The following is a 144,179-nucleotide window of genomic DNA, read 5'->3' on the forward strand; positions in this document are numbered from 1 at the left end:
GCAAATTTGACATAACATACGGCTGAATTTTTCCTGATTTTCCATCCCCATCTCTCCAGGTTAGCAATTTGGAACTATGTTTTGGGTTACTAGCGTACCCAATTCCTTGAAGGTGAGTTAAGGAATCAGTCAAGGGCCTGTTTGAGTGCCAGTCCTGCCCTCTTATAATCGTTACATCAGCCCCAGTATCTATTAATCTTTCAAAGCTTTTTCCATCAAATGTCAATTTAAGGTTAGGTCTCTGATTAGTAATATATTGAAACCATTTCACAACAGAGGAGTCAGAGCTACTTTGTCATCTCTCATTTTTTAAAGAATCTATATGGTGACTGACATAAAGGGATCAAAGTAAGTTGAGCAATTCTCTGATTAGCGGGTACAGTTATAACACCATGAGGGGAAGCAGCTATGATTTTAATTTCTCCCTCATGATGATTATTTATAACACCTGGATAAATCTGCAGGTGTTTTACAATAGAACTGCTTCATCCTAAAATAAAGCCACAGGTTTCTACAGGTAGCAGTCCAAAGACTCCGGTAGGCAGAGCTTGGACTCCCATTTCTGGGGTTAATACTGAGTGGATGGTGGAATAGAGGTCCAGTCTTGTATTTCCTGGCTTTGACCTGACAAGCTCAAAAACTGATCTTTTTGGCTGGGCAGCAGATTTATAGCTCCATAAGCTGTTTTCTTCGAGCAAGTCAGGGTCTGGGCCTGACCCCTTCCCTCGTTTCCCGGCACCAGGCAGCTCAGAACGCCTGGCTTAGACTTACACTCCCTGACCCAGTGGTGGCCTTTCCTGCACGGGGGACAAATTCCTGGGGCACAGCCTGCTTGCCCATTCTCAGCACCTTTGTTCTTAGGACAATTACTTTTAAAATGATCCAAACTTCCACATTTAAAACATGCATTATTTCCTCGTTTCCACAAGAACATTGCTTGTATGTGGGTCCCCTGCAAAATTGTGCAAGACAGCCCGATGTCTGCACAAAGACGGACATATCCCTCCAAAATCTGTCTGTCCCTTATGGGGTTGAATTGCAGCTTGGCACATTGTGTTAGCATTCTCATAAGCCAATTGCATAACGAAAGGACTGCCTGTGTCCAACTTTCCAAGGGTTCTACTAGCTGAAATCAAAAGCCTGTCCACAAAGTTTTGGTAAGGCTCATCAGAACTTTGTCGAATGTTAGCTAAACTTCCACCAATATCTCCTTTAACTGGTAACAGTCCCCAAGCACGGCGCGCAGCCGCTGCAATCTGCATGTACACTGCAACAGGAAAATCAATCTGATTTGTCTGTCCCTCATATGGACCCTCTCCTAAAAGCATGTTGCTATCCCAGTCTAAATTACCAGGCTGAGCTATTAAAGTGGCAGTTTTATACTTGTGTCTCGCCATTCAGAATCCCAAAGCAAAAAATCTCCTGACAGGGTAGCCTTACAAAGAGTCTTCCAATCTAGGGGGATTAAGTGTGACTCCATGACTGTATCCAGTAATGCTTGAGTGAATGGGGCTGAAAGGTCATATTGCACAACAGCCATTTTTAACTCCTTTATCAACTTGAAATCCAAAGTCTGGTAATGTCTGACCCTAGTATCTTGGTGATCAACTACCTCAACCACAGGAAAGGCTAGCATATCAGACATATTCTTTCCTCTCCTACGAGCCTGACTCGCAGCTCTTTTTGGCAGCACCTGGTGAACTTCAGAAGACTTACTCTTCCCCGCTTCTGACATCCTTTTTAGCTCCAGAAGCTCATTAGTCAACTTCTGAAGCCTAATTTCAAACTCTAAATTGCTTAGTCACGTGTCCCTATGAGTAGCACCTCCCGAGGTGGGGACCATAGGTTGAGCGGGAGACTCGCAAGAACGCCAATTCTCAACAAAATAATGGGCAGCTCCTCTATTTGAGTGAATTTTGTTCGAAATTAGTTCATCATCAGAGTTTCCACCTTTATCAATTTTAGAGTTAAGGGGACACTTTTCTGAGAATGCCCTCTCTGATAGGCACTCTTCCTGAAATCCTACAAGCTCTGTATGGGTACAATCCGACCCCGGAGAGATAGCATATTTGATAGCATCATTACGAGTGCCCAGAGGCCTAAGGTGAAATTATCTGCCTGAGTGATTTTCAAGGCCTCACTAACTTTCTCCCAGGTTCTATAATCTAATGTTTCTTCTTCCTTGAACCATAGGCAACAGCTAGCTATCCTATCTAAAGAATTTCTTACCAATTGTACTTCAAGCCCTACTCCTCTGGCCTGAAACAGCTCCTGAAAGCTAAGGACGACAGCCTGATCTATAACTTCAAACCCTAACTTCTCTCGCCTGAAACAGCTCCTGAAAGCTGGGGATGACCAGCTTTCTAGTTCCGATTAATATGCTGCTGACCAAAGCAGAACCAGTGTTGGGTTAGCGCCGATTCAAGCTTAGTTCATATTCTACCACACCCTCAGCAACACTTTAAAACATGAAATTTTAAGCTAGTGCTAACTTGTGCACCTGTTTTTTGCTCCAGTGCCCGATATGAAGACCATTTGCTTTTCTTGTGGAACTCCACATGGACAGCATTCTCTCCGCATCCCTTTGCCATTCTTCAAGTCCCTGTTCAGGCGCCAAACTGTTTTGTGCTGTCCAGCGGCTCCAGAGGAATGGGTATAGCTGAGATGGCAGACTTGAGCTGAAAGAAAAAAGAAATAGATGGACAAGAGAAAGAATGGAGCTAAGACAACCAGGTTCTGATCAAAGATCAATTTTACTATTCGGTGCACCGAGTTATGAAGGAGGGGGGAGGGCCCCCATTCCTGCCAAATCATCCTGGAGTCCAGTTTCAGGTGACCACATGTATGGCTCCAGAACAGCTAGGTGGTAGGCAGCAGCAGTGGGAGTGGCAGAACAATAGGGCGGCAGGCTCCACCCCGACACTCTCTTCTTGCTAACAGTGAAACCTGAGCAGCCAGATTTCAGGCTGAGGTGGGGAAGTTACATGCTGCAAGACTCCACATCTGTATTTGTAAGAGACAGCCATAACAGGCTCTTTTCAGCATGCACTTCTTGGGATCCACAATCGTGTCTGGGATTGGTGACTGTATATGGGATGAATCCCAAGGTAGGAATTATAATGAAAGTCAAAATTGGAAGTTTATTAAAAATCAGTTTTGGGGGATTTTGAAAGACAGCGATATTACTCATGATATGGCTCAATTGTAGGCCCAAATTTCAGCTATGAGTAAAGCACATGTTGAATCTACTAACATAGAAGAGTTGGCCCAGTCTATTAGCTCTGGTTTAAGGTCATAAAACCCTGTTAATTGGCTACATTGGATTTTTTTATTGCCATGGCTACAGGAATAATTCTTCTCCTCCTTATTTTTTCAGTCCTCTTCCAACTAGTATTTTCCTTCATTTCTGGAGCAAAAAGAGATATTTATGAGCTTCAGTTAAAAAATCAAAAGGGGAAGATGCAACCCCAAATCCAGTAGGATCTGTAGGCCAAGTTCCCCAGACTGAGGTGTTAGACTTCAAAAGAAGGAGGTCTCCTAGAACCAGTTGTGGAACTCTTGGCCTGAGGAAAAAAAATTATTGAGCCATAGTTCTCTTGGCAAATTGTCTGTTTTATGTTTTCTATTCCTTTTCCTTTATACAAGATGTCCCTGATAGCCTAGGCTAAGATCTTAAGCAGGTGTTATGGCAAAAAAGCCATCCCTTGAAATGGAGTCACTAACCATGACCTCATCTTCAGGAGAACCAGTACTTCACTCTATAAGTTATGTATAAGATAGTATTGATAAATATATACTTTCCCAACAATAATATTTTATATGCCTACATGTGTGTCATTAGAAGTAGGTTTTGGTATATTGCTTAAGAAAGCCTTAAATAAAAAGAATTATAGCAGTTTAAGTTTATGCTTTTAAGATTTACAGAAAAAAAGGAATTAGATGTTAAACAGTAACTGATTATAAAAATTCCTTAGCTTGTTTTGGGAATTTGTCACTAGCCTTAGATGATTTTTGTATTTTGATGTACCAAATGATCATAATAATATTAATAATACCTCTATGTTTTATTGAATACATGTTTTTTGAATTTGTAAGATTTGGATAAATTTGTATTTTGATGAACTAAATGGTTATTTCCATGTCTGTTCTATTTCACTGCTTCACTGAACACAGCTTTTCAGTGCTGTAACACCTGTGTCTCTATGTACAAAGTCTCTTGCTAGAGAGCTGCAAAATACACTCAGATTCAGATTGTTTGTTTCTGTTTGTCACAGCCAAAACCCACCTGCCTCGAGAACCTATATTCCAGGGATCGCCATACCTAGCTTGGGTGTTCAGTGGCAGATAACCATAACTTATCTATTAATAAAACATTTACATTCAAATCACTTCTATTTAATTTCCTTGTCTTTTTATGCAAAATTATCTTATTTTAAGATCACAAGATTTTTTTCAAATTATTTTTCCTGATATCTGTGTCTATAATTAAAATTGTATTGTTTCACATGGATTGTTAGAATAGTATGTAATTCTTTTGATGACCTGGCTTGTGCACTAATAACTGAAGTAAATCCCTGTGCTATTAATATAGCAAATCATTTTAATTTCATGTGCTAGCTTCATTCATATACCAGACACTGTTTTTTAATTCTGTGGTATAAAAACAAGTTTTCAGTACTGACAGCACTAAATTGATTTGGCATTTTACATGAGGCTTTAAAGTAGGTTGCCCTTGAGCAGTCGCCATCTTGGTTCCGGGACTCAGCAGAACTTAGGAAATTAGTCTGAACAGGTTAGAGGGTGCGCCAGAGAACCGGACAGCTTCTGGGACGGGCAGAAGCACAGAGCCGCTGAGGCAGCACCCTTGGCGGGCTGCATACAGCTGGCCACCATCCGGACCAGAGGACAGGTGTCTGCCTGGCTTGGGAGGCAGCCTCAGCTTCAGGAGCAGCGGTCGTCATCTTGGTTCCAGGACTCCCTGGAACTTAGGAATTTAGTCTGCACAGGTGAGAGTCTGCACCACAGAAGCTGACAGCTTCTGGGAACTGCCAAAGCAACACAGCTTCTGAGAGAGGCCCTGTTTTGGGCCTTCTTCTTCGACCAGGAGGAGGTCCAAAAACAAGATATCTGTGCACCTTCCCTGTAAGAGAGCTTGCCAGCAGAGAGTGCTCTGAGCACTGAAACTCAGAGGAGAGAATCTGTCTCCCAGGTCTGCTGAGAGACGGTAATAGAATCACCAGAAGAACAATCTCTAAACAGAGTCAACTATAACTACTAACTCCAGAGATTACCAGATGGCGAAAGGTAAACGTAGGAATCCTACTAACAGGAACCAAGACCACTCACCATCATCAGAACCCAGCACTCCCACTTCGCCCAGTCCAGGGCACCCCAACACACCCGAAAACCTAGACCTAGATTTAAAAGCATATCTCATGATGATGGTAGAGGACATCAAGAAGGACTTTAATAAATCACTTAAAGAAATACAGGAGAACACTGCTAAAGAGTTACAAGTCCTTAAAGAAAAACAGGAAAACACAATCAAACAGGTAGAAGTCCTTACAGAAAAAGAGGAAAAAACATACAAACAGGTGATGGAAATGAACAAAACCATACTAGACCTAAAAAGGGAAGTAGAAACAATAAAGAAAACTCAAAGTGAGGCAACACTGGAGATAGAAACCCTAGGAAAGAAATCTGGAACCATAGATTTGAGCATCAGCAACAGAACACAAGAGATGGAAGAGAGAATCTCAGGTGCAGAAGATTCCATAGAGAACATCGGCACAACAATCAAAGAAAATGGAAAATGCAAAAAGATCCTAACTCAAAATATCCAGGAAATCCAGGACACAATGAGAAGACCAAACCTACGGATAATAGGAGTGGATGAGAATGAAGACTTTCAACTCAAAGGACCAGCAAACATCTTCAACAAAATTATTGAAGAAAACTTCCCAAATATAAAGAAAGAGATACCTATGAACATACAAGAAGCCTACAGAACTCCAAATAGACTGGACCAGAAAAGAAATTCCTCCCGACACATAATAATCAGAACAACAAATGCACTAAATAAAGATAGAATACTAAAAGCAGTAAGGGAAAAAGGTCAAGTAACATACAAAGGCAAGCCTATCAGAATTACACCAGATTTTTCACCAGAGACTATGAAAGCCAGAAGAGCCTGGACAGATGTTATACAGACACTAAGAGAACACAAATTGCAGCCCAGGCTACTATACCCAGCCAAACTCTCAATTACCATAGATGGAGAAAACAAAGTATACCACGACAAAACCAAATTCACACATTATCTCTCCACGAATCCAGCCCTTCAAAGGTTAATAACAGAAAAAAACCAATACAAGAACGGGAACAATGCCCTAGAAAAAACAAGAAGGTAATCCCTCAACAAACCTAAAAGAAGACAGCCACAAGAACAGAATGCCAACTTTAACAACAAAAAAAACAGAAAGCAACAATTACTTTTCCTTAATATCTCTTAACATTAATGGTCTCAACTCCCCAATAAAAAGACATAGACTAACAAACTGGCTACACAAACAAGACCCAACATTTTGCTGTTTACAGGAGACACATCTCAGAGAAAAAGATAGACACTACCTCAGAATAAAAGGCTGGAAAACAATTTTCCAAGCAAATGGTATGAAGAAACATGCTGGAGTAGCCATCCTAATATCTGATAAGATTGACTTCCAACCCAAAGTCATCAAAAAAGACAAGGAGGGGCACTTCATACTCATCAAAGTTAAAATCCTCCAAGAGGAACTCTCAATTCTGAATATCTATGCTCCAAATACAAGGGCAGCCACATTCATTAAAGAAACTTTAGTAAAGCTCAAAGCACACATTGCACCTCACACAATAATAGTGGGAGACTTCAACACACCACTTTCACCAATGGACAGATAGTGGAAACAGAAACTAAACAGGGACACACTGAAACTAACAGAAGTGATGAAACAAATGGATCTGACAGATATCTACAGAACACTTTATCCTAAAACAAAAGGATATACCTTCTTCTCGGCACCTCATGGTACCTTCTCCAAAATTGACCACATAATGGGTCACAAAACAGGCCTCAACAGATTCAAAAATATTGAAATTGTCCCATGTATCCTATCAGATCACCATGCACTAAGGCTGATCTTCAATAACAAAAAAAAAATAACAGAAAGGCAACACTCACGTGGAAACTGAACAACACTCTTCTCAATGATACCTTGGTCAAAGAAGGAATAAAGAAAGAAATTAAAGACTTTTTAGAGTTAAATGAAAATGAAGCCACAACATACCCAAACCTTTGGGACACAATGAAAGCATTTCTAAGAGGGAAACTCATAGCTCTGAGTACCTCCACGAAGAAACGGGAGAGAGCACATACTAGCAGCTTGACATCACATCTAAAAGCCCTAGAAAAAAAGGAAGCAAATTCACCCAAGAGGAGTAGACGGCAGGAAATAATCAAACTCAGGGGTGAAATCAACCAAGTGGAAACAAGAAGAACTATTCAAAGAATTAACCAAACGAGGAGTTGGTTCTTTGAGAAAATCAACAAGATAGATAAACCCTTAGCTAGACCCACTAGAGGGCACAGAGACAAAATCCTAATTAACAAAATCAGAACTGAAAAGGGAGACATAACAACAGATCCTGAAGTAATCCAAAACACCATCAGATCCTTCTACAAAAGGCTACACTCAACAAAACTGGAAAACCTGGACGAAATGGACAAATTTCTGGACAGATACCAGGTACCAAAGTTGAATCAGGATCAAGTTGACCTTCTAAACAGTCCCATATCCCCTAAAGAAATAGAAGCAGTTATAAATAGTCTCCCAGCCAAAAAAAAGCCCAGGACCAGACGGGTTTAGTGCAGACTTCTATCAGACCTTCAAAAAAGATCTAATTCCAGTTCTGCACAAACTTTTTCACAAGAGAGAAGTAGAAAGTACTCTACCCAACTCATTTTATGAAGCCACTATTACTCTGATACCTAAACCACAGATAGATCCAACAAAGATAGAGAAATTCAGACCAATTTCTCTTATGAATATCGATGCAAAAATCCTCAATAAAATTCTTGCTAACCGAATCCAAGAACACATTAAAGTAATCATCCATCCTGACCAAGTAGGTTTTATTCCAGGGACGCAGGGATGGTTTAATATACGAAAATCCATCAATGTAATCCACTATATAAACAAACTCAAAGACAAAAACCACATGATCATCTCCTTAGATGCAGAAAAAGCATTTGACAAGATCCAACACCCATTCATGATAAAAGTTCTGGAAAGATCAGGAATTCAAGGCCCATACCTAAACATGATAAAAGCAATCTACAGCAAACCAGTAGCCAACATCAAAGTAAATGGAGAGAAGCTGGAAGCAATCCCACTAAAATCAGGGATTAGACAAGGCTGCCCACTTTCTCCCTACCTTTTCAACATAGTACTTGAAGTATTAGCCAGAGCAATTCGACAACAAAAGGAGATCAAGGGGATACAAATTGGAAAGGAGGAAGTCAAAATATCACTTTTTGCAGATGATATGATAGTATATATAAGTGACCCTAAAAATTCCACCAGAGAACTCCTAAACCTGATAAACAGCTTCAGTGAAGCAGCTGGATATAAAATTAACTCAAACAAGTCAATGGCCTTTCTCTACACAAAGAATAAACAGGCTGAGAAAGAAATTAGGGAAACAACACCCTTCTCAATAGTCACAAATAATATAAAATATCTCGGCGTGACTCTAACTAAGGAAGTGAAAGATCTGTATGATAAAAACTTCAAGTCTCTGAAGAAAGAAATTAAAGAAGATCTCAGAAGATGGAAAGATCTCCCATGCTCATGGATTGGCAGGATCAACATTGTAAAAATGGCTATCTTGCCAAAAGCAATCTACAGATTCAATGCAATCCCCATCAAAATTCCAACTCAATTCTTCAACGAATTAGAAGGAGCAATTTGCAAATTCATCTGGAATAACAAAAAACCTAGGATATCAAAAACTCTTCTCAAGGATAAAAGAACCTCTGGTGGAATCACCATGCCTGACCCAAAGCTTTACTACAGAGCAATTGTGGTAAAAACTGCATGGTACTAGTATAGAGACAGACAAGTAGACCAATGGAATAGAATTGAAGACCCAGAAATGAACCCACACACCTATGGTCACTTGATCTTCGACAAGGGAGCTAAAACCATCCAGTGGAAGAAAGACAGCATTTTCAACAATTGGTGCTGGCACAACTGGTTGTTATCATGTAGAAGAATGCGAATCGATCCATACTTATCTCCTTGTACTAAGGTCAAATCTAAATGGATCAAAGAACTTCACATAAAACCAGAGACACTGAAAGTTATAGAGGAGAAAGTGGGGAAAAGCCTTGAAGATATGGGCACAGGGGAAAAATTCCTGAACAGAACAGCAATGGCTTGTGCTGTAAGATCGAGAATTGACAAATGGGACCTAATGAAACTCCAAAGTTTCTTCAAGGCAAAAGACACCGTCAATAAGACAAAGAGACCACCAACAGATTGGGAAAGGATCTTTACCTATCCTAAATCAGATAGGGGACTAATATCCAACATATATAAAGAACTCAAGAAGGTGGACTTCAGAAAATCAAATAACCCCATTAAAAAATGGGGCTCAGAACTGAACAAAGAATTCTCACCTGAGGAATACCGAATGGCAGAGAAGCACCTGAAAAAATGTTCAACATCCTTAATCATCAGAGAAATGCAAATCAAAACAACCCTGAGATTCCACCTCACACCAGTCAGAATGTCTAAGATCAAAAATTCAGGTGACAGCAGATGTTGACGAGGATGTGGAGAAAGAGGAACACTCCTCCATTGTTGGTGGGATTGCAGGCTTGTACAACCACTCTGGAAATCTGTCTGGCGTTCCTCAGAAAATTGGACATAGTACTACCGGAGGATCCAGCAATACCTCTCCTGGGCATATATCCAGAAGATGCCCCAACTGGTAAGAAGGACACATGCTCCACTATGTTCATAGCAGCCTTATTGATAATATTCAGAAGCTGGAAAGAACCCAGATGCCCCTCAACAGAGGAATGGATACAGAAAATGTGGTACATCTACACAATGGAGTACTACTCAGCTATTAAAAAGAATGAATTTATGAAATTCCTAGCCAAATGGATGGACCTGGAGGGCATCATCCTGAGTGAGGTAACACATTCACAAAGGAACTCACACAATATGTACTCACTGATAAGCGGATATTAGCACAAAACTTAGGATACCCAAGATATAAGATACAATTTCCTAAACACATGAAACTCAAGAAAAATGAAGACTGAAGTGTGGACACTATGCCCCTCCTTAGAAGTGGGAACAAACACCCTTGGAAGGAGTTACAGAGACAAAGTTTGGAGCTGAGATGAAAGGATGGACCATGTAGAGACTGCCTTATCCAGGGATCCACCCCATAATCAGCATCCAAACGCTGACACCATTGCATACACTAGCAAGATTTTATCGAAAGGACCCAGATGTAGCTGTCTCTTGTGAGACTATGCCGGGGCCTAGCAAACACAGAAGTGGATGCCCACAGTCAGCTAATGGATGGATCACAGGGCTCCCAATGGAGGAGCTAGAGAAAGTACCCAAGGAGCTAAAGGGATCTGCAACCCTATAGGTGGATCAACATTATGAACTAACCAGTACCCTGGAGCTCTTAACTCTAGCTGCATATGTATCAAAAGATGGCCTAGTCGGCCATCAGTGGAAAGAGAGGCCCATTGGACACACAAACTTTATATGCCCCAGAACAGGGGAACGCCAGGGCCAAAAAGGGGGAGTGGGCGGGTAGGGGAGTGGGGGTGGGTGGGTATGGGGGACTTTTGGTATAGCATTGGAAATGTAAATGAGCTAAAAACCTAATAAAAAATGGAAAGAAAAAAAAAGTAGGTTGCCCTTTAGCACACTATACTTGGCATAATATTAGACATTCATTTTAAATGTTTTCATTATGAAATATCTGTATATATAAGATAAAATTGCCTCCTGAGAGGCTTTGCCAGGTCCTGAACAATGTAGATGTGGAGGCTTGCAGCCAACCATTGAACTGGGCACAGGGACCCCAATAGAGGAGTTAGGGAAGTACAGAAGGAGAAGAAAGGAACTTGTATTGTATCAATAGTAAATGAGGCCCTTGGTCCTGTGAAGATTTGATGTCACGGTGTAGAGGAATGCTCAGAAAGTGAGACAGAAGTGGTTAGATGGGTGGGTGAACACCCTCATAGAAACATGGTAAGGTGTGATGGATTAATGATTTTGCAAAGAGGAAACCAAGAAAGGGGATAACATTAGAATTGTAAATAAATAAAATAAAAATAGAAACTAAATTGGTAACAGAAAAAATTCCAATAATTTAAAGATAATCACTAGAATATTTTAAAAACTATTTAAAATGCCCATATTCATTGTAAATGCACTTACTGATTTACTAGAAACTTATTATTATGACTAAGCCCCAAATTCAAAAATCTATTTAGAGGTTGGGTCTGTACTCCTCCAAAGCACAGGGAATTTATACTTGTTCCTATTGCCAAACAATATAAAATTCATAAGGAAATCCATGATAGTCACTTTTGAAAGGACATCCTTGACACACAATTGGATTGAGAGCATGATATACACTTTCTGTATTTGAAAGAACTCTAACTGTGATATTCTATATTGTTATATGCTTAAATATATACTTCAATCAAATAAAATTTTATATTTTAAATCAATTAAATAAAATTTACTACTCAATAACTAGCCATTAAGCCAAGGGTAGTGGTCTTTGACTTTTAAATTCTAGTACAGGGTTAAAATCTCTGTGCTCGTGTCTTATTGACCTCATAGAAAGGGATGGGCAGAAAAGGAAATGAGAATAAACTATAAGAGCTACTATTTGGCAAAGAGCAATAACAATGGAAACTTGACTCTCAAACTTGTACTGGAAACAATGTCCGGGAATGATAATAAGTAAGGTTGCTAGAGTTATATTTCTATGGTCCCAGAGGGCATTGGATCTCATATGCAGTACTGTCTTCCAAAAACTACAGCTCAAAATTTTCAGATTATCTTAGGTGGCTGAGAGAGAACTGTTACTGCTGTAGCAGTTCTTAAGGATAGTCGCCTGAAGAAACTGTAATGAGAATTACATCCTCATTCTCCATAGAAATTAATTCCCAAAGTTACTCATCCTCATTTAAAATGATGAAGCACTGCAAAACTGAGACAGTGATGATGATTCAGAGGGAGGAACACACAGAAAGCAGAAGCAGGTGACTCATAGCAGGAGTTTGGGGAATTCCAGCATGTCCCTTCTTATGACAGCTTTTTATTTGCTGTGTCTATCACAAGTTGCTAAAGAAATACCAGGTTTTTTCTCCTCTGTATTAACTTGTTACCTGTGTTGGGCTATATCAAGCTGATAGGTGGACGAAATCCTGAATCCTGGCTGTAAAAACCTTGAGTACAGTGATTGTTATTACCTCTGGTTGTCTCTGTTTGGAGGACTGTGCACATTCAAAAACGATATGGCTTTAAAAACAATCAGGAGAGATATCTCAATCCAAAAATGAAAAGAAGTACTCTGTAGTAATCTTATTCAACACTCTCCATAATGCTAATTCATCTGTGTCTCCTCCTTGTGTGCTTCAGCAGAATAGATAATGGAAGGATAAAATAGTGAAAAAAATAACTTACCCTGATCTCCGGCTCCAATTAACAATAACTAAAAACACCCTGTGTTGTCAGGAGCCTGATTATGTACCTGGCTACATGTTCTAGATCCTGACTGTCTCTGATAAAACATATATCTCTTTTTGTGCCTTTCTTATTATAACTCTGGGCTGCCAAGTCATGCTTGTTGCTCACCTGTGTCATTTCTCCCAAGTGCTATGAAGACATACATAAAATAGTCCATTATATAAGATATTTATATATATTTCAGTATCCTACACCACAAAGGATGTTTAGATTTTTTAAAAGAAAATTTGAAGCTGCAGCAGTTTTGCATCCTGAGGATCCATCCCCACCCCCACCTCCATGCCCCACAGGATTCTATTCCCCATAGACCCATAGATCAAGCAGACTGTAAGAAAGCACAAATGTCATCCTAGACTACTACACGCTGAAAAACTTTCAAAATAGACAGAGAAACCAAAATATCCCAGGACAAAACCAAATTCAAATGAAATCAATCTACTAATTGAGCCCTATAGAGGGTTCTAGAAGGAAACCTACAACACAAGGAGGGCATCTATACCAAAGAAAAAGCAAGAAATTAACCATCTTACAACAAAGCCAATAGGAGAGAATTGCATCCACATAATGTCACCTACAACAACAAACATAATAGGAACTAACCATCATATGTCTTTAATATCTCTCAATACCAACAGACTCAATTCCCTAATAAAAGATAAGCTAAGAGGCTGGATACACAAAAAGGATCCAGCACTTTTCTGCATAAAAGAACCTCATCTCCATAACAAAGATGGACACTACATAAGAGTAAACAGCTGAAGAAAAAAGTCTTACATGCAAATGGTCCCAAGAAACAAGTTGGTAATTCCATTCTAATGTTCAGTAAAATAGACTTTCAGCCAAAAGTTATCAAGTGAGATAGAGAAGGTCTCATATTCATCAAAGAAAATATGCCAAGATAAAGTCTCAATTCAGAACATCTATGCCCCAAATGAAAGCACACCCAGATTAATAAAAGAAACTTTAGTAAAGCTCAAAACATGCATTGAACCCCACACAACAATAGTGGGATACATCAACACCCCACTTTTCCTAATGGACATGTCTTTGAAACAGAAACTAAATAAAGACTCATTGAAATTAAGGGAGGTTATGAGCCAAATGGATTTAACAGATATCAACAGAACATTTCACCCTAAAACATTTCTCCTAATCACCTCATGTTACATTCTGGAAAATATATCATGTGATCAGTCACAAAACAAGTCTCAAATGATAAAAAAAAAAAATTGAAAAAATTCATTCATCCTCTCTGATTATCATGGACTAATGTTGGTCTTCAATAGCAACAAAATTGACAGAAAACCCACATCATAGAATCTGAAAAGCTCTCTACTCAATGGTAACTTGTTCAGGGAAGAAATGAAGACCCATACCTCAACACAATAAAAGCAATATACAGCAAAACCAACAGCTAATTACAAAATAAATGGAGAGATACTTCAACCAATCTTACTAAAATCAGGAAAAAGAAAAGAATACTCACAATCCCCATATCTATTCAATATAATACTTGAAATTCTAGGTAGAGTAGTGAGGAGATCAAAGAAATACAAATTGGCAAATAGTAAGTCCACATGATATACTAGTATAAATATGCAACCCCTAATATTCTACCAGAAAACTTCTACAGCTGATGACTTCAGCAAAGTGAATGGATATAAAATTCACTCAAACAAGTCAATATCATTGCTTTATACAAGTAATAAATGGGATGAGAAATAAAATAGGTAAACAAGACCCTTCACTTTAGTCACAAATAATATGAAATATCTTGGGATAACTCTAAATAAACAAGTAAAGGATCGGTATGACAAGAACTTCAAATCTGTCAAGAAAGAAATTGAAGAAGACCTCAGAAAATGAAGAAATCTACCATGCTGGTGGATTAACTTAGTAAAAATTATTATCCTACCAAAATCAATCTAGAGATTCAACGAATCCCCATCATATTTTCAACAAAATTCTTCAGAGACATAAAATGAGCAATTCTCAATTTCATACTAAACAACAACAACAGCAACAAATAACATGATAACAAAATCAATTCTTAAAAATAAAAGATCTTTGACGGATATCACCATCCCTGACCTCAAGCAGTACTACGGAGCAGTAGTTATTAAAAATTCATGGTATTGGTACAGAGCCAGACAGGTCAATCAAAACAATAGAAATGAAGACCCAGAAATAAATCCACACATGTATGGACGCATGGTCTTTGCAAAGAAGTCAAAAATATACGATGGAAAAGAAAGCATCTTGAATAAATGGTGCTGGTCTAACTGACAATCTGTATGCAGATAAATGAAAACATATCCAAATGTGTCACCTGGCACAAAGCTCAAGTCCAAGTGGATCAAGAACCTAAATATAAAATCAGATACACTAAACCCAATAAAGGAAATATTGGGAAAGAATTTTGAACTCATTGGTATGGTGGGAGTGGGGTTCCTAAAGAGAATGCCAATGTCTCAGACTCTAATTCCAGAATTGATAAATGGGACTTAATGAAAATGGAAAATTCTGTAAGGCAAAGGACATACTCAATAGGAAAAATTGTGAACCTACACATTGGAAAATTTCTTCATATCAGATAGTGGGCTAATATCAAAAAATTCATAAAGAATTCAAGAAGCTAATCACCAAGATGAAAAAAAATCCCTCCATCATAATATGAGCATGGAATGTCTGAGAAATATTTTAAAAGTGCTCAAAGTCCTCATTTATCGGAGAAATGCAAATCAAAACAACCCTGAGATTCCACTTTATACCAATCAAGATGGCTAAGATCAAACACTCAGATGACAGCACATGTTGGTGAGGTTGTGGAGAACGAGAAACACTTCTCCTTTGATGGTGGGATTGCAAACTGGTTCAACTACTCTGGAAAACAATCTGGAGATTCCTCGGAAAATTGGTAGTACATCTACATGAAGACCCAGCTATTACACTCTTGAACATATGCCCAAAAGATTTCCCACCATGCCAAGTGGAGTCATATCTTCCACTATGTTCATAGCAGCCTTATTTATGACAGCCAGAAGCTAGAAACAACCAAGGTGTTCCACAACAGAAGAAGGGATACAGACAATATGGTTGATTTGCACAGTGGAATATTGCTCAGCTATTAAGAGCATGAACATCCTGAGTTATGTAGGAAAATGGATGAAATTAGATAATATCCTGAGTGAGATAACTCAGAGTCAAAAGTACATATATGCTCACTTAAAAGTGGGTGTTTTGCATACACTAGCAAGATTTTGCTGAAAGGACCCTGATATAGCTGTCTCTTCTGAGACTACGCCAGGGCCTAGCAAACACAGAAGTGGATGCGCACAGTCAGCTATTGGATGGATCACAGGGACCCCAATGGAGGAGCTAGAGAAAGTATCCAAGGAGCTAAAGGGATCTGCAACCCTATAGGTGGAACAACAATATGAACTAACCAGTATCCCCTGGAGCTCATGTCTCAAGCTGCATATGTATCAGAAGATGGCCCAGCCGGCCATCAGTGGAAAGAGAGGACTATTGGTCATGCAAACTTTATATGCCTCAGTACAGTGGAACTCCAGGGCCAAGAAGTGGGAGTGGGTGAGTAGGGGAGTGGTGGGGGGGGTATGGGGGACTTTCGGGATAGCATTGGAAATGTAAATGAGGAAAATACCCAATAAGAAAATTTTTTTAAAAGTGGATGTTAGCCAAAAAAGTACAACATACTCAGAATACAACCGCAGACTCAAGAAGGTTAAAAAGTAGAGGGGTCCATGTGAGTGTGGGACTGTTCTAGGCAGCCTATTTTGGTTGAATGGTGTTTGTTCCAGGTGACCTAGTAGAGAACTCTACAAGGGACCAAATGTCGAGCCACGTTCCCAGAATCAGGTGCCTGTAACCACAGAGCCCCCAACTCCATAATTCTGTGACTATCAGTCATGTAAAAAATGTCCTAAGCTTCTGGCATTCTGGCTAGACTCTACCCAGACACTTATCTGACTATAGCCAGGTATGCTCCTATCCACAGTTACCTGGAAACACCAAGATAGCTCAGCCCACTATAAGAGGAGTTGCTTGGTCCCTCCTCGATCTTTTAAGCCTTCACCTTTCTTACTCTCTATCCCTCATTCTCTCCTTCCCTTCCCGCCTCTCCACGTGGCCATGGCAGGTCTCTCTTTCTACTTTCTCTCTTTCTCCCTGCCTTTCTACAATAAAGCTCTAAAACCATAGACTCTCTCTCCTCATCAAGGCCCCTTGTGCTTGAACAAGAAATAGGATTTTTCCTAATGAGCCATGTCCAATCTCCCACCAAAAGGCTGTCCGTTGCTCCAGCCACAGACCAACCAAGGACTCTCACCCATGTGGGAACCATCAAGTGCTCAGTGCCACCCTGAGCCCCTATTCTGTTCTCAGCTCCTCAGCAATATCCAGCATGGAATGCCAGTGGCTAGGTACCTCATGACTAGGAAGGCACCTTGTCCATCACCTGCCAAGTGGGGTCAGTGGCTTCACACAGCCAGACCCCGGGGCCACATGGAAAGCATGAGGCAGTCTTCCGTGTCTGCCCGCCCAGAAAACTTAAACTCTTGTGGGCCGTGGGTTCTCTCCCACTCCCCTCTTACCCCCACCCCCCACTGCTTTGCATGTAAGGATGCTTCAATCCCATTTGGGAGGGAGAAAAAGCAATCACAAGGCAAGAGAGGGAGGAAGGAATTTGGGTGGGAAAGGAAACAGTGAGGAGGAGAGCAGAACATAATCAGGTATTAGGGGAACATTAGTTAAACCGAGATGGCCAGCAGAAAAATGGAAGCAGACAACCTGGGGAGGTAGGAGGTGGGGGGACCTTCTAGATTGCTCCAGAGACCTGTTAGGGGAAAGACACTAAGGAATCAAGGGAGTGACTGGGTCTTTGAGGTAGAACCAGATCCAAATTCTACAGAATGCTATTAGCCTCCTCTTGTTGAAAAACAGGAAGGATAGTCAGTAAATGGCATTGGATATATTCGAAATTGGGATAGACTCCTAATGAACTCTCTTTTTCATTGCATTTTTTTTTTTTTTTTGCTAAAGAAGCAACATGCTTCCAAAAATATTTTGTATCGGTATGAATTTCAGCAAGATGATCAGAATTAATTTTCTATTTGGTAAAATCATTTCTGGTTTATAATATAATACATGACTATAGAAAATTAAGGTAATAAAGGCATATTGACGTTAACAAACTGAGGTAGAGATTTATACCTAAATGCTTATGTTTTGCTACACTTCACCAGGCTTCTAAAATTTTGATAAGTAAAAACATATGGTTGAAAAATTCGGTATGTTTTATTATGAATTCCAAACTTTTACTCACGTTCTCTGTAGTCAATGTCAGTGTGTAATTGATTAAAAGTATAAGCTTAATTTGTCCTCCTATATATGTTTTAATCGTTATACATACCATAAGTGACAAGCAACATTTTTTTTTTTGTTTTAGATATACTTTATATACAAATGGTCCACACATTCTTCTGATATCTGTTGAATAGTGTACTTAAAGTATTTAATAAATAAGCTATCAATGATAGAAAGAAGTACCAGTACTCAGGATTACTCCTAAGATCTCCTGCAAAGAAGAAGATGGAGCAGAGGTGTACTCTACCTGCATCTTGCTTGAAATGTGGCATAGCTGACCACTAGAAGAAAAACTGTCCATTACTTGCCTGAACATAAGACCCTGGCCTTATTATGAAAATGCAGGGCAGTAAAAAGTTGATTACCTTGTTTTACTGACACAAGGTACACTGGTTATCTAAGTTTTACTTCACAGGTAAGTCTCTTGGGTCTTCTGAGACTGTCAACAAAATTCAAATGCTACACTGGTACCTCTGTCCCCAGATGAAACTGAGATTATCTTGGAGGAACATAATAGCCACTAAGTGACATTTTTCTTAGATTCAGGAGCTGCTTTGTTTACATTTCCTGCTTACTCAGATGAAATATATCTTCATCAGATCTCTGATGGCATTGACAAGTAGGCTAACAGTAGATTTGACAGTTTAATAGCAAAATGAATAACAGCTCCAACCCCACGGTTTCAGTTGTCTTGTTGTTTCTCATCCTATGGAGAAAGCAGGCCTAAGGGCTCCCAGTTCCCGAGATACTACTATGTGTCCACTCAACTTTCCATCTAATCAGACTCTTAAAATGCAATAAATTCATAAATAAGATTCAATATCATCCAGCAACCAGGAACTGTCTTCTTTATATTTAATTAGAAGTAACTTCCCTCTACTATTATCAAATTATTAAGTATAATATTTATTATTTATGTAAAGGAAAATGTTTGCAATATTTTTGTTCATTATAAATAATGTGGAGTAAACCATATCTTTGTTATGGTTTTCACTTTAATATACTTTATAGGCATAAGACAATAGCTTGAATAGAGGATATGTGAATCATATTGAATGGGTGAATGAATGAAATGGAAATTCGTCACTATAGAAGCTAATTCTGATGTAAAGTATTTGTGAATTTCTCTACTGAAATCATCATCATTATCAACAACAGATTTTTATTCTTGCTTTGTTTTTTTCCAAGCAGAAATTCAAAACAAAAAGTTTAATAATTCAATATAATACACCTTCATTAACATCCCTTATTTGTGATTATTCACCCCCCTTTGAACTCTGTGTTGACAATTTGTGGACTTGATATTTCCAGAAATTTGAAGATTGCTTATGTAAATTGTCTTGTGACACACTCACATGTTACATGGATATAATAGTAAGTGGTGTGATGCAGACTTGAGATTAAAAAAAAATTCCTGGGCTTGATTCAGGACTCTAGTGTGAACTTGTTGAGGCATTGAGAAAATATATCATCATAATAATGAAAACTAAAGTATACTAATACTTACCTATCAAAACAATATTTCAATAAAGAGTGATGGTAAAAGACAATTAGCAGGACATTTTTTAATCAATACAGCATCAATCTGTAATATAATAGCATAAACATGTGCTTTACAGGTGAATGAAACTGTTTATTCATGCATATGCTTGCATACTCATTCAATAGAGATTAGTAATAAATTGGAATGTCATTGCACTATTTCACCAAAGAGGAAGCTGAGTCCCAGAAGCATTCTTCAAGTAGAAGAGCCAACACTGAGCCACGCAGACTGTTTAGGTTTGCCCACAATAGTATCAGTAAGAAGCCCTAAGGGCTTCTCTTTCCAAAATGAGCACCTAACATAGTGTCCACAACAATTCATTAATCTGTTTCAGGAAATAGAGTACTTGACTTTTTTGTGTTTTTACTGGATATTTTCTTTATTTACATTTCAAATGTTATCCCCTTTCCCAGTTTCTCTCCCCCAGAGAATGCCCTATCCCATATCCCTCACCGTGCTTCTAAGAGAGTTATCCTCCCCCAACCCAACCACCCCCTTCTACCTCCCTGCCCTCACATTCCCCTACATGTGTGCATCAAGCCTTCATAGAACCAAGGGCCTCTCCTCCCATTGATGTCCTACAAGGCCATCCTCTGCTCCATATGCGGCTGGAGCCATGGTTCCCTCCATGTGTACTCTTTGGTTGGTGGTTTAGTCCCTGGGAACTCTGGGAGGGGGGGTCTGGTTGGTTGATATAGTTGTTCTATCTGTGGCGTTGCAAACCATTTTTAGCTCCTTAAAGTGTGGTTTTAAATAGGTCATAGCATTTTGTGATGCATATAAAGTTGTAATGTGATTCCTACTGTTCAGAGTGTATTAATCAAATTAAAACTGTATCATAAATATCCAGGATATATGGCAGAGACCTGATCTCAAAAGACAGAATGAAAATAACAGGATATTGTGGGACTCTAGGTAGCCACAAGTACAGGGTCACAATGAAAATTACTGAGTCCATTTCTTCCTTTAAATTGTGTAATACCAAGGTAGGAACGGTGAGGGCATGATGCATTGATTTTTGTAAAGGGCACGTGACTGTAATGAGTTGATAGGTAGCAAAGGACTAATCTAAAAGAAAAATAATCTAGAAAATCCAGTAAATGACAAGACCAATAACAAAATGAGCAATGGTTGTATTGCTGAATGACTTGCCATTAATGGTAACATGCTACCATCATCACTGTCTCAAGACTGCTTGGATTCTAGATATTGTAGGAACTGTGCCTGCTTGAACTCTGAGATCTCTTAAACACTGGAACACCAACCAGGCAGCATACAACACCTAATATGAGTTCCCCAACACACATACATTAGAGGACTGTTGGCTCTGTGTTCATTCAGAGATGATTCACCTAGCACTGAAAAGATGGGAGGCTCCATGGAATTTAGAGGTCAGGTTGGGTGGTTGGTGGGGACATCTATATGGAGACAGATGGGTAGGGAAGAGGTATGGGATGTGAAACAGTTGGAAGATGGATTAGAGGGATAAAATATGGAGTATAAAAATTAATTAATTACTAAAAAGAGTAAAAATGGAGAAGAAAATCTTAGACAGAATAATACTACAGATGAAATGGAAAAATTACATAATATGATAGGTATGACTGGAAAAGATTTGCGATTGTCATCAGGGATTCAGAAAAGCTGTATGACTACAGAAATTCTTATGTTATAGAAATAATTACTGTGAACAGAATGCTAATAAGGAGATAGTGGTGTGTCAGTGTCAAAAATGACAAGGAAATACAGTCGGTAAATTTCTTTCAATGGGCATGTAAAATACTGATTTTATACCATGGAGAGACAATTGATTTTATAATACTCTCATTACTTGCCTGACCTCATAGTAAGAATGGAAGAAGAACAGAAAAAAATTATAAAACCTAATATTTGTGAAAATGCAATTACAATCTATCCATGATTTTATAACATAAGTTTTACAAGCTGAATCTCTGGAACACTTGTTGGCACTAGAATAAATACAAATAGGACTGCTGCTGTTATTTTTCTTTGTTCTGAAAGGATCTTATGCATCAGATAAGATGATAATAGGTGAAAATCCTACAACTCAAAGACATGATAGTGTCAATGGGCAAGGTAATATCTCTCCCTGCCTTTGCAAATATAAGAGCTCTGAGCCAAGGGCTGTGGGAGTGTCCTGGCAGTTGCGAGTCAATGCATGAAAGAAAATCACAGGACGTATCACAACGCAAACAAGAGATTTATTGCAAGGAAAAAACTCAGGAGAGTTGTTGCCCCTGTTGAGGCTAGAACCAGTGGATATCTAAGCAGAAAACAGGGATTATATAAGTTTTTTTGGACAGAGAGCATTCAGGTGATTTTCAAAACGGGGATTAGTGGATTTTCAAGTCCAGAGCTTAGGCTTTTTCCACTGTAGTCCTATGGTAGGGTCTGGCCGTTAGGGTAGGTAAAGTGTTCTGTGGGTGGAACATGGTGATTGGAGGTCATTAAGTACAGAGGCTGGAAAATTGTGTGCCTCAGGCATTATAAAAATTTGTTTATTATTAATAAACAGTAAGGGGTGAGGATGTCTTCCTGTGAACAATATAGAGGAAGCAGAACAGTTAATAGAGTAGAAGACAGGGTTTATATTAGGTAATTTGGGGCAGAGCTTTCTGGAAATTTCCAGCGTTTCAAGTTCAGAGTTTGTTCTTTCTACTCAGTAGGGCAAGGAGTTTGATCCAGTTGTTACTGCAGTTAGATTGTTGTGTGTACACAACCTGGTGGTTGGGGTTCATCAGAGACAGGGACTGACCAGTGGTGCGCCTTGAGGGATTTAGAGCTACAGCAGTTCTTCACAATGGACTTCCCAAGGGAATGTAACAAGCAGCAAATACCTGTTCTCTTTCAGAAATTTATTCTAAAGGTGAATCATGCCCATTGAAGATGATGTGGGACTCCAAGACTTATAAAAAGCTGCCATATCTTAAAGGAGAATCAATGACTTCAGAGAGACACAGACATTAGTTGCAAAAGAGACAGTATTTCATAACTCAGAACTGTAATCCTGTGGATCAAACAATTATTACTTCCTATTTTCTCTGACTCTTGTAAATTTCAGGAACAGTCTTCCTTCTCTAGAGAAACTCATAGACAGGCTTTGGTAATGCCCAGAACCATTTGAGTCCTGGAGTATATCAAGGAGTTTGACTGGTAAAAACTCTAGCTACAGACAATTTCATTGGCTCTTCTTTCATATGAATAGAGGAGTGCTGCCCTATTGGAGGAACAACAATATGAACTAACTTGTATCCCCAGAGCTTGTGTCTCTATCTGTAGCAGGGGATGGCCTAGTCAGCCATCAATGAGAGGAGAGGCCCTTGGTCTTGCCAAGATTATATGCCCCAGTATAGGGAAATGCAAGGACCAGGAAGCAGGAATGGGTAGGTTGTGGAGCAGTGCTAGGGTAGCGTACAGGGGACATCTGGAGAGGAAACTAGGAAAGGGGATAGGACTTGAAATGTAAATGAAGAAAATATAATAATAATAATAATAATAATAATAATAATAATAATAATAATAATAATAACAAAGAATGGATTATAAACCAGTGAGGAAAAGAGCTCTTAAATAGGAAGGGAATGCAAAAGCTTTGTGTCTTTTGATAATGATCTGAACTGCTGATCCATCTATCTCTCCATCCCTCTGAAAAAATAGAAAGTGGAAGATAGGAAAAATTGCTATTTATCCTGAGCTTCTTTTCAATTAACAATAGAGCAAAACCAGGCATTAGTACCTGATTTCTGATCACGGACCCAGAGTCTGCAAATGAGGAAATCTAAAGGAAAACCCCAATTTCTATATGCAATTTTCTTACTGTGACTGAGCAGCCAAGTGAAAAGTGCTTTGGGTAATTTGTGATATGATTGTGCCAGTTTTCACAAGATCTAGGATTATAAGAATGAGTTATGCCAGTATATAATACATTTATCTCTACTATAATGTCTTCCATAATGCTGCTTAGATTGTCAAACGAAGTGGTAGACACAAACACTTTGCTAGAAATATAGCTAATTAACACAGAGTATCCCAAAGTGATATAATGATAAAGAAATAATTTAAGACATATCTATGTTAGAAATGAATATATATATGCATATATATGTATATATACATATATATATGCACATTCTCATCATTTTTATGTGTTTATGCACTTTTATGCTGCACATGTGTGGATACAGTTTGCATGATTAGTACAATCTATATACTTACTTATTAGTAACAAATTATTTTGATGAAATAATTTATCCAATATCATTATTTGAATAGTTTGTGATTGAAAAAAATATATCCAGTTACCTATTCTTGAATATCTATCCCACAACTCTAGTATCACTCTTCTATGTAAATTCATATACTTTTTCATTCTTTAACAACTGATTATTTAAGCTTACTGTTAGAACATGGATATAAGACCACCTATATCTACAGACTTCATTGTGCTACATCCTCATCGGGATGTGTTCTTCAAACTTTGCCACATTGATTGATATAGGAAGCCAAGAGACTCTAGCAGCACACATAGGACTAGCACATGTTCAAAACAGACAGAAATAAGGGAAACTAGACACCAAATACCATCCTAAACCAAGACACAATTTGCAATTGATACCTGCTGTATAGAAAGGCAAAACTCATTTATTTTTCCAATGGAGTATGATTGGTTCTATCAACCACATTCTAGGGCAGAAACCATGAGCAGGAACACAGAAAACATATACATTTTTTGTTTCACTGTTCTCTTGTGGGTATTTGTTTAATTTTATTTTTGTACTAGCTTGTTTTGTGGGTTTTATTTGGTCATTTTTTGGTCTTTTGTTTTTATTGATGGCGGGGTGAGACAGACACAAAGACGGTTACCTTGTACATAGCCAAGGGTGGATGAAATTTTATTGATAGGGAGACAGCAATATCCGGGAATAGTTGGGAAAGTGGAAATAGGGTAATCAAAGTATATTATATGAAAAACATCAAATAAAAATACAAAATGATTTATATACTAACAAATACAATCAAATTCATTCAACAGATAGAAAAGTTTTTAAATTATGATACTGTAAATGTGACTTAAACATGTAGGAATAGCTTAACATACATAAAGAGCTCATGCAAAGTACTACAATAATACAAGTAATGAAAAAAGACTACATGATCATTTCAACATTCAGTAAAAGAAAAGTCTTTGAAAATCCATAGCCACTTTCACGATTAGAAATAATAATTCAAATATTAGTTACAAAAATGAAATTTCATAAACATAAATGGAAAACTAATATATACAGGTCTTAAACACCTCAGTCTATCAGCCATTTTAAAAATTATCTGATAACTAATGTTACCACTTCCTAAATACGTCAGTATATTTGCCATTAAAAAAATCATCTGATACACATTGTTCCCAGTTCCATTGGACATTGTTCCAGATGTTATGTCATTAGATAAAGTCAATACTAAGCTTTTTTTCTAAAATATCAGATAATATACAAGTTTTGTAAAGCATACTCTGACATAAGTAAGAGACTAGACAAAACTAACAGACTAGGAATGGGAGTGGATTCGAATGGGGAATGAGAGGAGAGAGGAGACAGTGAAAGAGCAAACAGGGAGAAACAGTTAGGGTAAGGAGAGTGGATTGTGAAAAGGAATACAGTAGAAATAACTAAAATTAATGGGACACTAGAGGGGTACTGCAGAGGGAGTAGGGAAACAATACAATAGGAACATTTTAAATTATATATACATATATACACATTTGTGTGTATGTATGTGAGTGAGTGTGTGTGTATGAGTGTGTGTGTGTGTTTGTGTGTGTGTGTGTGTGTGTGTGTGTGAGAGAGAGAGAGAGAGAGAGAGAGAGGGAGGGAGGGAGAGAGAATGAGAGAGAGAGAGAGAGAGAGAGAGAGAGAGAGAGAGAGAGAGAGAGATCTAAATGAAATCACCAAATATTGTATCTCACTCAATTGTCCATCACTTGTCACAAGTTTTTGAAACAAAACTTCCAGTACTGGAATTGTTCTACATTTAAATTTGTTATGGGCCAAAAGGGCAGTCATATATAGAAAAGAAATCTCCAAACAACTCAAATTGTTGCTAAGTATATAGGATTCTCTTGCCAAACTCAGATCAAGGTCCTGTTGTTCATGACAATACTTAGAAATTTCACTAAAAGTGAAATGTCAAGTCAATGCCAACATAGAACGTACAGTGCTTGCTATATTGCAGGGCCTTTAGCTTGTGTTGGTCCTTCTCACATACACTATGACTTCCAATAAAGGGATTTTATGGGACGTCTGAGTGTACAAATAACTGGGACTCTGGTTCTTATGCCTTGTCTTGGGATCATGTGTTTTTGTTGATTTTTTTTTCTTGCACATTTGCATTATCATAGTTGTAGTACTTATTTTTAAATAAAGCTCTAATGGGATGACCACCCACAACAATTGTTTATGTTCACAAATGGAAGAGATACACTGCCTTTATATTAAATTTGACTTAAGCAGCACAATATCTGATCAACTGGCTAACCTCTATGCTGTTAGAATCAACCTCACACAGATAACTCTGAGTTACTACTTACCAATTTCTTTGTTCTGTTTTGGCTGCTCTTGACTTAATTGAGCAGCCCTCTGGGTCATGTTCTCCTGGCCCAATTACATAGTGGCTCTGCTTTTCTTCTCTGTACACACCTTAGGCATGACATCTCTCTGTCTTTCTTCTTCCTCATGGTCCCAAGCCTGGGAACCTTAAATCCTGCCACTGTCTTTCCTCTGAAGCTATTGGATGCTGGCATCTTTTCAATCAGAATTAACTGGAAGCATGATCCCAGAAGCTACTTGCAAATCCTCTCCTGCAAACAGGTTTTGGGGATCCAATTAACATTAAAATATAGTTATATTGAGGCAGGTGGTAACTCCATGCCAGTATAGATTAGTATATTTATACAATAGATATTTTTTATTTTATTTTTATATTTAATTTTCTTATATTTTAAAAGGAATTAATGAATAGATAAATAAATAAATAAATAAATAAATAAATAATAAATAAATAAATAAATAAATAAATAAATAAGTGAAAATGTAGCCCCTAGAGTAAAGGTTAACAACTGAAATCTCACATATAACCACTTAGAAAGAGATTAATCTAGTTTTCCTGAAAGTAAAACTAGGTACATCCACCAGGACAGTCCCTCAGGTTCAGCAGTAGTAGAACCACAAGTAATTTGACTGAAGAGTTTTCTGAGTTTTTGAGTATGCATTAACATGGATACAGTTGGTTTTTTTGTTTGTTTGTTTTTGTTTTTTTGTTTGTTCGTTTGTTTGTTTTTTGTAGTTTGTTTTTTTTGTATTTTGATTAGTTTTTGTTTGTTTTCAATGTGATTTTATTTTCCTGATTTTGAGGGAATTATTTTCTATTGGACTTTATTATCTTTTTTGTTTTTTGTTGTTGTTTTGTGGATTATTTGTTGCTTTTTGGCTTTGTTGTTGTTGTGTTTTAATTTATTTTGTTTTCTTTTGGCAAAGGGGCTTAATGATGGCATGAAAGTAGGAAAGGAGCTGAAGAACTTGAGGAAGTGGTATAATATCATTGAATATTTAATTAAAATATTGTTTTAAATAGTGAAAAGTATAATATACAAAACTATCAATCACCAAGACCTCCCAGAGCTCCACTGAACCACCAACCAAAGAATACACATAGAAGAGCCCATAGCTCCAGCTGCTTATGTAGCAGAGGACTGGCTTTTCTGACATCAGTGGGAGGGAACGCTCTTGGTCTTGTGGAGACTTGATGCCATATCATAAGGAAATGCAGTGAAGGGGAAATGGGTGGGTGGGCTCGGGAGCACTCTCATAGAAGCAGGGGGAATGGGTATGAAATAGGCAGTTTGCGGAGATGGAATCAGAAATGTGGAGAACACTTAAAATGTAAACAAAGAAAATAACCAATAAAAAATTACAAATATTTTCATTACTTAAATATCTTTTGTAATCTAAAAAACATGGTATGTAATAAAATATGGTTACATCTAAATATGAGTTAAGCAAACTTGTAGTAAATGAGAAAATATAAAATTTGATTCAAATTATACACAAGCAAAAATGAAAGTCAGTAATGAAGAGCTTTTACAATACCACCAGCTAAATGTGGTGATCTGTATCTGTTGTGTTCTTCTCGTGATGCTGGGAAGAAGCATGGTTTCAGTAATGAACTCGAAGTCTCAGATGGCAGCATAGTGAGACTCTGTATCAGAAAGATATAATATACATTAAAAACACACTGGGGTTAATGTAACATTTGCACATTTTAAAGTACAAACAAAAGTATATGTCTATAAATACTTCATAATTGAATTTAAAGTAAGTGCTAAGAGCTTTTGTAAAGTATGGTATAGAGATTAAAGAAATGTCCAACATCCTTAGTCATCAGGGAAATGAAAATCAAAATGACTCTGAAATTCAAAACATCCTTAGTCATCAGGGAAATGAAAATCAAAATGACTCTGAAATTTAATTTTATATCTTTCAAAATCAGTAAGATCAAAAACTTATGTGATAACATATGCTGGCAAAGATGTAGAGTAAGGAGAACATTCCTCCATTGTTGGTGGGAATGAAAAATTTTGCAATCACTCTGGAAATCAATTTGACAGTCTTTTAGGAAATTGGAAATAGCTTTACCCAAGACTGAGCTATACCAGTCTTGGGAATATACCCATGAAATGACACACTATACCAAAGAGACACATCTCACCTATGTTCGTAGCACCTTTGATAGCCAGAAACTGTAAACAACCTAGATGTCCCTTGACTGAATAATAGTTAAAAAATATGGTACATATACACAAAAGAATACTACTCCAGTATTAAAAAACAAATACATGAATTTTGCAGGAAAATGGATAGAACTTTAGAATAGCAGCCTGAATCAGATAACTCAGAGCCACAAGGCCATATGGTATGTACACATTTATGAGTGGATATTAGCCATAAAATTCAGGACAAATATTCTACAATCCACAGACCTAAAGAAACTGGGTAATATGGAAGTCTAAAGGTAAGATGCACAAATATCACTCATAACTTGATAGTCATCAGAGAACTATAAAAAAAGACAAAACTGGGTAGGAGAGGAAGTGATGAGCTGTGCAGAAATGATGATCATGTTTGGATAGAGGTGAGTTGAGAAAGGGCTAGGAATGAGAATAAAAATAGGTGGAGAGGCATCTCTAGTGACTAGCTAGAGGCCTGCAATGGGAGAGAATACAGGGAGTATAGTAGGGTGACATTAGATGAGATTCCTACCAAAGGGGGATATAGTGACTATATTGGCCACCTCCTATAGCCAGGCAGGACTCCTAGACGAGGGACGTTGGCCTTAATCTACCCACAAATAATTTAACAAAAATTATTTTGCCTAAAAAAGTGTGCCAGGACAAGGATAGAGCAGGGAATGAGTGAATGTCAATGTTTCCTCAGAGGCATTATCTAGTAGCTGAAAGAGAAACACAAAGAAACTCACAAACATCAGCTAAGGCACACAGGGAGTCTGGTGGAAGAGTGGAAGAAAGAAGTGAGCAAGGCAGGGAATCAAGGCCACCACAAGACGACCCATAGATTTAACTAACATGGGACCATGGGGAAGCACAAAACCTGGACTACCAACTGTGGTCTAGGCAGGCCCTAGACCTCAATTTCTTACACATTTGTAACAAATGTGAGCTTGTTCTCCATATGGGTCCCCTAAGAACTGGAGTGGGTGCTGTATTGGTCTTTTCTCTCCGCCAGTGCATCCCTGTCACCTACCTAGACAGCCTGATGTGGCCTCAGTGGGACAGTATGCACTTATACATTCAGGACTAGATGCCTAAGGGTAGAGTGATATCCAAGAATAGTCCTCTTCTCATAACAAAATAGGCCTAGGGGTGTGGAGGCATTTGTAACAGTGGGAGTAGGAACACAGGAGGGATGGGGCTGTCATCAAGATGTAAAGTGAATAATAAAATAAAAATTAAAAAAAATAATGTGCAGTTTTTCCAAAGCAAGATAACATATGACACCTGAAATAACAGGGTAATGCTATAATCTATATGAAAATAAACTAATTAATGAGTGTTTCCATATAGTGTATAAATAAATCAAAAAATGCAAATAAAATCTTTTCCATGTACATATGTATAGGTAACCATATCTGATCTAGTAACAAAAATACCGCATTCAAATCTTTCTCCTTTTTTCTTTGAGTTTTATTGAAAATTGCCTTATGCTAAGACCATATGAGTTTTTTCAAATTATTTTTTCTGATATCTGTCTATAATTAGTAGTGTATTGTTTTACAGGGTGTTAGAAGTATATGTAGTGCTTTTGACTATCTGAGACTTGTACTGATAACCCATATATATTCCTCTGCTTTCAAAATAGGAAATCAGTTTAATTTGAAGTGCTAACCTAATTCATATCCAAGAAACTAGTTTATAATTCTCTGGTATAAAAAATATATACTTTCACTACTAAGAACAGTAAGTTGAATTGGCACATTATATGAGTCTTTAAAATAGGTTGCCTTCTAGCAGACTATATTTGGCATAATATTAGTCATCAATTTTAACTGCTTTCATTATGAAATGCCTGTATGCATAAGAAATTGTTACCAGAACAAATTCAACAATTTAAAGGTGACCACAAACACATTTTTAAAACAATTAAAAATACCCATATTCATTTTAAAAATTCTGATTATTTCACTAGAATCTTAGTATTGTGACTAAGCCCCTAATTCAAAACTCTATTTAGAGAATAGAACTGTACTTCCACCAAAGCCAGATCATTTATACTTGGTCCTACGGCCAAACAATTTAAAATTCATAAGGAAATTCATGATAGTTAACTTTGAAAGAGCATCCTGAAAAACACAATTGAATTGATAGCTTGATATAATATTCCTTTATTGGAAATAATTATAACTATGATATTCTCTATTTTTATATGCTTAAATATATGGTTCCGATGAATAAAATGTATTCTTCAAAAACATGTAATTCGGCCAACTGTAGTGGTTTCTGTCTTTTAAATTCTAACACAGAGAGGATTATAACCATGTGGGTCTCTGAGTTTGAAGCCAGCTCAAACTACATGTGGGGTGCTACATCCTAGGCAACATAGTAGCTCTTTTATGAAAACAAGACTAATTATATACCATATGTGTGGAAATATATGTGCATGTACTTGTTTATGTGTGCATAGATGTGAGGTATGAACACAGATATGTAGAAGAAAGAGAGGTGAATATCACTTGTCTTTCTCAATTTTTCCCATTGAGAAATTTTGAGGCAAATTCTACCGTTAAACTCAGATCACTATAAACTTAGATCAATAAACTTAATAGATTAGCCAGCCCATGGTAGGGATACAAATAGTCAATGTCCTGTCCATTTTTTGCTTGCATAAATATATGAAGATTCAAATGAACCAAGCTCAAGTCTTTCTACTCAAATGCATGGATATTATAGACTTAGTCAACTCCCCCGTTTTGAGCACACATATAAGTTAAAATAAAATAAAGTATTAAAAATTAAACAACAACAACAGCTCTAATACAATGATGAAATGTGTATGCAAAATAATATGTACACACATGCATGTATGTTTATAAATTCATATATATATTTCTTCATATATGTATATATGAAAAAACTACCACCCTACTCACACACACAGAGAAACACACACACACACACAAACACCACACACACATACACACACACACACACACACACACACACACACACACACACACACACATATATATATATATATATATATATATATATATAGTTGTGATTAACAACCCTTAGCACAATTAAACAACTTTGAAATATGAATTATACACTATGAAGGTTAGCATGATTCAAATAAAAAGCTCAATTTTGTTGGGCAATATTGACTATATAGAGTTAGGATATGAGGAGGAAATACTAAACACAGGAGTAATTAGATTTTATCCACCCCAGAAGTGATGTGCTACACTTAAAACCTCTGTTTCTTCACAGTTTTTTCTATGCTGCTTTAGTTTTATTCATTTTCTCTCTTGTGCATTTTATTTCCAGAAAATAATTCCACTCAAAGTAATAACTACTACAAATATCATAGTCAAAGAAAACTAAGAACAAGTTTAACAATAGGAAAAATTATGAGCTCACATTTACTAAGTGTAGACATCTTTAACAATAAACTAACAGACTTTCAAAGCATACAAATGAAAAGAAAGTACCATGCTAGGAATATTAATTGCAAACCTAGTGGACATGTAAAATAAAAAAGTGTCTTACCTACATGAGTAAATTCTTGAGTACACATTTCTCCAAGGAATCTATACAAGGATACAAATAGAAAATTTATATATATATATCAACACGTTAAGCCTTAAGAAAGCAACGATCTAAACAGTTTTAAAACAGATTGCCTGACTCTAAGAGCCATACTGCTGAGTGAAGAAAAAAATTGAAACAATTTTCAAATGAGCAATAGATCAAAGAAGGTAGAATTAGCAATTTAATTTACTATATATAGTGCATATTGTGTTTGCACGACTTTGAAGGCTTTCTGCTATCTTTCAATTATTTTATTAGAATTTCAGGTTTGAGTATTATATTTACCAACATTTCTACCACATCAAACTCTTTCTGTAAATGTAGACACAATCACTCATTATTTCTTCTTCGCCTCCTCCTGGTGTTCCTGGTCCTCCTGGTCCTCCTGGTCCTCTTGCTCTTCCTGCTCCTCCGGCTTCTCCTGTTTTTTCTCCTCCTACGTTGCTGCTGCTGCTGTTGCTGCTGCTGCTGCTGCAGTTGCTGGCACTGCTGGCACTGTTGCTGCTGCTGGCACAGCTGCTGCTCCTGCTGCTGCAGCTGCTGCCCCTGCTGCCCCTGCTGCCCGTGCTGTTGCTGCTGCCCTTGCTGCTGATCCTGCTGCTGATCCTGTCGATCCTGCTGCTGCTGCTGCTGCTGCTGCTGCTGCTGCTGCTGCTGCTGCTGCTGCTGCTGCTGCTGCTGTTGCAGGCGCTTCCTCCTCCTCTATAATTGAAATATGAAATATAGTTAATAGGAATACCATATTTTTAAACCTCAAATATTTTACCTTGTCACCATCACTTGTTTCTCTGCTCAGGATTCCAGACAGAGATCTATGAAGTTTCCTAGAAAAATCGGAAGATTATTTCTCCTTTAAGGCCTATACGTTACTTTTTAGAATTGACTCCATGGTGTGTTGACTAGAAACCAATATATTTTTACTTTTAGAAAATATAACAATAATTTAAAGAAAAACAAAACTCAAAATGCAATCCACAGGTATATGAGACAAAATTTTTACTTTCACTATGAAAGAAAACAATTTTTCACAATATACACATGCAAAATTTATAAGTGCTTTCCTGACAGAAGGTACAGTAAGTTTTCCATAAATCCCGAAGTGATTCACAATAAAACTTAGCCAGATTTTCAGAATTTTTTTCTCTCTCTCTCTCTTTCTCACTCACATATATTGTGAGGCTCCCATGATTATTAAAACTTTGTGAAGATAAACTGAGGTAATTGAACACCAGTGATTGAAGCACACACACACTGACAGACAGACAGACAGACAGATAGATAGATAATTTCAGTGGAGACATCATGGATTCAAAACTTGGTATAGGCCTCTGTCTCATTGCCTACTCTCTTACATGCTCTGAGGACTAATGAATATGTACTTCTTCGTGAAGGGGTGTGATTAGAGGCATAAATATAATACTGAACTTTACCTTTATCTAGGGAGCTCTCATGAGGGACCAGTTGAATAACCTGAATATTTGATTGGAACACTTGAAGTAATATCAAGTGGAAGAGTCTGAGAGCAGTCCTGCTTAGGCGCCTTTTTCTTTCCTTCTTACTGTTAGACTCATATTCAAATGAATGCACATGTACAACAAAATTGTCAGTATTCATAATATTGTTAACATAGTTATAGTATAGTGACAATCTGATAAACATTTTAAGAGTACTAATCACTAGAAGGAAACAGATCAATTATATTCCTTTAATAATGTTATTTTAAATATTTTATCACATTTGCTTCCCAAATGAATCAACACTCTGACATGGCATTACCTTTTTATTAAGCTCTCCATGATTATTAAAAGATGAAGATAAACTGAACACCAGTGATTCAAGGACCAAAGATTTGTCAATGCAAATACAAGGACACTATTTAAAACACATTAAGTCATTATGATATCCTTCAAGACAAAGATGTGTTTTAGAATTCCATTAGATATGCACAAGCAAAATCTGTAAAGTCTTATGAAATCTGGACATTTGTTCTTACAGGACCAACAATAAACACAAAGGTCAGGATTAAAAAATATTTATTGGGCAGCGTTTAGGATTTATCCATCTAGAAGAATGGTCTTCAAACTTTCTAATATTTCAGGACATTAATCTAGATCAAAATGTTGAGCTGACACACAAGAATGAAAATATTTTGTCAGTACTTCATAAATATTTTGAATCATAAAATATCTGATAGGCATTACATCTGATATGGAAGTCTGCAAAGAGTTTGCAAACCACAGTCAAAGAAATGCTGATCTTTAGGGGCCCTATATTCCATCCAATAGATTACTGTGAGCATCCACTTCTGTATTTGCCAGGCATTGGTATAGCCTCACAAGAGAAAGCACACAAGGAACTAAAGGGGTCTGCAACCTTATAAGAGTAACAACAATATGAACTAACCAGTACCACCCAGAGCTGTGTCTCTAGATGCATATGTACCAGAGGATGGCCAAGTTGACCATGAATGGGAGGAGAGGCCCTTGGTCTTGAAAAGATCATATATGTCCCAGTACAGGGCCAGGAAGCAGGAGTGGGTTGGTTGGGGAGCTGGGTCAGGGGAGGGTATAGGGAGCTTTGGGGATAGCATTTAAAATGTAAATTAAGAAAATATCTAAGAAAAAGAAGAAATGCTAATCGCAGAAAATGGGGATTCTTGAGAGCTGCAATTTTGATCTATTTTAAGGGGGGTTTGTAAAAAACAACCAAGGTATTTTATTTGGTTTATTCAGAGTCAGAATTTAGACTTTCCATTTTACCCTTCAGTATAAGCTGAAATCTTACAATCCATCATTGGTATAGTTAGGTTTGTCAATAGTATCCTATCTAGATAATATTTCAAGATGAGGAGGGGCTCAGTTACTATATACTTTTTCCTCAGATCTCCCACAGCATAAAATATGCTGTGATAAAGTTTTATGGAGACTCCATCAGTACAGATGTCCTGAGCTATGTGTAGCACAAATAATGAGGAATACTCACAAATGCCTGTGATAAAATTGTCCAATGACTGGTTACAAATTAAATATTGGGTAACATTTTAATCTCTGAAGAAAGGTCATTTAATTCTACAGATTCATATAGCAATGATTTGATTGAATGTGTTTTGATAAATGTTGGAGTACCTAGAATCACAGTGTTATGTCTCCCTAGATGGCTTGTATAAGGAAAAGGAGAAGAAGTTTTATGAGCAGTTTATTTTTAGTTTGAAACAACACTGACATTGTATATTTTTCCTGAAACTGCATGATACTGGCAAAATGTAATGATGCACTATAAGTAGTTTACATATGAGGTTATCCACGTCTCAAACAACAAATAGAGCATGTTTCTCTTATATTCATTACTGAACCTTAGATGTATGAAGATAGCCTAAAATAATTTCAGGTTCTAGAATATTTAATCAGCTCACAGGATGGGGGAATATTTTTAGAACATAGATAAAATACTGTAAATGGAAAATATGATATGGAAGTTTTTTTCTGGTAATGAAGACAATATTGATTTTCAAAAGAAGTCAAAAGAAGGAATGCAGAAACTGATTGTAAAGGCCATAGGTAAAACTTATTTGTGTATATTTACATTATACATATCATACATGCACATGTATCTGCATGTACATGTAAATAATGTAAAAGATATTATGTTAATTGTTAATAGAATGTACTCCAGCAGTAGAATAATCTAAAAAAATATATTTTCCTAATGCATAAATCCTCCTTTGTAAGTGGATGATGGTAAGAGGACTGCAGGAAACTTGCAAAATAGTGTATTATACTGCCCAATTATTTCATCTTCATGACCTTAAAGGCAGAATCCAATTTCTAAATACAGTACACACTGTGGACTACCTATTTATAAGATTGTCACTGAAAATAACCTGGACACCTGCTATCCCTCACATAACATATAAAGCAATTGATGCTATGTATGCTTCAAATAGAGGGGGGAAAACTTCAATACTCCTCTGCCACTGAATAATCAGTGAACCACAATGTCAACAATGTTATTTATTTTTTATTAGACATTTTACTTATTTACATTCCACATGTTATACCCTTTCCTAGTTTCCCCACTGGAAATGCTCTATCACATACTTCCTCTCCCTGCTTCTATTTGGGTGCTCTTCCACACACCCATGCCCCAATCCACTCCTGCCTCCCCACCCTGGCATTCCCCTACACTGGGGCATCAAGGCATTACAGGAACAAGGGATGGCCCTCACATTGATGTACAACAAGGCCATTCTCTTTTACATATTCAGCCAAAGCCATGGGTCTCTCCAAGTGTACACTCTGGTTGATGGCTTAGTCCATGATTGTTTAATATTGTTGCTCTTCCTATGGTTTTCAAACCCCTTCAGCTCCTTCAATCCTTTAACTCCTCCCTTGTGGACCCCATGCTCAGACCAATTGTTGGCTGCAAGCATCTGCCTGTGTTTTTGTCAGGCTCTGGCAGAGCCCTCATGAGATAGCTATATCAGGCTCCTGTCAGAAAGAAATACTTGGCATCCACCATAGTGTCTGGGTTTAGAGTCCATTTTTTTATGTTGGCACATCTTTTTGGCTTATTTTATAGAGCTGAACAAGGAGGCAAGTTTAAATATAGTGGGAAACAAGTATGAAGATTTAGCGACTCCAGTAAAATGGTCAAAATGTGAAAATAATTATATTAAAATTTCAAAAATATAAGAAATTATTAAAATATTTGTCTAGTACCAGATATATAAAGAATATCTGACCCTCTACTGAATATTTGGAAAACAATCCTATGTACAATTTCAGCAATGTTTTCTCTGGGGAATCAAACAATTTATAGTGGTTAACTTATAAATTTAACAAAGGCAATGGGCAATGTACTGCACTGGGTATCTTGTGACCAAAGGTTTCACCATAAGTCTTCCCAGTACAAATTATGGCATTCCAATGGGTACACTGATGAGCTTACATTTTCAGGACTTCCTTGGAGAATATACACAAGACGTGTCCTAAGGTGACATGAAGCTAGATTTGTGTTCATAGAAACTGTAGGAACATGAAGATGTTCAAGTACTGTCATTAAATGAGGGGTTGTGAATAATTAAAATCCCAACACCTTGGGAACCTAGAGGGAGAAACTTCCAAAACTCTTCACTAATAGGATAAAATTACACACAAACATTCCCTACAAAGATAAGGAGAATCAATATTATTAAGGAATTCAACTCAAGAGAAGATTCAACCCAATCCTAGTTGGTAAAACCTGTGTAAATATGTATGTAAAGAAACCTCTAAGATTACTCATCAGGCTATATTATTTTAAAGGATGGATGCACATGTACAGAGAATCTCTCTCTCTCTCTCCCTCTCTCTCTCTCTCACACACACACACACACATACACACAAATACACACATAAGCCGAGACACAAACCACTGTGTTTGTAGAGGAATTGAGTTTGACAGTATATGAAGTATATGAAGTAAGCATGAGATGAATTGGAAGGGATACTAGAATTGATATAATGTAAATACAATGTGCATTTATGAAATAAAAAATAGATAATAAAATTGCATTTATAAATTTATGTGTGTATTTAAACTTCCACATAAACTATACACATAAACAAAGGCAAGTCTTATGTAAAACATAGAGTGAACTAAATGTGATTTTAATATTTAATGTATTCAATTAGCATACAGGGGAAAATATAAGTGTTGGAATAAATCTTTTACTTGCATTTCTTTATATTATGAAATAATAAGAGTCACAAGGCCTTTAATATTTGAATGGTGTGTTGTTTGTTTCTTCCTGTCATATAGGAGTAGCATATGCTGACTGAAAAAAAAAAGTAGCCGCATCAGAGGACATTTTCAAAAATGTGAGTGAAATGAAGTGGGAGAAAACACTAGTATTTTTAGATGCAGCTTGCATCTGATATCAATCAGGATAAGAAAAGTTGATATATACATAAAAAAAAAAAACCACTGGTTCCTCTATAAAACTGATCCTCATAGTTTACTCTGCATAGTGAATTGGCATTTTATTCAGTGTCAATTGCTGGATCATAGGTACCAGCCTGCTTTTTATTCAGTATAAATATTACTCAACTTTTTTTCCCTTTGAGCCATGCCTTGGAACAAGTATTAACCTGAAACAGAAATCATTATTTTTTCCTTTCTGATTCTTTTGTGATTTTGTACACTACTCCAAGTCATGTAAGAAGCACAGAATTCAATGAAATATGACAACAGAAGTAACAACATTTTACAAGAATATACTGAAAACTTTTAATTTCTATCTGCCTGGATATTAAAGAAGACATATCTCTTTCTCCCATTTTTTTCTCTTTCTAAGGTTTTGTTTGCCTACAGGTAGTCCTGTATTCTCTCATGTTCTTACATAATGGAAAAAAGTCAAAGAAACTAGAGACATAAATATAAACTTATTTATTTATTGTGTACCAGAATTTCAAATTTTTCTTTTTATGATTATTTTATATGACCTACAATAACCATTCATGACAATATTTTGTCCTATCTATAAGATCTAGAACAAGAAGGGCAATAATTTAGGGTATGGTGGACACATTTTCTTCTCCTATAGCTTAGGCTACATGTAATCTAATACCTAGCCTGTCAACAGTGTATAGCCATTGTGTTCTTATTTTTCCTGTGAAGTTTTCAGAGGAAAGGCTGGAATTTCTCTACTTAGACACGGAACAAAACACAACCACATTCCCATTCATTACTATAACACTTCGTTGGCCATTTAAACTGATCGTGCTTTCATGTGGGGACCATATTCCTGGGCCCCTGTATCTTGAAAAAAACTAAGGTATTTTATTATAGATTTCCTTGAAACATTAATGTGTTCATTTCAACCACAGGAATTCAGAAGTAAAATCCACTTACTACTCTTTTTTTCTTCATGCCCAGTAATGAAGCTCTTACACTTTAACCAGATATAATTCCAAATTCTATGTTTAATAGATTTCCAGTGATCACTAACTCACTCTATTTCTCAGTCATAAAGCTCAGAAAAAAACATGGCAGTTAGGTTCCATCTTGTAGGTGGATTGTTCAAATATCCATGGGATGACCTGGTATAGTCTGACAAAAAGTATTCATATTGAGTTCCTTTTTAGAAATCCACACTTTGTATTCTGCCTTCTTCTTGGTTATAAATAACTACGAATTTAAATTGTTGCAGTGTTAGTCAGTTGCGAAAATAGTTTAATCTAGAGATTCAAATCCATAGAAGGCTGAAATTCCATCTCTCTCATGCAAGATTAAGAAAAACGAATAAAAAAAATTGACAACAAATGCTTTGGTGTATGTGGAAAGGTGAACACTCACTGGTGTTGTGATAGGAAAGTGATTCAACCTATTTACAAATCAATAGCCAGATATAACAAAAAGCTAAATATAAATATCATAAGTTTCAGTTGTATCAGTCATTGTTATATGTCCAAAGGGGATGAGCATCCTTCTCTATGGTTACTTCCTTGAGTATGTTTACTCTTTGGTATGCACCATACACAGGCAATGGAATCCACCTAACTATGACTTACATGATGAAAGTAAATGGAAAAAGGGGGGAGGGGTAAATGTACTGTGGGAAATGATAATCTTCAGTAAGAAAGTAATAGTTTAAAATAAAAGGCAGAACTAGAAAAGTTTGTTTTTAGTGTGGTAATCTACACCATCAAAGACAAATGTGTTGGTTCATTGATGTCTTCTTGGGCCAAGCCTTTATATCAGATATCTATACAAGGATGACTGCAGGAACAATAAAATTACAAAGGGACAATTACCTTGGTGAAGATTAGAAAGAGTAGTAGGGTAAAATAATCGAGGTTTCCATTGATATGATAGAGTAAATAAGGAGAAAAAAAGTGATTTTATTAATAATAGTAAAAGAATAGGAAATATAGATTAAGAAAACAGTGTAATAGCATCATAATATAAACTTTCTACCTAAAAGTACCTGTAATAAATAAATGTAATTGTATAGATAACCACATACTCCCCAAATGAAAGTTCTATATCTTATCACAGATCATCTAACAAATAAATGCAGAAAACCATAACTAATCAAAACAGTGTAGAACACAGTCATCAAATAATTTTATAAAACATTCCTTGTATCTAAACCTCACGGCTCATTGTGTAGTAGCAACAAGAAAGATGATAAAATCTCAGATATGAGGCCATTTGCTGTAAGATAATGTCTTCTTGAATGCCCATAATTACAATTTTCAAAATATTTCAAACTCTTAAATATTGCTGATAGCAGGAGACACAGTTTTCTTCAAAGAAGAAGAAGCAATTGGTTATTCAACACAAAATGATCAGCCCTAAACATATATACAAAACATTATCCAAACTAAATGACTGTATTTATGATTTTAAGAACAAGCATGTGTATATATATATATATATATATATATATATATATATATATATATATGAGCAAACAATGTTATATTGGTGGGTAGGGGAGAAAATGGGAATGGGTAAATAAAACTGTATTATAATATCAAAAATAAAGAAGATTACTTTAAAAGTTCATTTCCACCAAACAGAAGTGAAAGGAATGCCTACTCCACATCCATCTAATGTTAAAATAAGTCATATAGAAATTTACCATGGTTTATCCCTAGGTAACTGATGAAATTATTGGAAAAACATGCAGAGCATCTTTTATTTGTTTTTCTAGTCTGTTCTGCTCAGAAAAAAATACTTCTCAGAAAATCATAATGCAGTAAGGATGATGACTCTCTTATAGATAACATGACACAGACAACCTCCCATACTCTGTGTTGGCCTGAATTTTCCAGACTCGTACAAGCCTAAATTCAGTAAGTGTAGATTTTCCTACAATAAATAACCTGAGCATGTGGATATTACAGTGAGGATCTCTTTCCTTTTCCTGTCATTTAATGAGTGGATGTATACAAACTGCAAGTCCAGCAATGATTTCTATTTATCAGGAGGCACAGATGTTTGTCCAAGATTTCTGATGTTTGGCTTGGAATATAGGACTAGACATCCCCTGTCTCTTCCTTTCTTACCAACGCCTTCTTTTTTTCTAAAGAGTCTATGAGCTTTAACTAGTGTTATATGGATGACTCACTATATTCTCACTAGAATGGTTTACTGAAGCCTGAATCAATTTTGTCATACCATATTCTCTGAAAAAGCCTTATTGAATATATATTGGATTTTTTTCTGAGTACAGAGCAAAGGTGAAGCAAATGATAATTAAGAAAAGGAAACCTAAAATTAATGAACAAGGAATAAAATATTAGCTTATGAGAATAAAAACAAATGTAGCAGATTATTTTACCAGGTACTACATTTAACCATTTAATACCAGATATAATGAGACTATAACTTCATTTTCCACAAGTATTTGTATAATTGATCCGTAAAAATTACATAGAGTCTTGTATTCACCAGAATAGACATTTAGTCAAGTAAGAAATTTGGTCTTATGTAAAGCTATCATATCTTTATTGACCTTGGTAGCAGATACACACTAACAAGCACTTCTAAATATCAAACATGAAAGATTCAAAAGTGACTAGGATTTCAGCTTACTTTTCCCTATCATCCACACTGGTACCTAGAGCAGACATATGAGCTATCTCCCAAGGAGGGTATATTTTTGACTAATCCTATGCTTATATATCCAAGCCCCATATCCCAAAACAATCAGCATCCTGAGAACAGTACCTGACTTTTCATTCAGTCCTTGACGAACACCAAGAAATTTGTTAACAGATTTTATTGATTTAGAATCCTTTATCTAAGGAATCTGAGGGAAAAAAAAATAAGAACACAACCCATTTCTTTCCATGCCATTCAGAATTTAAAACACCTGGGCCTCAACAATTATCTGCTTTTATATGTGTGTGGTTTCTACAATAACAGGCAAAGGCTACTGTAATCCTTCCTGTCACCTTGTTAGGTATATATTGTGCAATACATCATAAATCTTCCATTGATTCTACTACAACCTATGGTTTTGAGCCCATTTTCAACTAATTTTCTATGCTCAGTTATTCAGGTGCATATTCATTTCTCTTAAATGAGGTCCAAAATCAGTTAGATCCTCAAAGTTTAACATTATGTCAGATACAAAGGAGCAAGAAGAATACAGATGAGGGACAGAACAATAAGGCAAATTACTGAGCTAAATCCCTAGAGTAAACAATATAGTTACCAGGATAATAAAAATAATAATTTTGTCAAAGTCATTGATAAGAACATTTTCTGTTATAAACAAATATTACGAAGTTAAAAAATGACGAGATACCAACAATAAAGACAAGCTAGATATAATAGATCATGATAGATGATTGAAACTATTATCTTCAATCATTTTTTTCACATACCAGTATTTAAATGAAATTAAGTACAATTTTGGCTCTTAGATTTTTAAACACAAGAACAGAAACTTGAATTTTATAAAATGAACACAGACCACACAATACCCACAAAATGATAAGTAATAATTACTAATGAAAAGATGGTAAATGACACTAAATAGTAATTAAGACTAAGCAATATAACTAAAATAAAATACTATGACTCATGGAAAGTGGGTTGTGACTGGCAACCTTAGTAAATTGAGATTCAAAGTCAAAAAAGAAAAAGAAAATAAATTTTGGTATATTAATCTTGTCAATTGAAGTATATACAAACTATTTACTTTGACTGAACTTAAAGAATTAAGTATGCAGATATGTACTTATGAACATGGAACTATGTTTGTTCCCAAAAATAACAATGTAAACCTGACATTAGAATTTGTATAGAAATGTAATGTAAAATATCTGAGACTTGGATGCCATCAAGATGAAAACAGGAGAACTAGCATGTTTGTGTTTTAGTACTCTCAGAGAGCAGTGGCATACTAGGTAATGTGATGTCAGAAAGTGTTCCAGAATGTCTCATCATGTCATGTGATCACTGCTGTCCTCATATAAACATCCTCTAGAGATCCAGTCCCCCAAAGCAGATTAAGAAGCAACAAGTTTCTCATCTCTATCAGATACTGAAGGTTGATGTAATACACCATCCTTACAGATCAAGTAGAACTCCAAGGCTGAGTGCTGAATGATAGATCTTAAAACTGAAACAAAGAACAGAAGCAATATCAAATACCTTGCACAGCAAACAGAAGCAGTTTCGTTCAGAGCAGAAATGTGAGGAATCATAGCAAGTTACCTGACCATGATGACGTTTTCTTTTCATTTTCATCTGCAGGTTTCCAGAGCACTTCTCCTTTCCTGAGAAGCAGCTTACAGTCAATCTCTAGCAAAAGCCTGGCCTGACCTGCTAGCTAAACAACAACCAGGAGTATTACTGGCAAATTTTTATGTGAATAGATTCCTTTAGCTCTGGTTGACGCAGAATGGCTGAGTATACTTAGGAAAATAGAGAAAAGATTTGGGACCAATGAGAAGAGAGATCTCAAAAATGACGAAGAAAGCAAAGCCTGTTGTTACCATGGCGATTTTTTCATCAAAGCTCCTCTATCTCTTCTCCCTCCTCCCTGCCTGTTGCATCAGGAATAAAAATTAAGATGAAATAGAAGGAGAAATACCAAAATATTATGTAATTATTCTTCTGTATCTGGCTCTAATTAAATAAGGGAAATCTGTCCAGAAATAGTGTGCCTTTGACCCTGGATCTGGCTAAAGGTACCTAAAATAAAGCTTCTGTTCGGGTATAGGGACTTCTGCTTGTAATCATGGGCTGTCAAATGAACTCCAGTGCTAAATCTTTGTAATCTACCTATGGCAATATCCTGAGGAGCTAAGGTTATTTGCATATTTATCACATTAGCTCATATAATTATACACATTACAACTTGCAAACCATTCACTTGAATTGTCTAAAGTCATACTTGTGTCCTATTTCATAAAGCTATTTACCACATAATACACCATATCTTAAATTATAATGGTGAAGAAATATTAAGAGGAGATTATTTTAGAAAAGAAATTCCAAAACCTAGGCATACTACAATAATTTCTTTGTGTGTGGATGTTGTGTGCTTTTGTTATTCAGAGAATCACATTGTAATAAGGGTATGGAATCTATATGAGAACTCAATATTCATATGTCATATAATGTGCTAAATATTTAATCATAACATAAAATACATTAGTGTTGTCCACTATATCTATAACTAATAATACATGGTCAATTGATTTGTTCACTTTTTAATATACACTCAGCTCATTTAGCACTGTTGATATATGCTCAGATAAAGGAGATTATTAAATCAAATAAGGAATATTCATATGAACCTAGAGATACAGGAGTGATCAATAATGATTCTCTAGTAGTTCCTCTGTGCATATATATATTTTTTTCTCTGTCTATATCTTTTTTTAAATTCCATACGATATAGACAGAGAAAGAATAAAATTATTATGTAATTATTGTTTGGTTTCTGGCCTTAATTGTAAAACAGCAAGCTCTGCCCAACCCAATCCACACATAACAAGAGGAAGCTTGTGCCTCAGGTCTTCTGACATATGCAGTATTACAAGTGAGAAAGCAACCACACAATAATTGGCCTACAGGGACCCCCCATGACTCAGGAGATGCAAGCATCCTGTCCCAGCTGTAGGCACACATTCCTTCAGGCTTATACCTCTGCCTGAGAGCAGAACCTCTGCTTCTCCCTTCCCAACTCACCCACACCTGAGTCATATTTTTCCCCAGGACTTCTGACAGTTCCAGGTTCTGAGGTGAGATGCTATCATCAGCCCCAGTACCTGACCCAACTGGGACCCTGCTCTGGATCTCCACCTACTCTGCCCATACCCAGAAAAAGTTTGCCCTCCAGGAATTCTGACCGAGCCAGGATCACAAGATCTCAGGCTCACAGCATGGAAAGATTCAAGTCAGAGACAGCAAGGCCAGCTCACACAAGAGATAACATAACAAACAGAAATGAATGCTACTTGGCAACAATAAAGAAGTCACAAGAGGGAGACAACCTTGAATGTAGAAACCCTAGAAAAGTGATCAGGAGTCACAATTACAGGTATCACCAACAGAATTCAAGAGATAGAAGATAGAATCTCAGATGTAGAAGATACCATAGAAAACATTGACACAACCGTCAAAGAAAACGGAAAATACAAAAAGCTCCAAATTCAAAACATCCATAAAATCCAGGACACAATGAGAAGACCAAACCTAATAAAAATAGGCCTAGAAGTCAGCAAATATTTCCACCTCAAAGGGCCAATAAACATCTTCAACAAATTTATAGAAGAAAATTTCACTAACCTGAAGAAATAGATGACCATAAACATATAAGCAGCCTACAGAATGGCAAATTGTTAGGAACAAAAAAGAAATCCCTCTCATCACATCATAATCAAAACACCAAATACAAAGAGCAGAGGTAGAATGTTAAAAGTGGTAAGGGAAAGAAGTTCAAGTAACATATAAAGGCAGACCAATCAGAATTACACCAGACTTCTCAACAAAGACTATAAAAGTCAGAAGATCTTGGGCAGATGTCATACAGACCCTAAGAGAACAAAAATGACAGCCTAGGCTACTATAGCCATCCAAACTCTCAATTCCCATAGATGGAGAAATCAAGAAATTCCATGACAAATCCAAATTTAGAAAGTAACTTTAGCCAAACCCAGCCTTACAGAGGATAATAGATGGAACGCTCTACCACAAGGAAGGAAACTACACCCTAGACTAACCTAGAAATTAATCTCTTCTTTTTTTTTTTTTTTAGAATAACAAAAAATATTTTACTAAAACATAAGATCTACAGAAGTTTCCAGAAAAGCCATACAAAATGGTCACAAGCTTTTTCTTCATCTTTCGGGTGGGGGTGGGGGGTGGAGAATCTACACTTGACAGCAAAGTCACAATTTTATTAGTGAGGGCTGTGATGTTTATTTGGTGTTCCAATTTTGGTTCAGACAATCAAGCTTGTCCATCTACAGCGTCTAAAGTTAGACTTGGCTAGAGAGCATATTCTAAAAAAACTGGTTAGCTGCATTTAACCACTGCAATTAGATCCTTTAAAAGGGGGGAGAGGAAAGGAAGCCATAAAGTTAAAATAAAACTACTTTCCCCCTAAAAAATAAAATAACACCCATACCCCTGGCAGATAACCCTGACAACTACCTTTATTCACAGTGCCTTGTACTTTAACCATGATGGGGAAGGAGTCAAAGCAGAGAGTCCTGCTTCTCAGCATCTCTCAGCAACCCGGATGGTACTTCTAGCCTCTGCTCAAGCTTTACAACAGCGAATCAGGACAAGACAGATTTGCTAATGTGCATGTAATCACCAAAGATGAAGATGCCTGGGCTTTTATTCTGTAATGTTTCTAGGACTGTGTCCATTAAATGCAAACAAAATAGGAAGAAATCTTGGCAGAACAGGAGAAGTGGTGTACACTTGATGATCTGATCGACTTAAATATTGTTCATGGCATATAACCTAGTCCATGCTCTCGCTGTTTCTATGGCTTGGGCTTCGTTGATCTTCCATTGCTCGGCTATGTCATTTGCTAATGGATCATCTGGATTAGGAGCACTTAACAAAGCCTGGATTGATAGCAGAACTGTGCGGATCTGCAGTGCTGGGGACCACTTATCTTTCAAAATATCTAAACATATTCTTCCCAACTTGTCTACATTAGGATGATAAATTTTGGCCATGCAACGTATTTTAGGTGCTACCATTGGGTATTCTTCTGGAAGGAATAGTTCAAGTTTAAAAGTCCCTCCCTCAAAGGGAGAATCCTGGGGACCAGCAATGACCATATGAAAATAACGGACATTGCTCTCATCTGGTTCTGCTTTAATGCCAGGAACTGGTTCTGCCAGCAAACACTGGGTTTCCTTGATGATCCTGCGGGGCAGCCCGGCCATCTTGTCAGATCCCAAGTTCGGCCTCTGCTCTTGTCTCCGGCTCCGCTAGCCTCACCAACGAGTGAAATTAATTGTTTCAAAACAAACCCAAAAGAATAGAGCCACACAAGTATAATTCCACCTCTTACAACATAAATAACAGGAAGCCACAGTCTTTGTCCTTAATCTGTCTTAACATCAGTAAACTTAATTCCACAGTAAAAAGACATAGACTAACAGACTGGGTATTTAAACAGGATTCAGCGTTTTGATGCATAAAGTAAACACACTTAAGTGACAAAGACTGACACTACCTCGGAATAAAAGTCTGGAAAAATTTTCCAAACAAATGGTCCCATGAAACAAGCTGGAGTAGCCATTCTAATACTGACTAAATCAAGGGGTGGGAAACTGGGGAAGTAAAAATTACCAGATTCCATGTAGACAAGATTTTGATAGGACCCAATGGGGATGAAATTAACCTAAATGTCCAACACAGGGGGGATAGAAGCTTCAGAGACCATAACCAGTGGATAAGGACAGCTTCCTGGATAGGACCGCTGATCCACCTCAAACATTTAAACTCAGATTTGGAAAAGCCATACAGAGACTGCCCCATCGATGGATCCATCCCTTTAGCAGACACCAAACAGAGACACTATTGATGATGTCAAGAAGTGCTTGCTGATAGGAGCCTGATATAGCTGTCTCCTGAGAGGCTCTGCCAGATTATGACCAAAGTAAATGTGGATGCTCTCATTCAACCGTCATAGGGCTGGGCACAGGAACCCTATGGGAAGAGTTGGAAAAGTACTGAACGAGCTGAAGGGGACTGCAACTCCATAGGAAGAACAACAGTATCAAATAACAGGACCACCCAGAGCCCCCAGGACCTAAACCACTAATCAAAGAATACAATAGGAGGTACCTCATGGCTCCAGCCACAGATGTAGCAGAGGATTGTTTTATCTGCCATCCATGGGAGAGGAGGCCCTTTTTTCTGTGGAAGCTCAATGTCCCAGCATATAGCCCTAGTGTTATGGGGCTGGAGTAGAGGCAGAGGGTTAGGGAAGATGTGATGGGGGGGCTGCAGAGGAGAAAATGGGGAGCAAGACAACAATTGAAGTGTAAACAAGTAAAATAACCAATAACAATACATAAAAAATAAATAAGAATAAACCTATAATGCATACAGATGGTATGTGAGCAGTAATAATTATTAAAAACAAGCAACATATTTGAAAAGGAGCAAAGAATATTATGTTGGTTTTTATATTGGTGGCCAGGAGAGTGAAAGCATCATGGGTAATATAATCTCAAAAATAAAGAATATTTTTAAAAATTCACTTCCATCAAGTAAAGATTGAAGTAATATATGGCCTTCCCCAAACTAACATTAAAATAACAAGGCAATATATAAATTTACCAAGGTTCTACCTAGGTAGCAGGTTATATTATTGGGAAATTTTACAGAGCATTTTTGATTGGTTATTTTCTGGGCTATGTGTGCTCAGAAGAAAAGCTGTCCAGAAAAACATTACCCAATAAGAATGATGAATCTCTTGTAGAACACATGACAGAGCTATACTCCCATATTCCTCCTTGGCCTGTATGTTTGAGCCTCTTACAAGTCTACTACACTCAGTAAGTGTGGACTTTACTACAATAAATTGTCTATGCATGTGGAAACTGGGGTGATGATCCCTTTTCTTTTAACTGTCATTTAATGAGATGTAAACAAATGGCAAGACCAGCTAGGATATCTTTTTATCAGGTGACACAGATTGCCCAAGATAGCTACTACTTGGCTTGGAATAAAGACTAGACAGCACCTGAATTTAAAAATTAACAAAGAATATAAAACATATACAGGATGATAATTAATAATTACTATTTTAAAAGGCAATGATATTATATAGTGATTAACAAAAGACAACATAAATACATAACTTACTATCATGCGTGGAAACTGTGTGGTAGCTGCAAACATTAGTAAGTTGATATTCAATGTAAAAAAAAAAGGAATTTTGGTATATTAACCTTTTAATTGAAGTATATGTGAATTCTTTGCTTTGACTATCTTTAAAGAATGAAGTATGCAGGTATGCAATGACAAACATAGAACTATGTTTGTTCCCAAGAGTAGCAACTTTAACCTGATGTTAGAACATGGATTGCAAACTAATGTAAAACATCTGAGACTGTTGATGGTACAAAGATGATAACAAAGGAGAACTGCAGCATTTAGGATTTAGTACTATTTGAGGGCACTGGCATACCAGGTAATGGGATGTTAGAAAATATTTCAGAAAAACTTCATAGTGACAAGTTATAACTACTGTCCTGGTACAAAAATCTTTTACAGATCTGGTCTCCCAAAACAGATTAAGGAGCAAAAAGTTGCCTATCACTGTCAGATACTGAAGGCTGATATAATACATGATCCTAGCAGATGAGGCAGAACTCCAAGGCTGAGTGCGGATCTTTAAACTGAAGCAATGAACAGAAGCAATATCAAATACCTTGCACAGCAAACAGGAGCAGTTTCACTCAGAGAAGTAATGTGAATAATCATAGCAAGTTACCTGACCATAATGACGTTTTCTTTTCATTTTCATCTGTAGATTTCCAGAGCACCCCATCCTTCTCTGAGAAGCAGCTGATATTCAATCTCTGGCAAGAGCCTGGCCTGTGCTGCTAGCTAAACACCAACCAGGAGCATTACTAGAATTTTTATGTAAATACACTTTATGGCATTGGTAGCCGCAGAATGGCTTAGTACACTTAGAAAAATAGAGAAAAGATTTGGGAACAATGAGTACAGAGATCACAAAAATGACTAAGAAAGCAAAGCATGTTCTTACCATAGAGATTTTGTCATGGAAGCTCCTCTATATCTCTCACTCCTCCCTGCCTGTTGCATCATGAATACAAATTAAGATGATATAGAAGGAGAAATACCAAAATATTATGTAATTCTTCTTTGGTTTCTGGCTCTAAATAAAAATGAGAAAATTGTCCTGAAATGCCTTGCCTTTCACCCTGGATCTGGCTAAAGTTACTTATAACAGAACCTCTATTTGTGTTTAGAGACATCGGCTTCTAAACATGGGTTATGAAATGCACATCAGTGGTGAATGTTTATTAATCTTCCTGTGTTAATATTCAGAAGAGTGATACTTATTTGGACAATTTTCATCCTAGTTCATATATTTATGCACATTATAATTGGCAAACAATGCACTTGGACTATCTAAAGGCATGCTTGTGTCCAATGTCATAAAATTACTTAACACATAATATACCATGTCTTCAATTATAATAATGGTGAATAAATATTAATTGGAGACTATTTTAGAAAAGAAATATCCAAAACATAGGCATAGGAAAATCATTTTGTTTTGTGTGGATACATGTGCAGTTCTTTTTTGCGAGAATCACAGTGTTCATATAGGTATGTTGTCTATTGAGAACTTATAGAATTATTATTAAGATATCATTATTCTGTCAATACTTACTTAATATTAATATGTCATATAAGATCTTAAAATTCAACCATTACACACAATACATTTGTGTTGCCCACTATATCCACACCTAATAATATACAGCCAATTAATATCTCATTTTAATACTCAATCACTCCTTTTAACACTGTTGATATGAGCTTAGATACAAAAAGACCAACAGAAGCATGTGTACCAGCTGATACTAATCTTGTGTAAAAAATATTACTTTACCTCTACACCCAGTTCATCAAATGCCAACAGCTACTTTAACATTTGCCCATCCCAACACTGATGCCTTCCTGCAAAGTTATCCTCAATATTCAGCAAGATTTTTATAATTGAGTGAAATTTTAGGAGATATGACAGTGTTTATGCTGCTGCCCTGTGAGACGCACATGTATAACTGCAAAAAGCAACTCAGAAGACTCTGTCATAACTTCCACATCACAAGTGAACCAATCTTTTGACAAAGTACAGACCTGCACTGAATATAATTTCCAATTATCTTCAACTTTCTATCCATTGAGAAGCAGTGATTTTTATTGACTGGTACAAATATATTCCATGGTTGTCATTCTGCATTGCACAGTTTTTCTTAATGTTAATGGCTGAAAATTTATGGTAGTATCAAATAATATATGCTTCAAAATAATGATGAAATACCATCATTCAATAATTTATAAATGAATATCACACATGAATAATAATAATTATTTTAATACCTAATACAATGTTCCTCATCCTTTTGGGTTCCTGATACTTCAAGTCATTTCCACACAACCCTCATGGAGGTAGGTCGCTCATTTTCTTCCATTCCTACAACTTTTGTTTTGCTTGTATGTTTTTAATTTTTTGTCTTTGTTTTTGTTTTTTATCTGTTCAGGCAACTTCCTAATTATTTTGTTTATGTGTTGCTTGTGTAGTTTTAATGCATCACAATATATATTTAAAAAAACCTGATGATGCCAAATTAGGGCATAGATCAGTAAGTACATAATATCTAGGTACCTGTGCCATCTATTTTCTGGTTCTTGCTCACTCAACCAATGTCAGATATGGTTTCTGATTCCTAGAGTAATTTTCCCTTATGTCAAATCAGATGTTAGTTTGTTACATCCACAAGATTTGTGTTAATTTTTCCTTAGATATTTTTCATGCCAGACAGCATTACAAATCAAAGAATTTGATACTGAGTTGGGGCTTGCATTTCTTTTGTAGTAGCCTGTAGAAAACTTTCCAAACAAAATAAACTGATAAGTAGGTATGCATAATCATTTTTAGGCATTTGTTTAACCTCTTTGTTTTTAGTGAGCTGTGTATGTATTATCATAGCAAGTGAAATTTTTGAAGCTTCCTTTTTGCAAGATATGAGAACAAATAAACAGATACATAACCAAATATTAAGCAGAGAGTGGAAGAAAGAAAGAAAAAAGAAAGAGAGAGAGGGAGGGAGAGAGAGAGAGAGAGAGAGAGAGAGAGAGAGAGAGAGAGAGAGAGAAAGAAAGAAAGAAAGAAAGAAAGAAAGAAAGAAAGAGAGAGAGAGAGAGAAAGAGAGAGGGGGGAGAGAGGGAGAGAAGGAAGGAGGGAGGGAGGGAGGGAGGGAGGGAGGGAGGGAGGGAGGGAGGGAGGGAGGAAGGGAGGGAGGGAGGGAGGGAGAGAGAAAGAGAAGCAGAGATTGAGAGAAAGAAGAAGAGGAGAAAAGAGAGAACTTAGAAAATACTGCTCTAAATTCTATGTATCCATCAAGTCCCTCCATTCAGAGTTCAGGAAGCTTCATGGAAAAATAGGAAGAAAAATGTTAAAATCAAAAGGGATGAATGACACCAAGAGAACTAGGCTCATTAAACCAAATGAGGGATGTTCATATGACCTCATACATACTGCAGTATTAACCACAAAATATATATCTATATATCTATACCTATATCTATATCTATGTGTGTGTGTGTGTATGAATCTTAAATGTATTCATTTGTTTTAATTACTTATTTGCATCTTAAATGTTCCTCCAATGCCCTCTCCCAAAATTCTGCCCTTCCTCACTTTAAGTTTTGCCTCAGAAATGGCATCTCTGCCATGTTCTTCAAACTTCTTATACTAAGTTTCCACAGGATTATGTAATTCTTTTCTCTCTTAGGCCACATGTGGCAGCCCTCTTCTACATATGTGACTGGAGCCTGCCCCTGTATGCACTTGGATTGGTGGCTTTAGCTCTGGGAGCTCCCAGGACTCTGTTGATACTGTTGGTTTTCCTGTGGGCATGCCATCTCCTTTTGTGCCTTCTATTCTTCCTGTATGTCTTTTATAGACCTTTGTAAAATGTTTCTCTGTGTGTATCTGCATCTCTCTCAGTTACCTGCTGGGTAGAGCCTCTCAGAGGACCATTATATTGGGATTCTGTCTACAAGCACAATATCAGATCATTAGTAGTGCGAGGTATCCCTATGATGTATAGACAATTAAGCCATTTGCTCCTAAGAACACAAGGCTTCGTTCTTTTTAATAGCTGAGTAGTACTCCATTGTGTAAATGTACCACATTTTCTGTATCCACTCCTCTGTTGAGGGTCATGTGGGTTCTTTCCAGCTTCTGGCTATTATAAATCAGGCTGCTATGAACATAATGGAGCATGTGTCCTTCTTACCGGTTGGAACATCTTCTGGATATATACCCAGGAGAGGTATGGAAGGAGTTACAGAGACAAAGTTTGGAGCTGTGACGAAAGGATGGACCATCTAGAGACTGCCATATCCAGGGATCCATCCCATAATCAGCCTCCAAACGCTGACACCATTGCATACACTAGCAAGATTTTGCTGAAAGGACCCTGATATAGCTGTCTCTTTTCAGACTATGCCGGGGCCTAGGAAAGACATAAGTGGATGCTCATAGTCAGCTATTGGATGGATCACAGGTCCCACAAAGGAGGAGCTAGAGAAAGTACCCAAGGAGCTAAAGGGATCTGCAACCCTATAGGTGGAACAACATTATGAACTAACCAGTACCCCAGAGATCTTGACTCTAGCTGCATATGTATCAAAAGATAGCCTAGTCGGCCATCACTGGAAAGAGAGGCCCATTGGACATGCAAACTTTATATGTCCCAGTACAGGGGAATGCCAGGGCCAAAATGTGGGAGTGGGTTTGCAGGGGAGTGGGGGGGAGGGTATGGGGGACTTTTGGGATACCATTGGAAATGTAAATGAGGAAAATACCTAATAAAAAACATAAAAAATAATCTAAAAAAAAACCAAAAAAAAAAAAAAAAAAACAAGGCTTTTTACAGTCATCTATTAGGCTGTTCCTAAGTTGTCTGCCTCCCTGCCTTACTGTACCTTTCTGCCTAATCATTTCTGATTCTTTCCCTTGATCTCTATGTATACTCTTTAATTATTGTGCCCAGAACACTCTCTTTTCCTCCTAGTGCAGCACCTCCTATTTTATGCTTCAGCTCATTTGCCATCAGTTTTTTTGTTGTTGTTTTGTTTTGTTTTGTTTTGTTGTTGATATTTTTTGTTGGGTGATACTTAGAAGAGAAATTATGCCAACAAATGAGACCATTAGTAATCAATCTTTGTATATTTTTACTTTGACACTACATCTCTGTTCCCCCCCCCCCCCCGTGTTCAGGTACTCATTAAATACATAAGAATTGCCTTGAACTCACAGATAGCTGCCTATCTCTATATAGAGAATACTTGGATTAAAGGTGTGTTCCACCACACCATGTCAAAAACATCATGGGTAGCATTCTGTATACTTTTAAAACAACTTGAAACAAGGTAGAATCATCTGAATGAAGGCATTCTCAATTGACAAACTGCCTCCATACTTGGGCTGTATGGAAGCTTGTAGGGCATTTTTAAAATTAGTGATTGATATATGATTGATGTATCTAGTTACATGTGTTACAACTCCGGGGCTGGGAATCTTGAGTTTCATAATGAAAAAAGCAAGCTAAACAAGCCTTGAGGACCAAGCGAGTGAGCAGTATCCCTCCATGGGTGTTGCCTCAGTGCTAGCCTCCTGAGGTTGATCACTAGCCTGAGCTCCTTTCATGACCTTACCCTTCAATAATAAAGAGTGATATAGAAACATAAGACAGATAAACTCTTTTCCCCTCAAGCTATATTGCCCTGGGTGCTTGACCACAGCAATGATAACCCTGATTATGAATATAAGAAGTGTTACTGTTCCTCCTGCTTTTGTTTCTTTTCTAAAACTAATTCTATCCTGATGTTTTAGATTATAATATATAGGGTATGTGTGTATATATGTAGGGTATGTGTTTATACACACACACACACACACACACACACACACACACACACATATATATATATATATATTCATGTGTGTATTGATATGCATGTTTATTTGTCTTTAGATGTGTAAGAGTGTGCATACATATAAGTTTGAATTTCAAGTGTTTTGCAGCTACCTATATATTCATGTGTGTATTGATATGCATGTTTATTTGTCTTTAGATGTGTAAGAGTGTGCATACATATAAGTTTGAGTTTCAAGTGTTTTGCAGCTACCTATTTCCTTCTTCTCCTGCTTTTTATTCATGTAAGGCATAAATATTTAGCTTGGAGTACACAGAAGAACTTTATAAAAACTGTGAATCCCTTAAGTAATCCACAAATTATTTGTTTGCATATCTGTGTATATGTATTGTCAGACCATAAGAACAGTTCATATTTCAAAGTATCTATTTATATACTTTCATTAATGTGCTTAGTGTTCTTCTTTCGGAAGCTATAAACCTCAAAATTAATTCTTTCCATGTCTTACCAATTTTTTCTTGCTGACCCTTAATTCCAACTTAGTAGAGGCAAATGACTGGGCATTTCTCAGACAGCAATTGTTACCTTTATTTCCTAACTTTTTACAATTGGCATGTATTAATTATGCATAACCAAATGCTTCATAGAGACTTTTTACACTACTAAATTGTGTTCTTTCAGCATGTTTATCTCTTTATGAATGCATTTTCTTTCTGGCCTACCCTCTCCTGATAATTTCCTTGGCTACTTCAACCTCACTTCTATGTTTTCTTCATATGTTTGATGGATCAGTTTCTATCTAAGATTTATCATGTTTTTGGCACTCTATGTGCTGTATGTCTGCCCACTTACTGTTACTGCTCTGTTATACCTGTTATACTCAATATTTAAGCAAGACCGTTTTTAAACTTTGGGTTGTTTTTTAAACACAAAGGATTCCATGGAGTTCCCTGTTCTTTATATCAATGGGATAGTGAAGGACACTAGCCAGCATGGCAAACATGGCTCTGTGATACTTTCTCCTCTCTCCCATTTTCTCTCACTTGATAAAAAATATTAGGTTACATTCCTAAAGCTAGCCACTAAGGTATATACACTTGTTTGGAAAATTCTTCTTCTTATGGCTCCCTATGAAAGTCCATCTCTCAAGGTATTTAAGTCCAGCTCACCTAATTAACATACCTAATAAAAATTAAAAATATAATTTTAATACAGGAATTCCCATGTTCCTTTTATAAGAACTTGTTTGTATATAAGTCACCTGAATCTCCTCTCAATTCAAAGACAGTCTTTTCTTGTCTCTTACCCCAACAAGTATTCTTTTCTCCTCTCTTTTTTTTTCTGTATAGATTTAAAAGTGAAAGATAAGACAGCAACAATATAAATTATCCTGAGGTCTGTCTCTACCTAACTATACAATAAAACAGCTTTGTAGGCTGGTGCCTGATTTTGTACTTGGTTACCCTGGTCTAGATACTGGCTATCTCTCCTAAAGTACACATATTTGCATAGGCCTAATTATGACTCTTGGATGCCACATGAAGCTTCTTGCTCACAAATGCCATTTTTCCAAAGTGCTGTGATGACACCTATACAGTATGTCATTATATAAGATGTTTATGTATATTTCAGTATCATATAGAAAGGGTATTTAGAATTTGAAAAAATATTGTATTCTCATCCTATTTCAGAATTATATTTAGTGATAAAGTATCACTGAGTGACATATGGATAAACAAATAATTTAAGAAGTATTAGTTTTATAAATGAAATGCATGTCATACATCTCAGCAATTCTATGAGTTTATGGAAATTTTTGTAGGGCTGCCCAGATGACTTTATGAAAGTTGTATTTCATTTTGTTTCTCAGATGCAATTAATACACTAAAATATTTTGTTCTATGTTAATATATGAATATTGTGCATTTTGACAAATTCATTGTATTCACTAAAATGATTTGCTATCCAATCATCGTTATGACTATTCTATTCAAAGTTCATATGATTTTTTTTTAAAAAAATGAGTTTTACAGTGCTGCCAACTTTCAATTGCTGCACTCAATTTTAATTAAGTTAGTTCACCTCCTTTCATGAATCTGACATAGTCTCTTTGGACTTCTTAAAATGACTACTGGACAAAGGACATCAGCCCTACACATGAGCTACATCCTTGCACATAGAATGTTCTCCCTGAGAACAAAACACCCATGGAAGGAGTTACAGAGACAAAGTTTGGAGCTGTGTCAAAAGGATGGACCATCAAGAACCTGCCTTATTCAGGGTTCCATCCCATAATCAGCTTCCAACGGTGACACCACTGCATATACTAGCAAGATTTTGCTGAAAGGACCCAGATATAGCTGTCTCTTGTGAAACTATGCCAGGGCCTAGGAAACACATAAGTGGATGCCTACAGTCAGCTATTGGATGGATCACAGGGCCCCCAATGGAGGAGCTAGAGAAAGTACCCAAGGAGCTAAAGGGATCTGCAACCCTATAGGTAGAACTAACGAGTACCCCGGAGCTCTTGACTCTAGCTGCATATGTATCAAAAGATGGCCTAGTCAGCCATCACTGGAAAGAGAGGCCCATTGGACTTGCAAACTCTATATGCCCCAGTACAGGGGAAAGGCAGGGCCAACAAGTGGGAGTGGGTGGGTAGGGGAGTGGGAGGGAAGGTATGGGGGACTTTTGGGATAGCATTGGAAATGTAAATGAGGAAAATACCTAATATATATATATATATGAATGTTCTTCCAGTACTCACCTGCTCATCTGCAACCCTGCCATTATGTCTAGCTGTAGAACACGTTAGGTACAAGTCAGGGTATTATTCTGAGTGCTGCAACCCACAAGAGACAGGACAGATCTTCCACTTCCATATACTAGTCCATCATTTCCAACAGCCAGAAGTAGAATGGAGTACCTGGAATTAGGATCTACCCCACACCCTCACTAATCATGGCAGACAAGTGGTGATGCCAGCTCTCTCACACAAATACCTTAGGGCAGCTCATCCACATTTAATGGAATATGGGTTGCATCTCAGGGCAAGAATCCATAGAAAAATCCTGACTGTTTTTTTTTTCCAGTAGTCCATCAAATGCCAGTAATCACTCTGATAATGCTTGAGCTACATGACACTTGTTTCTAGCCATACTGAGATGGAACTGGCTGGGTATTGAATAAGAAATTCACAGGAAATAGCACATCTTTGCAATTCATTACTGTGTCTGTGTTTAAAAATTCACCAAAAATTGTTTCAATGCTGATTGATATTACCACTTGCCCATGTCATAAAGATTCTATCTAAGAAATTTAAACTGCCAAACAGTGTAATCTAGCTTGGTATAAAATCACAGCATTTCCTTTTAATCCTCTCCCTCCTGTCATAAGTCTGAATGCTAACGCCAGTATGCCTAGATTTATTATGTTTATGCTAGAGATAAATCCCAGGTACTAATATATTCAAGTAAGCATGTTGCCAACTGATCCACTTCTCTGGCTGGGTATTTTAAACCTTAACAACAAAACATAACCATATGAATTTAACTCAAAACCACACTACCACTCACAGTTTTTATTCACTGTTCTCACTTACTCTTGCTTCAACATATTTTTCTATTTCTTACACAAAATTCCTAAGAAAGGGAGACCTATATGCTGTTTCTTCTGATCCATATATATATATATATATATATATATATATATATATATATATATATATATGTGTGTGTGTGTGTGTGTGTGTGTATATCCTAATACTTTTGTTTTAGGATAATATGTTCTGTAGATATCTGTTAAATCCATTTGTTTCATAACTTCTGTTAGTGTCCATGTGTCTATTTTAGTTTCTGTTTCCAGGATCTGCCCATTGGTGAGAGTGGGGTAATGAAGTCTCTCCCACTATTATTGAGTGAGGTGCAATATGTGCTGAGAAAGCATTTGACAAAATGCAACAACCCTTCATGATAAAAGTCTCAAAAAGATCAAGAATTCAAGGCCCATACGTAAACACAATAAAAGGAATACACAACAAACCTGTAGTCAGCATTGAATTAAGTGGAGAGAAGCTGGATGTAATCCCACTAAAATCAGGGAGTAGACAAGGCTGCTCACTTTCTCCCTACCTCTTCAATATAGTATTTGAAGTCCTAGCCAGAGCAATTCGACAACAAAAGGAGATCAAAGAGATACAAATTGAAAAGGAAGAAGTCAAAATATTACTGTTTGCAGATAATATGATAGTATATATAAGTGACCTAAAAATTCCACCAGATAACTCCTAATCCTGATAAACAGCTACAGCACAATAGCTGGATATAAAATTTACTCAAACAAATTAGTGGCCTTTCTGTACACAAAGGATAAACCAGATGAGAAAGAAATTAGGGAAATAACACCCTTCACAATAGTCGTAAATAATATAAAATACCTTGGTGTTATTCTAACTAAGGAAGTGAAAGATCTGTATGAGAAGATCATCAAGTATCTGAAGAAAGAAATTGAAGAAGATCTCCGAAGATGGTAAGATCTCCCATGCTCATGGATTGGCAGGATTAATATAGTAAAAATGGCTATCCTGCCAAAAACAATCTACAGATTGAATGCAATCAAAATTTCAACTCAATTCTTCACTAAGTTAGAAAGGCCAATTTGCAAATTCATCGGGAATAAAAAAACAAAAAAATCAAAAACAAAACAAACAAACAAACAAAAAAAAAAAAACCCTAGTATAGCAGAAAGTATTCTCAACAATAAAACAATCTCTGGTGGAATCACCATACCTGATATTTAATTGTGATTAAAAACTGCCCGATACTGGTACAGTAACATACATGTAGATCAATGGAATAGAATTGGAGACCCAGAAGTGTACCCACACACTTATGGTCACTTGATCTTTGACAAGGGAGCTAAAACCATCCAGTGGAAAAAAGACAGCATTTTCAACAAATGGTGCTGGCACAACTGTCAGTTATCATGTAGAAGAATGAGAATTGATCCATTCTTATCTCCTTGTACAAAGCTCAAGTCTAAAGGGATCAAAGAACTCCACATAAAACCAGAGACACTGAAATTTATAGAGGAGAGAGTGGGGAAAACCCTCAAAGATATGGGCACAGGGGAAAAATTCCTAAACAGAACAGCAATGGCCTGTGAAGTTAAATCAAGAATTGACAAGTTGGACCTCATGAAATTTCAAAGCTTCTGTAGGGCAAAAGATACTGTCCATAAGACAAGAAGGCCATGAACAGATTGGGAAAGAACCTTTACCAATCCTAAATCTGATAGAGGACTAATATCCAATACATACAAATAGCTCAAGTAGCTGAACTCCAGAAATACAAATAACCCCATTAAAAATGGGGTACAGAGCTAAACAAAAAATTCTCAACTGAGGAATACTGAAGAGCTGAGAAGCACTTGAAAAAAATGTTCAACATCCTTAGTCAATATCCTTAATCAGGTAAATGGAAATCAAAACAATCCTGAGATTCCACCTCACACCAATCAGAATGGGTAGGATCAAAACATCAGGTGACAGCAGATGCTGGCAAGGATGTACAGAAAGAGGAATACTCATCTATTTATGGTGGGATTGCTAGCTGGTGCAACCATTCTGGAAAACAGTCTGGCGGTTCCTCAGAAAACTGGACATGGTCCTTTAATCAAAAAAAAAAAAAAAAAAAAAAAAAAAGCAGACACTATTGCATATGCCAGCTAGATTTTGCTGAAGAGATCTTGATAGAGCTGTCTCCTGTGAGGCTATGCCAGTTCCTGGCAAATACAGAAGTGGATGCTCACAGTCATCTATAGAATGGAACACAGAGTCCCAAATATAGGAGCTAGAGAAAATACCAAAGAGCGAAAGGGGCCTGCAACCCTTTCGGTGGAACAACAATATGAACTAACCAGTACCCCCAGAGCTCCTGTCTCTAACTGCATATGCAGCAGAAGATGGCCAATTTGGCCATCACTGGGTTAAGAGGCCCCTTGGTCTAGCAAACTTTATATCCCCTAGGACAGGTGATTGCTAGGGCCAAGAAGTGGGAGCAAGGGGGTAGGGGAGCAAGGGGAGGTAATAGGGGACTTTTGGGATAGCATTTGAGATGTAAATGAAGAAAATATATAATAAAAAATGTGGGGAAAAAAGAACAGCATTAACTACTCACTTAAGGAAATACAGCAGAACACTGCTAAAGAGCTAGAAGTTCTTAAAGAACAAGCACAAAAATCCCTCAAAAATTACAGGAAAATATTGCTAAACAAGTAGAAGTCCTTAAAGAGGAAACACAAAAATCCCTTAAAGAATTACAGGAAAACAGAACCACACAGGTGATGGAATTGAACAAAACTATCTTAGATATAAAAATGGAAGTAGACATGACAAAGAAAACCCAAAGGGAGACAACTCTGGAGATAGAAACCCTAGGAAAGGAATGAAGAACCATAGATGTAAGCATCAGCAACAGAATACAAGAGATGGAAGAGAGAATCTCAAGTGCAGAAGATTCCAGAGAAAACATTAACACAACAATCAAAGAAAATGCAAAAATGCAAAAAAAAAAAAATCCTAACTCAGATCATCCAGGAAATCCATGACAGAATGAGAAGACCAAACCTAAGGATTATAGTTGTAGATGAGAATGAAGATTTTCTACTTAAAGAGCTAATAAATATCTTCTACAAAATTATAGAAGAAAACTAACCCTAGCCAGACCTAAAGAAATAGATGATCATGAATATACAAGAAACCTACACAATTCCAAATAGAGTGGACCAAAAAAATAAATTCCTCCCAACACGTAGTAATCAGAACAACAAATGCACTAAATAAAGATAGAATATTAAAGACAGTAAGGGAAAAAAGTCAAATAACATATAAAGGCAGACCTATTAGAATTACACCAGACTTCTCACCAAAGTCTATGGAAGCCAGAAGATCCTGAACAAATGATATACAGATCCTAAGAGAACACAAATGCGAGCCCAGGCTACTATACCCAGCAAAACTCTCAATTGCCATAGATGGAAAAACCAAAATATTCCATGACAAAAACAAATTCACACAATATCTTTCCATGAATCCAAACCTTCAAAGGATATTAAGGGGAAAACGCCAACAAAAGGAAGGGAATTATGCCCTAGAAAAATCAAGAAAGGAATCCTTCAACAAACCTAAAAGAAGTTAGCCACAGGGACAGAAGCACAAGTCTAACAACAAAAATAACAGGAAGCAAAATTACTTTTCCTTAATATCTCTTAATATCAATGGACTCAATTCAATAAAAAGACATAGATTAACAAACTGGTGACATAAACAGGACCCAACCTTTTGCTGCATACAGGAAACCAACCACAGGGACAAAGACAGACACTACTTCAGAGTAAAAGGGTGGAAAACAGTTTCCAAGCAAACTGTCTGAAGAAACAAGCTGGAGTAGCCTAATATCAAATAAAATTGACTTCTAACCTAAAGTTATCAAAAAAGACAAGGAGGGGCACTTCATACACATCAAAGAAAAAATCTTTCAACATGAACTATCAGTTCTGAATATCTATGCTCCAAATGCAAGGACATCCACATTCATTAAGGTAACTTTAGTAAAGCTCAAAGCACACATTGCACCTCACACAATAATAGTGGGAGACTTCAACACCCCACTCTCACCAATGGACAGATCCTGGAAACAGAAACTTAACAGAGAAACATTGAAACAAACAGAAGCTATTAAATAAATGGAATTAACAGATATCTAGAGAACATTTTATCCTAAAACAAAAGGATATACCTTCTTCTCAGCAGCTCATGGAATTTTCCGCAAAATTGACTATATAATTGGTCACAAAACACTCCTCAACAGATACAAAAATATTAAAATTATCCTATGCATCATATCAGATCAGAAGGTAATAAGGCTGATCTTCAATAACAACACAAATAATAGAAAGTCAACATTCAATTGGAAGTCGAACAAAAATATACTCAATGATAAGTTGGTCAAGGAAGAAATAAAGAAAGAGGTTAAAGACTTTTTAGAGTTTAGTGAAAATGAAGCCTCAACATACCCAAACTTATAGGACATAGTGAAAGCAGTCCTAAGAGCAAAATTCATAGCTCTGAGTCCTGCCCAAATGAAACTAGAGAGAGCATACACTAGTAGCTTGATAGCACATCTAAAAGCTCTAGATCAAAAGAAAGCAAAGGAGTAGACAGTAGGAAATAATCAAACTTAGGGTTGAAATCAACCTATTAGAAACAAAAAGAACTACACAAAGAGTCAATAAAACCAGGAGCTGGTTTTTTGAGGAAATTAACATAGACAATCCTTTGACCAGACAAACTGGAGGGCAAAAGGGCAATATCCTACATTTAAAAATCAGAAATGAAAAAGGAGTCATAATAACAGAACTCGAGGAAATCCAAAATATCATCAGATCCTACTACAAAAGGCTATACTCAACAGAACTGTAAAACCTGGATGAAATGGACAATTTCCTAGACAAATACTAGGTACTAAAGTTAAATCAGGATCAGATTAATGATTTAAACAGTCCTATTTCCCCTAAAGAAATAGGAGCAGTTATTAATAGTCTACAAACCAAAAGAGGCTAGAACCAGATGAGTTAATGCATAGTTCTATCAGACCATCAAAGAAGACCTAATGTCATTTCTCTTCAAACTATTCCACAAAGTAGAAACAGAAGTCATTCTACCCAATTCCTTCTATGAAGCCACAATTACTTTGATGCCTAAAGCACATAAAGACCCAACAATAAGAGAGAACTTCAGACCTATTTCCCTTATGAACATCAATGCAAAAATACTCAATAAAATTCCTAGTAACCAAATCCAAGAACACATCACAACATTCATCCATCATGATCAAGTGGGCTTCATCACCGGGATGCAGGGATAGTTTAATATATGGAAAAGCACCAATGCAATCCACTATATAAACAAACTCAAAGACAAAAACCATATGATCATCTCATTCGATGCTGAGAAAGCATTTGACAAAATCCAACACCCATTTATGATAAAAGTCTTGGAAAGATCAGTAATTCAAGGCCCACACCTAAACAAAATAAAAGCAATCTACAGCAAACCAGTTGCCAACATCAAAATTAATGTAACAAAACTTGAAGCAATCCCACTAAGATCAGGGATTAGACAAGACTGCCCACTTTTACCCTACTGATTCAATGTAGTACTTGAAGTGCTATCCAGAGCAAATAGACAATTAAAGGAGACCAGGGGATACAAATTGGAAAGGAAGAAGTCCAAATAACACGATTTGCAGATGATATGATAGTATATATAAGCGACCCTAAAAATTCCACCAGAGAACTCCTAATACTGATAAACAGCTTCAGTGCTGTAGCTGGCTATAAAATTAACACAAACAAATCAGTGTCCTTTCTATACACAAAGGATCAACAGGCTGATAAAAAATTAGAGAAACAACAGCTTTCACAATAGTCACAAATAATGTAAAATACCGTGGTGTGACTCTAACTAATGATGTGAAAGTTCTGAATGATAAGTACTTCAAGTCTCTGAAGAACAAAATCAAAGATTTTAGAAGATGGAAAGATCCTCCATGTTCATGGATTGGCAGGATTAACATAGTAAAAATGGCCATCGCGCTGAAAGCAATCTACAGATTGAATGTAATCCCCACCAAAATTCCAACAGAATTCTTCACAGAATAAGAAATGGCAATTTTCAAATTCATCTGGATTAACAAAAAAGCTAGGATAGTGAAACCTATTCTGAACAATAAAAGAACCTCTGGTGGAATCACCATGCCTGACCTCAAGCTGTACTACATAGCATGGTACTGGTATAATGACAGACAGGTATATCAATGGAATAGAAGTGAAGATCCAGAAATGAACCTACACACCTATGGTCACTTGATCTTTGACAAAGGAGCTAAGACCATCCAGTGAACAAAAGACAGCATTTTCAACAAATGGTGCTGCTCAACTGGATGTTATCATGTACAAGAATGCAAATTGTGCTGGACGGTGGTGGTGGTGGTGGTGGTGCATGCCTTTAATCCCAACACTTGGGAGGCAGAGGCAGGCGAATTTATGAGTTCGATTCCAGCCTGGTCTACAAAATGAGTTCCAGGATAGCCAGGACTACACAGAGAAACCCTTTCTCAAAAAAAAAAAAAAAAAAAAAAAAAAAAAAGAATGCAAATTATTCTATTCTTATCTCCTTTTACCAAGCTCAAGTCTAATCAAGAAACTCTACATACAACCAGAGACACTAGAACTTATAGAGGAGAAAGTGGGGAAAGCCTCAAATATATGGGCACAGGGGAAAAATTCCTGAATAGAACAGCAATGGCTTATGCGCTAAGATTGAGAAATTGACAAATGGGACCTCATAAAATTGCTAAGCTTCTGTTAGGCAAAAGACACTGTCAATAGGTCAAAACTCCACCAAGAGATCTTTACCAATCTTTAATCTGTTAGGGGACTAATATCCAATATGTACAAAGAACTCAAGATGGTGGACTTCAGAAAATCAAATAACCCCATTAGAAAATGGGGTACGGAGCTAAACAAAGAATTCTCAACTGAGAAGTACCGAATGACTAAGAAGCACCTGAAAAAATGTCCAACATGCTTAATCATCTGGGAAATGCAAATCAAAACGACCCTGAGATTCTACCTCACACCAGTCAGAATGGCTAAGATCAAAAATTCAGGTGACAGCAGATGCTGGTGAGGATGTGGTGAAAGAGAAACACTCGTCTATTGCTGATTGGATTGCAAGCTGGAAAAACCACTCTTGAAATCAGTCTGGTGGTTCCTCAGAAAATTGGACATAGTTCTATTGGGAGATCCAGCAATACCACTCCTGGGAATATGCCCAGATCATATTCCAATTTGTATAAAGGATACATGATCCACTATGTTCATAGCAGCTTTATTTATAACAGCCAGAAGTTGGAAAGAACCCAGATGTCCCTAAACAGATGAATGGATACAGAAAATGTGGTACATTTACACAATGAAGTGCTACTCAGCTATTAAAAAACAATGAATTTATGAAATTCTTGGGCAAATGGATAGACCTGGACGATATCTTCTTGAGTGAGGTAACCCAATCACAAAATAATTCACATGATACGAACTCACTGATAAGTGGATATTAGCACAGAGACTTAGGATACCCAAGATACAATTTGCAAAACACATGAAACTCAAGAAGAGGGAAGACCAAAGTGTGGATATTTCGTTCCTCCTCAGAAACGGGAACACAACACCCATGGAAGGAGCTACAGAGACAAAGTTTGGAGCTGAGACAGAAGGAAGGTACATCCAGAGTTTGCCCCACCTGGGGATCCATCCAATAAACAGCGACCAAACCCAGACACTATTGCATTTCCCAGCAAATTTTGCTGCCAGGACCCTGATATAGCTGTCTCTTGTGAGGCTATGTCAGTGCCTGGTGAATGCAGAAGTGGATACTCACAGTCATCTCTTGGATTGAACACAGGCCCCACAAATGAGGAGCTAGAAAAATTACCCAAGGAGCTAAAAGTGTCTGCATCCCTAAAGGGGGATCAACAATATGAACCAACCAGTAACTCCAGAGCTCGTGTCTCTAACTGCATATGTAGCAGAGATGGCCTAGTTGGCCACCACTGGAAGGAGAGGTCTTGATCTTGCAAAGATTATATGTCCCAGTACAATGGAATGCCAGGGCCAGGAAGCAGGAGAGGGTGGGTTGTGGAGCTGGGTTGGGGGTGGGGGAATAGGGGACTTTTGAAATAGCATTTGAAATGTAAATAATGAAAATACCTAATAAAATCGTTTTTGAAATAAAAAGGATAAATTTAAAATATCATTTCCAACAAGTAGAGGTAGAAGGAATGTCTACTCCTCACCCATTTAACATTAATATAGCAACTCAATATTGATCTTAACACAGGTTCTCCTTATGTAAATCTTGAGTTTTTTGGGAAAACTTTCAGAAAACTTTTGATTGCTTATTTTCTGGACTGTGTGTACTCCGAAAAAAAGATTCCCAGAAAATCATTACCCAGTAAGCCTGATTACTCTCTTATAGAACACATGACAGAGTCAACCTTCCATACTCTTGCCAGGCCTCAGTTTACCTGTTTCTTACTAGGATACATTCAGAACTGTAGATATTCCTACAATGAATTTTATGAGCATGTGAATATAAGTGTGATGATCTCATGCTTTTCCTTTAATTTAATAAGGAAATGTACACCAACAGGAAGCCCAGCTTGAGTATTTCAGGTTGTACAGAAAATTGCACAAGATGGCTGCTATTTTGTTTTAAATATACAACTAGAAAGCACCTTGATTAATTGTTCTATCTCTTCCTGCACTGAGGCAGCACCCTTTGTGGGCCGGGGACAGCCAGCCACCGTCTGGACCGGAGGACAGGTGCCCGCCCGGCTGGGGAGGCGGCCTAAGCCACAGCAGCACCGGTCGCCATCTTGGTCCGGGACCCGCTGAACTTAGGAAATTAGTCTGAACGGGTGAGAGGGTGCGCCAGAGAACCTGACAGCCTCTGGAACAGGCAGAAGCACAGAGGGGCTGAGGCAGCACCCTGTGTGGGCCGGGGACAGCCGGCCACCTTCCGGACCAGAGGACAGGTGCCCGCCCGGCTGGGGAGGCGACCTAAGCCACAGCAGCAGCGGTCGCCATCTTGGTCCGGGACCCGCCGAACTTAGGAAATTAGTCTGAACAGGTGAGAGGGTGCGCCAGAGAACCTGACAGCTTCTGGAACAGGCGGAAGCACAGAGGCGCTGAGGCAGCACCCTTTGTGGGCCGGGGACAGCCAGCCACCGTCCGGACCGGAGGACAGGTGCCCGTCCGGCTGGGGAGGCGGCCTAAGCCACAGCAGCAGCGGTCGCCATCTTGGTCCGAGACCCGCCGAACTTAGGAAATTAGTCTGAACAGGTGAGAGGGTGCGCCAGAGAACCTGACAGCTTCTGGAACAGGCAGAAGCACAGAGGCGCTGAGGCAGCACCCTGTGTGGGCCGGGGACAGCCGGCCACCTTCCGGACCGGAGGACAGGTGCCCACCCGGCTGGGGAAGCGGCCTAAGCCACAGCAGCAGCGGTCGCCATCTTGGTCCCGGGACTCCAAGGAACTTAGGAATTTAGTCTGCTTAGGTGAGAGTCTGTACCACCTGGGAACTGCCAAAGCAACACAGTGTCTGAGAAAGGTCCTGTTTTGGGCCTTCTTCTTCGGCCAGGAGGAGGTCCAAATACAAGATATCTGCGCACCTTCCCTGTAAGAGAGCTTGCCAGCAGAGAGTGCTCTGAGCACTGAAACTCAGAGGAGAGAATCTGTCTCCCAGGTCTGCTGATAGACGGTAACAGAATCACCAGAAGAACAATCTCTAAACAGAGTCAACTATAACTACTAACTCCAGAGATTACCAGATGGCGAAAGGTAAACGGAGGAATCTTACTAACAGGAACCAAGACCACTCACCATCACCAGAACCCAGCACACCCACTTCGCCCAGTTCAGGGAACCCCAACACACCTGAGAACCTAGACCTAGATTTAAAAGCATATCTCATGATGATGGTAGAGGACATCAAGAAGGACTTTAATAAATCACTTAAAGAAATACAGGAGAACACTGCTAAAGAGTTACAAGTCCTTAAAGAAAAACAGGAAAACACAATCAAACAGGTAGAAGTCCTTACAGAAAAAGAGGAAAAAACATACAAACAGGTGATGGAAATGAACAAAACCATACTAGACCTAAAAAGGGAAGTAGACACAATAAAGAAAACTCAAAGCGAGGCAACACTAGAGATAGAAACCCTAGGAAAGAAATCTGGAACCATAGATTTGAGCATCAGCAACAGAATACAAGAGATGGAAGAGAGAATCTCAGGTGCAGAAGATTCCATAGAGAACATCGGCACAACAATCAAAGAAAATGGAAAATGCAAAAAGATCCTAACTCAAAATATCCAGGAAATCCAGGACACAATAAGAAGACCAAACGTACGGATAATAGGAGTGGATGAGAATGAAGATTTTCAACTCAAAGGTCCAGCAAACATCTTCAACAAAATTATTGAAGAAAACTTCCCAAATCTAAAGAATGAGATGCATATGAACATACAAGAAGCCTACAGAACTCCAAATAGACTGGACCAGAAAAGAAATTCCTCCCGACACATAATAATCAGAACATCAAATGCACTAAATAAAGATAGAATACTAAAAGCAGTAAGGGAAAAAGGTCAAGTAACATATAAAGGCAAGCCTATCAGAATTACACCAGATTTTTCACCAGAGACTATGAAAGCCAGAAGAGCCTGGACAGATGTTATACAGACACTAAGAGAACACAAACTGCAGCCCAAGCTACTATACCCAGCCAAACTCTCAATTATCATAGAGGGAGAAACCAAAGTATTCCACGACAAAACCAAATTCACGCATTATCTCTCCACGAATCCAGCCCTTCAAAGGATAATAACAGAAAAAAACCAATACAAGAACGGGAACAACGCCCTAGAAAAAACAAGAAGGTAATCCCTCAACAAACCTAAAAGAAGACAGCCACAAGAACAGAATGCCACCTTTAACAACTAAAATAACAGGAAGCAACAATTACTTTTCCTTAATATCTCTTAACATCAATGGTCTCAACTCGCCAATAAAAAGACATAGACTAACAAACTGGCTACACAAACAAGACCCAACATTTTGCTGCTTACAGGAAACTCATCTCAGAGAAAAAGATAGACACTACCTCAGAATGAAAGGCTGGAAAACAATTTTCCAAGCAAATGGTATGAAGAAACAAGCAGGAGTAGCCATCCTAATATCTGATAAGATTGACTTCCAACCCAAAGTCATCAAAAAAGACAAGGAGGGACACTTCATTCTCATCAAAGGTAAAATCCTCCAAGAGGAACTCTCAATTCTGAATATCTATGCTCCAAATACAAGAGCAGCCACATTCACTAAAGAAACTTTAGTAAAGCTCAAAGCACACATTGCGCCTCACACAATAATATTGGGAGACTTCAACACACCACTTTCACCAATGGACAGATCATGGAAACAGAAACTAAACAGGGACACACTGAAACTAACAGAAGTGATGAAACAAATGGATCTGACAGATATCTACAGAACATTTTACCCTAAAACAAAAGGATATACCTTCTTCTCAGCACCTCATGGTACCTTCTCCAAAATTGACCACATAATAGGTCACAAATCAGGCCTCAACAGATTCAAAAATATTGAAATTGTCCCATGTATCCTATCAGATCACCATGCACTAAGGCTGATCTTCAATAACAAAATAAATAACAGAAAGCCAACATTCACATGGAAACTGAACAACACTCTTCTCAATGATACCTTGGTCAAGGAAGGAATAAAGAAAGAAATTAAAGACTTTTTAGAGTTTAATGAAAATGAAGCCACAACGTACCCAAACCTTTGGGACACAATGAAAGCATTTCTAAGAGGGAAACTCATAGCTATGAGTGCCTTCAAGAAAAAAACGGGAGAGAGCACATACTAGCAGCTTGACAACACATCTAAAAGCTCTAGAAAAAAAGGAAGCAAATTCACCCAAGAGGAGTAGACGGCAGGAAATAATCAAACTCAGGGGTGAAATCAACCAAGTGGAAACAAGAAGAACTATTCAAAGAATTAACCAAACGAGGAGTTGGTTCTTTGAGAAAATCAACAAGATAGATAAACCCTTAGCTAGACTCACTAAAGGGCACAGGGACAAAATCCTAATTAACAAAATCAGAAATGAAAAGGGAGACATAACAACAGATCCTGAAGAAATCCAAAACACCATCAGATCCTTCTACAAAAGGCTATACTCAACAAAACTGGAAAACCTGGACGAAATGGACAAATTTCTGGACAGATACCAGGTACCAAAGTTGAATCAGGATCAAGTTGACCTTCTAAACAGTCCCATATCCCCTAAAGAAATAGAAGCAGTTATTAATAGTCTCCCAGCCAAAAAAAGCCCAGGACCAGACGGGTTTAGTGCAGAGTTCTATCAGACCTTCAAAGAAGATCTAACTCCAGTTCTGCACAAACTTTTTCACAAGATAGAAGTAGAAGGTATTCTACCCAACTCATTTTATGAAGCCACTATTACTCTGATACCTAAACCACAGAAAGATCCAACAAAGATAGAGAACTTCAGACCAATTTCTCTTATGAACATCGATGCAAAAATCCTTAATAAAATTCTCGCTAACCGAATCCAAGAACACATTAAAGCAATCATCCATCCTGACAAAGTAGGTTTTATTCCAGGGATGCAGGGATGGTTTAATATACGAAAATCCATCAATGTAATCCATTATATAAACAAACTCAAAGACAAAAACCACATGATCATCTCGTTAGATGCAGAAAAAGCATTTGACAAGATCCAACACCCATTCATGATAAAAGTTCTGGAAAGATCAGGAATTCAAGGCCAATACCTAAACATGATAAAAGCAATCTACAGCAAACCAGTAGCCAACATCAAAGTAAATGGAGAGAAGCTGGAAGCAATCCCACTAAAATCAGGGACTAGACAAGGCTGCCCACTTTCTCCCTACCTTTTCAACATAGTACTTGAAGTATTAGCCAGAGCAATTCGACAACAAAAGGAGATCAAGGGGATACAAATTGGAAAAGAGGAAGTCAAAATATCACTTTTTGCAGATGATATGATAGTATATATAAGTGACCCTAAAAATTCCAACAGAGAACTCCTAAACCTGATAAACAGCTTCGGTGAAGTAGCTGGATATAAAATAAACTCAAACAAGTCAATGGCCTTTCTCTACACAAAGAATAAACAGGCTGAGAAAGAAATTAGGGAAACAACACCCTTCTCAATAGCCACAAATAATATAAAATATCTCGGCGTGACTCTAACGAAGGAAGTGAAAGATCTGTATGATAAAAACTTCAAGTCCCTGAAGAAAGAAATTAAAGAAGATCTCAGAAGATGGAAAGATCTCCCATGCTCATGGATTGGCAGGACCAACATTGTAAAAATGGCTATCTTGCCAAAAGCAATCTACAGATTCAATGCAATCCCCATTAAAATTCCAACTCAATTCTTCAACGAATTAGAAGGAGCAATTTGCAAATTCATCTGGAATAACAAAAAACCGAGGATAGCAAAAACTCTTCTCAAGGATAAAAGAACCTCTGGTGGAATCACCATGCCTGACCTAAAGCTTTACTACAGAGCAATTGTGATAAAAACTGCATGGTACTGGTATAGAGACAGACAAGTGGACCAATGGAATAGAATTGAATACCCAGAATTGAACCCACACACCTATGGTCACTTGATCTTCGACAAGGGAGCCAAAACCATCCAGTGGAAGAAAGACAGCATTTTCAACAATTGGTGCTGGCACAACTGGTTGTTATCATGTAGAAGAATGCGAATCGATCCATACTTATCTCCTTGTACTAAGGTCAAATCTAAGTGGATCAAGGAACTTCACATAAAACCAGAGACACTGAAACTTATAGAGGAGAAAGTGGGGAAAAGCCTTGAAGATATGGGCACAGGGGAAAAATTCCTGAACAGAACAGCAATGGCTTGTGCTGTAAGAATACTACTTTTCATTCAGTTCAAAAATGTAAATAAAATATTGATACTAAATTTTGTAGATTTAAAATCCTTCCTCCAGGAATCTTCAGCTAAAATTACTATAAAGGCACACATTTCTATCACTGACACTCACAGTTTAAATATTAGGGACTCAACAATTATCTGCTTTTATATATTTGTACTTTGTACAGAAAGAAAAAAAAGGCTTTTGTGATCTTTCTCAGGCATCTTGTTAGCTTTCACATATAGAATACACAATAAAGCTTCCAAGAATTGTACTAAAACCTCTTGTCTTTTCATCCATTTCCAACTAAAATTCCATGCATAGCTATTCAGATGCACATTCATTTCTCTTAAAGAGCCCCACAATCTGATAAATCCTCAAAGTTTAGCATTACGTTAGATACATAGAAGTAAAAAGAATACACATGATGGTTAGAAAAATAAGAGAAATTACTGAGTCACCGCCCTATAGTTAAGTAAATATTTACCAGGACAATAAAGATGATAAACCTGATAAAGATTTTGAAAGAATATTATCTGTTCTAAACAAATGTTAAGAAGTTCAAGACAGGTGAGAAACCAATAGTAACTATAAATCAGAAAAAATAAAGCATGACTAATTCAATCTATTATTATCAATTGGTTCTTCTACATATCAATATATAGATAAAATTAAATGAAATAGAGGCTCTTAAATTAGGCACAAGAACGGAGTAGTGAATTTTATGAAATGACCACAGAACATATAAAACCCATAGGATGGTAATTAATAATTACTATTTATAAAGTCATGATACTAAACATTTATTAACACAACACAATACACATAACTAGCATTATATCATGGATGGAAACTGGGTGGTGGTTGGAATCCTTAGTAAATTGATAGGCAAAGTTGATATTCAAAAAAGAATAGCTTGTCCTATATTAACCATTTTAATTGAAGTATATGCAAACTCTTTGCTTTGACTGTCCTTAAAGAATGAATTCAGCAGATATGTAATTATGAATATAGAACTATATTTCTTCCCAAGAGTAACAATTTAAAACTATGTTAGAACTTTGATTGATTACTAGTGTAAAACATCTAAGACTGTTGATTTTACCAATATGATAATAAAGGAGAATTGCAATATTTGATATTTAGTATTATCAGAAGGCACTGACATACCAGGTAATGGGATGTCAGAAAATATTTCAGAAAATTTCATAGTGACAAGGGAGAACTATTGTCATAATATAAAAATCCTTTATAGATCTGGTCCGCTAAAGCAGATTGAGGAGCAACAAGTTGCCTGTCAGTGTCAGATACTGAAGCCTGATGCAATACTCCATCTTTGCTGATGAAGCAGAACTCCAAGGCTTAGTGCTGAATGGTAGCTCTAAAAACTGAAGCAATGAACAGAAACAATATCAAATACCTTGCACAGCAAATAGGAGCAGTTTCATTCAGAGAAGAAATGTGAAGAATCATAGCAAGTTACCTGACCATGATGACGTTTTCTTTTCATTTTCATTTGCAGATTTCCAGAGCAACCCTCCTTCTCTGAGAAGCAGCTTACAGTCAATCTCTGGCAAAAGTCTGGCCTGACCTGCTAGCTAAACACCAACCAGGAGCATTACTGGAAAATATTCATGTGAATACGTTTCTTTAGTTCTGGCTGACGCAGAATGGCTTTGTATAGTTAGGAAAATAGAGAAAAGATTTTTGACCAATGAGGAGAGAGATCACAAAAATGACGAAGAAAGCAAAGCCTGTTTGTTACCATGGAGATTTTGCCATCAAAGCTCCTCTATCTCTTCTCCCTCCTCCCTGCCTGTTGCATCAGGAACAAAAATAAAGATGAAATAGAAGGTGAAAGAGCAAAATATTATGTATTTATTCTTTGGTTACTGGCTCTAAATAAAAAAGAAAAAACTGACCTTTACTTATTTGCCTTTGATCCTGGATTTGATTAAAAGTACCTATAACAGAGCCTCCATTTCTTTCTGGGGACATCAGCTTGTAAAAAAATGGCTATCAAATGCACACCAGTGCTGAACCTTTATTAATCTTCCTGTGCTAATATTCTGAATTGATATACTTATTTGGAAATTTTCGCCAATGTTTATTCATATGTTTTTGCACATTACAACTGGCAAAAAATGCACTTAAATTATCTAAAGGCATACTTGTTTCAATTTCATAAAGCTATTTACCACATAATACACCATATCTTTAATTATAACAATGGTGAAAAATATGAACTGGAGATTATTTTAGAAAAGAAATATCCAAAACCTAGATATAGTACAATCATTTTGTTGTATGTGTATACATGTGTGGTTTTAGATATGAATAAAATTAAATTATTTATATATATACATATATATATATACATACATATATATACATACATATACATATACATACATATATATATATATATATATATATATATATATATATATATATATGCTGTATTTGGGAACTTACAGAATTGTTATTAAGATACCATTATTCTGTAAATATTTAACTTAAAGTTCATATGTAATAAAATGTGTTAAAATATACCTGTTACATACAATATATTTGGTTGACCCACAATATCTATACCTAATAATGTACAGCCAATAAATATAATCTCATTTTAATACACATATATTCCTTTTGACACTGTTAATATGTGCTGAGATGCAGAGAGACCTACAGGAGCATTAGTACCACCTGATGCTAATCTTTTATGAATACATATTTTACCTGTCTAGCAGTTCATCAAATGCCAACAGTTACTCCAATTTTCTTTAATTCCAACTCTGATGCCTTCCTGACAATTTGTCATCAAGTTTCAACGTTAGATTTTGTACACTTAATTGAAATTTTAGAAGAAATGACTGTTTTTATGCTGTTGACCTGTGAGAAGAACATGTATAGCTTAAAAAAAAATAAGCAACACTGAAGACTCTGCCATACCCTCCACATCATAAATCCACCAATCTTTTGACAAAGTACAGACCTGCACTGAATATACTTTCCAATTATCTTCAACTTTCTTTCCATTGAGAAGCAATAATTTTTATTGACCGGTAGAAATACATACCATGGTTGTCATTCTGCATTCGCCAGAGTTTTTTAATGTTAATGGCTAAAAATTTACTATGGTATCAAATAATTTAAGCTTCAAAATAGGATAGAATATACTTATTCAATAAATTATAAATGAATAAAACATATTAATAAGAAGAATTATATTAATCGCTTTTATCATGTTTCTCATCCTGTTATATAAAGTCCTCCTGACTTTAACTAATACTTTTCCACACAACCCTCATAGAGTTAGGTCCCTCATTTTCTTCCATTCATTCAAATTTGTTTTACTTGTTTGTTTTTTTTTATGTTTTGTGATGTTTTGGAGGGAGACTTCTCTTCACACAAGTTCTCAATCATTTTTATTAGCGTTGTTTGTTTTTTAATACATCACAGTATAGAGTCTAAGGACATATGAGGATTAAGTGAGAAACAGATATGCAAATATACCTAGGTCCATGTGCTATCTGTTTCTTGTTCTTCTTCATTGTTCCAATGTCAGTTAATGGCATTCTGACTCATAAAGTAAATGCCCATTAACACAGATCAGATGTTAGCTATGTCCACAACATTGGTGAAATTTTTTCACTAGATATTATGCAGGCCATTTAGCCTTACAAATCAAAGATTTTGATATTGAGTTGGGGTTTACACTTCTTTTTAAGTTCCTGTAGAGAAAAGCCCCCCCCCAAAAACTGATATGTCAGTATGCACATTCTATTTAAGCTCTTATTTAGCCTCTTGTTTTTAGTGAGTTGTGTATGTGTTATCATTAGCAGTGACATTTTTGAAGATTCCTCTTTGCAGAATATGAGAACAAACAAATATATACAGCCAAATATTAAGCCGAGCATAGAAGAAGAAGAGAGAGAGAGAGGAGAAGAAGAAGAAGAAGAAGAAGAAGAAGAAGAAGAAGAAGAAGAAGAAGAAGAAGAAGAAGAAGAAGAAGAAGAAGAAGAAGAAGAAGAAGAAAAAGAAGAAGAAGGAGGAGGAGGAGGAGGAGGAGAAGAAGGAGAAGAGAAGGAGAAGGAGAAGGAGAAGGAGAAGGAGAAGGAGAAGAGAAGGAGAAGGAGAAGGAGAAGGAGAAGGAGAAGGAGAAGGAGAAGGAGAAGGAGAAGGAAAGAGAAGAGGAGAGGAGAAGAGAAGAGAAGAGAAGAGAAGAGAAGAGAAGAGGGAGAGAACTTAGAAAATACATCTCTAAAGTGGATGTCTTCATCAAGTCCCTCCACTCAGAATTCTGGAACCTTGATGGAAATATAGGAAGAAAGAATGTTAAAGTCAAAAGTGATGGGTGATGAGCCGGGCATTGGTGATGCACACCTTTAATCCCAGCACTCGGGAGGCAGAGACAGGCAGATTTCTGAGTTCCAAGCCAGCTTGGTCTACAGAGTAAGTTCCAGGACAGCAGGGTTAAACCGAGAAACCCTGTGTCCAAAAACAAACAAACAAACAAAAAGAGAAAACAAAAAACAAACAAAAAAGCACAGAAACAAACAACAACAACAAAAAAAAAAATGTGATGGGTGATACCAAAAAACTAGGCTCACTAAGCCAAAACAGAAATGTTCACATGAACTCATAGATACTCATAGATACTGGATCAGTAACCACATGCATACATGAGTCATCACTAGTTCCTCTGGATATATATATATATATATATATATATATATATATATATATATATATATATATATATTTATATATATAATTTATTTGTTTCATTTACTTATTTACATTTAAAATGTTGCCTCCTCCAAGGCCCTCTCTCAGAGTTTCTCCCTTCCTCCTGTTCTCTTACCTCTGGCAGGACAGATCTGCCCCTATTCCTCTAACCTGGTGGATCAAGTTTCCACAGTATCTGTTATACCCTTGTTCTCCGATGAGACATGTGGCAGCCCTCTGCTTCATATGTGACTGGAGATTGCCACTGTATGCTCTTTGTTTGGTTGTTCTGACAGAAGTTTACAGTACTCCAGGTTATCTGACACTGTTGGTCTTCCTCTGGGGTTGCCATCTCCTTGATTGACTTCTATTCTTCCCATAATTCTTCTTCAGACCTCTGTCCAATTTTTGTCTCTGGGTATCTGCATCTGTCTCAGTTACCTGCTGGTTTGAGCCTCCCAGAGAGCCATTATACTATGCTTCTGTCTGTAAGCACACTGTAGGATCATTAGCGGTGAGAGGGATGCCTATGATGTACAGACAATTCAAACATTTGTTCCTAAAAACACAAGACTTTCTACAGTCATCTATTAGGCTGTTCATAACTGGTCTGCCACTCTGCCTTACTGTACCATTCTGCCTAAAGATTTCTGGTTTTGCCTCTGATCTGTATCTATACCCTTTAGCTATTGTTCCAAGTATCCCCTCTCTTCCTCCTACTGTGACACCTCCTACTTTCTCCTCCTGTTCATTTGCAATCAGTTTTGATTTTTTTTTTTTTGAGGTGTAATTTTTAGAAGAGAGATTCTCTCAACAAATGAGACTAATATAATCGTTCTATGTCCTATTTTTATTTTGAAACTAAATCTCTCTCTTTGCAGCCCTCCTGTTCAGGTTCTCACTAAGTAGACCAGACTTGCCTTAAATTCATGTCATCTTCCTAACCATTACTAGAATTACTAGATTTAAAAGAATTAAAAGGCTGTATCATCACTCCATGCAAAGAAGATCATTGATAGCATGCTAGTGTAGCTTTTATAGCATTGATAGTATAGTTTAATATCAACTTGACACAAGAAGGAGTGATCTGAATGAAGGGAGCCTCATCTAACAAACTGCCTACATATTTGGGCCATATAGAAGCCAGAAGGGCATTTTTAAAATTAGTGTTTGATATAGTTAATTGTATGTGTTGATACCCTGGGAAATGGAGTCCTTAATATCATAAGAAAGAAAGCAGGCCAAACAAGGCAGGAATAGCGATAACCCTCCAATTTTTTGTACACAGGATCCTATGGAATTCCCTATACTTTAGATCAAAGGTATAGTAAAGGAACTATAGCCAGCATGGCAAACATGGCTGTGGCAGGCCTGCTCATATACCATCAGCTGTTTTTTTCTTCCTTTTAATTGAAGGGTGATGCTTAAAAGAGAGATATTGTCAAAAACTGAGACAATAAGTAATCCATCTTTGTCTATTTTTCTTTTAACTCTCAAAAACTCTCTTTTCATCCCTCCTATTCAAGTACTCACTAAGTAGATCAGACTTGCCTTGAACTTACAGATATCTGCCAATCTCTATATACAGAAAGCTAGGAATAAAGTTGTGTACCACCACACCATGCCAAGAAGAGCCTTGATAGCATGCTGTATAGTTTAATATCAACTTTACAAAAGGTAGAGTCCTTGTGCATTAATTAACAAATTTTCTCCATATTTAGGCTGTATGTAAGTTAGTGGAAATACTTTTACGTTAGATATTGATGGGTGATTAATGTATCTAATCATAATTTTTGCCTCTCTGGGGATGGGAGTCCTGAATTTCATGAGAAAGATATTAGGCCAAACAATCCATGAGCAGCAAGCCAGTAAGCAATACCCTCCATGGGTTTTTCTCGGGATCTAATGGTGTTCCCTATCCTTTAGATCAAAGGATAGTGAAGGAACCCTAGCCAGCATGCAAACATGTCTCTTGTAGGCCTGTTCCTGTCTTCCATTACCTCACACTTGCTGAAAGATATTAGGTTGCATTCCTAAAACTAGCCACCAAAGGATACAACATTATTTGGAAAATTCTTCCTCCAGTGGCTCAATATTAAAATCTATCTATCAAAGTATTGAAGTCCAGCTCACCTAATTAACATACCCAATTGAAATTAAATATTTAATTGCAATACAGGGATTGCCATTTTTTTCCTTATAAGTTCATTTGCCTATGAGTCACCCGAGCCTCCTCTCTATCCAAAGAGAGTCTTTCTTTTTGTCCCTTACCTCAACAACTATTCTTCTCCCAAATCCTTTTACCTGTATAGAATGGACAGTGAAAGATAAAAAAAGAGACAATATAATTTTCTCTGAGGTCTGTCTCCACTTAAATATACACTAAAAAAGCTTTAGGTGCCTGTAGCCTGATATTGTACCTGGCTAACCTGGTTTATATCCTGTCTATCCCTACTAAAGCACACATATTTCCCTGGGCCTTTCTCATTATAACTCTTGGATGCCACATGAAGCTTCCTGCTCACAAGTGCCATTTTTCCAAAGTGCTGTGATGACACCCATGCATTATACCATCATATAAGATGTTTATGTATATTTCAGTATCCTACACAAAGGGTATACAATTTTTGGAAAAGATGTTGAATTACAATCCTGCTTGAGAATTATCTTCTGTAATAACGTATTTCTGAGGAATATACAGATAAACAAAAAATGTAAGAGTTATTAGTTTTATAAAAGAAATATTTAACATATATGCATATTTTTTACAATTCTATGTGTTTATAGAAATTACTGTAGGGCTGCGCAGATGATTGCATGAAAGTGAAATTTAATAATTTTAAAATATTTTGTTCAATAATAATGAATATTGTTTGGACAAATCCACTGCATTCTCTAAAATGAATAGTTATCCAATCATTGTTATGACTATCCTATCCAAATTTCATATGCTTTCTATCATTAAAAACAAATTAGTTCTACTGTGCTGCCAACATGACATACAGGGACTACTCTTTCAATTACTGCACCCAGTGAGGATTAGTGCCAGCTCACCTAGTTTCATGACCATGACATAATCCCTCTGAAATACCTCAGGTAGCTAAGGATAAGAGGTCATCACCCACAAACACAGGCTGCCTCCTTCCACATAGAGTGTTAGGCCAGTATACACCTCTTCATCTGCAACCCCACCATTACTTGTAATTGCTAAACATGTTAGGTGCAAGTCAGGGTCTTTTGAGTGTGGCAATCCACAAGGGGAAGAGATATGTCTTCCACTTCCATAACCTAGGCTAGCTTTCCCAACAACCACAGGTGAAGTGGAGTCCTGGGGAGGAGGATCTTCCCCAGGCCCTCACCACATATGGCAGACAAGTGGTAGTGTCAGCTCTATCACAATAATATCTCAGGGCAACTCACCCAGATTTAATGGAATATGGGTAACCTCTCAGGGCAAAAATCCATGGGAAAATCATGACTGTTTTTCTTCAGCAGACCAATAAATGCCAGTAGTCACTGTGATAATGCCTTACATTCATTAGGCAATCTTCTAACCATACTGGTATGTGACTGGCTTTGTGTTATATAAGAAATTCACACACACACACACACACACACAAAATAGCAGATTTTGCAATTCATGACTGTATCTGCATGTAAATATTTGTGAAATACTCTTTCAATGCTGATTTTTATTACCAGTTGGATGGTCTTCAGGCCATAAAGACTCTATCCAAGAAATATAAACTGCCAAACAGTCTAGTCTAACTAGGTATAAAATAATAGTTTGAGACATCTGGGCACCTTCCCTGCCAGAGGAGAGGTGTCCGACCGGCCTGGGAGGGAATTGCCAGAGCATCTGTGGGAGACATCTTGGTTCCCAGGCTCCATGCAGACTTGTCTGCACAGGTGAGAGTGTGGACTACAGAAGCTAACAGCTTCTGGGACAGGTCCTGTTTCAGGCATTCATCTTCTGCCAGGAGGCTAGTCTGAATGCCAGATATCTGTGCACCTTCCCTGAAAGAGGAGAGCCTGCCTGCAGAGAGTGCTCTGACCACTGAAACTCAGGAGAGAGCTAGTCTCCCAAGTCTGCTGGTAGAGAATAACAAAATCACAAGAGGAATAAGCTCCAGCCAGAGACAACTATAACAACTGACTCCAGAGTTTACCAGATGGTGAAAGGCATACATAAGAATCTTACTAACAGAAAGCAAGACCACTCACCATCATCAGAACCCAGCACTCTCACCTCAGCTAGTCCAGGGCACCCCAACACACCCAAAAACCTAGACCCGAATTTAAAAGCATAGCTCATGATGATGGTAGAAGACATCAAGTAGGTCTTTAATAACTCACTTAAAGAAATACTGGAGAACACTGCTAAAGAGTTGCAAGTCCTTATAGAAAAACAGGAAAACACATCCAAAGAGGTGATGAAAATGAAGCAAACCATACTAGACCTAAAACGGGAAGTAGACACAATAAAGAAAACACAGTGTGAGGCAATGCTGGAGATAGAAACCCTAGGAAAGAAATCTGTAACCATAGATGGGAGCATCGGCAACAGAATACAAGAGATGGAAAAGAGAATCTCAGGTGAAGAAGATTCCGTAGAGAACATCAGCACAACAATCAAATAAAAGGAAAAATGCAAAATGATCTTAACTCAAAATATCCAGGAAATCCAGGACACAATGAGAAGACCAAACCTACAGATAATAGGAGTAGATGAGAATGAAGATTTTCAACTCAAAGGGCCAGCATATATCTTTAAAAAAAATGTAGGAGAAAACTTTCCAAACCTAAAGAAAGAGATACCCATGAACATAAAAGAAGCCTACAGAACTAAAATAGACTGGACCAGAAAATAAATTCTTCTTAACACATAATAATCAGAACAACAAATGCACTAAATAAAGATAGAATATTAAAAGCAGTAAGGGAAAAAGGTCAAATAAAATATAAAGGCAAGACTATCAGAATTACACCAGATTTTTCACCAGAGACTATGAAAAGCAGAAGATCCTCCACAGTTGTTATACAGACACTAAGAGAACACAAATGCTAGGCCAGGCTACTATCCCCAGCCAAACTTTCAATTACCTTAGGGGGAGAAACCAAAGTATTAAACAACAGAACCAAATTCAAACATTATCTTTCTACAAATCCAGCCCTTCAAAGGATAATAACAGAAAAAAAGCAAACAATCAAAATAAAACAAACAAAACAACAACAACAAAAACAATACAAGGACAGAAAACAGGTCCTAAAAAACAAGAAAGTAATCGTACCAACAAACCTAAAAGAAGACAGCCACAAAAACACAATGCAAAATTTGACAACAAAAATAATAGGAAGCAACAATTACTTTTCCTTAATATCTCTCATTATCAATGGATTCAACTCCCCAATAAAAAGACATAGAGTAACAGACTGGCTACAGAAACAGAACCCAACATTTTGGTGCTTACACAAAACCCATCTCAGAGAAAAGGACAGACACAATACCTCAGAATGAAAGGCTGGAAAACAATTTTCCAAGTAAATGATCTGAAGAAACAAGATGGAGTAGCCATCCTAATATCTAATAAAACCGACTTCCAACCCAAAGTCATCAAAAAACAAACAAACAAACAAACAAACAACAAAAAACAAACAAAAAAAACCAAATAGGGGCACTTCATACTCATCAAAGATAAAATCTTCCAAGAGGAACTCTCAATTCTGAATATCTATGCTCCAAATAAAAAGTCAGCCACATTCATTAAAGAAACTTTAGTAAAGCTCAAAGAACACATTGCACCTCACACAATAATAGTGGGAAACTTCAACACACTACTTTCACCAATGGACAGATCATGGAAACAGAAACTAAACAAAGACACAGTGAAACTAACAGAAGTTATGAAACACATGGATCTAACAGATATCTACAGAACATCTTATCCTAAAACAAAAGGATACACCTTTTTCTCACAGGACCGTCTCCAAAATAGACCACATAACTGGTCACAAAACATGTCTCAACAGATACAAAAATATTGAAATTTTCCAATGCATCTCATTAGATCACCATGGACTAAGGCTGATCTTCAATAACAACATAAATAATAGAAAGCCAACATTCACAGTGAAATAGAACAACACTCTTCTCAATGATACCTTGCTCAAGGATGGAAAAAAGAAAGAAACTAAGGACTTTTTAGAGTTTAATGAGAATGAAACCACAACATACCCAAACACATGGGACATAATAAAAGCATTTCTAGGAGGACAACTCATAGCTCTGAGTGCCTCCAAAAAGAAACTAGAGAGAGCACACATTAGCAGCTTGACAACACACCTAAAAGCTCTAGAACAAAATAAAGAAAATTCACCTGAGAGGAATAGACAGCAGGAAATAATCAAATTCAGGGGCAAAATTAACCAAGTGGAAACAGGAAGAGCTATTCAAATAATCAACCAAAGGAGGAGCTGGTTCTTTGAGAAAATCAACAAGATAGATAAACCCTTGGCCAGACTCACTAGAGGGCACAGGGAAAGCATCCAAATGAACAAAATCAGAAATGAAAAGGGAGACATAACAACTGATTCTGAGGAAATCCAAAACACCATCTTATCCATCTACAAAAGTCTATACTCAACAAAACTGGAGAACCTGGAGGAAATATAAAAGTTTCTAGACAGATACCGGGTACCAACAAAGATAGAGAACTTCATACCAATTTTCCCTTATGAATATTGATGCAAAAATTCTCAATAATGTTCTTGCTAACAGAATCCAAGAACACATCAAAACAATCATCCATCCTGACCAAGTAGGTTTCATCCCAGGGATACAGGGATGATTCAATATATGAACATCCATCAACTTAATCCAGTATATAAACAAACTCAAAGACAAAAAAACCACATGATCATCTCCTTAGATGAGTAGAAAGCATTTGACAAAATCCAACACCCATTCATGATAAAAGTCTTGGAAAGATCAGGAATTCAAGGCCCATACCTAAACATGATAAAAGCAATCTACAGCAAAACAGTAGCCAACATCAAAGTAAATGGTGAGAAGCTGGAAGCAATCCCACTAAAATCAGGGACTAGACAAGGCTGCCCACTTTCTCCCTACCTATTCAACATTGTACTTGAAGTTCTAGCCAGAGCAACGAGAAAAGAAAAGGAGATCAAAGGGAGACAAATTGGAAAGGATGAAGTCAAAATATTACTTTTTGCAGATGATATGATAGTATATATAAGTGACCCTAAAAATTCCACTCCTAAACCTGATAAAAAGCTTCAATGAATTTGCTGGATATAAAATTCACTCAAACAAGCCAATGGCCTTTCTCTACACAAAGGATAAATAGGCTGAGAAAAAAATTAGGGAAACAAAACACTTCTCAATAGTCACAAATATTATAAAATACCTTGGCTTTACTCTAACCAAGGAAGTGAAACATCTGTATGATAAGAACTTCAAGTCTCTGAAGAAAGAAATTAAGGAAGATCTCAGGAGATTGAAAGAACTCCCATGCTCATGGATTGGCAGTATCAATATTTAGTAAAAATGGCTATCTTGCCAAAAGCAGTCTACAGATTCAATGCAATCCACATCAAAATTCCTACTCAATTCTTCAACGAATTAGAAAGGGAAATCTGCAAATTCATCTGGAGTAACAAAAAACCTAGGATAGCAAAAACTGTGCTCAATGATAAAAAAAACCCTATGGTGGAATCACCATGCCTGAACTAAATTTGTACTACAGAGCAATTGTGATAAAAACTGCATGTAACTCATATAGTGACAGACAAGTAGAAAAATGGAATAGAATTGAAGACCCAGAAATTAACCCACACACCTATGGTCACTTGATCATGACAAGGGAGCTAAACCATCCAGTGGAAAAACGACAGCATTTTCAACAAATTGTGCTGGCACAACTGGCAGTTATCATGTAGTAGAATGCAAATTGATCCATTCCTATTTCCTTGTACTAAGGTCAAATCTAAGTGGATTAAGGAACTCTACAGAGAACCAGAGACACTGAAACTTCTAGAGGAGAAAGTAGGGAAAAGCCTCTAAGATATGGGTACAGGGGAAAATTTTTCTGAATAGAACAGCAATGGCTTGTGCTGTAAGATTGAGAATCAACAAATGGAACCTCATAAAATTGCAAAGCTTCTGAAAGTCAAAAGACACTATCAATGAGACAAAAAGCCACCAACAGATTGGGAAAGGATCTTTACCTATCCTAAATCAGATAGTGGACAAATATATATATATATATATATAAAACTCCAAAATGTGGACTCCAGAAAACCAAATAACCCCATTAAAAAATGGGGCTCAGAGCTGAACAAAGAATTCTCTCCTGGGGAATACCAAATGGCTGAGAAGCACCTGAAAAAAATGTTCACCATCCTTAAACATCAAGGAAATGCAAATCTAAAGAACCCTGAGTTTCCACCTCACACCAGTCACAGTGGCTAAGGTAAAAAATTCAGGTGACAGCAGATGCTAGCGAGGATGTGGAGAAAGAGGAACACTTCTACATCTTTGGTGGGATTGCAAGCTTGTACAACCATTCTGGAAATCAGTCTGGTGGTTCCTCAGAAAATTGGATATAGTACTACCGGAGGATCCCGCAATACCTCTCCTGGGCATATATCCAGAAAATGTTCCAACCGGTAAGAAGGACACATGCTCCACCATGTTCATAGCAACCTTTTTTATAATAGCCAGAAGCTGGAAAAAACCCAGGTGTCCCTCAACAGAGGAATGGATACAGAAAATGTGGTACATTTACACAATGGAGTACTACACAGCTATTAAAAAGAATGAATTTATGAAATTTCTAGGCAAATGGATGAACCTGGAGGGGATCATCGTAAGTGAGGTAACCCAACCACAAAAGAACTCACATATATATACACACTGATAAATGGATATTAGCCCAAAAACTTAGAATACCCAAGATATAAGATACAATTTGCTAAGCACATGAAGAACACAAGAACACAAGAAGAATGAAGTGGACACTTTGCCCCTTCTTAGAATTGGGAACAAAACACCCACGATTGGAGTTACAGAGACAAAATTTGGAGCAGAGACGAAAGGATGGACCATCTAGAGACTGCCATATCTGGGGATCCATCCCATAATCAGCTTCCAAATGCTGACACCATTGTATACACTAGCAAGATTTTGCTGAAAGGACCCAGATATAGCTGTCTCTTGTGAGACTATGCTGGGGCCTAGCAAACACAGAAGTGGATGCTCACAGTAAGCTTTTGGGTGGATCACAGGACCCCTAATGCAGAAGCTAGCGAAAGTATCTAAGGAGCTAAAGGATTTGTAACCCTATAGCTGGAACAAAAATATGAACTAACCAGTACCCCCTGGAGCTTGTGTCTCTAGTTGCATATGTATCAGAAGATGGCCTAGTGGGCTATCAGTGGAATGAGAGGCCCATTGGTCTTGCAAACTTTATATGCCTCAGTATAGGGGAACACCAGTGCCAAGAAGTGGGAGTGGGTAAGGAAAGCGTGTGTGTGACTTTTGGGATAGCATTGAAAATGTAAATGAAATAAATACCTAATTTAAAAAATTTCTTCCTTTTTCCCCTCTCCCTCCCGTCATAAGATTGAATGCTAATGCCAGTATGCCTGGTTTTAATATGTTTATACTAGAAATAATCTCAGGTCTTAATTTATTTAAGTAAGTCTGTTTCAAAATGATACACCTATTTGCCTGTGTATATTGAAACTGTAACAAATAAACCTATCCATATCAATAGAATTCAAAGTTTTTATTCTCTGTTCTTGTTTCCTCCTGTTTCATTTTTTTTTTCTGTTTCTGACACAAAATCCTAAGAAAGAGAGAACTATGTGCTGTTTCTTCTGATCCCCACATATATAATAAAATATTGGCAGCAGAGGGAACTACTATATGTATTAAAACTGAGAACAGATCAAAACATTACTTAAGACCTTCTACAGTTCAAGAAGTTTATTTCACATTTTCTTACAAAAAAACTTAGACAAACTCCTTTATGTTACTCAGGATGTTTCTATTTCCACTCTATATTACCATGATGTGTTAATGTAAAAATACAACTAACAATAACTACAGAAACTCAAGCTAAACTTTATGAATTCACAAAATTTTATTTTTCTCCAAAAATATATTTACCCACTCATAGCAGTTATAGATTTGTTAGCTTGGGACTTACATCTTAAATTTTCAATACCTGTCAGCCATGTAATATAGATTATGTTACAGAAAGTAAGAGAATTTATATTGATTACAGTAAACCTAGTTTACTCCACATGTCAGGTAATGTTATGAACCATTAAGGGCAAGGTAAATCTGCTAATTTCTGAAACAGTATATTTAGTAACTACCCTTATACACACAGACAAATTTTACCTGCCCCCTTCAGGAAATTATTACTTTTTGCAGTTCTAAGATGTAATTATTGAATTACTGAACAGGTTAAGCCACAAAGAATTTATAGAGGTCTGTCTATCTATGACTGATGAATCCAAAGAGTCATCGTTATTCCAAGACTTAGACAATATCGCAGAATGTGGTCAGGAAGATTTTTATTTAGAGCAGAATAGGACGCCTAGTGTTTTCAAACTGTCTAATGTGTAACTTAAATATCTGCATACTTATAATGTCAAAAACATGTGTAAGTAAAAACGATTAACAAAATGGCATCACAATAGATATATTAATGTGTATAGAGAAAGCCAAGTAGTCTATAGTGTTCCTACATATTTAAGACACCTGAAGAAATATGTGATAAGGACATAAACTTCTAAAAAGAAGAATATATATGTATATATATATATATATATATATATATATACATACATACATATAACTTTTCCTTGAAACATTAATTTATATATTTAAACCATAGGAATTCAAAAGAAAAAAACTTTTACTAAATTTTTAAATTCATGCTCACTGATGGTGCTGTTATAGTTTAACCACACATAAATTCAAATGTCCTGGTTAATTGATTCCCCATGATATATAACTCACTCAACATCACAGTGTTAAAACTCACAAAAAAGTAGCAGTTAGGTTTCACCTCATTGGTCGATTGTTCAAATATTCATGGAATGACCTGATATATTCTGCCAAATAGCGTCATCTTGAGTTCATTTACCTTTATGGTCATTCTCAGTTCTGGCTTTTTCTTGGTTCTACACAACTACTAATAAAAATTTTCCTCACTATTATTCCGTGGAGAAAATAGTTTCTCCTAGAGACTCAAATTCAGAGAAATTTGAAATCTCATATCACCCAACAAGAAATAAGAAACAGGAACATAAAAACTGACAGCAAATGCTTAGGTGTATGTGGAAAAAGGAAACAGTCACTCGGTGATGTGATAAGAATGTAGTTCAATCAATTAAAATCAATTGCAGAGATAACAAAAACCTAAATTTAAATTTTATAAGTCACAGTTATACCTCTACTTGTCATATGTCTAGATATAATCAACTTTCTTCATGCTTCCTTCATTGAGTACATTTGCTAGATTTTGTTTTGTTTTGTTTCTTTGTTTTTTTTGTTTTTTTTTTTTGTTTTTTGAGACAGGGTTTCTCTGTGTAGCCTTGGCTGTCCTGGAACTCACTCTGTAGACCAGCCTGACCTTGAACTCAGAAATCTGCCTGCCTCTGCTTCCCAAGTGCTGGGATTAAAGGTATGAGCCACCACACGCAGCTCGTTTGCTAGTTTTATACATACATTACTGAGGAAATGGAAACAGCCTAATTGGCTGTTGGATCAGTTAGTGAAAGTGTGATGAAAATAGTGTAAGTATACACCTTGAAAAATAATAGAAAGTAGTAATTTATAATAGACAGACAGAACTAGAAATTTTCAGTAAGTATAGTAATCTACACTTTCAGTGACAGATGCCAATTATTTTGTGTTATTGGAAGCTCCAAGCTACAACCCTGTATATCAGGACACCTATCAAAGTGTAACTGCAAAAATAAAGAAACTAAAAAGGGACAGCTATCTGTGTGAAATGTAGAAAGAAAAATAGGGTATATCATACTAGGATTCAAATAATCTGAGGGAGTAAATGAGATAAAAGGGACTTTATTTATAAAAGTAAAAATAGTCAATATAGATTAACAAAACAGGGAAAATATATTATCAACTCTCTACCTAGATATACCTATAAAAACTAAACAGTATTGAGTCGATAAACAACATGTCTTCATATGAAAATTCCGTATAAAATCTGAAAATCATTTAAATGATTTTTAAATGACCCACAGCTCACCCAACAAATAAATGCAGAAAAGCACAACCAATTAAAACACTGTGTGGAACACAAATTCATCAAACAGTTTGATAAAACATTTCCTTTATCTAAACCTCAGGGTTCATTGTGGAACAGGGATGAGAAGGATGGGGAAATCTAGGATATAAGTCCAGTTTCTCTAAGATTATGTCTTCTACAAATACCAATAATTACACCAACAAATTTGAATTTCAAAATACTGTAAGAAATTAAATAATCCTAACCCCAGAAGATACAATTTTCAACAAAGGATTACAAGCAAGATGTTATCCAAGACAAAATGATCCACCCTAAAAAACATATACATAACATTTTCCAAACAAAATTAACTGCATTTTTGTCTTCAAGATAAACCAGTACATAATTCCAGATAATATGAATGTAATAATAATTAAAATAAAGAGTAATGTATTCAAAAAAAGAATATTATATTGGTTATTATGTTGGTGGATAGGAGAGAAAAAGCAGAGGGTGTATATAAAACTTTATTATAATTGCAATAGTAAAGAATAAATTTAAAAATTGATTTCCAACAAGTAAATGTAGAAGGAATGTCTACTTCTCACCCATTTAACACTAAAATAAGAACTTGATATTAAAATTTCACCAGGTTCTCCCTAGGTGACAGTTGAGATTATTGGGAAAACTTACAGAGAACTTTTGATTGGTTATTTTCTGGACTGTTGTGCTCAGAAAAAAATGCTTTCCAGAAAATCATTACCCAGTAAGGCTGATAACTCTCTTACAGAACATATGACAGTGTCAACCTTCCATACTCTTGCCTGGCATCTAATTTCCTGCTTCTTAAAAGGATACATTCAGAAGTGTAAATTTTCCTACTAAAAAATCATCTGATCATGTGGATACTACAGTGCTGATCTTCTCCTTTAACTTTCATTTAATGAGGAGATATACACAAACTGGAAGCCCAGGTAGAGTATCTAATTTCAGGTTGCACAGATGATTGCCCAAGAAGCTCGCTATTTGGCTTGGAATACTGTACTAGAAAGCACCTTGATCAGTTGCTCTATCTCTTCCTTCCTTTCCAACTCTCTTTTCTCAAGGGTCACTGAGCCTTTAATTGTGCAACATAAATGACACATGGCTTTTTCCCAACAGTAGTTTGTTGAACCCTGAAGTATTTTCTGATACAACCCTGGAAAAGCATTATTGAAAATCTGCTGGACTCTCTTCTTTTTCTTCTTCTTTTTTCTTTATATTATAAGGCAAATGTGAAGTAATTGTTGTTGAAAATTGGGAAATGGACACCTAAATTTATAGACATGGAATATCATAATAGTTTGTAAGAATAAACACAAATGTAGGAGATGTTACTTGATATAGCAAGTGTTTCTGCACTGGAGACTATGAATTATTTTATCACAGGTATTTGTAAAAGTGACTCATAAAAACAGCAAAGATTCTTGCCTCTACCACAATGGACATTTAATCCAATAAAAACAACGATTCTATCTAAAACCCTCTTACATTTACTAAATGTGGTGGCAAATAAACACTGTCAGCTCTTCTTAATGTGAAACATAAATGATTCACAATAATTATTATTTAAGCTTAATTTTCCCTATCATTCTTAGTGGTAATTATTGGGAATGTATGAACTATCTTTCAAGGAACATGTTTCTTTATTAGTTCTCTATTTATATATAAAAGCTCCATATTTAAAATATTTAGTATACTAGAAACAGAATATTAATTTCCAATCAGTCCTGGAATGTAATAAAAAATTAGATAGCAGATTTTATTGTTTTAGAATCCTTCCTCCTAGAATCTGAAGCTAAAATTATTATGAAGGCACACATTTCTATCACTGCCAGTAACAATTAAACATTAGGGCCTCAACAATTAACTGTTTTTATATATGTGCACTCTTTACAGTATCGGACAATGGCTATTGTAATCTTTCTCAGTCATCTTGTTAGGTTTCACATATAAGATACACAATAAAGCTTCGGAGGATTATACTAAAATCTCTGTCTTTTTGCCCATTTTCAACTAATATTCCATGCTTGGTTATTCAGATGCTTATTAATTTCTCTTAAATAAACCCCTAAAATTATTTAAACCTCAAAGTTTAGAATTAACTTAGATAAATAGAAGCAAAAAGAAAACATATGTTGGACAGAAAAATTAGACAAATTACTGAGTCACAACTCTATATTTAACTATATATTTACCAGGAAAAGAGACATGATAAACTTGAAAAAGGTTTTGAAAAAATATTTTCTGTTATAAACAAATGTTAAGAAGTTCAAAACAGATGAAAAACCAACAATAAATATAAGCCAGATATAATAGAGCAAGATTAATTCAATCTACTATGATCAATTGATTCTTCCACATTTTAATATTTTGATAAAATTAAATGAAATATAGGCTATTAATTTATGCATAGAACAGAGTATTGAATTTTATAAAATTATCACAGAACATACAAAACCATCAGGCTGGTAGTTAATAGTTATTATTTAAGATGTCGGGGATACTAAGTATTTATTAACACAAATCAATATAAAAAGTAAACATACCATCTTGCATGGATACTGCATTATGGCTGAAAACCTTAGAAAGTGGATATTCAACATCAAAAAAGAAAAGAAAAGAAATTTTGGTATGTTAATATTTTAATTGAAATATATGTAAACTATTTGCTTTGACTGTCCTTAAGGAATGAAGCTTGCAGATATGTGATTATGAACATAGAATTATGTTTGTTCCCAAGAGTAACAACATAATCCTGATGATAGAACTTTGATTGAAAACTAGTATAAACAGTCTGAGACCATTGATGGTACCAAGATGATAACAAAGAGAATTACAGTATCAAGGATTAGTATGCTCAGAGATCACTGGCATACTAGGTTAGATGTTAGAAAATATTTCAGAAAATCTCAATGTGACAAGTGAGAACTATTGTTCAGATATAAAAATCCTTTACAGATCTGGTACTACAAAGCAGATTATGGAGCAACAAGTCTCCAGCCACTGTCAGATACCTGATGTAATACACTATCCTTTCAGATGAAGCAGAACTTCAAGGCTGAGTGCTGAATGATATATCTTAAAACTGAAGCAATGAACAGAAGCCATTGCAAATATATTGCAGAATAAACAGGATCAGTTTCATTCAGAGAAGAAATGTGAAGAATCATAGCAATTTACCTGACCATGATGACGTTTTCTTTTCATTTTCATCTGCAGATTTCCAGAGCAACCCTCCTTCTCTGAGAAGCAGTTTACAGTCAATCTCTGGCAAAAGTCTGGCCTGACCTGCTAGCTAAACACCAACCAGGAGTATTACTGTAAAATGTTTATGTGAATACGGTTTTTTTTAGTTATAGCTGACGCAGAATGGCTTTGTATAGTTAGGAAAATAGAGAAAATAAATTGACCAATGAGGAGAGAGATCACAAAAATGACGAAGAAAGCAAAGCCTGTTGTTACCATGGAGATTTTGCCATCAAAGCTCCTCTATCTCTTCTCCCTCCTCCCTGCCTGTTGCATCAGGAACAAAACTAAAGATAAAATAGAAGGAGAAACAGCAAAATATTATGTAATTATTCTTTGGTTTCTGGATGTAAATAAGAAAGAGAAAACTTGTCTAGTAATGACTTGCCTTTAACCCTGGATCTAGCAAAAAAAAAAAAAAAAAAAAAAAAAAAAAAACCTATAACAGAGCCTCCATTTTGTCCAGGGATATTACCTTGTCAACGTGGGCTACCAAATGTATATCAGTGCTGAACCTTTGTTAATTATCGTGTGCTAATATGCTGAAGAACTATACATTTTTGGTAAATTTTCACCCTTGTTCTTATGGTTATGCACATTATAATTGGTAAACAATGAAATGGAAAGACATATTTGTTTCTAATAACATAAAGCTATTTTCCACATAACACACCATGCCCTAAATCATGATAATGGTGAACAAATATCATTTGGAGATTATTTTAGAAAAGAAATATGGAAAACCTATCCATAGTAGAATCATTTTGTTTTGTGTTGATACATGTGTTTGTGTATGTGTGTGTTTTATATGCAGAGATTCACATTGTGTGTATGGGTAGGTTGTCTATTGAGAACTTATAGAATTTGCTATTAATATATCATTATTCTGTAAATATTTAACTTAACCTTTATATGTTATATAATGTGATAAAATACAACTGTTACATCCAATACATTTGGTTTACCAACAATATCTTCAACTGATAATATACATCCAACTAATATGATCTCATCTTAATACACACACATTCCTTTTACCACTGTTAATATTTGCTTATATACAAGGAGACATAGAGGAGAATGAGTAGCATCTGATGCTAATCTTGTGTGAATAAGTATTACTTTACCTCTGCACCCAGTTCACCAAATGTCAACAGGTACTTCAATTTTCATCCATCCCAAATCTGATGCATTCCTGCAAATTTGTACGCAAGTTTCAACTTTAGATTTTGAATAGTTGACTGGAATTTTAGGAGATATTATTATGTTTATGATGTTGCTCTGTAAGAAGCACATGTATAGCCTCTTTCTAGCACTGATATTTTTGAAGCTTCTTCTTTGGAGGATATGAGAACAAATACAGTAATGTACAGCCAAATCTTAAGCAGAGCATGGGAGAAAAAAGAAAAAAGAGAGGGAGTGAGAGACCGACAGACAGAGGGAAAGAGAGAGACAGAAAGAGGGAGACAGAAAGAGAGAGAGAAACAAGAGAGAGAGAGAGAGAGAGAGAGAGAGAGAGAGAGGAGAGAATGAAGACAGGACAGAGATAACACTGCTCTAAATTGGATGTATCCATCAATTCTCTCCAGGCAGAGTTCATGAACCTTCATGAAAAAATAGGAAAAAAGAATGTAAAAGTCAAAAGTGATGGATGACACCAAGAGAACCAGGCTCAATAAACTCAATAAGGACTTTTCATATGAACTTCTAGATACTGGAGAAGTAACCACAGAGTATACATGAGTTATCACTAGTATCTCTGGACACACACACATACACACACACACACACACACACACACACATACACACACACACACACACACACACACACACACACACACACACATACACACACACACACACACACACACACACACACACACACACACACACACACACATGTTTTATTTACTTATTTGCATCCTAAACATGGCCTCCTTAAAGGCCCTTTCCGAGAGTTCCTTCCTTCCTCCATTTCTCTTTTGCCTCTGATAGTGCAACTTTGCCCTGATTCCTAGAACCAGTTTGATCAAGTTTCCACAGGAATGGCTACATCCTATCCCTCTGATGCCACATATGGCAGCTCTCTGCTACATATGTGATTGGAGGCAGCCCCTGTATGCTCTTTGATTGGTTGCTCTGACTTTAGAAGCTCCCAGGACTCCAGGTTATCTGAGTTGGTCTTCATGTGGGGTGTCATCTCCTTGAGGGCCTTCTATTTTTCCCCTAACTCTAATACAGACCTCTGACCAATGTTTGTCTGTGGATATCTGCATCTTTCAGTTACTTGCTGGTTAGAACCTCTTAGAGGGCTGTTATACAATGCTGCTGTCTACAAGCATAATAAAGGATCATTAGTAGCGTGAGTGATCCCTATGATGTATAGACAATCCAGCAATTTGCTCCAAAGAACACAAGGGTTTCTACAGTCATCTATTAGTTTGTCTTTATATGGCCTGCCTCCCTGCCTTTCTATACCGTTCTGCATAATCATTCCTGGTTGTGCCCCCTTGATCTGCATCTACACTCTTTATTTATTGTTCCAGGAATCCTTTCACTTCCTCCTAATGTGGCACCTCCTATTTACTGCTTCAGCTCATATGACCTCAGTTTTTGGTTTATTGTTTTGTTTTGCTTTATTGTGGGGTGATACTTACAAGAGAGATACTGTCAACAAATGAGACCATTAGTAGTTCTCATGACAAGAATCCATGGAAAAATCCTGGCTCTTTTATTTCACCAGCCCATTAAAAGCCCCCCATAATCCCTCTGATAATGTTTGAGCTTCAAGTGACTTGCTTCTAGCCTTACTGAGATGTGACTCGCTTGGTATAGTGTTAGAAACATAAAAGCAATAGCAGATTTTGCAATTCATGACTGCATCTGTGTTTAAATTTTCTTTAAATACTATTTCAATCATGATTTATACTACTACTTCCTCATGTCATAAAGACTTTATCCAAGAAACATAAACTGTCAAACAGTCTAGCATAACTAGGTATAAAATATTAGTTCTTCCTTTCATCCCTCTCCCTCCAGTCATAAGGTTGAATGCTAATACCAGTGTGCCGGGTTTTATTATATGTATGCAAGAAATAAATCCCAGGTGATAATATATTCAAGTGAGCATGTTGCCAGATGATCCACCTATCTGGCTGGGTATATTAAAACCGTAGCAACAAAACCTAACCATATGAATTTAACTCAAAGACCACACTTCTAATGACAGATTTTATTGTCTCTTCTAACTTTCTGTTGTTTCAACATTTTTTTTCGGTTTCTGACCCAAAAATTCTAAGACATGCCAGACTTATGTGCTTTTAACTTTGATCACCACATACAAAATAAAATATTGGCAGCAGAGAGAGCTCTTACATATATTAAATCTCAGAAAAGATCAAAACCTTACTTTAGTCCTTCTACTTTCCAAGAAGTTGCATTTAATATTTTTATGTCTCAAAGGTGAAAAAATATATATAGTACTATAATAGTAATATATTATAATTATTACTATATATATTACTATTAAAATAAAGTATATATTTTACTACCTTTTTTTGGTTCATGCTAATGGATGATGCTGTTATACTTTAACCACACATAATTCCAAATTCCTGGTTAATAAATTTCTAGTGATGTATAATTGACTCAACATCACAGAGTTAAAGCTCAGAAAAAAAAAGTAGCAGTTGGTTCCATCTCATTGGCGAATTGTTCAAATATCCAAGGGATTACCTAATATAGTCTGTGGAAAATCTTCATCTTGAGTACATTTAACTAAATGCTCATTTTGTATTCTGTCTTCTTCTTGGTTCTAAATATCTACTAGCACAATTTTTCCCACTATTGGTCATTTGTGAAAATAGTTTCACCTAGATACTCAAATCCACAGAAATTTGAAATTTCATATCACCCAGGCAAGGAGTAAGAAACAGGAATATAAAAACTGACAGCAAATGCTTTGGGGTATGTGAAAAAGGGGAACAGCCACTCACTGGTGTTCTGATAAGAATGGTGCAACACTCCTCCATTGTTGGTGGGATTGCAAGCTTGTACAACCACTCTGGAAATCAGTCTGGCGGTTCCTCAGAAAATTGGACATAGTACTACCAGAGGATCCAGCAATACCTCTCCTGGGCATATATCCAGAAGATGTCCCAACCGGTAAGTAGGACACATGCTCCACTATGTTCATAGCAGCCTTATTTATAATAGCCAGAAGCTGGAAAGAACCCAGATGCCCCTCAACAGAGGAATGGATACAGAAAATGTGATACATTTACACAATGGAATACTACTCAGCTATTAAAAAAATGAATTTATGAAATTCCTAGGCAAATGGATGGACCTGGAGGGCATCATCCTGAGTGAGGTAACCCAATCACAAAGGAACTCACACAATATGTACTCACCGATAAGTGGATATTAGCCCAGAAACTTAGAATACCCAAGATATAAGATACAACTTGCTAAACGCATGAAATTCAAGAAGAAGGAAGACCAAAGTGTGGACACTTTACCCCTTCCTAGAAATGGGAACAAAACACCCATGGAAGGAGTTACAGAGACAAAATTTGGAGCTGTGACAAAAAGATGGACCATCTAGTGACTGCCATATGCAGGGATCCATCCCATAATCAGCTTCCAAACACTGACACCATTGCACACACTAGCAAAATTTTGCTGAAAGGACCCAGATATAGCTCTCTCTTGTCAGACTATGCCGGGGCCTAGCAAACACAGAAGTGGATGATCACAGTCAGCTATTGGATGGATCACATGGCCCCCAATGCAGGAGCTAGAGATATTACCCAAGGAGCTAAAGGGAACTGCAACCCTATAGGTGGAACAACAATATGAACTAACCAGTACCCCGGAACTCTTGTCTCTAGCTGCATATGCATCAAAAGATGGCCTAGTCGGCCATCACTGCAAAGAGAGGCCCAATGGACTTGCCAACTTTAGATGCCCCAGTACAGGGGAACGCCAGGGCCAAAAAGGGGGAGTGGGTGGGTAGGGGATTGGGGGGGGTGGATATAGGGGACCTTGGGGATAGCATTGAAAATGTAAACGAGGAAAATACCTAATAAAAAAAATAAAAAAAAGAATGGTGCAACCTATTTAGAAACCAGTAGCCAGAGATAATAAAAAGCTAAATATAAATTTCATAAGCTACAGTTATATCTCTCCTTGTAATATGTCTAAATGTAATCAACTGCTTTCTCCATGGTTACTTCCTTGAGAATGTTTAGTAGTTTTGTATGCACAATACCCATTAAATGGAAACAACCTAACTGTGCATCAGTTGGTGAAAGTATGAAGAAAATAGATTAATTATACAATGTGAAAAATAATAGAATATAAAATCTTATAATACACAGGCAGAACTAGAAGAGTTCACAGTGACTATAGTAATCTAGCCACCAGGGACAGATCAATTGTTTTCTCTCATTGAAGTCTCTTAGGTCCAATTCTGTATATCAGAACACCTATCAAAGGATAATTGCAGGAAGAACAAACATAAAAGAGACAATTGCCTGTTTGAACAATAAAAGGAGAAATAGGGTGGATCACAGTAGGTTTTAAACGATCTGATGGAGTAGATGAGAATATAAAAGTGATATTACTCATAAAAATAGTAAATACAGATTAAAAAAACATGGACAATTTCATCGTAATATCAACTCTCTACCTAAAACGACCTACAGTAAAGAAACAGTATTGAGAAGATAATCACATGTTCTTCATATGAAAATGACACATTATATCTGAAAATGCTTCTTAAAAGGCCCATAGATCATCCAACCTATAAGTGCAGAAAATTACAACCAATGAAAACACAGTGTGGAACAGAGACATCAAATAGTTTGAAAAAACATTGCTTGTATCTAAACCTCAGGGTTCATTTTGGAACAGGGACAAGAACGATGGTAAAATCTAGGATAAGAGAACATTTGCTCTAATATTATGTATTCTAGGAATGTCAGCAATTATACCAACAAACGTGATTTTAAAAATATTTCAAGCATTTAAATAATGCTGACAAGAGGATATAGAGTTTCCACAAAGAAGAACAACCATTTGGTTATCCAACACAAAACGATCATCTTTAAAACTTACATGCTGAACATTAATGAATTTAAAGTTGCTGTATTTATGACTTTCAGAATAAACAAGTATATATATATATATATATATATATATATATATATATATATATATATGTGTGTGTGTGTGTGTGTGTGTGTGTGTGTGTGTGTGTTTGTGTGTGTGTGTGTGTGTGTGTGTGTGTGTGTATACAGATATAAGCATGTATGAAACCAAGCAATGTATTTAAAAATGAGGAAGCAATATATTGGTGCATAAGAGAAAGGGGAAAGAATCAATAAAACTATATTATAAACACAAAAAGAAGGTAATTTTAAAAATTAATTTCCACCAAATAGAAGTGGAAGTAATATTTACCCTCACACTATCTAATATTAAAATGACTCAAATTAGAAATTTACCAAGTGTTTCCCTAAGTAACTGGTGAGTTTATTGCAAAAACTTACAGATTATTTTTGATTGGTTATTTTCTTGACTGTGAATGCTCAGAAAATGCTGCCCAGAAAATCATTACATCATCATGATGATAACTCTCTTAATAGATCTTGTTACAGAACCAATCTCTCTTACTCTTCCTTGGCCTGGATTTTACAGCCTTTTACATTCAATAAGTGTAGATTTTCTAAAAATAAATGGTCTGAGCATGTGAATACTAGAGTGAGGATTTCTTAATTTTTTCCTGTCATTTAATGAGTGGAAGTAAAGAAACTGTAAACTAAGCTAAGATATTTATTCATCAGGTGGCACAGATGATTGCACAAAATGGTTGATATTGGGCTTGGAATTTATGACTAACGAGCACCTTGATCTCTTCCATCATCTCTTCCTTCATTTCCAGCTCCCTGTTTTCTCAAGTCTCAGAGCTTTAGATATTGTTACATAATTGTCTCACAATTTCCTCACTACTGCATCTTACTGAACCCTGAAGAACTTTTGCCAAAGCACTTCTCTCTGGAAAATCATTATTTAAACTCTGTTGCAATTTTTTTCTGGTTATAAATCAAAGTTGAAGCAAATGATGAAGATTAAGAAATAGAAACCTGAAATTAATACACAAGGCATATAGTAATAGCTTATGAGAATAAATGCAAATATAGGGGATTTTACATGGGATTGCCTTTAACTAATCAATACCAGGTGTTTCACTGGAGGGTGTGATTTCTATCTCCACAAGTATTTGTGTAAGTGACCCATAAAATCCACATAGATTCATTCCTCCACCAGAATGGACATTTCACCCAATAATAACTTCAGTTCTACATAAAATCATCATACCTTATTGAATGTGGTGGAAGATACATATTGACAAGCACTTCTTAATGTAAAACATGCAATATTCAAAGTGGTTAGGATTTCATCTATCTTTTATCTATCGTACTTAGTCGTAACTATAGGGAATATATGAGCTATCTCCCAAGATGTGGCTATTTTTGAATAGTTCTATATTTATATATTCAAGCCCAACATCCAATCCTATAAGCTTCCTGATAAACAGAATCTTCCTTTACATTCAGTTCTGGAATGTAAACAAGAAATTGGTTAATAGATTTTATTGATTTATATTCCTTCATCCAGGGAATCTGAGAGGAACTGCTATGAATACAACCCATTTTCATCACTGTCATTCATAATTTAAAATAATAGGGTCTCAACAATTATCTGCTTTTATGTGTGTGTACTTTCTACATTAACGGGCAGAGGCTATTGCGATCTTTCTCAGTCAACTTGTTAGGTATCACTATGCAAAACACAATAAATCTTCCAAGGAGTCTAGTACAACCTCTGTCTTTGCACTCATTTCCAATTGACTTTCCATGTTTGGTTATTCATATGCATATTCATTTCTTTTAATTGAGACCCAAAACCTGTCAAATTCATGAAGTCTATCAATATTTTAGATACATATAATCAAAAATAATAAAGATAATGAACTGTATAATACGACAAACCACTGAACTACAGATATCAATACATATATATAAACCAGACACAATAGCGATGATAAATGTGATAAGACTATAAAGAATATGTTCTAAACAAATGTTAGGAAGTTCAAAACTATTGAGATACCAACATTAAGAATAAACTAGGTATAACAAGGCATGATAGATTCCATCTATTAGTGTCGATTGATTCTTCCACATATTAATATTTAGAAAACAAACATAATTGAGGTTCCTAGATTATGCACAAGACAAGAAACTTGAATTTTTTAAAATAACCACAGAACCAACAATATCTACCAGATAATACGTAATAATCACAATCGGAAAACATGCTTGGTGATACTAAAGAGTAGTCAAGACAAAACAATATAATGGATCTAACATACATATGGTAACTCATGAAAAGATTTTGGTGGTTGAAAATCTTAATAAGTTGAGATACACTATAAAAAAACAAAAAAGAAATTTGGTATGTTAAACTTTTTCATTGGAGTATATACAAACTCTTGGTTTTGATTATTCTTAAAGAATGAAGTATGCAGATCATAGTGATCATAGACGTATGTCTGTTCCCAACAACAAAAATTAAACCTGGATGTTAGAATTTGAATTGAAAATTAATGTAAAATATCTGAGAGCTTTGATGGTACCAAGATGATAACAAAGAAGAATTGCAGTGTTTGTGTGTTAGTACTCTCACAGTGCAGTGGCATATTAGGTAAGGTTATGGAAAAATATTCCAAAAAGTCTCACTGTGCCATGTGAGAACTATTATCCTCATATAAAAATCCTTTGCAGATGTAGTCCACCAAAGCAGATTAAGAAGCAACAACTCTCCTGTCTCTCTCAGATACTGAAGGGTGATATAATACACCATCCTTGCAGATGAAGGAAATATCCAAGGATGAGTGCTAAATGATAGATCTTCAAACTGAAGCAATGAACATAAGCAATATCAATGACCTTGCACAGCAATTAAGAGCAGTTTTAATAAGAGCAGGAATCTGAAGAATCATAGCTAGTTACCTGACTATGCTGACATTCTCTTTTCATCTGCAGGTTTCCGGAGCACTTCTTTTTCTCCCAAAAGCAGCTTGCAGTCAATCTACAGCAATAGCCTGGTACGAGCTGAGAGCTAGATATCATCCAGGAGCATTACTGGAATTTTTTTATGTGAATAGATTCCTTTAGCTGTGGTTGACGCAGCCTGGCTGAGCATATGTAGAAAAATAGAGAAAAGGTTTGGGACCAATCCGGAGAGAGATCTTAAAATAGACAAAGCAAGCAAAAGTCTGTTGTTAACATGGAGATTTCTCCATCAAAGCTCCTCTAGCCATTATAAACTCCCCTGCCTGTTAAATCATAAATAATAATGAAGATGAAATAGAAGGAAAAATAATAAAATATTATGTAATAATTCTGTGATTTCTGGCTCTGATGAAAAACAAAGGAATCTGTCCAGTAATGCCTAGGACTTTGAGCCTGTATATGGTATATGCTATTGCTAACAAAGCCTCCATTTGTGTCTAAGGACTTCTGCATATTAACTTGGGCTTCCAAACACACTAAGGGGCTGAATTTTTGTAATCATCCTATGCCAATATCCTGAGTAGCTATGCTTATTTGAAAGTTCATCATACATTTTTTTACTAGTGTGATACTAGTAGATATTAATACATTTATACAAATTACAACATACAAACAATGCACTTCAATTATCTAAATTATTAAGAAATTGTACAATTTCATAAAGGAATACACCACATAATAAGACATATCTAAAATTATAATAATTGTAAAGAAACATTAAGAGGAGTTTATTATAGAAATGAAATATCCAAAATCTGGGCATACTACAATTGTTTCTTTGTGTGTGGATATATGTTTGTTTCTTTGTTTCTTTGTATTTTCATGCAGGGAAGCACATTGTGTATATGGATATGGTGTCTATTTGAGAACTTATAGAACTGTTGTTAAGCTGTCATTATTTTGTAAACATTTTATCTCAATGTTTATATGTCATATAGTGTGTTAAAAATACAACAGTTACACACGATAGATTAGGAGTACCTAAAATGTTTCTAAATAATAATCCAGGACAATTTAATGTGATCTCTTCTTAATACAAACTCAATCTGTTTCACACAGTTGATATGTGCGCAGATGCAGAGAGATTCATGAGTAACATCGTATGCTAATCTTCCCTGAAAAACTAATGCTTTCCATCTTCAATCAGTACATCAAATACCAACATCTAGTCCAGTTTTCTTCCATCCCAAATCCAATGCCTTCCTGTAAAGTTATCCTCAAGTTTCAACTTTAGATTTTGCATACTTGACTGAAATTTTTGGAGATATGCCTGGGTTAATGTTGTTGCCTTGTGAGCAACACATGTATAGCTGAAGAAAAGAAACACAGAAGACTCTTTTATACCCTTCATGCCATAAGTGAACAAATCTTCTGACATAGTAGACATCTGCATTGAATATACTTTTCAATTGTCTCCAAATTTATTTTCTTTTATAAGTAGTGATTTTTATTAACTAAACATATATACATCATGGCTGTTATTTTGCATTTCATGGGGTTTCTTAATATTAATTCCTGAAAATTTATTATACCTTGAAGTAATAAATGCTACCAAGTTATAAGGCTAGAATACAATTATTCAATTATTACCAAAAGAATATCACATGTTAATAGTAACAATTATTTTACTCCCTTCTGAAACGTCATTCATCCTCCTGTGGTCCTGATGGTTCATGTCCTTTCCAACATAACCTTCATCTTGGAATGTCCCTCTTTTTCTTTTATTCATTCGTGTTTAAATTGCTTCTTGTTTTGTGTGTGTGTGTGTGTGTGTGTGTGTGTGTGTGTGTGTGTGTGTGTGTGTTTTGGTTCTCTTCACCCTACTTACCTCTTTTTCTGTTTTGGTTTTGTTTATTTTATAATGTATTACAATGGATGTAACCAGATGGAAGGGAATAAGTACAGGAACATAAGCAATAGAAAACAATGCTACTTGCCAATGTCAGAATCCAGTTTTCCCACCACAGAAAGAACCGGTTACCTAAAAATCCGGAAAACTGAGATTTGGATCTAAAATCCCATTATAATGGTGATAGAGGACTTTGAGAAGGTCATAAATAACACCCTAAAAGAAATACAAGAGAACCCAGGTAAACAGAAGCCTTTAAAAAGAAAACACATGAATCCCTTAAAGAAATACAGGAGAACACAAACAAACAGGTGAAAGAAATAAACAAAATCATCCAGGATCTAAAATTGGAAATAGGAACAATGAAAAAAAATCACAAAGAGTGATAACCTTGGATATAGAAAACCTAGGAAAATAATCAGGAGTCATAAATGCAAGAATTACCAAAGAATACAAGCAATAGAAGAGCAAATCTCAGGCGTAGAAGATACCATAGAAAACATTGACACAACAGTCAAAGAAAATGCAACATGCAAAATTTCCTATCCAAGAATATCCAGGAAAGGCAGTACACAATGGAAATACCAAACCAAGAATAATAGTTATAGAAGAGAGCAAAAATTCCCAACTCAAAGGACCAATAAACATCTTCAAAGAAATTGTGGAAGAAAACTTAACCAAACTAAAGAAAGTGATGACAATGAGCTCCACCCTAGAAAAAGCAAGAAAGTAATCTTTTTTCAACAAACCCTAAAGAATATTTCCACACAAACATAATTCCACCTCTAAAACAAAAACAAAAACAAAAAAACAAAAACAAAAACAAAAAAAAACAAAAAAAAAAAAACCAGGAAACAACAATTACTGGTCCTTAATATATCTTAACAGCAATGTACTCATTTCCCAATGAAGAGATATAAACTAACAGACTAGATATTTAAACAGGACCCAGCATTTTGTTGCATACAGGAAACACACCTCAGTGTCAAAGATAAACACTACCTAAGAGAAAAAAGGCTGAAAATATATATATATAAAGGTCTCAAGAAAGAAGCTGGAGTAGGCATTCAAATATTAAGATGGAATTTCAACCAAAAGTTATCAAAAAAGATAAGAAAGGACACTTCATACTCATCAAAGGAAAAATCTACCAAGATGAACTCTCAAGTCTGAACATTTATGCTCCAAATGCAACGGCAACCACATTCATAAAAGAAACTTTACTAAAGTTCAAAGCACACATTGAACCTCACAAAATAATAGTGGGAGACTTCAACACCCCACTTTCAGCGAGGGGCAGATCATGAAAACATAAACTAAAAATAGGAACAGTGAATCAAACAGAACTTATGAAACAAATGGACTTAACAGATATCTACAAAATATTTCATCCTAAACCAAAAGAATAGACATAACTTCTTCTTAGTACCTCACGGTTGTCCACACGAATCAAGCCTCAACAGACAGAAGAAAATTGAAATAATTCCGTGCATCTTATCAGTTCAACATGGACTAAGTCTAGTCTTTTGTAACAACAAAAGTGACAGAAAGCCTATATATATATATATATATATATATATATAGAGAGAGAGAGAGAGAGAGAGAGAGAGGAACAACTATTTACTCAATGATAACTTTAAGAAAAGAAATAAAGAACTTACATAATTTTTAGAATTTAATGAATATGAAGGCACAATATAACCAAACTAATCATACACAATAAAAGCATTGCTACAAGCCAAATTCATAGCTGTGAGTGCCTTCAAAAAGAAACCTGAGAGAGCATTCATTAGCAGCTTGAGAGAACACATGAAGAAAGGCCTAAAACAAAAAGAATCAAATCCACATAAGAGGAGTAGACAGCAAGACATAATCAAACTCAGGGCTGAAATAAAAACAGCCAAACAAAAGGAACTATACAAATAAAAATAATAATAGTAATAACAAGAATCTGGTCCTTTGAGAAAGTCAACAAAATATAAAACAAGGTGAACCAGAGGGAACAGAGACAATATCCAATTTAGCAAAAACATAAATAAAAAGGGAGAAATAAAAACAGAAACTTAGGAATTTCAAAAATCATCAGATTCTACTGCAAAAGCCTATCCCCAATCAAACTGAAAAATCTGGATTAAATGGTCAATCTTCTAGACAGATATTAGTTACCAAAGTTAAATCAGGGTCAGATAAACCATATAAATAGTCGCAAAATCCATAAAGAAATAGAAGGAGTCATTAAAAGTCTCCCAATCAAAAAAAAAAAAAAAAAAAAAAAAAAAGCCCAGGAACAGATGATTTCAGTACAGAATTCTATCATACATTTAAAGAAGACCAAATTTAATACTGTTCAAACTACTCTATGAAATAGAATCAGAAGGATCACTATTTAATTCATTCTCTGAAGCCACAATTACTCTGATACCAAATCCAAACAAAGACCCACAAAAAATAGAACTTCACACCAATTTCCCTGATATCAATGTAAAAATACTCAATAAAATATTCACTTGTGAATATCATATGCCCCAGTACAGGGGAATGCCAAGGCCAGAAAGCAGGAGTGGGTGAGTTGGGGAACAGGGCAGGGGGGAGTGTTTAGGGGGATTTTGGGGATAGCATTTAAAATGTACATGAAGAAAATATCTAATACATATATTCACAAAAGAAATCCAAGAACACATCAAAATAATCATCCATCATGATAAATATGCTTCATCCCAGAAATGCAGAGATGGTTCAGTGTATGGAAATCCATCAACATAGTCCACTATATAAACAAACTCAAAGAAATAAATCACATGAGCTTCTCATTACGATGCAGAAAAAAAATTAACAAAATTCAACACTCCTTCATGGTAAAAGTCTTGGGAAGAACAGGGATTCAAGGCACATACTGAAACATAATAAAAGCAAACCCATAGCCAATATCAAACTAAATGGAGAGGAACTTAAAGCAATCACACTATAATCAGGAACTAGACAAGGCTGCCCACTCTCTCCCTATCAATTCCATATAGTACTAGATGCCCTAGGCAGAGCAACTAGACAACAAAAGAAAATTGAATGGATACAGATTAGAAAGGAAGAAGTAAAAATATCACTATTTGCAGAGGATAGGATAGTATAATTAAGTGACCCCAAAAGTTTTACCAGTGAACTCCTACACCTGATAAACAACTTCAGCAAAATGGCTGGATATAAAATTAATTCAAACAAACCAGTAGCCCTCTTTTACTAAAAGGATAAACAGGATGAGAAAGATGTTGGTGAAATGACACCCTTCACAATAGTAAAAACAAAGTAAAACAAAGTAAAATATCTTGGTGTGACTGTAACCAAACAAGTGAAAAACCTATACTTCAAGAACGTCAAGTCTCTGAAGAAACATCTAAGAATATTTCAGAAGATCAAAAGATCTCCCATGCTCATGGATTGGCAGGATAAATATAGTAAAACATGGCCATCTTGCCAAAAGCAATCTACAGATTCAATGCAATCCCTATCAAAATTCCAACTCAATTCTTCATAGAGTGAAATAGATAAATTTTAAAATTCATTTGGAATAACAAAAAACCCAGGATGGTGAAATCCATTCTCAACAATAAAAGAACTGTAGGAATCACCAGTCCTAACCTCAACCTGTGTTATAGAGCAATGGTGATTAAAACCAGCATAACATTGGTACAGAGGCAGGCAGGCAAAACAATGGAATAGAAATGAAGGCCCAGAAATGAACCCACACACCCTTGGTCACTTGATCTTTGACAGTGGAACTAAAACCATCCAGTGTAAAAAAGACAGCATTTTCAACAAATGGTGCTGATTAAACTGTCAGTCATCATGCAGAAGAATGCATATTGAGCCATTCTTAACTCCTTGTACAAAGCACAAGTTCAAATGAATCAATGACTTTCCCATAAAACCAGATACACTGAAACTTAAAGTAGAGAAAGCAGGAAAGAACCTTGAACACATTGGCAAAGAGGAAATTTTCCTCAACAGAAATCGAATGGCTCATGTTCTAAGGTCAAGTTTTGACAAATGGGATCTCATAAAATTGAAAAGTTTCTATAATGAATAGGACACTATCAGTAGGACAAAACTTAAACCTATAAATTGGCAAAACATCTTTACCAACTCTACATCCAATTGAGGAATAATACCATTCATTCATATATATATATATGGATTATACTTAATTATACTAATTATACTATCCTATCCTCTGCAAATAGTGATATTTTTACTTCTTCCTTTCTAATCTGTATCCATTCAATTTTCTTTTGTTGTCTAGTTGCTCTGCCTAGGGCATCTAGTACTATATGGAATTGATAGGGAGAGAGTGGGCAGCCTTGTCTAGTTCCTGATATATATATCAAGAACTTAGATTTTGAGAACCAAATAACCCCATGAAAAATGGGATATAGAGCCAAAGAATTTTCAACTGAGGAGTATGAAAAGCCTGAAAAGGACTTAAACAAATTTTCAACATCCTTAATTGTCAGGAAAATGAAAATAAAAATGACCCTGACATTCCACCTCACAACAGTCAGACTGCTTAAAATCAAACACTCATGTGAAACAGATGTTGACAAGAATGTGGAGAAAGATGAACACCCCATTGTTGGTGGGATTTCAAGCTGGTACAACCACTCTGGAAAACACTCTGGAAGTCCCTCAGAAAATTTGAAATGGTTCTACCTGAGGATCCAGATATACCATTCCTGAGAATATACGCAAAAGATTCTCCAACATACAAGGACATGTGCTCCATTATGTATATTGCAGACTTAATTATAATAGCCAGAAATCGGAAAGAACATAGATGTCCCTCAACTGAAAAATGGATACTGAAAATGTGGCACATTTACACAATGGGCTGCTACTACTCAGCTATTAAAAACAATGACTCTATGACACAACTAGAAAATATCATCGAGTGAGGTAAACCAGGCAAAAAGATCACATATGATATATTCTCGAGGATAAGTGGATATTAGCCCAAAAGCTCTTAATACCTACTCTACAACTCACAGACCAAAGGAAGCTCTGGACAAAGGAAGGCCTACGTGTGCATGCTTCAGTCATATTTGGAAGAGGGAACAAAATAATTACAGGAAGTAGAGGAAGGGAGGGATCTGGAGGATGAGATTAGGGGGAGGATAAAAGTGGGGCAGGAACATGTATGAAAGGAGACATGGGAGAAGTATTAGGGTCAGGAAATTGAAGGGAGGTGTGTAGCAGTGAGAGATGGGGAACTGAATATGGCCACTACCAAGTCCCAGATAGCAGGAAGGGAAGAGTTTTCCAGGACGAATGGGGTTGGCATTAGCTAAAATGGCCAACACATGAAACTCAGAACCTATAGAGACCTAAACCAGTGGATAGGCACTCACTGCTCCCAGTTGAGGGATGACGCAATCCACCTATCTCAATTATGTTCATCCACAATTGTTCCTGTCTAAAGAAAATACAGGGACTGGATGCAGCTGAGACTGATGGAAAGGTCTTCCAATGACTGCACTACCAAGGGATTAATTCCATCTGCAGACACCAAACCCAGATACTATTGCTGATTCCAAGAAGCATTTCCTGACAGGAGCCTAGTAGAGTGGTCCCCATACAAGCTCTGCCAGAACCTAACATATACACATGCTGATGCTCTCAGCCAGTCATCATCAGAGTGAGGATGAGGACCCAAAGTGAAGAGGGAGGACTGAAGGAGCTGATGGGGAATGCAACCCCCGTATGAAGAACAACAATATCAACAAACAGGACCCCCAGATCTCACACGGACTAAACCAGTTCATAAGAATAGAGGAGGAGGGTCTCCATGGCTCCAGCCCCAGATATAGCAAAGGATTTCCTTATCTGGCACCAAAGGGAGGGGAGGCCCTTTGTCCTGTAGTGGCTCAATGCCCCAGCATAGGTGGATGCTAGGTAATTGAGGTGGGAGTGGTGAGTGGGTGGGTGGTTCACCCTTATAGTGATAGGGTAAGGGGAGATGGTATAGGGTACTTGTAGAGGGGAAAGAGTGAAGTGGAAAAACATTTGTAATGTAAAAAATAAAATTACCAATAAAAGCAGAGAAGGAATGAAGGAAAGAATGAACCTGTACATGCATACATACAGATAATAGGTAAGTGATAATAATTAAATTAAAACAAGAACCATATTTGAAAAGGAGAAAACATATTAGTGGCGATGAGACAGAAAGCAGAATTGGTAAATAAAACTGTGTTATACTCTCAAAATTAGAGAATTTTAAAAATTCATTTCCAACAGGTAGAGGTACAAGTAATGTCTAACCCCCCAACTAACATTAAAACATGTCAAAATAGAAATTTATCAAGGTTCTTTCTAGGTAACTGGTGAGTTTATTGGGAAACTTACAGAGCCTTTTTGATTAGTTATTTTCAGAGCTGTGTGTCCTCAGAAAAATGGCTTCCCAGAAAATCATTTCCCAGTAAGGATGATGACTCTTTTATGAATAATATGACAGAGCAAATCTCCCATACTCTTCCTTGGCCTGTACATTCTAGTCTTTTACAAGTTTACATTCAGCAAGAGTAGATTTGCCTACAATAAATCAAATCATCTAAGCATGTGGATACTAGAGTGAGGACTTCCTCCCCTTTCCTGTCCTTAATGAGTGGATATAAACAAAATGAAAGCCCAGCTAGGATATCTATTTATCAGGTGGCACAGATGATTAACCAAGCTTTTTGCTATTTGTCTTGGAATATAGGACAAGACAGCACCTCGATATATTCATCTTCTCTTGCTTCCTCTCTAGCTCCCTCTTTTCTCAAGAGACTTCCAGATTTAGATACTGTTATATAAATGACTCATGATTTTCTCACTAGAGTATTTTAATGGATGATGAAGCACTTTTTCCATAGAACTGACTGTGGTAAAGCCTTATTGAAAAATTGTTGGATTGTTTTGAGTACGAAGCAAAGGGTTAGCAAATGATGAAAATTTGGAAATGGACATCTGAATTAACAGACACAGAATATAGCAATAGCATCTGAGAATAAACACAAATGTAGGGGATTTTACCCGGTACTAAATTTAACCAATCACTACCAGCTGACTCTTCACTGGGGAGTATGGCTTCTTTTTCACAAGTATTTGTATAAGGAACCTACAAAAACCACAAAGATTCTTGCCTCCACAAGGGTGGACATTTAATCAAGTAAGACCTTTGGTTCTATGTAAAACCCTCATGCCTTTATTGAAGTTAATGGCCAATCCACATTGACTAACACTTTGTACTGTGAAACAAGCAAAATTCACAAGTGACTAGGATTTGATCTTTCTTATCACACTCATCCTTAGTGGTACCTACAGTGGATATGTGAGCTACCTCACAGAGAGAGGATATTTTTTGACGATTCCTATATTTATGAATCTGAGCCCCATTTTCAAAACAATCTGCATCATAAGAAAGAGAACTTCCTTTTCATTCAGACTTGGAATGTAACCTATAGATGTTTTAACAAATTTTATTGTTTTAGAATATTTTCTCAAAGGAATCTGAGGACAAATTATTATGAAGGCAACCCATTTCTATCAATGTCATTCACGTTTTAAAATATTAGGATTCTTAAATGAGCCCCCAAATCCATTAAATCCTCAAGGTTTAGCATTGTGTTTGATACATAGGAGCAAAAAGAATACAAGTGATGAACAGAACAATAAGAACCCTATAGTTAACTATATAGTTCCCAGGACAATAGAGATGATAAATTTGGAAAAAAATGATAATAACATTTTCTGTTCTAAACAAATGTTAGGAAGTTCAACACTGATGAATTACCAACAATAAATATAAGCCGGATATAATAGAGCATGATATATTCAATATATTATCATAAATTGATTCTTCCACATAACAATATTTAGATAAAATCAAATGCAATTGGGGATTTTTGATTATCCACAAGTACAGAAACGTGGCTGTTATAAAATTACTACAGAACACACAATAGCCACAGGATAATATGAAATAAAATAATGAAATAATGTTCCATGATAATAAATATTAATTAAGAGCCAGCAATATAACTAAACTCACATACTATAACTCATGGAAAATGGGTGGTGTTTAGAAACCTTAGTAAGGTAAGATTCAAACTCAAAGAAAAAGAACAGAAATTTTGGTATAATAACCTTTTTCATTGGATTATATGCAAACTCTTTGCTTTGTTTGTCTTTAAAGAATGGAGTATGCAGATATGTAAGAATGAATATAGAACTATGTTTTATCCCAACAATAAGAACTTATACTTGATGTTAGAATTTGAATTTAAAGTAATATAAAATACCTGAGACCTTTGATGTTTGCAAGATGATAACAAAGGAGAATTGCAGTGAAAGGGTTTTAGTACTCTCAGAGGACAGTAGCATACTAGGTAATGGGATGTCAGGAAATATTCCAGAATGTCTCATGGTTAAAATTGAGAACTATTGTTCTGCTATAAAAATCCTTTACAGTTCTGGTACCCAAAAACAGATTAAGGAGCAACACAGTTTCTGTCTCTTTCAGATACTGAAGGCTGATGTAATATACTATCCTTGCAAATGAAGCACAGCTCCAAGTCAGAGTCCTGAATGATAGATCTTAAAATTGAAACAATGACCAGAGGCAAGAACAAGTACCTTGTACAGAAAATAGGAGCAGTTTTATTCAGAGCAGGGATGTGAAGAATCAAAGCAAGTTAGCTCACCATGCTGACTTTCTATTTGCCTTTTCATCTGCAGGTTTCCAGAGCACTCCTCCTTCTCTGAGAAGCAGTTTATAGTCAATCTTTGACAGGATCCTTGCACAGGCTGAGAGCTAGACATTAACCAGGAGCATTACTGAATTTTTTTTTATGTGAATAGATTTCTAAAGCTGTGGTTGACTCAGACTGGCTGAGTATATGTAGGAAAATAGAGAAAAGATTTGGGACCAATCAGAAGAGAGATCTCAAAAATGATAAAGAAAGCAAAAGCTGCTTGTTACCATGGAGATTTCTCCATCAAACCTCCTCCATCCCTTCTCTTCACTCCCTGCCTGTTGCATCAGGAATAAAAATAAAGATGAAATAGGAGAATGAACAAAATATTATGTAATTATTCTTTGATTTCTGGCAATATTATAAACAGAGGAAACTGTCCAGTAATGCCTGTGCCTTTGAACCTGTATGTGCCTGATGGTACCTATACTAAAGCCTCCATTTGTATATAGAGAATTATGCTTGTAATTATAGGCTGCCAAATACATTCCAGGGCTGAACCATTCCTGTGCTAATATCCTGAGGAGCTATGCTTATTGGGAAATTTATCACACTAATTCATATATTTATGCACATTACAACTTACAAACAGTGAACTTGAATTAACTGAAGGCATATTGGTGTCCAGTTTCATAAAGCTACTTACCACATAATATGCCATGCTTAAATTATAATAATGCTCAAGAAATATTAAGAGCAGTTTATTTCAGAAAATAAGGTTCCAAAATGTAGGCATACTACAATAATTTTTTGTGTGTGAATACATGTGTGATATTTTATGCACAGAATCGCATTCTGTCTATGGGTATGGAGTCTATATGAAAACTTATAGTATTGTTATTAAGGTGACATTATTTTCTAAATATTTAACTCAATATTCATATGTCATATAATGTGCTAAAATGCAAGTTATAATACATTAGGGTTACCCACAATATCTCTAACTAATAATCCACAGCCACTTAATGAGATTTCTTTTACTACAAACTAAGCCCATTTAGCACTTTTGATATATGCTCAGATCTAGAGAGATGCATGAGTAACCTCTGATGCTAATCTTCCATGAAAAATATTACTTTCACTTGGCAATCAGTACATCTAATGCCAACTGCGACTCCAATTTTCTTCCATCCCCACACTGATGCCTTTCTCTAAAGTTATCCTCAAGTCTCAACTTTAGATTTTGCATACTTGAGAGAAAATTTAGGAGATACAACCGGATTAGTGTTGTTATCCTGTGAGCAACACATGTAGCTGAAGAAAAGTGACACAGAAGACTGTCTTAGCCTCAGCAAGCACTTCTTGACATCAACAATACTGACTAGGATTGGTGGCTGTATATGGGATGACTCCCCAAATGGGGCAGTCTCTGGATGGTCTTTCCTTAAATCTCTGCTCCATTCATTGTGCTTGCATTTCCTTTAGGCAGGAGCCATTCTGGGCTAAATTTTTTTTTTTTTCTGAAGACAGGCTAGCCTACATCCTTCAACTGACGGCCATGCCTAACCTCTCCTTATGGTCTCTACAGGTTTTCCCTCTCCTTTGTTGGGTATTTAGATTAAAGTCATTCCCATCAGGTCCTGGTTTCCTCTTGTTTTCCTGGCATTTGGGACTATCTGTTGGCCATCCCCAATTTCCTATTCCCCATTGCTATACACCTCTGTTCAATTTCCTGACACTCTATATCTCTCGTGTATCTCCTCCCACAACTGATTCTGTCACCCCTTTTTTCTCTATTGCCCCTCTCTTCCGCTCAAGTCCCTCCTTCACTCTATCTCCTGTGATTAGTAGGGCTGAAGCATCCACATTATGTGCTTCCTTCTTCTTGAACTTCATATTGTCTGTAAGTTGTATTGTGGGCATGCCGAGCTTTTATCCTAATATTCACTTATCACTGGATAACATGTGTCCTCTTTTATGATTGGGTTACCTCACTCTGGATGATATTTTCTTGTTCCACCCATTTGACTGTGAATGTTGTGAAGTAGTTTTTAATAGCTGTGTAGTACTACATTCTGTAAATGTACCACATTTTCTGTAACCATTACTCTGTTGAGGGTCACCCGGGTTGTTTCCAGCTTCTGGCTAAAATAAATAAGGCTGTTAGGAACACAGTGCAGCATGTGTCCTTGTTATATGCTGGAGCATTTTTGGGTATATTCTCAGGAGTGGTATATCTTGGTCCTCGGGTAGTACTATGTCTAATTTTCTGAGGAACCATCAAAGAGATTCCCAGAGTGCTTGTACAAGCTTCTAATCCTACCAGCAATGGAAGTCTCCTTCTTTCTCCATATCCTCACCAGCATCAGCTGTCACCTGAGTTTTGATTTTAGCCATTCTGTCTGGTGTAGGGGAAAATATCTGGGTCATTTTAATTTGCATTTCTCTGATGACTAAGGATGTTAAATATTTTTAGGTACTTCTCAGTCATTCAATATTCCTCAGATGAGAATTCTTTGCTTGGCTCTGTATTCCATTTTTAATGGGATTATTTGGTTCTCTCAGTATAACTTCTTGAGTTCTTTGCATATATGGGATATTAACCCTCTATCAGATGTAGGGGTGGTAAAGACCTTTTTTTTCAATCTATAGGTTTCTGTTTTGTCCTGATTACAGTGTCGTTTGACTTAAAGAAGCTTTTCAATGTTATGACATCCCATTCATCTATATGTGATCTTAGATCCTGGGCCATTGGTGCTCTGTTCAGGAAAATTCCCCCTGTTCCCATGGGGAACCACTGTTAAAGGTTTTTCAATATGCACAAGTTGAAAACCACTGTTCTAAGCATATATCACGTGATATATATATCACGTTAGGACCATGAAAGAATATTTATGCAGACACCATTGTAGAAAACAATATTTTCAGTTAAATATTGTTTGAAATGTAATCAACATAAAGTTTACACTATACACAAAAGTTTTAAGACTCTTATGAATATATTCAGGGAACAGAAATCAGCAATTAGCATATTATTTAATAAGAATTTATGATACATGTATTGATCTGACTAAAGATAGAAATAAGAACTATATTTATTTTCATGTGGGTGATATTTTCAGAAGAGATAGTAGAGAATGTCTGTTCATCCCATATAGGACACAAAGACAAATTAACTCAAACATTTCTTTTAATCAAATTTATTTTCAATGAATTAAGTGGCTTTCATATAGGAGAATTATCATATCAATGCATTATATCCCTCAAACAATCTACAAACATGGGACATGAGTGATGATTCTGCAAATCTGTGCAATAGGCAATAACTCCTGTAACATCAGGAAGCTCCAGCAGTAGTATCCTCTCTCAAAACTATTGTTTATAATTTATATTTATACTTATAATCTCTCAAAGTCTGTTTTTGATGTTCATAAACTTTAATATTGCTGTGTACTTTCTCCTGCCTTCATGTGGGAATGGTTCATCTCAGGTGAAGTAGCCAAGGAAAGAAATATTCCTCAATAGGTGAATTTGTATAAAAGGATACATGTGGATTAACCATAACTGATAGTGTTCTATTTTCTCTCCATTAAATCTTTCCTCAGATTTAGAAAGAAACAAGTTTTGAGGTAAAATTGACTATATTCTCCAATAAGCCATTGATATAATTATCGGCCTTTATTCTGTGACTGCTGCTGTGCATTTCTCTTCTTGAGTCAACAGTTCACAGGTTAAAAAAAAAAAGATTCCCAACGACCATATTTTATTTTATGTTGATTATTTCCAGGAGAATTATTTATTACCTAAGTGTTGGATGATTTATTTAGTAGTCGAATAATTCAATTATAATTTTTCTAATAAGTGCTCACAATTTCACGATGTAATAATGTATTCCATCAAATTTTACATCTTGTGTAACTACTTTCTATTCATCAGATGCCTAGAGAAAGCATAGGGAACTCTTGATTTCTATGATTGAGCCTATTTGTCCAAATAGTCCACATACAGATGTCCACCAAAAAACAGTTATAGTGTGAACTTCAAAATCTCGCATACATCCTCCAATACTATACTGAAAGGCAACTGACTAAGGAATGCTGTGGAATCTAGTTCTTAAAACATTCTTTCTTCAGCTAAGATTTCTCAGAAAATGAATATGTCAGGAGACATCTAGTACACAGCAGAATATTTTCTTTTAGTAGCATGAATGTGAGTCAGTGGACATATAGTATAAGTTAATCACCAGCTCAATTTCTTTATTTTGACAATAACACAAGATTGTGGAAGGGACCTTCTCAATAACCTATAATTTTTAGGAATACTCCTAGGAACCCAACTGGTAGAAGCCCAGCAAGATGCATTTTTTTTTTAACTTGAGGTTTTACTAGATAGAATAGTATGTCTATCTGTGGTATTGGTACCTCTAATAAAAAAGAACTGTATATTGTCATACATGCACATACTTTAGGAAGCTCAAAATAATAAACATAAAGAAAACCTGCACATAAAAAATCAGACAAAACAGCAGAAGTTTAAAAGTGATTAGTCACAAAACTCTATAACAAATATAGAAAGGGGAAACTCAACTTTATTCAACTGAATGTCAGTGAAGAAAACATGTTAAAGAACACACTTCTTGACAGTCTCTACATCCAGGACTAATAGGCCTATGCAAATTAGAATTGATAGTTTGGGGTATAATTTGTATTTTTATTTTCATTTGCCCAATTTTAATGAATTTATTGTTTGCTTTGAAGCTAAATAACATGTGCTCTAGGCTAGGTGATAGCTCAAAATTTAGGTGATGATGACCTAGAAACTCTTTAATTTATGTTTTATTGGATATTTTATTTATTCAAATTTCAAATGCTATCCACTTACAAAGTTTCCACTCTGAAAACCCCCTATCACATCACCCCAAACCCTGCTTCTATGAGCGTGCTACCCCACCCATCTGCCCAAACCTGCCTTCTCACCCACTCATTCTCCTACACTGGGGAATCTAGCCTTCACAGGACCAAGGGCCTCTCCTCCCGTTGATGCTGAACAAGACCATCCTCAGCTATATATGTGACTGGAGCCATGGGTCCCTAAATGTGTACTCTTTGGTTGTTTTTTGTTCCTTGGGAGCTCTGGAGGTTCTAGTTGGTTGATATTGTTCTTCTTCCTATAGAGTTGCAAACCACTTCAGCCCTTTCAGTTCTTTGAGTCCTCCATTGGTGACCATATGCCCAGTTCATTGGTTGACTGTGACCATCTGCCTCTGTATTTGTCAGGCTATGGCAGAGCCTGTCAGGAGACAGCTATATCAGGACCCTGTCAACAAACACTTCTTGGCTTCCACAATAGTATCTGTGTTTGGTGTCTGTACATGGGATGGATCCCCAGGTGGAGCAGTCTCTGGATGGCCTTTCCTTGAGTCTCTGCTCCACACTTTTCTCTGTGTTTACTCCTTTGAGTATTTTGTTCCCCTTTCTAAGAAGGACTGAGGCATCCACAGTTTGTTCTTTCTTTTTGAACTTCACATGATCTGTAAATTGTATCTTGGGTACACTGAGTTTTTGGGCTAATATCCATTTATCAGTTAATACACACCATATGTGTTATTTTGTGATTGGTTTACCACTCTTAGGATGATATTTACTAATTCCAATCATTTGCCTAAGAATTTCTTGAAGTCATTGCTTTTAAGAGCTGAGTAGTATTCCATTGTTTAAATGTACTACATTGTTGAATTTCCAAGGACACTCCATACTGATTTCCAGAGTAATTGCACCAGCTTGCAATAGCACAGAAAACAAATGAGTGTTCTTCTTTCTCCATATCCTCCACAGCATCTGCTGTCACCTCAGTTATTTTTTAATTAGGTGTTTTCTTCATTTACTTTTCCAATGCTATACCAAAAGTCCCCCATACCCTCCCCCTAATCACCAGCACACCCACACCCACTTCTTGACCCTGGTGTTCTCCTGTGATCCAACCAATAGCTAACTGTGAACATCCACTTCTGTGTTTGCTAGGCCCCGGCATAGCCTCACAAGAGAGCATTATATCTGGGTCCTTTCAGCAAAATCTTGTTAGTGTATGCAATGGTGTCAGCCTCTGGAAGGTGATTATGGGATGGATCACCGGGTATGGCAGTCTCTAGATAGTCCATCCTTTCGTTTCAGCTCCAAACTTTGTCTCTGTAACTCCTTCCATGGGTGTTTTGTTCCCAATTCTAAGAAAGGGAAAAGAGGCCAGACTTTGGTCTTCATTCTTCTTGAGTTTCATGTGTTTTGCAAATTGTATCTTGTATCTCAGGCATTCTAAGTTTCTGGGCTAATATCCAGTTATCAGTGAGTACATATCATGGGAGTTCTTTTGTGATTGGGTTACCTCACTCAGGATGATGCCCTCCAGGTCCATCAATTTGACTAGGAATTTCATAAATGCATTCTTTTTAATATCTGAGTAGTACTCCATTGTGTAAATGTACCACATTTTATGTATCCAATCCTCTGTTGTGGGACATCTGGGTTCTTTCCAGCTTCTGGCTATTATAAATAAGGTTGCTATGAGCATAGTGGAGCATGTGTCCTCCTTACAGGTTGGAACATCTTCTAGATATATGCCCAGGAAAGGTATTGTGGGATCCTCCAGTAGTACTATGTCTGATTTTCTGAGGAACCCCAGACTGATTTCCAGAGTGGTTGTACAAGCTTGTAATCCCACCAACAATGGAGGAGTGTTCCTCTTTCTCCACATCCTTGCCAGCATCTGCTGTCACCTGAATTTTTGATTATAGCCATTCTGACTAGCGTGAGGTGGAATCTGAGGGTTTCTTTGATTTGCATTTCCCTGATGATTAAGGATGCTGAACATTTTTTTCAGGTGCTTCTCGGCCATTCAGTATTCCTCAGTTGAGAATTCTTTGTTTAGCTCTAAGCCCCATTTTTTAATGGGGTTATTTAATTTTTTGGAATCTACATTCTGGAGTTCTTTATATATATTGGATATTATTCCCCTATCTGATTTAGGATAGGTAAAGATCCTTTCCCAATGTGTTGGTGGCCTTTTTTTCTTATTGACTGTGTCTTTTGCCTTACAGAAGCTTTGAAATTTTATGAGGTCCCATTTGTCGATTCTCGATCTTACAGCACAAGCCATTGCTGTTCTATTCAGGAATTTTTCCCCTGTGCCCATATATTCGAGGATTTTGCCCACTTTCTCCTCTATAAGTTTTACTGTCTCTGGTTTTATGTGGAGTTCCTTGACCTACTTAGATTTGACCTTAATACAAGGAGATAGGAATGGATCAATTTGCATTATTCTACATGATAACCAACAGCTGTGCCAGCACCATTTGTTGAAAATGCTGTCTTTTTTCCCCCACTGGATGGTTTTAGCTCCCTTGTTAAATATCAATCGACCATAGGTGTGAGGGTTCATTTCTGTGTCCTCAATTCTATTCCATTGCTCTACTTGTCTGTCTCTATAACAGTACCTTGCAGGGTTTTTGTGTTTTGTTTTGTTTTGTTTTGTTTTGTTTTGTTTTGTTTTGTTTTGTTTTTATCACAATTGCTCTGTAGTACAGCTTTGGGTCAGGCATAGTGTGATTCCACCAGAGGTTCATTTATCGTTGAGAAGTGTTTTTGCTATCCTAGTTTATTTGTTATTCCAGATGACTTTGAAGATTGCCCTTTCTAATTCTTTGAAGAATTAATTTGGAATTTTGATGGGGATTGCATTGAAACTGTAGATTGCTTTTGCCAAGATAGCCATTTTTACTATGTTGATCCTGCAAATCCATGAACAGGGGAGTTCTTTCCATCTCCTAAGATCTTCTTTAATTTTTTTCTTCAGAGACTTGAAGTTCTTATCATACAGATCTTTCACTTCCTTTGTTAGAGTCACACCAAGGTATTTTATATTATTTGTGACTATTGAGAAGGATGTTGTTTCCCTAATTTCTTTCTCAACCTGTTTATCCTTTGTGTAGAGAAAGGCCATTGACTTGTTTGAGTTAATTTTATATCCAGCTACTTCACCAAGGCTTTTTATCAAATTTAGGCATTTTTGGTGGAATTTTTAGTGTAACATGTATATCTATATCTATCTATCTATCTATCTATCTATATATATATTTGTACATATATATATATATAGAGAGAGAGAGATATATCTATATCTATATCTATATCTATATCTATATCTATATCTATATCTATATCTATATCTATATCTATATCTATATCTATATCTATATCTATATCTATATCTATATCTATATCTATCTATATGTATATATATATAGATATAGATAGATAGATAGATAGATCTATATATATCTATATCTATATCTATATCTATCTATATATAGATATAGATAGATAAATAGATAGATAGATAGATAGATAGATAGATAGATAGATAGATAGGTAGATAGATAGGTAGATAGATAGATATCATCTGCAAAAAGTGATATTTTCATTTCATCCTTTCCAATTTGAATCCCCTTGATCTCCTTTTGTTGTCAAATTGCTCTGACTAGGACTTCAAATACTATGTTGATTAGATAGAGGGAAAGTGGACAGCCTTATCTAGTTCCTGATTTTTGTGGGATTGCTTTCAGTTTCTCACCATTTACTTTGATGTTGGCTACTGGTTTGCAGTAGATTGCTTTTATCATGTTTAAGTATGAACCTCAAATTCCTGATCTTTCCAAGACTTTTATCATGAATAAGTGTTGAATTTTGTCAAATGCGTTCTCAGAATCTAAGGAGATGATCAAGTGGTTTTTGTCTTTGAGTTTGTTTATATAGTGGATTAAGTTGATGGATTTCCGTATATAAAACCGTCCCTGCATCCCTGGAATGAAACCTACTTGGTCAGGATGGATGATTCTTTTGAGGTGTTCTTGGATTCGGTTAGCAAGAATTTTATTGAGTATTTTTGCATCAATATTCATGAGGGAAATTGGTCTGAAGTTGTCTATCTTTGTTAGGTCTTTCTGTGGTTTTGCTATCAGAGTAACTGTGACTTCATAGAATGAATTGGTAGAGTACCTTCTGTTTCTATTTTGTGGAACAGTTTGTGAAGAACTGGCATTAGATCTTCTTTGAAGGTCTGATAGAACTCTGCACTAAACCCATCTGTTCCTGGACTTTTTTGGTTGGGGGACTATTAATGACTGCTTCTATTTCTTTAGGGGATTTGGGACTGTTTAGATTATTAACCTGATCCTGATTTAAGTTTGGTACCTGGTAACTGTCTAGAAATTTGACCATTTCATCCAGGTTTTCTAGTTGTGTTGACTATAGCCTTTTGTAGAAGGATCTGATGGTGTTTTTGGATTTCTTCAGGATCTGTTGTTATGTCTCCCTTTTCAATGCTGACTTTGTTAATTAGGATACTGTCCCTGTGCTAGTGAGTCTGGCTATGGATTTATCTATCTTGTTGACTTTCTCAAAGTACCAGCTCCACCTTTGTTTGATTCTTTGAATAGTTCTCCTTGGTTCCACTTGGTTGATTACGCCCCTGAGTTTGACTGTTTCCTGCCATGTACTCCTCTTGGGTGAATTTGCTTCCTTTTGCTCTAGAGCTTTTAAGTGTGTTGTCAAGCTGCTAGTGTGTTCTCTCGCGAGTTTCTTTTTGGAGACACTTAGCTATAAGTTTTCCACTTAGAAATGTTTTCATTGTGTCCCATAAGTTTGGGTATGTTGTGGCTTCAATTTCAATAAATTCTAAAAAGTCCTTAATTTCTTTCTTTATTTCTTCCTAGACCAAAGTATCATTGAGAAAACTGTTGTTCAGTTTCCATGTGAATGTTGGCTTTCTATTATTTATGTTGTTATTGAAGATCAGCCTTAGTCCATGGTGATCTGATGAGATGCATGGGACAACTTCAATAATTTTGTATCTGTTGAGGCCTGTTTTGTGACCAAGTATATGGTCAATTTTGGAGAAGGTACCATGAGATGCTGAGAAGGAGGTATATCCTTTTGTTTTAGGATAAAATGTTCTGTAGATATCAGTTAAATCGATTTGTTTCATAACTTCTGTTAGTTTCACTGTGTCCCTGTTTAGTTTCTGTTTTCATGATCTGTCCATTGATGAAAGGGGTGTGTTGAAGTCTCCCACTATTATTGTGTGAGGTGCAAAGTGTACTTTGTGATTTGCTAAAGTTTATTTAATGAATGGGACTGCCCTTGTACTTGGAGCATAGATATTTAGAATTGAGAGTTCCTCTTGGAAGATTTTAACTTTGATGTGTATGAAGTGTCCCTCCTTGTCTTTTTTGATGACTTTGGGTTGGAAGTCAATTTTATTAGATATTGGAATTGCCACTCCAGCTTGTTTCTTCAGACCATTTTCTTGGAAAATTGTTTTCCCAGCCTTTCATTCTGAGGTAGTGCCTGTCTTTTTCCCTAAGATGGATTTTTTGTAAGCAGCAAAATGTTGGGTCCTGTTTGTGTAGCCAGTCTGTTAGTCTATGTCTTTTTATTGGGGAATTGAGTCCATTGATATTAAGAGATATTAAGGAAAAGAAATTGTTGCTTCCTATTATTTTTGTTGTTAGAGTTGGCATTCTGTTCTTGTGACTGCCTTCTTTTAGATTTGTTGAAAGATTACTTTCTTGGTTTTTTTAGGGTGTGGTTTCTGTCCTTGTATTAGATTTTTCTGTTATTATCCTTTTAAGCACTAGATTCATGAAAAGATAATGTGTGAATTTGGTTTTTGTCATTGAATATTTTGGTTTCTCCATCTATGGTAATTGAAAGTTTGGCTGGGTATAGTACCCTGGGCTGGCATTTGTGTTCTCTTAATGTCTGTATAACATCTGTCCAGGATCTTCTGGCTTTTGTAGTCTCTGGTGAAAAATCTGGTGTAATTCTGATAGTCTTGCCTTTATATTTTACTTGACCTTTTTCGCTTACTGCTTTTGATATTCTATCTTTATTTAGTGCATTTGTTGTTCTGATTATTATGTGTTGTAAGGAACTTCTTTTCTGGTCCAGTCTATTTGGAGTTCTGTAGGCTTCTTGCATGTTCATGGACATCTCTTTCTTTAGAAAGAGAAAGAGAAGTTTATCTTTTATAATTTTGTTTGGGAAGTTTTCTTCTATAATTTTGTTGAAGATATTTGCTGGCCCTTCAAGTTGAAAATCTTCATTCTCATCTACTCCTATTATCCATAGCTTTGGTCTTCTCATTTTGTCCTGGATTTCCTGAATGTTTTGAGTTAGGATCTTTTTGCATTTTGTGTTTTCTTTGATTGTTGTGCTGCTATTCTCTATGGAATGTTCTGCACCTGAGATTCTCTCTTCCATCTCTTGTATTCTGTTGCTGATGCTTGCATCTATGGTTCCAGATTTCTTTCCTGAGAATTCTATCTCAAGCTTTGCCTCGCTTTGGGTTTTCTTTATTGTGTCTACTTCCCTATTTAGGTCTATTATGATTTTGTTCATTTCCATCACCTGTTTGGATGTGTTTTCCTGTTTTTCTTTAAGGACTTCTACCTGTTTGATTGTTTTTTCCTGTTTTTCTTTAAGGACTTGTAACACTTTATCAGTGTTTTCCTGTATTTCTTTAAGCGAGGTATTAAAATCATTCTTGATGTCCTCTACCATTATCATGATATATGCTTTTAAATCTGGGTCTAGGTTTTCTGGTGTGTTAGGTGCCCAGGACTGGGTGAGGTTCGAGTGTTGCATTCTGGTGATGGTGAGTGTTCTTAGTTTCTGTTAGTAAGATTCTTATGTTTGCCTTTCGCCATCTGGTAACCTCTGGAGTTAGTTGTTATAGTTAGCGACTGTAGTCCACACTCACCTGTGCAGACTAGTCTCAAAGGGATCCAGGAACCAGGATGGCTCCCCCAGGTGCTCAGTCAAAGCCCTCCCGTGTGAGGCGGACACCTTTCTTCTGGCAGGGAAGGTGCCCGGATGCCTGGAGCCTGAATAGGGGTCTGCCTCAGAAGCTGTCCTTTAGGGACCTTGGGGGTGTCCACCAACTCTGAGCCCAAGGTCACCCTTGCTGGTGCTGACCAGAAGACACTTGTGACCTTGGTCAGGCCAGTTTTTTTGCTTCCCTAATGCTGTCTCATGTCCCATGCGTTTGGAGTAGAACAGAAGTTGTCTTCTACTCACCGGTGGTCCTAAGGTCATATGGAGAATCCTCTAGGGACCTTGGCAGTGTCTGCCGACTCTGCGTCCAGGTGACCAGGTGCTGGTGCCAACTGGAAGGGACTTGTCTTACCTGAGGTTTTTATCTTAGCCATTCTTTCTGGTATGATGTGGATTCTCAGGGTAGTTTTGATTTGCATTTCCCAGATGACAAAGGATGTTGACCATTTATTTAGGTATTTCTTGGCCATTTGGTATTCCTCAGGTGAGAATTTTTTGTTTAGCTCTGTTCCCCAATTTTGTTTTCATATAACATTTCATGTTTATTCACAGCATCATACAATTTATACTCCAAGGGGAGACACCCTTGGTCCTGTGATGGCTCAATTCACAAATGTAGGTGAATGCCAGGGCAACAAGGCAATAGTTGTTGTTTGGGTGGAGTAACACCCTCAGAGAAGCAGAAAGAGGGGAATGTGATAGGGGAGTTCATGGGTACTAGTAAAGGGGATAACACTTAAAATGTAAATAAAGAAAATATCCATAAAATATAAAATTATGACATAAAATATTGCAACTGCACACTCAAAAAATGTGACCATTTTATGAATATCACATTTGTTATAGCTTAAGGACAAGGGAAAAACCTTTCTTTTTCCAAAACAGAGTCTCATTGTACTCCATTTTCATAGGATTATTTGGTTCTATAAAGTCTAACTTCTTGAGTTCTTTGTATATATTGGATGTTACCCACTCTCAGAGGTAGAGCTGTTAATGAATTTTCTGTATCTTTTGGTTGCCATTTTGTCCTACTGACAGTGTCTTTGGCCTTACAGAAGCTTGGGAATTTTATGAGGTCCCATTTGTCAATTCTAAATCTTGGAGCACAGGCCATAGATAGTCTGTTGAGGAAAATTTCCCCTGTGCTCATGGGTTTTAGGCTCTTCCCCACTTTCTATTCTATTAGATTCAGTGTATCAGGTTTTATGTGGAGGTACTTGATCCACTTGAACTTGAGCTTTGTAGCAGGAAATAAGAACTGATTGATTTGCATTTTTCTACATGCTGACTGCCAGTTAATTCAGCACAATTTGTTGAAAATGCTGTATTTTTTCCACTGAATGGTTTTAGCCACTTTGTCAAAGATCAACTAACTAAAGACGTGTGTGATCTACCTGCCTATCTCTGTACCAATACCATACAGATTTTACCATTCTTGTTCTGTGAAAAAATTGAGGTTATGGATTGTGATTGCCCCAGAATTTCTTTTACGGATGAGAATAGTTTTCGCTATCCAAAGTTATTTTTAGAATTTAATGAAAACGAAAGCACAACATACCCAAAATAACCGGACACCACAAAAGCACTGCTATGAGTAAAATTCATAGCTCTTAGTGCCTCCAAAAAGAAGCTGGAGTGGGCATATACTAGCAGCTTGACATCACATATGAAAGATCTAGAAAAAAAAAGCAAATATACACAAGACGAATAGACAACAGAAAATAATCAAGCACAGGGTTCAAATCAACCAAATAGAAACAAAGATTTATATAAAGAATCAGCAAATTTAGGAACTAGTTCTCTGAGAAAATCAATATGATAGATAAACCCTTAGCCAGATGAACCAGATGGCACAGAGACAGTATCCAAATTAACAAAATCAGAAACTAAAAGGTAGCCATAACAACAGAAATAGAAATTTCAAAAAAAAATTTCAGACCCCACTACAAAAGCCTATTCTTAAAAAAAAAAAAAAAAACCTGGAAATTCTGGATGAAATGGACAATTTTCTAGATAGATAACAGGTTCAAAGTTAAGTCGGGATCAGATAAAACATCTAAATAGTCCCATAATCCCTAAAGAAGTAGAAGCAGTCATTAAAAGTCTCCTAACCAAAAAAAAAAAAAAAAAAAAAAAAAAAAAAAAAAAAGCCCAGGCCCACCCGTTTTTAATACAGAATTTTATCATACCTTCAAGGAAGACTTAATTCCAATACTGTTCAAACTATTCTACAAAATAGAATCAGAAGTAACACTATCTAATTAATTCTTTGTAGCTGCAGTTACTTTGATACCAAAACCAAACAAAGACCCATGAAAAAATAGAACTTCTGACCAATTTCCCTTATATCAATGTAAAAATAATCAATAAAATATTCACAAAACAAATCCAACAACACATCAAAGCAAGCATCCATCATGATCAAGTATGCTTCATCCCAGGGACACAGAGATTGTTCAGTGTATGGAAATCCATCAACGTAGTCCACTATGTAAACAAACTCAAAGAAACAAATCTCAAGAGCATCTCTTAGATGCAGGAAAATCATTTGACAAAATTCAACACTCCTTCATGGTAAAAGTCCTGGGAAGAACAGGAATTCAAGGCCCATACCTAAACTTAGTAAAACCAATATACAGTCAACCCATAGGTAACATAAAACTAAATTGAGAGAAAATTGAAGCATTCTCACTAAGATCAGGGACTAGAAAAAGTTGCCCATTCTCTCCCTACCTATTCAATATAGTACTTGAAGTCCTAGCCAGAGAAATTAGAAAACAAAGAGAAATCAAAGGGATACAAATTGGAAAGAAAGAAGTCAAAATGTCACTATTTACAGGTGATATGATAATACATATAAGTGACTCTAAAAATTCCAGCTGAGAACTTCTAAACCTGATAAACAACTTTAGCAAAGTGGTTGGATATAAAATTAACTCAAACAAATCAGTAGCCTTCCTATACTCAAGGAAAAAACAGGCAAAGAAAGAAATTATTGAAATGACACCCATTACAATACTCACAAATTATATACAATACCTTGGTGTAACCAAGCAAGTGAAAGATCTGTATGATAAGAATTCCAAGACTCTGAAGAAAGTAATTGAAGAAAATTTTAGAAGATAGAAAGATCTCTTATGCTCATGTGTTTGCAAAATTAATATAGTGGCCATCTTGCCAAAACCAATCTACAGATTCAATGAAATCCCCATCAAAGTTCCAAATCAATTCTTCATGGAATTTGGAAGAACAGCTGGCAAATTCATTTGGAATGACCTAAAATTCTGATCTGCCTCTAATACCTCTCATGTTCTATGATGATAGGTGTATATCACAACAGTGGATTTATGTGCTGCTGAGGATGAAACCCAGGTGTATATCACACAGGTGTATATCACAACGTTGGTTTTCTGTGCTGCTGAGGATGAAACCCAGTGTTCCATACATTCTATTCAAGAACTCCATCCACTGAAGTACATCTCAAACCATAGCTTCATGTATATCGGTACATATTTAATATTTTGATATTATTATGACATGAATGCTAGTATATATCTGTGTTTCCAGGATTCAGAAACATTATGGAGGTGTATCATAAATGGGTGGCAATTTTGTATTACAGAGAAAGTTCAATTTCAGCCTGAGATACACAACTGCTACATCCACTCCAGCAGTGACAAGCACAAAAGGCCCCCAAAACCTGGGCACTGCCCTAAGGGAAAAAGTTCATGGAAACGTAATCTCCTGGAACCGTGGCATCCTGTATAAAGAATGCTCCAATGTCCTTGCTTTAGTTGGTAAATGGACCTGTGTGCTTTCCCTTAATATTGCTTTATTATAAGTTCTCCTAATGATTGATATTTTCACATATAGCTAAGTTAGATTCTAGGCAGTCCTTGATCTGACCTTGGGCTTGAATAGCTAAGTCATTGCCCTACACAGAAATGTAACATTATCTATGAAGAAGGAAGTTTGTGACCTAAAGAGGAACCAGAGTATATACTTAGAACTATAGGTAGCTGAATTACACCCATACACAAGTATTTGCAATGACCTAAGGGGAAGGTGGACTATACAATAGACTAGAATAGGAACTATGGCAAGGGCACGAAGCCCTTGCCCCTGGCTTCTAAGATAAGTGGACCTTAGGTGGAACTGTTTTTGATCCCAGTTGTTAACATTGAATTATATCCCAGTTGGCTCTGGCTAGTTCTTCCGTGTTTGCATTCCTCTGTTTTGTCTAAGAATACAGTAACCTCTTTGTACCTTGCAGGTGTGTCACCAAACTTCCCTATTTTCTTATGTATAAAAAGTTTGATGCTCGATTTGACAAATTACATTCATATCCAGTACACTCTCTCCAGTCTGAGTCTGTCTGTCAATTCCCGCGGACTCCTTGCCCACCTGTGACCAGAGACCCATTCCACCCAGACAAGGGACCCAGAGGGTCTGCGGCACACAGCAAGATTTATTTGAAGATATAATTAGAATCTTTTTCTTTCTATTCCTCTCTCCATATTTTTCCACATACACTCACAATTCTCTTTCAAATCCTTTACTGATCTCTGTCTCATATACTCCTAAAAATACCCTACATTAAATATAATGTTACTTTTCTGTACATTTTGTTTGTTTTGTTTTGTTTTGGTTTGGTTTGGTTTGGTTGTTTTTGGTGTTGTTGTTGTTTGTACTGAGAAAAAGAATAACAAGTATATAAATTGCTGTTGATCAGAGGTATGGCAATAGACAGAGAAGCTCACCAAGATGCTAAGCATCCCAGTTCTGAAGGAGCAGACAGATTCTGCATTCTTGGAAGACACTGACTCTGAGTAGCTTTTTCCAGTTACCTTTATTCAATTATTAGACAAATTAATTGAAGCTGGGAAAGATTCAAAGTACTAGTGTTATCTGGCCCATGCTGCTCATGAGAGCAGAATGCTCACACAAATTTTGGCCACAAGCCATAATCAAAAATAAGACTCCATATTTTCTAAGAGTGTGTTAGGACTATGGTTGGTGAGCCATAAACTAATATAATACTAAATACAGTCTTTCCTGGGATACAACATTTCTTCAAGGTTCAAACAGTCTCAAAACCATATCTCAGCCTCTATAGACTAACCCAAAAATAGCAAAGGCTTTCCTGAAATATTTCACCCTAAACAGAACACAAAGTCTTTCCTATATATATCACTACAGTTAGGTAGTTAGGAAGATGGGATAATCTTAGACCAATTCAGGGAGAGGAAAGAAATATGATCAAATACGCGGTATAATACCAATAGAGTCCTAGGCAGCCTCTATGTCCAGAAGTAATTGACCAACATAAATAAGAGATAACTATTTTGCATGCATTTTGAATTTTTATGTTTTTGTTTGCCTATATTTGATAATAGCTGAGTAGTACTCCATTATGTAAATGTACCACATTTTCTGTACCCATTCCTCTGTTGAGGGGCATCTCGTGTCTCTAGCTGCATATGTAGCAGAAGATGGCCTAGTCGGCCATCATTGGAAAGAGAGGCCTCTTGGTCTTGAAAACTTTATATCCCCCAGTACATGGGAATGCCAGGGCCAAGAAGTGTGAGTGGGTGTGTAGGGGAGCAGGGCACAGGGAGGGCATAGGGAACTTTCAGGATAGTATTTGAAATGCAAATAAAGAGAATATCTAATAAAAAAAGAAGGAAAAAAAGATACAGAAATACATCAATGTAATCCACTATATAGACAAACTCAAAGAAAAACCATATGATCATTTCATTAGATGCTAAGAAAGCATTTGACAAAATCCAACACCCCTTCGTGATAAAGTCTTAGAAGGATGAGGAATTCAGGGCCCATACCTAAACATAATAAAAGCAATATACAGCAAACCAGTAGTGAATATCATGCTAAATGGAGAGAAACTAGAAGCAATTTAACTAGAATCAGAGACTAGATAAGGATACCCACTCTCTCCCTACCTATTCAAGTCCTAAGAGAGCTTTTAGACAACAGAAGGAGTTCAGAGGAATTCAAATTGGAAAGGAAGAAGTCAAACCATCACTATTTGCAGATAATATGATAGTAGAGTTAAGTGACCCTTAAAAAGCCACCAGAGAACTCCAAAACCTGATAAACAACTTTAGCAAATTAGATGAATATAAGATCAATTCAAGCAAATAAGTGGCCTTCATCTACACAAAGAATAAACAGGCTGACAAAGAAATTTGGGAAACAACACCCTTCACGACAGTCACAACTAATACAAAATACCTTGGTATGACTCTATCTAAGCAAGTGAAAGATGTGTATGTTAAGAACTTCAAGTGTCTGAAAAAAGAAATTGAGTAAGATCTCAGAAGATAAACAGATCTCTTGTGCTCATGGGCTGGCAGGATTAATATAGTAAAAATAGCTAACCTGCAGGAAGCAATCAAGAGATTGAAGGAAATCCCCATCAAAAGTCCAATTCAATTCTTCAGTTAGAAAGAGCAATTTGCAAATTCATTTGGAATAACAAAAAAAAAAAAAAACTAGCATAGAGAAAACTGTTTTCAAAAATAAAAGATCTTTGGGTGATTTAGTTATTAGAGTAATTGTGGCTTCATAGAATGAATTGGGTAGAGCACATTCTGTTTCTATTTTGTGGAATAGTTTGAGGAGTATTGGAATTAAGTCTTCCCCAATGAAGGAGCTAGAGAAAGGACACAAGGAGCTGAAGGGGGATGTAGCCCCATAGGAGGAATATCAATATGAACTAACCAGTACCCCAGAGCTCCTTAGGACTAAACCACCAATCAAAGAAAGCACATGGTGGGACTGGTGGCTCTAGCTGCATATGTAGCAGAGCATGGACTAATTGGTCATCAATGGGAGGAGAGGTTCTAGGTCCTGTGAAGGTTCTATGCCCCAGTATAGGGGAATGCCAGGGCCAGGAATGGGAGTAGGTGGGTTGGGGAACAGGGATAGGAGGGAAGGCATAGGAGATTTTCAAAGGGGAAACTAGGAAAGTAGATAGCATTTGAAATGTAAATTTAAAAATCTCATAAAAATGTGAGCAAAATAAACAAACAGACTTCTGGTGGAATCACCATCCCTGACCTCAAGCTGTAATACAGAGAAATTATGGTAAGAACTGAATTGTATAGGTACAGTGAAAGGCAGTTAGATTGATGGAATAGAATTGAAGACTCAGAAATGAACCCACATATGGTCACTTGATCTTTGACAGAGGATCTAAAAACCATCCAGTGGAAAAAAAGACAGCATTTTCAATAAATAGTGCATGTTCAACTTGCAGATAGCATGTATAAGAATGCAAATTGATCCATTCTTATCTCCTTGTACAAAGCTCAAGTTCAAGTTAATCAAGGGCCTCCACATAAAACCAAACACACTGAAACTAATAGAAGAGAAAGTAGGGGAAGTCCCTGAGCACATGGGCTATGGGGAAAATTTCCCAAACAGGACACCAATAGCCTGTGCTCTAAGATCCACAACTGGTACCTCATGAAACTGCAAAATTTCTGTAAGGCAAAGGACAGTGTCAATTGTACAAAAAGGCAACCAACAGATTCAGAAAATATCTTTACCAACCTTACATCTGATAGAGGGCTAATATCCAATATATACAAAGATCTCAAGAAGTTAGACTCCAAAGAACCAAATAACACTATTAAAAAAAGGAGTATAGAGCTAACAAAGAATTCTCAACTAAGAAATACCAAATGACCAAGAAGCACCTAAAGAAATGTTCAACATCCTTAGTCATCAGGGAAATGCAAATTGAAACAACACAGAGATCCCACCTCACACCAGTCAAAATGGCTAAGATCAAAAACTAAGGTGACAGCAGATGCTGGTGAGGTTGTGGAGAAAGGAGAACACTCCTCCATTTCTGGTGGGATTGCAACCTAGTACAACCACTGTGGAAATTAGTCTAGCAGTTCCTCAGAAAATTGAACATATTACTACCTGAAGATCCAGTAATACCACTCCTGGGCCTATATGTAGAAGATGCTCCAACATGTAATAAGTACACATGCTCTACTATGCTCATAGCAACCATATTTATAATGCCCAGGAGCTGGAAAGAACCAAGATGCTCATCAACAGAAGAATAGGTACAGAAAATGTGGTACATTTAATTAATAAAATATTATGCAGCTATTAAAAAACAATGAATTCATGAAATTCCTAGGCAAATGGATGAAACTAGAAAATATAATCCCGAGTGAGGTAACCCTATTAAAAAGAACACACATGATATGCACTGACTGATTAGTGGCTATTAGCCCAGAAGATCATAATTCCCAAGATACAAATTACAAACCAAATGAAACTCAAGAAGGAATGCCAAAGTATGGATACTTTGATCCTTCTTAGAAGGGCAATGAAATACCCATGGAAGTAGTTACAGAGATAAAGTGTTGAGCAGAAACTGAAGGAATGATGATCCAGTGACTGCCTCACCTGGGGTTCCCTCCCATTTACAGTTACCAAACCCAGAAACTTTTGTCAATGCCAACAAGTGCTTACTGAGAGAAGCCTCTTATAGCTGTCTCTGGAGATGCTTCACCAGTACCTGACAAATACAGAGGTGGATCCTCACAGCCTACCATTGCCTTGAGCACAGGTTCCCCAATGAAGGAGCTAGAGAAATTACCCAAGTACCCAAAGGGGTTAGCATCCCAATATGAGGAACAACAATATGAACTAACTAGTACCCCCAGAGCTCCCAGTGACTAAATCACCAACCAAAGAGTACACATGGTAGGACTCATGGCTCCAACTCAAATGTAGCAGAGGATGGCCTAGTTGGTCATCAGTGGGAGGAGAGGTCCATGGTCCTGTGTAGGCTCAAAGCCCCAGTGAAGGGTAATGACTGCCAGGAAACAGGTATGGGTGGGTTGGTGAGCATGGGCAGGGGGAGGGAATAGAGGTGTTTCAGGGGGGGGGAAACAAGGAAAGGGGACAACATTTGATATGTAAATAAAGTAAATATCTAATAAAATATAAAAATAAAACATAAAATTAATTTGTCAATGCTATAATTCCTTGGATCAAAATAAATGTCCAATGGAATTTCTGTAAAAAGTCATTCTAAATATTAACAAAAAGATAAATATATTAAAATAACCATCTGCCCATCTTGGTTGTCTTTTCTGCTCCCAACTCACTGCAACATGAAGTAGAGGTATCATATGAACATAAGCAATTAAGAATCCGCTGTGCAACACAGAGAGCTCTAATGATCAGTAAGAATTTATTGGGTATTTTATATATTTACATTTCTTTTTATTGGATATTTTATGTATTCACATTTCAAATTGTATCTGCTTTCCCATTTCCCCTCTGGAAATGCCCATCCTACCCTCTTTCTCTTCCTGTTTCTGTGAAGGTGCTCCCCCAACCACGCACCCTCTCCCAACTCTGTGACCTGGCATTCCCCTACACTGGGGCATTGAGCCTTCTCAGGACCAAGAGCCTCCCCTCTCCTTGATCCCCCATAAGGCTATCCTCTGCTACATATGTGTTCCTCCATGTGTACTCTGATTGGTGTCCTGGGAGATCAGGGGTTGGGGGTGTCTGGTTGGTTGATATTGTTGTTCTTCCTATAGGTTGCAAACCCCTTCATCTCATTCAGACCTTCAATTATCATCACCCTTCCAGATTTCTCTTCTGAAAATCCCATCCCATCACCTCTCCCTTTTGCTTCTATGAGAATGTTCCTACACACAATATGCACACCTGCCTCACCACCCTAACCTTCGCCTACATGGGGTCATCTAGAATTCTCAAGACCAAGGCCAGATAAGGTCATTCTCTGGTTCCCTACATGTTTACTCCCTGGTTGTTGCTTTAGCCCTTGGAAGCTCTAGGGGGTCTGATTTCTACTGATATTTTCTTATGGGGTTGCAAACCTCTTCAGATCCTATAGTCCTTCCCCTATCTCCACTATTGGAGTCCCCATGCTCAGTCCGATGGTTGGCTGTAAGAATCCATATCTGTATTTGACATGCTCTGAAAAAGACTCTCAGAAGGCAGCTATATCAGGCTCCTGTCAGCAAGTAACTCTTGGCATCAGCAATAATGTCTGAATTTGATGACTATATTGGATGGATCCTCAGGTGGGCAGTGTCTGGATGGCCTTTCCTTCAGTTTCTGATCCAGTCTATGTCCTTGTATTTCCTTTAGACAAGAGCAATTCTGGGTTAAATTTTTTTTAGATAGGTGGGTGGCCCTATCCCTCAACCAGGGGTTATGACTAACCTCTTGATATTGATTCTACAGTTTTTCTCTCCCCTTCTTTGGGCATTTCATCTAACATTATCTCTGTTGGATTCTGGGAGCCTCTTACTTTCTTGGCATCTGGGACTTTATGGTGGGTCTACCGAGTATCCCCAATTACTATACAACTTTGTTCAATTTCCTGACCCTCTGTATATCTCCTCTATCTCAACTTACACATGATCCTGCCTCCACTTTTTTCTTCCCCTACTTCTATCCCTCCCAAGTACCTCCCTCCTTTGATCTATCAAGATTCTTTTGTACTCCATTCAAAATAGGAATGAAGTGCCCACACTTTGGTGTTCCTTCTTCATTATTTTTATATGGTCTGTGAGTTACATCATGGGTATTGCAAGCTTTTTGCCTAGTATCCACTTACCAGTAAGTAAATACAATATGGATTCTTTGGTGACTGGGCTACCTCCTGAAGGATGATGTTGTCTAATTCCTTCCATTTTCCTGTGAATTTCGTGACATCATTATTTTCAATAGCTGAGTAGTATTCCATTGTGAAAATGTAGCACATTTTCTTTATATATTCCTATGTGGAGGTGCATATGGTTTGTTTCCAGCTTCTGGCTATTATAAATAAGGCTGCTATGAACATAGTGGAGCATGTGTCCTTGTTGTATGTTAGAGCATCTTTTGGGTGTATGCCCAGGAGTTGTATTGCTGGGTCCTCAGGTAGTACTATGTCCAAATTTCTAAGAAAGTGGCAGACTGGTATCCAGGGTGGTTGTGCCAGATTGCAATCCTACCGATAAGGATTCCTTCTCTACATACTTGGAAGCATCTGCTGTCACCTAAGTTTTTGAGCTTAGCCATTCTGACTGGTGTGAGGTTCAATCTCAGTGTCACTTTGATTTGTACTTCCCAGATGACTAAGAATGTAGAACTATTCTCCAAGTGCTTCTCAGACATGTGACATTCCTCAGTTGAGAATTCTCTTTTTAGCTCTATACCCCATTTCTAATCCACTTATTTGTATATCTGGAATTTAAATTTTTGAGTTCCTTGTATATTTTGGATGATGGCCCTCTATTGGATGTATGGTTGATAAGAATCTTTTACCCAATCTGTCTCTCTGCCCTCTGGTTAGTCTGGCTATCTTGATGCTTTTCTCAAAGAACCAGCTCCTGGTTTTGTTGATTTTTCTATAGTTCTTTTTGGTTTTACTTTATTAACTTCAGCTGTGAGATTGATTATTTCCCTCTGTCTATTTCTCTTGAGTGCATTTGCTTCTTTTTGTTCTAGAGCTTTCAGAAGTGCTGTTAAACTGTCAGTGTGTGCTTGCTACAATTTATTTATGGAGGCACTCAGAGCTATGAGTTTTCCTCTGAGCACTGTGTTACTTGTGTCCCATAAGTTTGGGTATACAATGCCTTCATTTTCATTGAAATCTAAAAAGTCCTTATTTTCTTTATTTCTTCCCTGACCAAGTTATCATTGAGTAGAACATGGTTCAGCTTCCATGTGTATGTGGGCTTTCTGTTATTTTTGTTGTTATTGAAGACCAGCCTTATATGCATGGGATTATTTCATTCTTCTCATATCTGTTGGGGCCTGTTTTGTGACCAATTATATGACCAATTATAGAGAAGGCATGATAAGGTGCTGAGAAGAAAAAATATTATTTTGTTTTAGGATAAAAATGTTCTAAAGATATCTGTAAAATCCATGTGGTTCATATCTTCTGATAGTTTCACTGTGTCTCTGCTTACTTTCTATTTCCCTGGGCTGTCCATTGCTGAGAGTGGGGTGTAGAAGTCTTCCCTATTACTGTATGAGGGGCAATGTGTGTTTTGAGGTTTAGTAAAGTTTCTTTTATGAATGTGGATTTGGAGCATAGATGGTCAGAATTGAGAGTTCATCTTAGCAGAATTTTCCTTTCATGAATAAGAAGTGTCCTTCCTTATCTTTTTTGATAATTTTTGGTTGAAAGTTTTGATTTTACTAGATATTAGAATGGCTACTACAGTTTATTTATTGGGACCATTTGCTTGGATTTTTTTCCATCCTTTTACTTTGTGGCAATGTCTGTTTTTTGTCACTGGAGTGCATTTTCTGAATGCAGCAAAATATTGGGTCCCCTTTAAGTACCCAGTATGTTAGTGTATGTCCTCTTACTAGGTAATTGAGCCCATTTATATTAAGAGATATTAAAGAAAGGTGGTTGTTGCTTCTTATTATTTTTGTTTTTAGAGGTGGAATTATGTTTATGTGGCAATCTTCTTTTTGGTTTGTTAAAAGAAGATTTCTTTCTTGCTTTTTTAAGGTGTAATTTCCCTCCTTGTATTGTAGTTTTCTATTATCCTTTGTATGGCTGGATTTCTGGAAAGATAATGTGTAAATTTTTTTGGTCATGGACTGTCTTGGTTTCTCCATCTATGCAAAATGGGAGTTTTGCTGGGTTTAGTAGCCTATACTGGCATTTGTGTTCTCTTAGGGTCTGTATGATATCTGCCCAAGATCTTCTGGCTTTTATAGTTTTTGAGAAGTCTGGTGTAATTCTCATAGTCTGCCTTTATATGGTAGTTAACCATTTTCCCTTAGTACTTTTAATATTCTTTCTGTGTTTTGTGCATTTGGTGTTTTGATTGTTATGTGACATGATGAATTTCTATTCTGGTCCATTCTATTTGCAGTTCTGTTGGCTTCTTGTATGTTCATAGGCATCTCTTTCTTTAGGTTAGGGAAGTTTTCTTTTATAATGTTGTTGAAGATATTTACTGGTCCTTTAGGTTGGGAATCTTCATTCTTTTCTATACCTACAATCCTTAGCTTTGTTCTTTTCATGGTGTGCTGGATTTCCTGGATGTTTTGGGTTAGAAGCTTTTTGTATTTTGATTTTCTTTGGCTGTTGTGTCAAAGTTTTCTATGGTATCTTCTGCCCCTGATCATCTCTATTCTGTGTCCTGTATTCTGTTGGTGGTGCTTGTGTCTATGACTTCTGATCTCTTTCTTAGATTTTATATTTCCCAGGTTTTCTCCTTTTGTGAGTTCTCTATTGTTTCTATTTCCATTTTTAGATCCTAGATAGTTTTCTTCAGTTCCTTCACCTGTTTGGTTGTGTTTTCCTGTAATTCTTTAAGGAATGTTTGTGTTTCCTCTTTGCATGCTTCTACCTGTTTACCTGTTTTCCTCGGTATTTCTTTAATTGAGGTATTTATGTCACTCTTAAAGTCTGCCATCATCACCATGAGATGTGATTTTAAATTAGAATCTCACTTTTCATGTGTGTTGGTGTACCCAGGACTTGGTGTGGTTGGAGAACTGCGTTCTGATGATGCTGAGTACCCTTGGTTTCTGTTGCTTATGTTCTTGTGCTTGTCTCTTGCCATCTGGTTATCTTTGGTGTTAGCTGGTCTTGATGTCTCTGACTTTAGCTTGTCCTTCCTGTGAGACAACAAACCTAGGTATGTCAGCACTCCTGTGATCTTAGGTGTTTCAATCCCCTGGAAGACAAACTATCTCCACCTGGGTTTGGGTTGAGGAGACCTGTGCCTCAGGGTCAACCCAGGGGCATAGATGGAACCCAAAATGTTCTTATCGCTGGTTGCTCCAAGATTCCTGGGTCCTGATATATATATGGTGTGTGTGTGTGTGTGTGTGTGTGTGTGTGTGTGTGTGTACTAAACTCTCCTCAAATTCTCATCTTTTGGTGGATCCATCGACTGAAATGACTTTTGACTTTGTCAATATTGAAAGCATTGGTGTTCTGGTATGATGAGGGAAGAGAAATAGATGAGGAGAAATTGCCTTTATAAAAAAAAAAAAGAAAGAAAGAAAAAAAGAAAGAAAGAAAGAAAGAAAGAAAGAAAGAGAGAAAGAACGAACGAACGAGGTATTTGCTGGAGCATCTGGAGGAGCCATCTTGGTGTCCAGATTCTGCAGAGACTAGTCTGCACATGTGAGAGTGTGGACTACAGAAGCTAACAAATTCAGGGACAGGCAGAAGGCACAGAGTTGCTGAGACAGACCCTGTTTTGGGCTCCAGATATCAGGGTACCCACCATGCCAGAGGAGAGGTGTCCACCCCACCCAGTAGGGGTTTGCAGGAGTAGCTGCGGGAGCCATCTTGGTTGTGGTTCTCACCTAGACTAGTCTGAGCAGGTGAGAGTGTTGACTACAGAAGCTAACAACTTCTGGGACAGGCAGAAGCCACAGAGATTCTGAGGCATACCCTGTTTCAGTCTCCAGATATCTGAGCACCTTCCCTGCCAGAGGAGAGGTGTCTGCCCCACCCAGGAGTGATTTGCCAGAGCATTGAGGGAGCCATCTTGGTTGTGGATCCCACTTAGACTAGTCTGAGCAGTTGAGAGTGTTAACTACAGAAGCTAACAGCTTCTGGGAAAGGCCCTGTTTTGGGCCTTAATCTTCTGTCAGAAGGCAGGTCTGAATGCCAGATATCCGTGCACCTTCCCTGCAAGAGGAGAGCTTGCCTGGAGAGAGTGTTCTAACCACTGAAACTCAGGAGAGATCTAGTCTCCCAGGTCGGCAGATAGAGGCTAACAGAATCACAAGAGGAACAAGCTCTAACCAGAGACAACTATAACAACTAATTCCAGAGATTACCAGATGGTGAAAGGCAAACATAAGAATCTTACTAACTGAAACCAAGAACACTCACCATCATCAGAACCCAGCACTCATACCTCAGCCAGTCCTGAATACCCCAACACACCCAAAAAGCTAGACACAGATTTAAAAGCATATCTCATGATGATGATGATGATAGAGAACATCAAGAAGGACTTTAATAACTCACTTAAAGAAATACAGGAGAACACTCATAAAAAGCTAAAAGTCCTTAAAGTAAAACAGGAAAACACACCCAAACAGGTCATGGAAATGAACAAAACCATACTAGACCTAAAAAGGGAAGTAGACACAATAAAGAAAACCTAAAGTGAGGCAATGCTGAAAACACTAGGAAAGAAACCTGGAAATATAGATACGAGCATCAGCAACAGAATACAAGAGATGGAAGAGAGACCCTCAGGTGCAGAAGGTTCCATAGAGAACATCTGGACAACAATCAAAGAAAATGCAAAAATGCAAAAAGATCTTAACTCAAAACATCTAGGAAATCCAGCACACAATGAGAGGACCAAACCTACGGATAGTAGGAGTAGATGAGAATTAAGATTTTCAACTTAAAGGGCAAGAAAATATCTTCAACAAAATTATAGAAGAAAACTTCCAAAAACCTAAACAAAGTGGTGCCCATGAACATACAAGAAGCATACAGAACTCCAAATAGACTGAACCAGAAAAGAAATTCCTCCTGACACATAAAAATCAAAACAACAAATGCACTAAATAAAGATACAATATTAAGAGGAGCAAGGAAAAAATGTCAAGTAACATATAAAGGCAGGCCTATCAGAATTACACCAGATTTTTCAACAGAATCTGTGAAAGCCAGAAGATACTGGACAGATGTTATACAGACACTAAGAGAACACAAATGCCAGCCCAGGCTACTATACCCGGCCAAACTTTCAATTAGATGGAGCAACCAAAGTATTCCATTACAAAACAAACTTCACACATTATCTTTCCACGAATCCAGCCCTTCAAAGGTTAATAACAGAAAAAAATAAATACAAGGACGGAAACCATGTCCTAAAAAAGTAAGAAAGTAATCCTTCAACAAACCTAAAAGAAGACAGCAACAAGAACAGAATGCCAACTCTAACAACAAAAATAATAGGAAGCAACAATTATTTTCCTTAATATCTCTTAATATCAATGTACTAAATTCCCCAATAAAAAGACATAGACTAACAGACTGGCTACAGAAACAAAACCCAACATTTTGCTGCTTACAGGAAACCCATCTCAGGGAAAAAACGGACAGTACCTCAGAGTGAAAGGCTGGAAAACAATTTTCCAAGCAAATGGTCTGAAGAAACAAGCTGGAGTAGCCATTCTAATATGTAATAAAATCAAATTCCAACCAAAAGTTATCAAAAAAGACAAGAAGGGATACTTCATACACATCAAAGGTAAAATCTTCCAAGAGGAACTCTCAATTCTGAATATCTATGCTCCAAGTACAAGGGCAGTCACATTCATTAAAGAAACGTTAGTAAATCTCAAAGTACACATTGCAACTCACATAATAATAGTGGGAGACTTCAACACACCACTTTCATAAATGGACAGATCGTGGAAACAGAAACTAAACAGGGAAACAGTGAAACTAACAGAAGTTATGAAACAAATGGATTTATCAGATTTCTACAAAACGTTTTATCCTAAAAGAAAAGGATATATCTTCTCCTCAGCACCTCATGGTACCTTCTCCAAAATTGACCATATAATTGGTCACAAAACAGGCCTCAACAGACACAAAAATATTGAAATTATCCCTTTGCTTAAACTCTTCTTGTTCTTCTGATCCTATGGGACTGAGAGGTGGTACCTGGATCTAATATGTCTGTCTGTTGACTCTTGTGGGTAATTTATTTGATTCTACTAACACTCAATGATTCCTAATCATTTCTTATTTGGAAAACTAAGACAGGCTGGGGGAAAACAAACTATAAAAAATACTGAATTAATGTCTTACATAAAAGCAAACTCATAATACTTCACATAATTTTAGACTTGCCATCTTATTTATAGCCAGCTTTAACATTACAATAACCATAAAGAAAAAGGAAAAGTTATAGTATTACAACCACACTTATGTTCTTAGGTATGCTTAGAATTACATTTTCTTTAATTAGGTAATGTGCATACTCACTAAAATTACTATGTGAGGTTATGTACATAATTATTTGACAAATCCAGTGTGTCACCAAGAGTACTTAGGAATACCCTCATTACACTGCAGGATGTGTAGACTTCTGTAAAGGTCTTAGAGTCAAGTTGTTCCACTTGCTCTGAATCTTTTATGTCAGCAGACATTTAATTGTTAGCATTTGCAGCAGCTTTAACTGGAAGTTTGTGAGTGAAAAGGAACAGTTGAGCAATCAAGGTTTAAGTAACACAATGAACAATCTGAAGTCCTTATCATGAAAATACAGCTTCAAGTAATGTTTCATAAACTTCTGGATATATTCTTGTAAGTCAGTACCTGTTTATCCCACTTAGCACTCATTTCTGTTGAAAGTGATGTTCTTACTTTCTTCATTATTATTTTTCTGATAGGGCAGACCCCAGACATCCCCCTCTTCTGGGACATCAAGTCTTTTAGGCGTATCCATTTCCACTGAGGTCAGATTAAGCAGTATTCTGCTACATATGTGCTGGAGGTTTCAGAACAGACTGTGTGTACTCTTTGATTGGTGGCATAGTCTCTGAGAGCTAGCAGGGGTCCAGGTTACTTGACAGCCTCTATCTTATTATGCAGTTGCCATTCCCTTCAGCTCCTTCACTTCTTCCCTTAACACTTCAATATTGGCTCTTGACCTCTGTGCAAAGGTTGGATGTAATTATCTGTATCGAACTCAGTCAGCTGCTGGTAAAAGTTCTTAGAAGATAGCCATGCTAGGCTTCTCTCTGCAAGAAAAACATAGCGTCATAGTATCAGAATTTGGTGCCTGCTGGTCCCTGATTAGCCATTCTTTCAGACTATACTACAATTGTGTCCCTCCATTTTGTTTAGACAGGACCAATTTTGCATCAAAACTTTTGAAGGTAAGTTGGTGTCCGGATCCCTCCACTAGGAGACATGTCTACAATTAGCATCAGAAGCTGTTTACAGCTAGCCTCTGAATCCAGTGGTGACATCATTTCTAGGTGAAAAGAAACCTTCTGTGTCTGTTACCATGGCAACCACTGCATATTCCCTGTACATGCCTCACCTGCATCACTTGTGTGAGTCATCACCTTGGTTACCTACATCACAGCATGGATAAAAGACAGAGGCCACGACCCATCTCCCCTTTTCTCTCCTTTGCTTCTTACCCTCTTTTAATAGAAAATGAGGTATTTCATGAGAAATGTGCTGGTTTGACATGATCTGTCTGGGAACAAGCTGTTTTCAACTAACATTTGGTGCCAAGACTCCCTAGCGACCAACCCAGACTGGTCTTTGGATCTGCTGCTCCACAGCCAGCACTGCTACAGTGCTCACACTGCCATGAGACTCTGTGCTACCATGTGGGTTAAGCCCCCACAGACTGAAACTCATCCAGACACATCCAAGAGCCACATAATCTCACTTTTCATGACACCAGATTGCTAAAACCTTCGCACAAGCATCAGTAGATTGATAAGGTTTTTGTTCTGATCAGTAGGCAGGACACATTCTCCAAGAGAGGTTTGGTCACCCTCTACACCTTAGGGGATGGACTTTCCATGGTCCCTACGAGAGGCCTCAGAACTGATGCTCTAGTTTTGCACTTATACTGTTTGATAACTCTCTCTCCTCTCTCTCTCTCTTTCCCTCTCTCTCTCCGTCTCTCTCTGTCTCTCTGTCTCTATCTCTGTCTCTCTCTCTCTCCCTACCTCTCCCTCTCCCTCTCCCTCTCCCTCTCCCTCTCCCTCTCCCTCTCCCTCTCCCTCTCCCTCTCCCTCTCCCTCTCCCTCTCCCTCTCCCTCTCCCTCTCCCTCTCCCTCTCCCTCTCCCTCCCTTCCCTCCTCTCTCAGACACAGTTTTTGTGACTCCTACCTCTCTGTCAATAGGAAAAAAAAATCCTAACTTTACATAGTCCGTGTTTTTCTGTGAGTCCAGAAATCATTAGTATCTAGTGTCCTCTATATGTCCCAGTGCATATGCCCTGACATTAAAGCCAAACTTAGACATTTGGTGAGGGGACCCCTAACTCCTCAGGCAGAAGTCTCACTGGGTACCAAAGTATACCATCAGAAAGATGATAAGATGCACAGACAAAAATAATATATCCTAGCAAAGGCTGTAAGACCAGCCCCAGTCACTTCCTGGGATTTCTGGTCTTCTAAAGGTGAGAGACCACCAGGTTCCTGCTACAAATGTGGTCAACAAGATCATTGGGCAGGGCCATGTACCAGGTGCAACCAGGTGCACACTGGATTGTTGATTGCCCTCATCCTGCTCAGGACAGAAGGACATCACTCCTAGGTAACCCTCCAGCTGATCTTCTAGGCTTGGCTATGGATGACTGAAAAGGGCTGAATTTCCTTGGCCCAACTACTTCCATCACCAGTAGGGAGGCATGGGTAGTCATATGGTATCTGAGCGGCCCATCTTCTTCCTCTTGGACACTGGAGCCACTTATTCGGTCCTGATGCAGTTTTGGGGACCCACCTATATGTTTTGTTCCCCTATTGTTGGGTTAGGAGGTCGACTTTACATTTCTTAACAGACACCACCACTTAGTTGCATTTTTAGGGGTGTTCCTCTCACTCAATCATTTTTGGTAGTGCTAACATGTCCTGTCCTCTTATTGAAAAGGGATCTTCTAGCTAAGTTGGGAGCCTCTATTTCCTTTGCTCCTCCTATTCACCTTAACCCAAGCTTGCCACCAGCTCTCCTCCTTTTCCTGATTGCCAGCTTCACAGACAGA

The 144,179-nt window shown here is 36.8% G+C and overlaps 1 long non-coding RNA gene and 1 pseudogene across 1 annotated transcript; both read right to left on the reverse strand.

The window, feature by feature from the left end:
* Window positions 1–26,781: 26,781 nt before the first annotated feature.
* Window positions 26,782–112,699, reverse strand: B230209E15Rik (RIKEN cDNA B230209E15 gene). The gene is made up of 5 exons (NR_045727.1): window positions 112,532–112,699; window positions 101,888–102,072; window positions 32,448–32,860; window positions 32,117–32,157; window positions 26,782–28,032 (listed from the first exon to the last, which is right to left on the reverse strand). It is a non-coding gene; the product is annotated as an RIKEN cDNA B230209E15 gene (long non-coding RNA).
* Ube2nl (ubiquitin-conjugating enzyme E2N-like) lies at window positions 45,905–47,142 on the reverse strand (annotated as a pseudogene).
* Window positions 112,700–144,179: the final 31,480 nt, after the last annotated feature.

Source organism: Mus musculus, chromosome 7 (assembly GCF_000001635.26).
Source record: "Mus musculus strain C57BL/6J chromosome 7, GRCm38.p6 C57BL/6J".
NCBI classification, from domain to species: domain Eukaryota; kingdom Metazoa; phylum Chordata; class Mammalia; order Rodentia; family Muridae; genus Mus; species Mus musculus.